This window comes from Mya arenaria, chromosome 17 (assembly GCF_026914265.1).
Source record: "Mya arenaria isolate MELC-2E11 chromosome 17, ASM2691426v1".
NCBI classification, from domain to species: domain Eukaryota; kingdom Metazoa; phylum Mollusca; class Bivalvia; order Myida; family Myidae; genus Mya; species Mya arenaria.
In genome coordinates, this window is record NC_069138.1 from 29869627 (window position 1) to 30013805 (window position 144179).

At 35.7% G+C, this 144179-nt stretch overlaps 2 protein-coding genes across 4 annotated transcripts in view; both read right to left on the reverse strand.

The window, feature by feature from the left end:
* The window catches only part of LOC128223360 (uncharacterized), a 60559-nt gene extending 41297 nt beyond the window's left edge, over window positions 1–19262 (reverse strand). The window contains exons 1-2 of the mRNA XM_052932639.1: window positions 19205–19262; window positions 18700–18846 (exon numbers count right to left, since the gene is read on the reverse strand). Coding sequence (XP_052788599.1) covers window positions 18700–18846; window positions 19205–19262 — 205 coding nt within the window. The remainder of the gene's footprint in view (window positions 1–18699; window positions 18847–19204) is intronic.
* A 5817-nt stretch (window positions 19263–25079) lies between these two features.
* LOC128224096 (discoidin domain-containing receptor 2-like) lies at window positions 25080–109063 on the reverse strand. 3 transcript variants are annotated; one of them, XM_052933757.1, is made up of 14 exons: window positions 108189–109063; window positions 66576–66681; window positions 52247–52388; window positions 44914–45003; window positions 41299–41446; window positions 38431–38574; window positions 37049–37438; window positions 36240–36377; window positions 35210–35539; window positions 33591–33901; window positions 31903–32039; window positions 31351–31545; window positions 30763–30997; window positions 25080–29571 (listed from the first exon to the last, which is right to left on the reverse strand). In XM_052933757.1, the coding sequence occupies exons 1-14, from the start codon at window positions 108277–108279 to the stop codon at window positions 29251–29253; spliced, it is 2778 nt and encodes a 925-aa protein (XP_052789717.1). In that variant the 5' UTR covers window positions 108280–109063; the 3' UTR covers window positions 25080–29250. The 3 variants fall into 3 exon arrangements, with proteins under 3 accessions (XP_052789717.1, XP_052789716.1, XP_052789715.1); XM_052933756.1 differs by having other exon boundaries at window positions 31912–32039; window positions 33591–33964; XM_052933755.1 differs by having other exon boundaries at window positions 33591–33964.
* Window positions 109064–144179: the final 35116 nt, after the last annotated feature.

Sequence of the window (144179 nt, forward strand, 5' to 3'; positions counted from 1 at the left end):
TTACTTTAAAAGATACTTAATAATTTTAAGGTTTTTATAGTGTTTAATTAACAAAGTAACATGATAAATAGAATACTAGGTTAGTGCCGTGAAGGAGGAAGTTTTTCTGGCTCGGCTGCGTATTTTATCGGGTGAGCCTTCGGCTCACCCGATAAATTCCTCCGCCTTGCCAGATAAACTTCCTCCATCCACGGCACTAACCTAGTATTCTCTATATCTGCGAATTGCTGTTTGGTGTTTGTTTATTATTCATGATATATAACTCCATTTGAACAAAGTTGTTAAAAGCATGTTGCAAACATAAACAGTATACATATCAGGAGCAGATTATCATGAGAAATTCGAGTGTTTGACTTTATTCCAAAATAGTTACCATGGTGACCTACAAGGGTTTAATAGCTACACAGTACTTGTCAATATTCAGGTTATATTGTAAACCACTTGAGGAAAATGCACGATACCATACAGTCAAGTTCAGAAACAACTAGATGTACTACTTTATTCCAAATTAACGAAACGTTTCTTTTGATATCACCCTCAATCACCATATAAATGGTCTGGAATGTTATTACATTGTATGTTTTTCTGTTTGGGTGGCAACCAATTCTCTTTGTTTTCTAAAGTAATTAACGTTTTCTATTTTTTCTAGTTACGTTCAATCATATATTTAAACGACATTGACGCTATATTGACGCCTGGGAAGAGCTGAATATAATGTTTTAATAACTTGTAGCCCAACCCATTTGTTTTGTTTTTGTTTTATTTGATTGTAAGTGTACGTGTAAATTGTATGCAGAATAATTCTGTTTACAAAAGAGCAATACAATTTGATTAAACTATTCCAAAATATTTACAATGTTGACCTAGAAGGGTCTATTGTTCAGGTTATATTGTTAACCACTTAACCACGAAGACAAAAAAATTAAGTTAAAACTGTTAACAAAGTTAAAATGATGTAAAGGGTTGCTCAGATAACTGCAAGAGTAAACTGAATGAATCCATTGACGGCGTTGAAACAGTGTCTGTTTGAAGACTGTTGAACTCAAGCACAGTCCTTGGATATAAGATGTTGATAGAAACTGTTTTGTGAATTCTGTCCTTGAAACATCTGTGTTTTCCTCAAGTATCTCGTTGAACAAGGTTTAGCTGAATTTTGTAGAGAATGGCAAGTCTACTGCTCTTTCGGCAACCTTTAGTCTGTGTCACAGTCTTAATTTATACAGGTCAAATAGTTGACTTGTACAATACAAGTGAAATCGCTCGATGTACATCTGGAAATTCGCACAACTGTACAGAGTACACTTAACGTACTGCCAGTCAGTTGTTTGCCTGCTCAGTAAACTGTTTGCCTGCTCAGAAAACTGTTTGCCTGCTCAGTAAACTGTTTTCTACACCGTACGTGTATATTGGCCCACAATATAAAAATGCAAACTGAATCTATCGGGCACCATATACTTTTCTTTTGCATCAATTATGATAGTATTCGCCACTTGTTATGGTTTAAAATGCATTTAATGTTAGGTAATGATATGTTTGCTAGCTATTGTACGTTAAGCTAACAGAAGCAAATAGTTGCGATGTATTCCGGTTTTACAGACTTAAATCTTTCCGACGAATTACGTATATCTATGTACAAGGTCATTACAAGATATTCACATTTACTTGTAAAACCATTTGTGTTCCTAAAATAGATTTAGGCCATTACATTCACGGAGCATTCAACTGTATCATTATTACACCCGATAATCAGAATTCTTACTAGTCAATACAATATTATTTATTATTTTAAAAACGTTAGAGTAAAATATTTGTCTAATTTCTTTCGCATTCGCCTCAATTAGACAACATATAATTTGCACTAAACAATTTATGCAGATTAAATCAGATTACGATAACTTATTAATTTATTACAAATCATAGTATAATGTATAGGGATATCCGACTGACTTATATTCCTAGATACTATGTTAGAAATCCCAGTATGATAAAATTCATTACTAATTTCTGATAAAAAAACTATGTTAATAAAATTACCTATTTTCTGTATTAAGGCATTTAAGATAAGAAACATAAATATATGATATTTTATAAGACATTCTCATATTATATTGCTGTTAAATGTGCTAGTTTTGTGTTTACCATATGTATTGTTGGTATAGTTACCAAAATATCCATATGCATTACTTATTTGTTACATGCATTACTTATGTATCACATGCATGCTATTGTTTTCATTTTTTTCATTCTATGTTTATAACGATGAGCTGTATATGCTTAAGTTAAATAAACATTATGTTCTGTTCTGTTCCATAATTTCCATATCCATGTATAATCATTTTCGCTTTCGGCTCAAGTAGGTTTTAAGTATTGACAACAATTATAGTGTTATGAAATAATTATATGCACATAGCTAGCGCAATTATTTTCCTTAAATTGATATAGTACTGTGACGTCATAAGTGCTTGAACATACATGTATGTAAGTACTTATAGATATAATTACTTATAGACATTGAATTTCACTATATAATGTCTTTTCAAGAGCAATTAAGTCATACAACCATGTTCCATGTATGTACATATTCGATCTCGCTTGTAATTATGCTTATGAATATGTATGTAATGCTATGTTCAATCTCTTCTTCAAAGGAGGAAATAAAGAATTATCCATCCATCCATCCATCCATCCATCCATCCATCCATCCATCCATCCATCCATCCATCCATCCATCCATCCATCCATCCATCCATCCATCCATCCATCCATCCATCCATCCATCCATCCATCCATCCATCCATCCATCCATCCATCCATCCATCCATCCATCCATCCATCCATCCATCCATCCATCCATCCATCCATCCATCCATCCATCCATCCATCCATCCATCCATCCATCCATCCATCCATCCATCCATCCATCCATCCATCCATCCATCCATCCATCCATCCATCCATCCATCCATCCATCCATCCATCCATCCATCCATCCATCCATCCATCCATCCATCCATCCATCCATCCATCCATCCATCCATCCATCCATCCATCCATCCATCCATCCATCCATCCATCCATCCATCCATCCATCCATCCATCCATCCATCCATCCATCCATCCATCCATCCATCCATCCATCCATCCATCCATCCATCCATCCATCCATCCATCCATCCATCCATCCATCCATCCATCCATCCATCCATCCATCCATCCATCCATCCATCCATCCATCCATCCATCCATCCATCCATCCATCCATCCATCCATCCATCCATCCATCCATCCATCCATCCATCCATCCATCCATCCATCCATCCATCCATCCATCCATCCATCCATCCATCCATCCATCCATCCATCCATCCATCCATCCATCCATCCATCCATCCATCCATCCATCCATCCATCCATCCATCCATCCATCCATCCATCCATCCATCCATCCATCCATCCATCCATCCATCCATCCATCCATCCATCCATCCATCCATACATACATCCATCCATCCATCCATCCATCCATCCATCCATCCATCCATCCATCCATCCATCCATCCATCCATCCATCCATCCATCCATCCATCCATCCATCCATCCATCCATCCATCCATCCATCCATCCATCCATCCATCCATCCATCCATCCATCCATCCATCCATCCATCCATCCATCCATCCATCCATCCATCCATCCATCCATCCATCCATCCATCCATCCATCCATCCATCCATCCATCCATCCATCCATCCATCCATCCATCCATCCATCCATCCATCCATCCATCCATCCATCCATCCATCCATCCATCCATCCATCCATCCATCCATCCATCCATCCATCCATCCATCCATCCATCCATCCATCCATCCATCCATCCATCCATCCATCCATCCATCCATCCATCCATCCATCCATCCATCCATCCATCCATCCATCCATCCATCCATCCATCCATCCATCCATCCATCCATCCATCCATCCATCCATCCATCCATCCATCCATCCATCCATCCATCCATCCATCCATCCATCCATCCATCCATCCATCCATCCATCCATCCATCCATCCATCCATCCATCCATCCATCCATCCATCCATCCATCCATCCATCCATCCATCCATCCATCCATCCATCCATCCATCCATCCATCCATCCATCCATCCATCCATCCATCCATCCATCCATCCATCCATCCATCCATCCATCCATCCATCCATCCATCCATCCATCCATCCATCCATCCATCCATCCATCCATCCATCCATCCATCCATCCATCCATCCATCCATCCATCCATCCATCCATCCATCCATCCATCCATCCATCCATCCATCCATCCATCCATCCATCCATCCATCCATCCATCCATCCATCCATCCATCCATCCATCCATCCATCCATCCATCCATCCATCCATCCATCCATCCATCCATCCATCCATCCATCCATCCATCCATCCATCCATCCATCCATCCATCCATCCATCCATCCATCCATCCATCCATCCATCCATCCATCCATCCATCCATCCATCCATCCATCCATCCATCCATCCATCCATCCATCCATCCATCCATCCATCCATCCATCCATCCATCCATCCATCCATCCATCCATCCATCCATCCATCCATCCATCCATCCATCCATCCATCCATCCATCCATCCATCCATCCATCCATCCATCCATCCATCCATCCATCCATCCATCCATCCATCCATCCATCCATCCATCCATCCATCCATCCATCCATCCATCCATCCATCCATCCATCCATCCATCCATCCATCCATCCATCCATCCATCCATCCATCCATCCATCCATCCATCCATCCATCCATCCATCCATCCATCCATCCATCCATCCATCCATCCATCCATCCATCCATCCATCCATCCATCCATCCATCCATCCATCCATCCATCCATCCATCCATCCATCCATCCATCCATCCATCCATCCATCCATCCATCCATCCATCCATCCATCCATCCATCCATCCATCCATCCATCCATCCATCCATCCATCCATCCATCCATCCATCCATCCATCCATCCATCCATCCATCCATCCATCCATCCATCCATCCATCCATCCATCCATCCATCCATCCATCCATCCATCCATCCATCCATCCATCCATCCATCCATCCATCCATCCATCCATCCATCCATCCATCCATCCATCCATCCATCCATCCATCCATCCATCCATCCATCCATCCATCCATCCATCCATCCATCCATCCATCCATCCATCCATCCATCCATCCATCCATCCATCCATCCATCCATCCATCCATCCATCCATCCATCCATCCATCCATCCATCCATCCATCCATCCATCCATCCATCCATCCATCCATCCATCCATCCATCCATCCATCCATCCATCCATCCATCCATCCATCCATCCATCCATCCATCCATCCATCCATCCATCCATCCATCCATCCATCCATCCATCCATCCATCCATCCATCCATCCATCCATCCATCCATCCATCCATCCATCCATCCATCCATCCATCCATCCATCCATCCATCCATCCATCCATCCATCCATCCATCCATCCATCCATCCATCCATCCATCCATCCATCCATCCATCCATCCATCCATCCATCCATCCATCCATCCATCCATCCATCCATCCATCCATCCATCCATCCATCCATCCATCCATCCATCCATCCATCCATCCATCCATCCATCCATCCATCCATCCATCCATCCATCCATCCATCCATCCATCCATCCATCCATCCATCCATCCATCCATCCATCCATCCATCCATCCATCCATCCATCCATCCATCCATCCATCCATCCATCCATCCATCCATCCATCCATCCATCCATCCATCCATCCATCCATCCATCCATCCATCCATCCATCCATCCATCCATCCATCCATCCATCCATCCATCCATCCATCCATCCATCCATCCATCCATCCATCCATCCATCCATCCATCCATCCATCCATCCATCCATCCATCCATCCATCCATCCATCCATCCATCCATCCATCCATCCATCCATCCATCCATCCATCCATCCATCCATCCATCCATCCATCCATCCATCCATCCATCCATCCATCCATCCATCCATCCATCCATCCATCCATCCATCCATCCATCCATCCATCCATCCATCCATCCATCCATCCATCCATCCATCCATCCATCCATCCATCCATCCATCCATCCATCCATCCATCCATCCATCCATCCATCCATCCATCCATCCATCCATCCATCCATCCATCCATCCATCCATCCATCCATCCATCCATCCATCCATCCATCCATCCATCCATCCATCCATCCATCCATCCATCCATCCATCCATCCATCCATGGGATGTGTCACAGTCCTAAATCACACAGGTCAGGCAGTTGGCAAATTTAGTTATCCGGAACAGATTGTACAGCTGTACAACTCACTTGCATTCTTAAAGTTTGTTTGGTTATATGGGCCTGTTATCTGAGTTGATAGAGCACGCAACTTGCAAGCAGGGATTTCCCAGTCCCATACCCTTTACTAGCCGCACTCTTTTCAGAATAGAGAGTGAAATTGAAAAATGAAATGTAATTCGGAACAAACCCGTCTCCCAACTAACACCATCAGAGCTTATGTTGATTTTCCAGCTGCTCTGGATATCATAAATCATAGAGCTCACACTAAAAACCCCGGGTCACCCAACTCCGTTCATAATCTTTAAGGTTGATTTAACTTTTTTAAAGCCCATACTTCGAGTGACACGATACTCGTGTAAATAAGATACAAAGGGAGTAATACCTGCTGAATAAATTTGCAATCTGCCTTAGAGAAATAAAAAAAATCCTTGCCAAATGAACTGACAGATCAGGCCCCAATTTCTCGAAAAAAATTAAGCTTGAAAGGTTTACGTAGCTTATTTCAATAAGTAAAAATACATACATACATACAAATTAGATTTTGATAAATTAAAAAAAGGTTAATTGTGATTATCATCAAGATAATTCCTATCTAAAATATAAAAAACATTTAAGGAAGTCAAATTAAGCAAATTATTGAAAAGCAAAAATAGTGAGCTTAGCTTAATCCTGTTATATGGGACTTAAGAAGTTTCGGGAAATTGGGCCAGTATAACAGTCTATTTTAGCTCGTTTGTTTTACAACTTACAAAATGTAAAATGCACATAACCTGAGTGTGATGTTTGGATAGTAGTTCAGCCTCAAATTCCAGTGTTGCTATCACAAATATCTCTTGAAATGCATCAAAATATGTGCATTTTGTTTTTCAAAACATTTGACAGTAGCGGACTCGGTTTAACTGGTACCCGTGTTCTCCTTTTTTTCAAAAAGAGACCGGTTTTAGCTAAACCAGGTGCCCGTCGTGCATTCGAAATGTATTGAGAATACGGGAATCAAATCAAAATGGCGGTGTTTTTACTTAGTAAACAATCAGGAAAGATGATTTAAAAACACGTTATTGTTATCCTGTGTATATAATGTATTTATGTATTTATTTCATTTCCGACGAGATTGCATTAACGATATTTTATTTCTTTATTTACCGAAAACATAAACATAGTTGAATAATTACTTCAAAAGTCGATACCTGTCTTTTTGGGGATAAAATTTGCATGCTTCCTTGACACATTTTTCGATAAAATGTTTTATTTTAACTATACATTACATGGCACACAGCATTTTTAAATTCCATAGACGTTTTCATTATTATATCTGAGTATCCTCGGCTTTTTTGTTATTTTAAAAATATGTGCCCTCACTTTTTTCGAATTGTTTGTGGTTTCAAAAATATGTTAATTGCATATGTGCAAATTGTTTTGGATACTGTTTTGATGTTTTTCATATTTTCATGGATTTTTAAATGTTATTCGTAGTGATTGTTATCTTAAATGTAAACTAACAACCATATGCCATGTACAAAACATGTGAAAACGTGTGATAATGGTGATAACATTGTTTTTTTAATCTAAGACCTATTTTGTTTGAAAAAAGTAAATATTATCAGTGTGGACTGTGCTCATTTTTACAAGTGATAAGCAGCATCTTGGTAATCGCAAATCCACCCACTTTATTCACCAACATTAATAAATAAATAAAGATTACCCTTGCATTCAGTATTGGTATTGTCATGTAAAAACCATGAATTTTGCTCTTTTTTATCAATAAGCGGATATTTTGTGGAATGAACCATATTCTGATTGATGGGTTTTGTTTATATATTCATGGTTGTGGATTAAGTCCTGTGGTGCTAATTTCTGAACATAATATATATAAATAATATATAGGTTTTTAGGTTATTTAGTATTTGTGATAACTGTATGATTGTTTATAAATTCCAGTTATTGTATTTTCATGGACTTGCTTTGTACACCTTATAATTTGGTGGGTGTCCTTGTATCAGTATTGATCTATAGTTATTAATATTACATATTGTTTATACATGTCAGATCCCCATTGGAAATAAGCCTTAGCTTTTATGGGCAGTCATAGGGCAAATACAAATTTCAATATTGTTTGAATGTTCCTATATATATTTCTGGCCATGCTTTTTCATTATTGATACCCCCACCTCATTTTTATGGACGATTATATAATATATAAATAATGTAGATTCTGTTGTAGTTTTATAAGGTTTTGCAATAACTATTAATTTTGTCCTTTTGTACTCATAATGTGATAGCAGTTGCATTTTTATAGCTGTTATTGTGTATTTTACCTGAATAAACATAAATCAACCAGTCAATCACTTAATCAGTCAATAAATTTCCGCGTCGTCGTTTACAATGGCACATTTCCATTTTTTTAACTCCAGCATTTCTTATCTAATCCTTGCCACACTTATTAACTACTAGCTTAGTTTTAGTTTTGCACCATTGTGCTCAATCGTTACATTCAATACAGTAAACGGTAAATTTTTGATAACTACTGTTATGCCTTCATATCATATGGAACGTGCATCCCAAATTACAGCGTTATCTATATAACTGTACAGACAAATACCTCAAATATACAAACAAACAAACAAACATCACAACACAACATCAATTCATTCCACAGCAGACTTCCGATCAAGAGCAATCGGAAATGGTAGAGAACACGTTTGAAGTCGATACGAATCATTTTAGATGACAGTCCTTAACCATAACAACACAACAGGTGCATATTGTCCCTGCTAGCAGATAAACTTAGCTTAATGTGAACATCTTCATACTTTACTATGTGGCCATGGTTAAACCTTTTGTACGAACGCTTTTAGAATCTCAAGCGGCATAACCGGATAATAGTATTCATTTTTAATCACACTATAGTTATGGGTATTGCTTCACATTAACGAGTATTCATTGTCGAATGGGTCCTAGCCTTTTGACTCTAAAAGGGTTTGTATCTGAATTTGTGACTTCTTGACTTGTCTATGTAGTTTTCATTGTAATATGAAATGAGTAAAACGTGTAACAAAAGATACATATATATTAAATATTTCAAGGATTGAAGGTGACACACGAAATATTACGGACAAACGAAAGGAGTCCACGCAAGGGGTTCCAGTATTTCTCCTAGGTGGTAAATATTTGGTTGAAAAGGTTTCAGATACATGTATTTATGTCTCTACAAAGCTTAAATATGTGATTTAAAATAACAGTAATATAACGGACACTGTACACTAATGTAACCTTATTTTCTTCAATGTTTATTCACGTTACCTACATCAAGTATGCAAACATTGCTTTGTATTCTAGCACCAGTCGTAGAGCTATTCTACACATCCTCTTGAGGATCAATTTGGGTTAAAATGAACAGAATGGACAGTACCGCTCCATTGGTAATGGCAGCGATAGCAAAAGATTCCTTTCAGGTATTGTTTTTCATGTGTTTTACCCTGCTTTTGCATTGTCTGTTTCTGCTGCATAGATTGCTGATTTGGAGCATATGTGTTGCGAACATTCTGTGGACCAAAGCGGTGGTTGTACACTGTGCTTCGTCTTCTTGGTTTCAGCTTCTATAAGTGGGGTGTAAACCTTGCCTCTCAGTGACGTGACGTGGTAAAATCCATAGGCTAGCATCTGAGGAGGATTATGACTAAGTAAACATGTTTTAAGGAAACATGTGAACTTGTGGGGTATTCAAAATGAGATAAATGTCGGTAAAGTTTTATTTCCCCACCGTGGATCAAAATGTTCATGGATTATCATCTCAATTAGGTAAGTCCTATATTCATCCATGTAAAACACGTGTACGTTAAAAAATTAAACTTTATAACAAATAATAATAACAGTGCAATAAAGGGCTCATCAACATCAAGGGTCTGGGCCTTGCGATAACGGGGAAGAAGTTTTTTCTATATAAGTATCTCAGAAACTTGTGATTCCCGGGACGGCGCCAGTTTGACCCCATGGGCACGTTTCGAACAAACTTGATAGAAAGGTTCGAAATGCTGCTACATTACAAAATATCAAAGGTCGGTGCCTAGCGGTTTCATACACGAACATTTTCAAAGATTTCCCTATATATGTCTACAGTAAACTTGTGAAACCCAGGGCGTGGTAATTTCTGCCCCTAATGGTATAATTTGAAAAATTTGGGCATAATTTGACCAAATTTATTGGAAGACCACTGTATGATGCTACATAAAATATATCAAGAGTCTTGGTCAAGCAGTTTCAGACAAGCAAATTTTCAAAGATTTTCCTATATGAATGTGTCAGAAACTTGTGATCGCGGGACAGGGCCAGTTTTGACCCCAATGGCATTTGAACAAACTTAGTCGAGAACCACTAGACAATGTAACACACCAAAAAGCTAAGAATTATGCCTCATGGTTTTTGTCAAGAATAGTTTTAAAGTGTTTCCTTTCGGTTGCATCGCAACCAGTGTTTTGCATGGAATTCATTTCCTTGAACATTTCTTTGAAAGGGCACCATCCAAGGAACATCGCAGTGATGTAAACAAAAGAAAGACGATATTAAAATCCATCATTGCATTAATATAATATATAAATAACACAATACTCAAAAGAACTTAGGGTTGTCCTACACACACCATAGTTTGTGGGTATTGTACAAGGTGCCTGAAATATGATAGCAATAGACCAAATGAAACCATGATAATGAAGGTGTCCTTCCCGAAAGGGTAAACTATTTGTGTGGCCCTTGAGCAATCCACTCTGACAGTTTGAGTTTCAAACGGGTAAAACTGAATGTGTCTGAAACGGGGGTATATTCAGAAGTTGAACTCGTATGACTGGTTGGCGCAGTGGGGAAAATCAGACGAATAGGTTTCAAAGACGAGGTTGTTGAAACAACACATACTTGCCTTTGAGGAGGTCGATATTTCTAGTAACCAATTCAAGAAAAACACTGCTGTAATGTTTTTTCTTAAACAAAAATCTGGGTTTAGAGATTCTAAGAAAAGATCCATTTAATTAGCAATGGCAATAGACTGTCTGATGAGTGTTGTAAATTAAAATACGGGTGACCCCGTTGTTGTTTGCATTGAACATAACGTCATTTTAATCATAGCAGTAAAAGTGTTTTGCATGTGTAAACATCTTTTACATTTTTTACACCTTCAGGTTCCTACACATGTGTTAGAAGTTGGTTCATGAAGCTAACAGATAAGCTGCTAGAAATTCCTAACCCCAGGAGCGATTTGATAACCGTTTTTAAATATTCTCGAATTCTGTCCAGACACTGGCTCATTCGGTACAAAGCCAAGGCGAATGTAAGTGTTAAAACAACGGACGTGCAATTATTACCTAACGAAAAGCCATAAGTGCAAATCAACGCACTGTTGGGTTCCAGGCAGTGGTTGACCACTTGAGTAAATAGTACTGGTCGAATTCAAGACACTATAAAGTCAAGTGACGTCGTATTTCAGGAGTATCTATAACGTATTGTTGACAAATTAATTGCCCATGGCAAATGTTTACGAAGGAAGAAAAATAATTCCAAGACATCCTGCTTGTCCTAGATCTTGGCCACTTCGAATCAATATGATGAAGGGCCTATTCAAGTATAATTCCAAGACATCCTGCTTGTCCTAGATCTTGGCCACTTCGAATCAATATGATGAAGGGCCTATTCAAGTATAATTCCAAGACATCCTGCTTGTCCTAGATCTTGGCCACTTCGAATCAATATGATGAAGGGCCTATTCAAGTATAATTCCAAGACATCCTGCTTGTCCTAGATCTTGGCCACTTCGAATCAATATGATGAAGGGCCTATTCAAGTTTCTTATGGCTTGTGTAACCTTTTCAGAAAATTCCAAAGCGACCTACAACAACTTTGTTTAACATACTGTGACCATATTTAATACGACACTTTACACAATAAAACGAGAAAACAATTGGAAGCCATAGTTCAAACAAATTTACTTCATTCGAAAATCAGGCTTTGACGCTGTGGCAGACGGCTTAGATATAAAAACAAAGTACTGAAAGTACTGCGTAAATGTGCGTTGTTTCATTAATATTACTTTTTTACTTTCATTTTTTGCCAGTATCTTATTCATACCATGGGGTCATTCTTATGTTGTTTTGCATGTTTATTAATGCTTCCTAAAAGTATATACAATATTTGTAAATAAATAATTTATTTCATATATATTCTATAGATTGTTTTGTTCTTAAATCACATATGATGCTTATTAATGATATTTATTTTTGTCTAGACTTTCCCTATCCTTCATAACGTATGTGCAATTTGTATTATATTTGCTTGAATATTGTATTGTATCGTTCCATAACGAATTGTGCTCTTCATGAATGGAGAAATGAAAGGTGATATATTTCTAGTATAGTAACTTATATTATCGAATAACAACGGAGTGAACCGAGCGGCTGTACACTATCTTATTAAACTAACGATTCTAACTAATGATTGCAAACACGTGGTTTTATTTGGCTTTTAGATCAAATAATCAAATGAATTGATAAGTGGAATTTGAATAGATTATTCTAACTCAATTGATCTTTAAATAGTTAAACGATTGTAAGTTGCAACCTACTACGCCACACAAAATGGCTGAGCTTTCAAGCAAGAGCGATGAAGTTAAGACTTAAATAGATCCTTAGATCTGAACTAACTTTCGTATCTCTCAACGACAACCCGATCCACTCGTAACCTATTAACTCAATAATATGTCAAAGCTCCGCTGAACAATAAGCATTAAGACAGATTAGATTTTAACTACAAAGTTCAAGTCGATTGATACCAAGTCTTTCTTGATGTTTACTGGTCGGTAGGTAACTGCATCAAGATTGACGATATCGGTTGGTGGGGGCGGGGGGGGGGGGTAAGTTTATTTACCCTCGCAATCGGGCAATACCCATCCGGTGGGCACGCCACGGTTTACAATAACTAATTCTTCAATTTTTTAAAATAAAAAACAACAACAAATAGTTTGCTTCGTTGAACATAGCGTTGGTGCTTAGGACTATAAAATATGTCAAAATCTACAAAATAATAAACAATCTTAAGTTAAACGTTCAATTCAAATGATCGCTTAAGATTATATCACGTCATTATAAAGTGGACCAACTTCGATCCATAAATACAATTTCATCTCAATGGTATAAAACTCAATGAGTGTAAATATATTTAACATTATAGGCTAAACCTATATCTATTTAAATAACAGGTTCAATAGTTAAATGATCTTTGAGTATAACAAATCTATTTTTTAGGCTCAGCCTAAATATATATTTAGATATAACATTTCCTTGGCATTATATTAACTAGCTAGTTTGTTTTGTTTTTGAAAAGGATTTCTTACTAGCTAGTTTTCTCAACCTCCCCTATCAATGACAGTGGCGGTATTAGGACTATTTTTCCCTTCTATTTTTTTAAAGGACTTTGTAACCTGGGGCTACCAATGGGGTTGGCACACGGGAGGCTTATGGTTTTTATATAAGTATAAAGGGCCGATAAGTGGCACATTGAAGTCAAGTCAATACATTTATTCTCTCAAATCCATGTACAACAGGAAAACATTGAGGTGCATATTAATGACACTGATATATGAAGGCTCAAATCAGTTATAACTTATAACATAAATAGATATTGGTGATAACGTTTTACCTTCATAATCTTTATTAAATATATATAAATATTTTGAGTTGATACTTAAGCAGTTAAACAGCATATTGTAATGTATTATAATTGTCATAATATTTTTTGAAACAAAAGGAGAGTCACTTATTCAGTAAGGAACAAAAAAACAAAAAGAAAAATACAAATTTGTAGTAAATGTGTTGGAGAAAATAATGAACAATGAATAAATTTACAGATATATGAATACTAGATATAACTAGAAATGTTAACATCAATGATAACATATATATCAACATACCGCGCTTACCTATTTTGTCTGAGAATAACATTTGCCATTTTGCAGAGACTGAAGAAATATTTTTTATTAGCATTATTAAACGATTGTTCAAGTTTTTAAATGTTTGAATTTCTGTAAAAATATGATCTTATAAACAGTTTTCTTTCATTATCAAATTTAATGCATTCGTCGAATAAGAAATGAAATTCATCACCTAGCTTGTTCAGTGTGTGTATACAACGTGATTAATTACGCCATATATGCTACGTCAGAAGGCAACATTTTGCTTAAAAGAAAAACTTTAAACAAAAAAAACTTTTCCTTTACAACACCATTTTAAATGAAACAAACGGCAGTCTATGCCGCTTAAGGAGCCCCGCCTTCGTTGTATTACCGGAGTTTGATAAGGTGATTAGTTTTTATCATATTCTTCATATTTATCATCTGATCATAGTCTTCTTAAAACAGTTCTGAAGTTCCAGTAATTGACTTCAATTACCAGAAAAGGTGTCTGTTTAACTAAAATAGAAGGCAGGTAGATTTTAAAACTTCCCATGGATCCAGTACCTTTTCACGCTAGCCAAATCACTTATTTTAGATAACGAAAATATTTATATGCTGGACAGTGGACAGTTCCGGTAACGAGCGAAAAGATGCTATTGTAATACTAGATGAATTAAAAATTCATTTATCTCATATACGAGATGTAAATGGGAGAAATAAATATGAAATTCATAAATGTAAATGTTTTACTTCCGTTATAAAACAAAATAATAGTATCGAATGTGGACTGTATGTTATTGCCTTTATGACACATTATTGTGTTCGTATTGTGTTATGTTTCCAATGATGTAATATTCGATTCCAACAATTCGCCTTGTTAAAATATTAACAGAACTGAGTCAAATATGGTATGATTAAATATGAACATAACTCATTATTTCTGATATTTCTATAATTATTTCCACGAAACATATAACCCACGAGTGATTTGTTCATCCCAAATTATTTCGGAATTACGCCATGTGCGCCACGCCTTTTATCTACTTATTAATAAGATTACATTTGTATGTATCATTTTTTTTCAATATATATTTGATTTATAATCAGGTTTATAGATATAATGTCAATCATTTCATTTATGATTTTTACTTCAATTTGTAGCATGGCCCTTACATATTTGCGATTTTTGTAAATAATTCAATTACCTTTTTGACATATTTTGACACCAGGCATTTCAACCATTGTATACAATATACCTGTTCTAAAATTCATGTTACTAAAATTGTTGTTTTATAATAAACAACCCGAGTCTTGAAAGTAAGTAAGTAAGTGAGTAAGTGAGAAAGTGAGTAAGTGGGTAAGTGAGTAATACAGTAAGTGAGTAAGTGAGTAAGTGAGTAAGTAAGTGAGTAAGTGAGAAAGTGAGTAAGAGAGTAAGTGAGTAAGTAAATAAGTAAGTAAGTGAGAATGTAAGTAAGTGAGTAAGTAAGAAAGTGAGTAAGAGAGTAAGTGATAAAATGAGTAAGTGAGAAAGTAAGTAAGTGAGAAAATGAGTAAGTGAAAAAGTGAGTAAGAGAGTAAGTGAGTAAGTAAGTAAGTGCGAATGTAAGTAGGTAGGTGAGTAAGTAAGAAAGCGAGTAAGTGAGTAAGAGAGTAAGTGAGAAAGTGAGTAAGTGAGAAAGTAAGTAAGTGAGAAAATGAGAAAGTGAGTAAGTGAGAAAGTAAGTCAGTGAGTAAGAGAGTAAGTGAGTAAGAGAGTAAGTGAGTATATAAGAGAGTAAGTGAGTGAGTAAGTAAGTGAGTAAGTGAGAAAGTGAGTAAGTGAGTAAGAGAGTAAGTGAGTAAGAGAGTAAGTCAATAAGTGAGTAAGTAAGTGAGTAAGAGAGTAAGTGAGTAAGTGAGAAAGTGTGTAAGTGAGTAAAAGAGTAAGTAAGTAAGTAAGTGAGTTAGTGAGTAAGTAAGTGAGTTAGTAAGTAAGTAAGTAAGTAAGTAAGTAAGTAAGTAAGTAAGTAAATAAGTAAGTAAGTAAGTAAGAGTAGTAGTAACATATATACAGACATTTGCACCCGACCCGTTGGATCTATAGGTCACCATATCTAAAATGTTATGTAAATAACATAAGGTATATAACATAAATTGACTAGTATCATAACAAAGTTGGTATAACAGATACATGTGAGTATATGTATATAGTGGCTGCAATCCTGTCAACATCATAAATTATTAAAACTTGTGTTCTGAGGGAAGGTCGAATGTCAAAAAGTTGTGCCTCAAAGTTTCGCCCCCTCTAACGTCAATTCCTGGATCCGTCCCTACACCTTACTAGTAGTCAAGGTCGTCACGGAAAGCTGCATTCCCTATCACACTCTTGAGCAGCATGTCTGTGAGATGTTTGTAGATCTTGAAGCCTAGCTTATCGAACAGTTTCTTTATGATTGTTTTATAATATATTATGAAAAAAATCGCAAGAAACCCCTGTGCATCGAACAGGTCCTTGAAGGTTGCAATGGCAAAATCGAACCGGTCATTGAAGCTGGCAATGGCAAGATCGAACCGGTCATTAAAGTTGGCAAGATCAAAGAACAGGGGTTTCTCTCGGTTTTATAATATATATAATGCAAAAAAATCGCAAGCAACCCATGTACATCGAACAGGTCCTTGGAGGTGCACATGGAAAGATCGAACAGTCTTTGAATGTCAATATTTTGTTTAGTAACTAGAACAGACCAAGGAATAGTAAAACCAAAGATTAGTAAAATATTTGTTTCGGAAAAGGCCAATGATATTATCACAAAAACAAGCTCACTTTTGTTGGGATCCACCTCTCAATTCTCAACTGCATGTATATTGCCCCTAAACCCAGGTCCGTTATTTATCACGGCGTCGGGCTGTACTTCGAATGGTATCTGTTGGGGTACTACTCGGTCGCCCTAGCAAAGCACGGGTCTTACATAACAAAATGTGTCAGGGGTTTCTTCCACCAATTGTTCGAAATTATTTGCTTTCCAGAAAAAACATTTTTTATACAGTGTAATACAACGAATATATACATTATTTTAAACATAACTATCATACACATGGAAGTAAAACTCTGTTCTCCATCTAAAAAGACATATTTATTTCACAGATAACATATCCATCTTTCTTGCATACAAAATTTAGACAACTACCAGAAAGTACCTCCCAAACGTAAACATGTAGAACGTCATTCGACGTTGATTCCCTGACATATTTAACTTTCATCATCTGAACTCGGAAGTGCGCAACAGATGTGTTATATATCGTCAGCACACCCTTCGAAGCACCGTCACTTGCTGCGTCGGAACAAAACCGTAAATAAGTAGCATGATTTGTATGGCCGTTTTCATCTGTATCGCTGTGAGCAACTCTCACAGAATAGCAATGGTAGTTAGAATCTGGTACGGCCAAGGTTGCTATTTCCCACTTTTCTGGCCGCTGTAAAGGGGGTAGCCCATGGTCTTCAGCTCTTTGCATGAAACTATCAGACAAAGGTATTGACTTTCTGGATATCGTATTGACGTAAACTAGGACGGACGTAATTCTGACAAGAGGTTTACACTGTCTGTTGTCAAACCAGTCGAATTTGAGAGTTATTGCACTTTTCCCGACACCGACGACATATAAGATGAATCGCATTGGAGTTGCCTTACAGGAGATGTGTTGTGAAGTGTTCAGATATGCATGAAATCTTCGTTTTACTGAAATATTTTGTTGCAGTAAAAATACATTATTCGGCGTATTTTTGCAAATGTCTTGATAATCAAGAAAATTATGTTCCAGTGCAATTTTCCCACCAAACTCGTAAACGTCCGCTATATTCCAAAGGTGCATTCTCCCTGTAAAGACAAAGGTGAAAGTGGCACTATATACGCTTAAATTTGAAGTACAAGTAGGACTATTTTTTGTGTATGACAATAATTAGTTTGTGAGTTATTATGTACATTTGGTAAACACAATATTATTATAAGTCTGTATTAAGAAATTTTAACACATATTTAATCATATACAGTCGAACCCCGTTGGCTCGAACACGCTTGGCTCGAATTGTCGTTAGCTCGAACTATAAATAAACCGACTTATTTATAGTGAAGGTAAAGAATCCTGCTTGGCTCAAATATTTCGAGGCTCCAGGAATTTCGCTGGTCCCTGGTAGCTCGAGCCAGCGGGATTCGACTGTGTATATTTTGCTAAGGACCACTCTCCCATGGCCCCTCAAAATGGACACAATTATTGGTTTTTACCTAGGAAACGATCTCGAAGTTTGATTACTACCAGTTTATACATAAATCGCTCTTAACAAATGTATAATACATACTTTGTGCCTTTCCCGCAATATCGAAGCACAGTAAATCTGGTATATGAACCTCGGCTTTGAGGCAGTCTTCGCTGACTCGGCACTGCAGGATTCGGTCTGTCAGAACGGCTTTGATTTCCGATCGATCCTTAAACTTTGAGTTCCGATCTGTGAAAAAGACAGGTTGGAATCAAACAGATTTCGCTGAATTGGCACTACATCACTCGGTCAGTCTGGATGGCTTCACTAATCGCCTTTTCCACGACCTTTTAGTGTTCTATGGAGAAATTAGTCGTTAAATGTTCAAAAAGAAGCCGATACATATCTTACTGACTATCAGATAAACTACCGTGTGGTTTCACTTATAGTATGTGTTCGGTATTCTACACATATAAAACGTGTGATCAGAAAAAAGCAGCTTGACAAACAGCTAAAATTGTCTCAGATAATGTTAATAGACGAAGCTTACATGTAGGTATTTTCAGACGCTACAATTGTATCTATAGCAATTGTGTTCTCTACTTACAATTCACTTTCTGCATTATCACTGCTTGTCTACCTAGTCGACTTATGCTTCGTAACATCTCTGACTCTCACTCCTGATTCAGCTCGTCTTCACTGTGGGACTCGCTCATTTATTTGGACCAGAAATTAATGTTCTCAGAGATGCATCGGAAAACACTTATTTATTTTTTATACAATTTAAGTATTAAAAATATTTGGTTGTAATTGGAAGCGAACCAACACCTCCGGTACAGTCAAGAAATAAAAGAAAAATAATACCATATTCACTCGCCCACAAGGACGCAAACATAAGCTGACTGACATTTTAACCTTTATTGAATACATTGTAAGCATCACGTGGTAGAGTAGCTTCAGCCGTCACTTACTCAGTTTTAACACTCCTAATATTTTGCCACTCTTCGTTTCTTAATAAAAAAAAAATCCGTAAAAATATATTTGACAGACCATGAAATAGTCGCTTTAAGGAAATTTATTAAAAAGTCATTTTGACTGAATCATAAACTGCAGTTGATTTATTCATGTTTTGCAATGCGCTGATAAATTAGGTAATTGCTCACCATGTAATATTTTGCCTGTGCTTTATGTAATAGATACAGTACGAGTTTTCCTTCAAAAGTGTCCTCTTAGATTTATAAATAGTACCAAAGTTTTATTCCAATTGCTTAAAAACATTTTCCCTACTGAAATGAGTTTTTATGGCAAACCTATACTTGCATTTGTTCGTCCCAAACTTGTTTAAATAATAGACGATTATGAATTTCAAAACATTATTTAAAATTTACGCACATACACCAAACCACCATTATGGTGACTATGTCGAGTTTAAAGCATGCGGGCACGATAAGAAATACTTTCAACACAAGCTCATGGAGTAACATATGCGCTAATATACAAGAAAAGATTGGTTTATCCAGATACTCCGGCTTTGTCGTCCGTAACACACATAACATTTCTGACAAATGCACAAACAAAAACCAAATATTTGTCAAAATTCAAAATTTTGGCGATCGACAGAAAATAAGCGGGCGTACTTCATTTGCAATAGGCCCATACAAAAACGCAAACGGCAAATAAGAAATACATGTACTCAAATTATGACGATCAAAAAGAGCGGGCAACCAAGTACGGCCGCTCTTTATTCTTCTGTAGATCGCCAAATTTGAACCCTAAAATATACTGAATTAACGTAAGAACGTAAACGCTATAAATATGTTTTTTTAAAAAGTAAGTTTTTCTAATGTACGTGAAGTTAGCGGCCTAGCGGCCTAGCGGCGTGAAGTTAGCGGCCTAGCGGCCTAGCGGCGTGAAGTTAGCGGCCTGGCGGCCTAGCGGCCTAGCGTTGTGAAGTTGGCGGCCTAGCGGCTTAGCGGCCTAATTATTTTTTCTATTTCCAAGCAATTGTTAATGCGTTTTTTTTAAACCCTGATAAATCAAAGTTTTTTATTCATATAGTTACATAGCGGTCTTGAATTGTTATCTATTCAGAATATTTTTCTTTACCTTTTATTCTAAAACAATTTTAAATTAACTTTTTTATGCACAAATTATCACTCTGAAGCGTTTTCTTTAAAAAAAAATTCAAAAAAGTCGATCGAGCACTTCAGCGACCTAGCGGCCTGAAATTAGCGGCCTGGCGGCCTAGCGGCCTAAATTGGATCCTATTTCAACGCATGTATACATGCATTTTCTTCTAAAACAATTATATATTTACTGTTTTTTATGCACAAATTATCACTCTGAACCGTTTTTCAACTTTTTTTTCAAAAGTCGATCAAGCACTTCAGCGGCCTATATTTTTTTCGCCAAGGCACACTATTAACCGGCATTAAACGTAAGCTTGGCTTAGTTTTAGTGGAAACTATTGTATATTCTTACAAAATTTCAATGGATCCTGGACCAAGAAGCTTTACTTGTCAGCGCTCTTATTAACTGGATACTTTGACACAGACGTAACACAGAATAAGTGAAACACTTATTAAAATTCCCAAACCTGAAGATGCAGATATTGTCAAACTTTATCATTGTGTTATTAATTAACACAACAACAGTATGCTTTATTATTTCGATAAAATATAAAATAAACACCTTGGGCAATGCCCGTTTTTATCAATAGAAATGAATGAATAAACATATATTTAACTGAAAACAAAAGGTTCTGGTGGGTTTATACCTTTAAGGCATAGGTTAAGGAATGTTTGGCATGATAATCCCCTGCTGTGCATCTCCTGCTAATTGCTATGGTGTCACAGTAGGTGCCACTTTCCTGTGTATTAGTTTATTGGCTCTGGGCAATTTAGGGTCCATTTTTATAGTAAAACCTCCCAAACTACAAAGCAGGATACTCAGATCGGAGATGTGGGATCAAGGCAAGTAAATTAAGATCAATACACACAGGTTGTGTACTGTACACATATTATTTTGTGTGTGTTTGTTTGTTTTTTGTGTGTTTTGGGGGTGGGGGTGGGGGCACTTTTAGAAGGCTTAAACTTGGCCTTTAATCCACCAAACATTGTTTTTGCTTCGAATCTGACTTTCTGAATTGGAATATATCGAGGAGATATACAAGTAACATGTCGACATCACTGATCAATTTCGACACCACTGATGAATGCCGACTCGAAACCACTGATGAATGTCGACACCACCGATGAATGTCGACATAACTGTTGAATGTCGACATCACTGATTAATGTCGACACCACTGATCAATGTCGACACCACTGATCAATGTCGACACAACTGATGAATGTCGCCATCACTGATGAATGTCGAACACCACTGATCAATGTCGACATCACTGATCAATGTCGACACCACTGATCAATGTCGACACAACTGATGAATGTCGCCATCACTGATGAATGTCGAAACCACTGATCAATGTCGACATCACTGAAGAATGTCGACACCCCTGATGAATGTCGACACCACTGATTAATGTCGACTCGACACTACTGATGAATGTCGACTCCACTGATGAATGTTGACTCCTCTGATGAATGTCGACACCACTGATGAATGTCAACACAACTGACCAATGTCGACCCGACACCACTGATGAATGTGGACACCACTGATGAATGTCGACACAACTGATCAATGTCGACACCACTGATTAATGTCGACTCGACACTACTGATCAATGTCGACTCCACTGATGAATGTCAACACAACTGATCAATTTCGACCCGACACCACTGATGAATGTCGACAACACTGATCAATGTCGACAAAACTGATCAATGTCACCATCACTTATGAATGTCAACACCACTGATGAATGTCGACACAACTGATGAATGTCGTCATCACTGATGAATGTCGACACCACTGATGAATGTCGACAACACTGATCAATGTCGACAAAACTGATCAATGTCACCATCACTTATGAATGTCAACACCACTGATGAATGTCGACACAACTGATGAATCTCGACACCACTGATGAATGTCGACACCACTGATGAATGTCGACATCACTGTTCAATGTCAACATCACTGATGAATGTCGACACCACTGATTAATGTCGACTCGACACAACTGGTGAATGTCGACTCCACTGATGAATTTTGACTCATCTGATGACTGTCGACACCACTGATGAATGTCAACACAACTGACCAATGTCGACCCGACACCTTTGATGAATGTGGACACCACTGATGAATGTCGACTCCACTGATGAATGTCGACTCCACTGATGGATGTCGACACCACTAATGAATGTCGACACCACTAATGAATATCGATTCCACCGATCGATGTCAACTCGACACCACTGATGAATGTCGACACCACTGATCGATGTCAAATCGACACCCCTGATCAATGTCGACACCACTGATCAATGTCGACACCACTGATCAATGTCGACACCACTTATCAATGTCAACTCGACACCACTGATGAATGTCGACTCCACTGATCAATGTCGACACCACTGATCAATGTCGACACCACTTATCAATGTCAACTCGACACCACTGATGAATGTCGACTCCACTGATGAATGTCGACTTCACTGATGGATGTCGACACCACTAATGAATGTCGACACCACCGATCGATGTCAACTCGACACCACTGATGAATGTCGACTCCACTGATGGATGTCGACACCACTAATGAATGTCGACAACACCGATCGATGTCAACTCGACACCACTGATGAATGTCGACACCACTGATCGATGTCAACTCGACATCACCGATGAATGTTGACACCACTGATGCATGTCGACACCACATATCAATGTCAACTCGACACCACTGATGAATTTCGACACCACTGATGAATGTCGACTCGACATCACTGATGAATGTCGACTCGACACCACTGATGAAAGTCGACTCGACACCACTTATGAATGTCGACACCACTGAAGAATGTCGACACCACTGATGAATCTCGACACCACTGATGAATGTCGACACCACTGATGAATGTCGACATCACTGATGAATGTCGACTCCACTGATGAATGTCGACATCACTGATGAATGTCGACACCACTGGTGAATGTCGACATCACTGATTAATGTCGACTCCACTGATGAATGTCGACATCGCTGATGAATGTCGACACCACTGGTGAATGTCGACATCACTGATCAATGTCGACATTACTGATGAATGTCGACATCACTGATGAATGTCAACTCCACTGATGAATGTCGATATCACTAATCAATGTCGACACCACTGGTGAATGTCGACATCACTGATTAATGTCGACATCACTGATTAATGTCGACCTGACACCACTGATCAATGTCGACACCGCTGATGAATGTCGACACAACTAATGAATTTCGACACCACTGATGAATGTCGACACAATGGATCAATGTCGACCCGATACCACTGATGAATGTCGACAACACTGATGAATGTCGACTCCACTGATAAATGTCGACACCGCTGATCAATGTCAACTCGATACGACTGATGAATGTCGACTCCACTGATGAATGTCGAAACAACTGATCAATGTCGACCCGACACCACTGATGAATGTCGACACCACTAATCAATGTCGACCCGACACCACTGATGAATGTCGACACCACTGATGACGACACCACTGATAAAAGTCGACACCACTGATCAATGTCGACACCACCGATCGATGTTGAATCCAATGTTTTATCGCTGCGTCAACTTTTGCGAAACCATATGCAGCAATATGTGCCATTGTTACCAGAAGACAGTGATAAACTAACTATACAAATATACGATAAGCGTCTGTTACTATCAAAATGTAAGCTTCAATGTTTTGATTCTGTATATATGCTTTTTATCGTACATAATGTTCGTTTTAATATACTTTGTATTGTACATACATGTATTTGTAAATATGTTTTTCTTTTCATCTACGGAGGAAAAAAAGAATAGACTAACTTAAGTAAATCAGTGAAAATCACATTCGCCGTGGCCGGGAATCGAATCCTAGACGCCTTCCGGTTAAGGCTACACTCCTAAAGATTGTCAGTTTCGACACTTGTTCGAAAAATTGTCTCGGAATCGGCTTCAATTTAGTCATATTAGATAAATCACGATATAAATTATTTCAATTGTATGGTAAACTACCGAACATTTTCTTTTTCTGAAAGTGTAAGTAACGCTTTTAGCCATAAAACATCAATTTTCGAACGTAAATATGATAAACTGCGACCTGATCTTTTGTCTACAGTCTTATATCACTGGTTTCCAGACATGTTCGCAAAGGTCGACTCATTCAAAGACAAAAAAAATAAAAAAATAAAGTTGTCAAAATGATCAATTTGTCAGAATGCAGCTTTTATGTGAGTGCGCTAACCACTGCGCTAACAATAGTGCTTACCGTGTTGATTAAAAACAATGAAATTCGGCTGTATTTTCAACATTTTATTTAGAAAATATTCGCCAGTTGAACACTGACACACATACTAACACGGACTTGCACTATCCGGTAATGAGAAATCACATATATACTATCATACAGTGTCAAGAATAAACTCTAACTGAGTAACAACTTGCTAACAACCGTCAATAGTGTGACACGGGACACATTAAACACCGTCTGATATACGTACGGCCTTCATATTACATTATATTTCATAGTTTTAATAAGATATATGAAATGACCTTAATAAACTCACATTACTAATAAAGTCCATCAAAGCGGCTGTAACTTAATTTGCAGTTTTCCCATAGCCTAATACTTCAAATTTTAAACTTTATGGTGCATTTTTAATATTACAAAATAAAAAGTTCACCAACTGGAACTGAATTAAACGGAAATACGATTGATCATAAATGATTCAAAAATTCAAAATCTATGCACGGTATCAGTTTGGCAGCATATTAATATCTTATTAAGGTCTATTTTTATATAAGACAGTTCCTTGTAGCCAGCAAGTATACGTACGCTCAGAGAATGAGTAATATGTCTACATTGTCACACAGCTTGACAAAACGACGATGTTTTACACCAGTCCTGTACAAGAATGTGTTTACAATAAAACAGCGAGTCTAGCACATTCACATTAACAGTCCTAACATTTTCCTATTGACTCACATAATGGTCCGATGGTTCAGAACGTCGCTAAAGTGAACAACGTAGTTTACATCATGGTTGTTACCTGTAAGAGTTGAAATATTCTATGGTGTGCTTATATATTTGCACTTAATATGAACAATTAACATTGGCGGATCTAGGATTTGACGTTAGAGTGGGTGTAACTTAGGGGCGTAACCTTTTGACTTTTGCAACCCCCTCACAACCAAAATAGGTTTGGTTTAGAATGGTGGGAGTCCGAAATGGTGCATTTTAAGCGTGTTTTATTATATGTTTTCAGATATTAACATAAAAGGTAAACTTTTGCGATTTAAGGGGGAAAGGCGCGCGCTGGGTACGCCCCACCCCCCTGGAGCCGCTTGTGACTTAAACAGTTTGCTCATCTTGTGAGAAATAACTGCAGATCAGAAGTGTTTTCGAGTAAACAACAATGACGTTAACAGCGAGGTTAACTTTAAAGATGCACTCTCACAGATTGAACGTTTTGACAACTTTTTTTATTTTTTGGAACGAGCCAATTTTGGCGGAAACGCATGGAAACCAGTTATATAAGACTGCTGACAAAAATTTAGATCGCAGATCTTTATAATTAAGTTCAAAAAAGTAAGTTTTATGATTTCTTTCCTAAAACGTTAGTAACGGTTTAAGCCATTAAACATTAATTTTTCGAACGGAAATGTGAACATCTGCGATCTGATCTTTTGTCAGCAATCTTTTATCATTGGTTTGCACATATTTACGCAAATATTTGCTCTTTCCAAGACAAAAAATAAAAAAAGTTGTAAAAACGGTATAGCTGGGAGAAGTGCAGCTTTAACAATGTTATGAAAAATCGACCAAGTATGTTTTAAAAAAGAAAAGTGAATGTAAATGAAATAATCGACGGTGTGTTAAACCTTAAATACAACTTATGTAACAGAAATTCTAGCTGAAAATGAGCGCATAACAAATTTTAAGTACTGAAATTGGTAAATTGTTTAAAAATAAACAAGCGATATAATAGACAATTCAACATAGCGATATAGCGTCCGTGACAATTATAAAAAATAACATTAAGTAAACAAAATAAATATTTTAACATGGTGCGTAAGTGCGAAAACAATGGTTAAGTTACTGATCATTTAACATAAATGATTTTTAGCTTACCAAATTACAAAAAAAATAACCACCGACAAACACACAATTTATTCTTAAGTCCGAATAAATAAATAAGCAATCGAACTGTTGGACGAATTCAAGTAATCAGTAGTTATCCTCAAAATGTTCATCCATCCATATTTAATGTAATCTTGGATTAAAAAAAAATAGTCCATCCTAAGCACAATGTATGTGTGAATGAAACAAGACCGACGCTGCAAAATTCCCGACTCATTTTTATCCACAAGATGAGGCAACAAATTGCAGTGGTTTGGATTTGGTTTGATGATAAATCACTCAGTCATAAAAAATAACTTCTGACCTACTGACCTATTTAAAAAATATTGTCGATCGGGTTCATCAAACTTTTAAACATGTTTTGAGAATGACCTTAAAATGAAATAAATTTCCCCATCCATTCAACACAAACATGCTTCGTTTACTTGGAAAGGGGTCACAACCTGTTTAGTATTTAGGTACAAGGACTAAATGACAACATTAAACACCTAGAACTATCACTGTGTGACATCTACAGTTCACATACACATACGAAATATGTACGGATAAAATATATTCGGATTGACAGACTGTTATTTGTTATTACACAGCAAAAATTACTTTCGATATTTTTTAATCTCAAGTGAATGTGTTATAAAATAAACAATTTATCTTAAGATTGACGAATGATTCAACCTTCAACAGAGCTGTAATATTCCACTTTCAAATAAAGATATTTTTTCTATTTTTAATCAGTAAACAGACTTAACTGATTAGACACGACAATATATACAAATAGTTTTTTTTTGTTTTCAACAAAACATATATCACATTTATATAATTCAATATCCGAAAAAACCTGTTCTTGAGCTTTTGGCAAAATCATGAAGATCAGAGTTTGGCACATTTTAAAATGTACCGTATCTTACAGGTCAAAGTAACGTAGCTTACATAACAAAGTAACGTATTTTTCGAGTATTTGTCATTGACATATTTTATTGAGTTTAAACAGAGAATGTTATGTTTCTAACAGGAAAAAAACCCACTAACATGTCGTACAAGTCGTTTAGTTAAATCATCATTTTATTCGCCATGTTAATTTTAAATACTTATATTATTTAATCCATCACGTATTTTACAGTACAGCTGAAAAAGCTAAACAATATTTCATAAATAACATATTTACAATTATTTTACAAAACATTTACATCAATGAAAGGGTCTTCCTTTACAGAAAATAACACCTTTATCTAACAACCACTGGCGAAATTCCAGCACTTTCAAAAGAAAATAATTCATATGTTTAGATGCGTCAACTAAGTAGTAGAAGTTCAAGTCAGGGCCCAGTGCCGGTAATAATAAAACAATTTACGCCATTTCTTGACTTAAGTGAATTTCCTAAGATTTACATTGTCAAATTAAAAGAGGAAAATAAGTGTTGTTCTTAACATTAGATTATATATCTTCAATCAAATCAATGGAAATAAGGATTTCAATTATTATGAAGCGATTAAATCATATAAAAAGTGAGATACTTTACTTCAGAAAATGTCTTTAGTTAAATGTCTTCAGAAGTATTAAGTTTTATGAATATTGCCTCTGTTCTTTTTTTAACAATACACAATGGATATATGTTTCTGGTGCCGTATTCAATAAGCATCTTAGTGAATATTTTCAACTTAGAGATAATTTCGTATTTTTTAACAATATTAATTTTCAATACCTGCTACTTTTCTTCCGATTTATTTATATGGATATATTATTAAGACCACTTTCTTGCTTATTTATATATTTTTGGTGTACGTACATTGTTTTCTTAAAATTCAAAAAAGAAAATGGTTATTTTTCACTAAGGTAAAAATTGTTACTAAGATGCTTAATGATGCTTCACATACATTTCCACAGAACATTAAGTGTACATATAACATCAAGATTTGCGTAGGTCATCAATGCTGATACCATACACACTATTTATCTTATCTTATCTTATCAGTATTTTTGTCACTTTTGTGTTAATCTACATAATTGCAAAAGTACCAGTGATATAAAATGATATCGCGTATTTGAAAGCTATGTTAAATGCATCTGAAAGGTTTGCTAAGAACAATGTCTTCATTGATGAGTCAATAACTGATGGGCATTGAGCCAGAAAACTCAGTTATAGTCATATTTATACAAATGAATATTGCTAGTTCGTGCAGTACACATTTCCAACTACAGCTACAACCATATAGATAAAACACAGAAAAGCACCCTCTTACATTCTAATAGTGATACTTAACATGGTCTTATTGTAAGCGGGTCAAATCCAATATATTGATAAACATAGAATATTCTACGGCTGATTCCTTAACTAACATGGTCTAAATTGTCATGACGCGGGTCGAAGCCCATATTTTTTCTACACAGGAACATGTTTATTTCTCTGAACGACGGCCTCTCGCTTTCTTGTCTATTCCAACATTCACACATCAAATCGTATATCTCCTTGGGACAGTTTGGAGGATGGGAGAGCACGACATGTTCATTGTCATTTCTGTAATAATGTCCGGCATTTGAAATCACTTCCTCGTCCGTCAGTCCCTCGAACGGCTGCTCTCTAGCAAAGGTAAGAATTTCCCACAAAGTCACCGCGAACGACCAAACATCACTTTTAGTTGTAAACTTGCCCTGGAAAATTATTAACACACACGTTAAAGTCTATTAGAACATTGTTTTATAGTAAGCCACCATTTAGACATGTGTTTGTTTGCAGAAGTCCGGGCGACTCAACCAAAACAGCTCCGAACCATAATATACCCTGGAGCATGCATCGTGTTTGCTGTAGAATTCTTTTGCATTGGGCCTGAACAAAAACTTCTGGTTCGGGTTCCTGACCCTACCCACAAAATATGCGCCGATCCTACCGTTTTTACAGTCAATTGGTATTTTTTTTAAACTATAAATAAAATTGTGTGTACGTTTTAATATGTAGTTTAAAAAGCTTTATGCTTATAATGTCTGAGCTAAAATACTGATATACAGTCGAACCCCGTTGGCTCGAGCTCCCAGGGACGAAAATACCTCGAGCTTCGGAAAATTCGACCCAAACGGGAATGCTTACCTTCAATATACATTAATCGGTCCTGTACATCCAGATCGAGCCAACGAGGAATTCGAAGCAAGCAAGTTCGATTAAACGGGGTTCGACAGTACTAATGACTTTAACACCATTATCCTATTATGGCGGTAACGTTCTTTCATATAGCTTAATATTTTTTTATAAAAAGTTACCTAACCTAGCGGTTTTTAGTCAAGATGTTATTTTAACCAAACTATTTTTGTTGGCTTCACTGATCTAAAAAGACGTGGATCAGGCATTAAAAACCTCTCGGCCTACCTAACCATTGCCAATCATCTGGTTCGGGCCACAGCAAACAAACATTGTGTATGGATGGTCCTATTTAATTTGGTAAAGCCTTAAGTACAACATAGTTATGAGCATGAGTGACATGAGGTAATGATGGTAAGAAAAGAATGATAACATACACATATACATGTAGATTGCCAATTCTAAAGCAACATCTTCATTCAAAATCAAAGTTATCCATGCAAAGGGCGAAAAAATGTTATTTCATATGTTGTTTCGGAAGAAAACATTCCAAACAAGAATATAAAAACTTGCTTAAACATGCATCAGAGCTAATGAATACAAAAAGTTAATAACACTATATCAGTATACAATAATTCCCAGCTATATATCATATAGTATAAATGGAGATATGAAAGCGAGAAAGTTATAACTGACAGTTTTATAGACAAGCAGATCGAACCTTTTCGCTTTTATCCCTCGCCTTTATTTCAATCCCTTTAAAACCTTACCAATAGGATTGACTCCCATCCCATCCAACGAATGGGCAAAACAGCCCGACCCTCGATCCTGTAGTAATCTGCGCTGTATAGGCTTCTACTCATCCCAAAGTCAGAGATCTTGATTGTACAGTAGGAGCCAACCAGGCAGTTTCGAGTGGCAAGGTCACGGTGCACCATGTTTAAGGATTCTAGATACTTCATACCCGATGCAATCTGCGATGCCATGTAGACCAGGCATCCGTAGCTGCAATCAGAAACATGCTATGATTAAGAGAAGTAATAAAATAATAGAGCGACAATCATAACTTACATATACAAACACTATGTAAATAGCAAAATCTGGGGATCGAGAAAGAACGATATTATAGAAAGCATACATGTCGACTTTAACCTAAATAACATATTTTGGTCCATATTTCATAATGTACGGTGTTCATATAAATCATTTTTGAAACTTTTAACATACCTGTATTTTTGCTTATATATTGCGATGGTAGAAAGTTTATTTACATAATTATGTAACATATGATTAAACAATAACTGTATTAAACCCCCGCATTTATTATGGTTCATAACTTGACTCAAACAAGCACCAACCTTAGTACTTTGGCATTAGGGGTCGGTATTTGGGTTTCGGGGACGTGTTCAAGTAGGAATTGGTTGAGGTCCCCATATTTCATGTATTCTACGATCATACACAAGGGCTCCTCGGTTGTACATACACCCAGCACGCGGACAATGTTAGGGTCCTTCAGCATAGACATGACCTTCATCTCACGGTGGAAATCAGACCTATCGAAAGATAAATGTGTTTTATTAGGTGATTGGTTCGTTATTTGTATATGTACATGTTTTTCTCATCAAAACCTTTATATAATTGTACAGATTTAAAAGTCGAAGAGACTAGTGTTCAATATTTTGGTCTCGACTATTTCGTTAAGTTCTTGAAACTTCAAGAAAATTGGCAACAATCTCCATGGCTAATACGATTACATTCTATGAAAGACTTAAATGCAATTTAAAGATATATGATTCGAGATGAACCAACATTTTCGCCAGCTATAAGCATCCCTTAAACATAGTTGTATAAAGCACATGCATGTTTAAACACCACAACATAAAGAAAACGTCTATGTATCAAGTCAGTACTTTGCGGACCTGGCCCTGTCCTCTGCATTCTTCCTCAGGATCTTGACGGACACGAGGACGGGTCCCGACTTCCGGCGCGCCATCATATACTCTCCGCCCACCGGATCCTGGAGACCGAACGCCTCGCATAGGTGAACCTGCATGGGGGTATTTGTGATTCTTGTTATTATACATTCCAGAAAACCTTTTTCGTATAGAATTAAAACTTAAAGGACTTTAAATGAATTGATCAGAATTACATTTGTGGCAGAATTGAATGAAACTGATTTATTTTGTTCAATAATGTATCGGTGAGTATCCTTTTTCCTATTAAACACTTATAACGGTTTCGTGTTAAGATATAGAATCAATTCATAAAGCTTTCATTATTTATCAGCGATCTATTTATGTTTTTTTAAAAGCATCTCTCTTAACAATAATTTTAACAACCATGCTCAACTATCATTTTGAATAATTTTTACAACCTTTAAATGAAGGTTATTTATCAACATAATGTTTATCCAATGAGAAGGCAGTATTTAACAAGTTTACCAATACATTTATTTGCGTAAATCAGCAATCAGCTGTTATTGATTTTAATCAGGTGAAGCGGTATATATAAACAGTGACTGGCCCAGTTCATTGGTAGTTTACATAATATATATAAGACCACTAAATACTTAAAGAATGTAAGTACGATCTTACACAATATAAATGGTATTGCTACTACGTAGCATCAAACCATTTATTTTTGCAAGAACCTACTTACAATCTCTAACTATTACATAGTATCATTAATTTTAACTCCTTAGACAAATGTTAAATTCCCCAAACATTCTATGGCAACATTGAAACGTCTGGCTATGTATAAGGCAATACAATTTTGCATAAAGATTTTAACTATAATCCCTCGTATGGGAAAAATAGTTTTCTTGAAATTAATTCAAGCTACTTAGATTTCCCTTTTCTATTTATCTTGTGTAAGATTTTCTTAAATGATAGGTTTTAAATATTTCTTCGTCTCAACGCTTAAAAAAGTTTCAACTAGGTTATAAAATCTGTCACCTTGGCTGTAATTCTATAATAGAATGGCCGCATGTATCCTGTTTTGTACATTAATTATTATATTATGTTTTAAAGCTGCACTCTCAAGGATTGAACGTTTTGACAACTTTTTATTTTTTGTCTTGGAACGAGCAAATTTTGCGAAAATTCATGGAAACCAGTTATATAAGACTGCTGACAAAAGATATATCGCAGAGATTTAAATTTAAATTCAAAAATTGGTGTTTTATGCATTTATCTTAAACCCTTATTGACGGTTTAAGCCATAAAACATTAGTTTTCGAACGGAAATATGAAAATCTACGATCTGACTTTTTGTCAGCAATCTTATATCATTGGTTTGCAGATATCTACGCAAAAATGTGCCCTTTCCAAGGCAAAAAATAAAAAAAATTGTCAAAACGTTCAATCTGTGAGAGTGCAGCTTTTACTGAATTGAATATATGTGGATGGGACTTTAATAAATAAATAAATATACTGTGTAACCATGAACGTTTAAAGGGCATTTACCCATAATTATTTTAGCCTCCAAAAAATAAAGGCATCAAATGGCTATAACAGAGACTTGGTAGCCACGACTATATAAACATATATATATATATATATCAAGTAATGAAATCGAGAATTTTATCGACTGGTCATACCTCACCAAACTCTCCCTCACCCAGGACCTCAACAAATCTGAGATTCCGGCGGGGAAACTCCACGAGGGCGCAGTCCACGCTGCTGACTAGAATGTCGGAATTTGGCACAGCGTAAACGTTGTTTCCGCTGACGCCCTGTAGGCTAGGAATGTTGGGTACACATGAACTGATGACGTCACACGCAGCGTATAGCGCGTCATAGTTCGGAGGTTTATCCAGAGCGTTCAAGCTGTTGTTCTGCTGTTTGGATTTGATTGAGGAATGTTGTGACGTAGTTATGGGCGTCAGTGGTGACGTCACAGGCGGAAGAGCTACAATTAAAGGTGGTTTGAAGTCGTCAAGTTCCTCGTAGAAGTAAGAATTGACACCGACGGCTGTGCGGAAACAAAATAGAAAGCATAAGCAAAATAAACGAACAGGTAGGTGAAAACAAGCGTCCAGTGACAGCCAGAACAAACATTTTAAGATTCTCATCCCAACTTTCCGCGCATGTTCGACCCCACCCCTGCCATTTATTTTTGAAAAATGACGTTGAAATATAGAGAAAAGCGCAAAACCACTTAAAAAAATTATACGTATTTTATCCTTTTTCATCCCTGCCCCCCAGATCTACACAACTTTACCATTTTTTACCCTACCCCCAACAGAAAAACAGCCACCCTCCCGAATTTCATTCAAATACGGAGGATAAGAATCTAAAAATAATTTGTTTCAGATCCAGGCTTAGTTTGCAATGTTTATAGATCTATGGAAACGATGCAAAAAGCAGTTAAATTGTTGCAGAAGAACCAAAGAAACGTGCTCATAAGAAGCTATTCAGAATATCAGCCAAGCAAGTAGGTGAGGAATACAAATATATTGCCACTGCTCTATACATGAATACGATATTAAACAAATTGTGATGCACAACATAGGGAGACAAGGTTTAATAGCTCTCTAGATATAAAGAATTAATGTACTACTAACAAAGCAGCGATTACAATGTTTAGAAATGACGATGTTTGTGTGATTTCAATGGTGATGAAATAGATACATATACATTTACCACAATGATTAGGGCGTAGCTAGGGTCTTCGCGTAGAATACGATTATACTAGTATGGTAAGAGTTACAAAATTCATCGAATTTGGCTAAATTGTTCAGCAGACTCTTTTGTTTGTGGCCAAGTTTTGTGACTACGTTAAGGCTGTGTTATGTTATCACAAGTTACGCCCTAACTTTCTAAATAACCATTACAATATTTAATGCGTGTTCAAAGATATGTAATTCCATTTTTTTAATTACATATAGGGACATGTGTGGCTTCATTATCCAGATTCGTACCATAATGTGTACAATTTTTTTTCATTTCGTAACTTAACTTATAATAGTCCGTTAATCTTAAACTAAAACATAATAGTCTAAATTGGATGGAGTAATCCTATCAGAAAGGTATATGAGTGGTTGTCAATATCCAATTAGTCAATCTTATGGTCATACATCATTGACTCCATTCACTGTATAGTTCCGTTATTTATTTGGAGCAATCCGATTAGCTACATCGTTTCTATATCTCCTTAAGACCAGTATTGAATACTACTCATGGAAATAACAACGAATAAAAAGAGGATCTTTCTCACCTTTCCCATTAACGTCTTTCACCCGTTCTTCGTCCTCAGTGGCTACGCCATTGTACACGTTTCCATTGGAGACCTTCCCGTTGTTCATGTTATTTTGAAAGTTATTCAGATTTATGTTCAACACAGTGTCTGACACGGGTTTTAAACTCTGTCTGTTCAAGTTTCGGCGTCTTTTGTATCGCACGATAATAAATATTACGACAATTGTCAGTATCACTATAAGCGCTGCAAGCGCCCCGATGATTATGCTGATGTAGTCCTCGTTGGCAGACGCTTTCTCGCCAGGCGTCTTTGAGATGGTGTCGGTTTCCCCGGAATCTTGGTAAAGACCTGATAACATAGACATTATTTGTATTATCAGTTAAAATTAATTCATTAACACTTTTAATAATCACGCTTATCTGTGATTATGAACGATCTGAATTACTGTAAAATGTTGTTTTCTGCGAAAATACAGTCGAAACTCGCTATATCAAAATATGTTATTTCGATGTTCTGGTTATGTCGAAATTCTTCAAATGTGTTTGGTTTAGTCTTTTTTTTACACTTTTTATATTTCTGTTACATCGAATGTTCGTTGTCTCGAAGTATTTTCCGAGGTTTCAACGTCTTCGAAATAGCGAGTTTCAACTGTAGTTTATTTAATGCAAGCCTCAAGCCAACACGCTTAACGGTTATTTAAATATTACAAAGGTCATCTTTTCATGTTGTTTTAAGCAAGTAATGTACTGACTACGGATCCATTGCCAGCATCTATCCGCTTAACTTGAACATTGCAAATTCGAAATGGAAGTTAACTATCCAAGTCAAACGTAACATCAGATGATATATACAGTCAAGCTCACTATGTCGAAGTCGTTGGGACATCGGGAATTACTTCGAGATAACGAACATTCGATATAACCGAAATATAGAAAAAACGTATAACTTGACCGTAAACATCGAATAAAGTTCGACTTATCCATGACATCTCGATAACAGAGTTCGACATAGCAAATTTCGAACACAGTAGTATAAGAGAGGTCATTACCTGGGTCGGCGGACTGTACATCCACATTAGGTATACTCTGATCGTCGTTCATCGTGTGTTTGATGCCCTCTGTCGGCTCGGGGCTCGGCAAAGCCGTTGGGGAAGAAAGTTCGACCGAGAAATTACCTTCAGCTGGTACTGTAATAAGAGTAAGAATCTCTACTAAATATTTATAAAGAAAACTTATCCGACTGTATTCATTTTCAGTTTCATGAATATCCGAAGCCGGCACACAGCAAAATATGATAGTAAAGTTCTTTATTTCACAACGATTATGATTTAGGTTATAACATTATTTTAATCATTCTCGTTTGCATTATTTTACGCAAGAGTGTAGTCTTGTGTTGTTGAAGAAACTGGAGTACCAAGAGGAAACCCTCTGGTCCGGCTTGGTGACCACAAACCAAGCTCACATGCGCTCAGACTGGGAATCGAACCCTTAGTGAGAAGCGAGTGCGCTTACCGGACATCCGTAAGTCAATGGTCCAGTATGTATTACATTGGTAATTATTTTTTATTGTGTCTCGCTTAAAATAAAACAACATATCAGACATTAAGGCGTGTGTCTCCAGTTTCCCAACCGGCCATTACTATTCCCACCCGGCCTGTTGCTTTGCCACCTGATAAATTAGCCTCGTTGTATATTATATATATAATTAAGTTATTCTTTTTATCATGTCATGAGGAATATTTGTGATCAAATTACTAAATAATTGTATTGAATCATGAATCCTAAAAAATCAGATTCCGGTAGTGACCTGTTTTTTTTCTGTGAAATCGTAACCAAACAATTGAATTATTGTCCTTACCTGAACCAAACTCTACCTCACTAATCATAATCCATTTCACGTCATAATAGAGCATGATCTTCACAAATTTGCCCACATTGTATTGTAAGTCAATCTCCACATCTCTACTCGTCTCGAACGCCGTATCCCGAATATAGTCATAAACAACAGGGGTATTCGGATAGAATTTCCCGCCAATACTGAAATATATCTTCGCCTGGTTGAAGACGCGAATGTTCTTGGAGAAATAGTTGTTGCTATTTATAGTAACAGAAGAAAAGTTCCGAGGGGTCTCGAACATGAAGATGAGTTCGACTGGTGCAGCTCCCGCCGTTGAGTCGTTCCTCCACCCCACCCACTCGTAGCCCTTGATATTTGTGTCCTCGGAAGCCAACCGGAAGTTGGCGTCTCCTGTAAAATAAACATGTGCGTTATAACTAAATGTATGTCCTAAAATATTGGCGGAAATTTGCACCACAACATATTATATTTTATCAATGCCAGAGGAAGAGTCAAAGTATTTTATTTGTTGGTTGTTTATTTGAGTTTATCAAGGTCTGCTCCCGCCTATTGGCTGCATTATGGCTTGACCCCGCTGTGGCGCGGACGTGCTCGGTGTGACGCGTTGATACACGGGATACATCTTTTCTGGGTTTAACCAGTACTTAATCTTCCAAACGCCGACCTTCAGCACCCGAAGTAACCGCTCTACCACTAAGCTCTAGGGACGGTCCAAATGACAAGTCAAAGGGCAAGAAATCTTAAACATCAGTAGCTCACGAATAAAACATCAAACACTGTGTTTGATCGAGTAGTTCAGTATCAAATTTTGAAATAAATGCTGTTCAGTTAAAGACGCATTTTCAAAGTATCAAAATAAACAATCATAGCGCTTGTTGAATAACTTAACATACGACTGTCAATCAGTTGAATCGATTTGTGACAACGCCGTCATATAATGAATCGAAAATGGGAGCTTATTTTCTAACGCGGCTGACAAGTCAAATTAATTGTCTGTACATAAAAAAAACACTTTCGGCTTAGTCTTCATGATCCAAGCGGATATGTACGCCATGTTAATATGCTGTGTTTCTTGTTGTATACATTTTGCCACTTCTAAAATATAAACAACTCTCCCATTGCTATAAGAAGTGTTTTGTTTCGCGTTTAATACGAGTTGCTTCCCTTACATAACATAATACAACTCTCTAGTGACATTGGCAACAATTTAAACAACCGTCGACTAACTTTTACCATAGTTTTTTTTTGTCGTCGGAAAGTTGTCCACGCTTTAGGAATATTTTAAGGGTGTCGTTGTTAGTTAAATGTAAACAGTCCTATAAAAACGTAGGCTATAGTTACTAAATAGAGGTAACAAATAACGCCGCCGACGACAACTTTACCTTTCTCGCCGTCGGTAAGCTGCCCAAGCCCACGGGACAGGAATGTGTCGTCGGGATCCCGTGTCCCGTCGTAGGTGAAGTCAAAAAAGTTGTTCTCCGACCCCCTGGTGTCGCCCTGTCGCATTGCGTACGACACAATGCCATCTGAGGAAAAGAATTATAATATATGTACGTTCGTAGTTTTTTTTTTCTCTTAAGACCAGTATAATTAATAAATTTGTACAGCAGATGTCTCCCTGCCGATTTGATTGCGACATGAAACCGCCAGTGGAGGGAGAGGTTAGGAGTGGTGCTATATGGATATATTATTACATTTTGACATTAACCGCAAACTGAAAAAAAACAAAGTTCATAAAAAAAGATTGATAACATCATGTTATTTTCTTTTAGAACTAGTATAATAGTAGAAAGGAGTATTAAGTACTGGAATTAAAATGTGAATTTAGACATAAAAAGTTGAATTTGAAAAAAAAAGGATTGTTCTCGTAAACTCTCATGTTATACCATTAAATTGCTACAAATAATATAAACTCTATTTTTATTTAAATAGGTCTATAGCTTTCTCAGAAGTATTGACTACCCTCGCAAGTCAAGCTTAATATTACATATTTTTTATGATAATTTCCAGGAAAGTAATACGTATAAATAAAATACGTATACTAATATGTGCAAAAAAATCAATGCATTTTAGACCTTAAGCTGCCAATTGATTCTGCTCCCCCCAGTGGGAATTTTGAAGGTTATGATTTTTTATGCTTAGCTGTTACTAATTTTGAGACCGGTATGTCTTGATTAACAAATAACAAGTATATGGTTTATATCTATAAGACTCTGGTAAAAGTTTGCAGTACGAGGTACAATATAGCACAAAGTGTAAAGAACTTACGTCCATTTAGGCTGTTGGTTATGAAAGTTACGTCATATAAGGCTGTTGGTTATGAAAGTTACGTCCATTAGGCTGTTGGTTATAAAAGTTACGTCCATTAGGCTGTTGGTTATAAAAGTTACGTCCATTAGGCTGTTGGTTATAAAAGTTATGTCCATTAGGCTGTTGGTTATAAAAGTTACGTCCATTAGGCTGTTGGTTATAAAAAATACGTCCATTAGGCTGTTGGTTATAAAAGTTACATTCATTAGGCTGTTGGTTATAAAAGTTACATCCATTAGGCTGTTGGTTATGAAAGTTATGTCCATTAGGCTGTTGGTTATAAAAGTTATGTCCATTAGGCTGTTGGTTATAAAAGTTACGTCCATTAGGCTGTTGGTTATAAAAATTACGTCCATTAGGCTGTTGGTTATAAAAGTTACATTCATTAGGCTGTTGGTTATAAAAGTTACATCCATTAGGCTGTTGGTTATGAAAGTTGTGTCACATTAGGCTGTTGGTTATGAAAGTTACGTCCATTAGGCTGTTGGTAATGAAAGTTGTGTCACATTAGGCTGTTGGTTATGAAAGTTACGTCATTTAGGCTGTTGGTTATGAAAGTTGTGTCACATAAGGCTGTTGGTTATGAAAATTACGTCATTTAGGCTGTTGGTTATGAAAGTTGTGTCACATAAGGCTGTTGGTTATGAAAATTACGTCCATTAGGCTGTTGGTTATAAAAGTTACATTCATTAGGCTGTTGGTTATAAAAGTTACATCCATTAGACTGTTGGTTATGAAAGTTGTGTCACATTAGGCTGTTGGTTATGAAAATTACGTCATTTAGGCTGTTGGTTATGAAAGTTGTGTCACATAAGGCTGTTGGTTATGAAAGTTACGTCATTTAGGCTGTTGGTTATGAAAGTTGTGTCATATAAGTCTGTTAATTATGAAAGTTACGTCATTTAGGCTGTTGGTTATGAAAGTTACGTCATATAAGGCTGTTGGTTATGAAAGTTACGTCCATTAGGCTGTTGGTTATGAAAGTTACGTCCATTAGGCTGGTGTTTATGAAAGTTACGTCATATAAGGCTGTTGGAAATGAAAATTATGCTAGGAACAACTACACATCAAGTTGAAAATGTCTACAAGGTATCAGAGTGAGAGAGAAGTTCGCCCCAAAAAGTTCAATTTAGCCAAAAATGTAAAAATCACATTCAAAGGCACGTTTCTCTACGACGAGCAAGCCGTTGGTCACGAAACGTATACAAGGCACTAAAAACCATCAATATGATAATGTATACCTAGTATCAGGGTGGATATGCGATATACAACTGAAGTTAGTCTTATGGTCATACATGATTGACTTCTTTCACACTATTGGTCAGTTATAAATGTCAAGTAATCCGATTAGCTACATCGTTCTTAGATCCAATTAAGACCAATAACAAGTCCAGAGTGTTATCTTTTAACTGTGAGAGAAGTTCGCACTACAAAGTTCAATATTGAATATTGAGTACAAGGCACGTATCTATATGATGAGTAGACCGTGAGTCACGAAAATTATGCAATAAACTGCAACAAAATCATCATAAAGGTGGTATTGTGTAGCAAACAGCAGGGTTAAATCTATAAAATTGTGAGACAAGATCGCCCAACAAAGTCCAATAAGTAAGGTTTATGAAGAGAAAGGTAATTTCAAATTCAATTTCAAGTGCACATGACCCGGTTATTTCCCATAAACATGATAGGCATGATCATATGTGCTATGTTTGAGGACAATAGGTCAAGAATTGTTTTAGAAATTTACTTTGCATCTGCTTTGTCGAACGGGCTCGCCACCCCGACCTACCAACCAACCGACCGACCAATCAATTAACCGTATAGTGACTTCAATATACTTTCCCCCATTTTAACCTTTGTTTGCATGCGTATAAATATTATATAATTTCGAACTTGCAAAGAGACATCGTTTTAGCTACAAACTAAAATGATTCCCTTACCTGTCCACGGACACCCGTACATTTCGACCCGCATACAGACACTTCGCTGTCGCTGTGAAAATGGGATGAACCGGATGCGACGCCCGATGATTGGGGGCGAAACCTCCCGAATTACCTCCAGGTACGGGTTCTCGTTTCCCTCAAATTTCTGAAATGTGCAGGGAAGGTTTAGAAGCACGTGAGGGAGAAAAATTTCGTGAATATAGCAGTAGGTGGTCCGTGTTACTCTGATATATTCTAGGGTTGTAAATATACCGTTTTATTCAGTCAAACCAAGGAATGGCTTTAAATGTAATTTCAAATTTAAAATGAGTAGTACTAATGCACCAGTCAATTGTAACAACGCCTCCGACCTCCCCCCCCCCAAAAAAAAAAAATATATATATATATATACCGGGGAATGGGCCTAACCTAATTTGCCCCTGGGGTGCTGGGGCATTTGACAGAGATTTTACCAGCAGTTGGTTCCCGCATTGGCTGGACCGAATGTCAAAGTCCTCGCTATTCCACGGACCTGGGGTGGCTGAGGTTACAATTGACTGGTGCATAACACAGTAAAGTACTGTATGAACTCCATTGACTAGTGAAGACGTTTTGTTGTTTATTCATACTTTTTTTTCAAATCTGCAGACGGTAATTTCAATTGGCTAGCCTATTATTTCCTCCAATACTGGCTGTATCCGGCTTTTATATAGCCGCTGTTATGTAATAAAATTTGTTCTCCTAGGAGTCGAATAAAACTGAAATGTTTGTCTTCGTCCACATAAAGAATTGTCATTTTATGGTTTTACTTAGAACATATTTAACTGAAAATCCCCTCGAGGAACATATCAGGAAAAAACAACAGATTTTATGTATCTCCCGAAAATTGGTGCTGTCAAGAGAAAATGAAACTCAATATCTTCCCTGAGACGTATCGTTTAACTCCGAAGGAAATGATGCCTATAAATTTCTGAGAATTATTATGACAATATCGACATATAGCAGACATAAATCACGTCCTCTTACGAGAATTTCATAGCGTGATGAACGTTGAGTTCGCAAGACGTCAAAATTATCGTCAATATCGACATATCTCGGCCATATTTCATCCGTTCCGATGGCCGATTGTTTGCGGAATCATTTAGAGCAGGGCGCCTAATCACCGCACCTTCACACTTTGATTGACAGGCCAAGATAGGCGCTTGGACGAAGCTTATTTGATGTAGAGAGATATACTGAGATACTGCAACTTCTCAACTATTTCAAGTCTTGGACATAAGACTGGCGTCAAGACGTATACTAAATATAGCTTGACCTTTATTTGTTTTTTGATAAATGGCGGACAGTGAAGGGCTTAGATTGACGGATTGTTGTATTATTGTGTTGACATAATTCTCTCGCTAAAATATCACTGCTCCTTACGGAGTCACCCGAAATAGATAGATACATATGAAGGGGAGATGCTGGCTTCTAAATAAGTTAAGAGCCCAGTTATTTTCAAACATAAAAAATTACTTGCAATTAGACATAACAAAATGTATGTTGTAAACAACAAGTCATGGCCATTTTCGACCTTTAGTTTTGAATTTGCATGTAAATAATATGTATATGTTATTTTACTTTACTTTCCTTCCTATTGTCTTTTCTCTATTTCGTTTATTCATGTGTGTTCTTATAAGAGCTTGGAAAAAAATATATTGAATTGAATTAAATTGGGCCTACTTCTGTATTTGAAGGGTTCCATTATTACAAACTCTACAACCTCATTTACCAAGCTATTACATCTAGATATCAGTTTCTATGATTTTGAATTTTAATTTCCCAGAAAATGCTAAATGGCTTTTTGACAGATGTAACACAAGCCTTTAAGTACACAGTGACGAATAACAAACCCAGGAACACCCATTAATACACTTCCCCTACCCCCATCTTTGTCAAGGCGTATAAATCCTTTAATTCCGGATTACAGGCTATAAATGACTATTACATCCGTTTTGAGCCTTCTTTCATTCGTAGATATGTCTTTAAAACGTTCCGTATCTTCTTCATCTCGGGGCTGCGCCGGTTTTGACGGACATGTTCTGATTTCGTCTGACAGGGCTTGATATACACGGCGATAATTCATCTTTTATTTGTTTGAATGTGAAGTATATAAACGTATCATATGTCGTTTAAAACGTCTGCACCCTAGTTAAGCATCTATCAAAGCAGATTTGTAACTGTTTAGCACTTTATGTATTTCCGTTCACATTCTCTGGAAACCAGGTGTAACTTTTGCAAGACCGATTTCTAGATGCAAACTTTAGTAGACTGACGTTGATCAGACATTATATATCACTTATCAATCTATTGACATAATCACTGATATTTGATAGTAAACCTTTGTACTCGTATATATAAAAAAAGTTCTTTGGGTCCAAACTCAGACTTAGGTCGTTAGTGGATACGGGTCAAGAGTCAATACGGACATGACGTGGTGAAAATAATGTGTATACTTTTAAAGATGCACTCTTACTCCCAAATAAAATTTATCACTCAAAATTGATGTTTGTTATATATGTGTGAATGTACTGATTTTGAATAAGAGTGTCACTTTAAGCATGCAGTCGTACCCCGTTGGCTCGAAGTCCTAGGGACTGGTAAAATAACCTCGAGCCTCGGAAATTTCGAGCCAAGAGGGAATGTTTACATTCATATAGAAATCGGTCCTTTACAACCAGGTCGAGCCAACGAGGAATTCGAGCCAAGCGAGTTCGAGCCAACGGGGTTCGACTGTATGCTTATACATGAGCATACATTAGAACGTTTAAACTTATCAGGTTTTATAGCAACAGTAAAAGTAGGTATTACGTCTCCATGAAAACGAAATGATGGATACTCCTAGCATCGTATTTTAAACAAGGCCAGGTGCACACAGAATACATATGGAATAAACGATTCTTGACAATTACTTCAGTGACTTTCTTTCAAAACTATCCCATTAAAACTACAGACCTGCCAATGCACATGTGTACTAGACGGAAAAATAATCCACCGTGCATTTGGTAAACCAACTGTTTGTTTGTTTAAGCGCAAGATGGTGTTTTCTTCATTCACCGTTAGGGATTTCATAAAAGTTTATCTTTCCTAGAAATGTCTAGTGTGATTGATATTGTGAAGCGCAGCTGTATTCAAACACCTTGGGAAGTTAAGAGTACATCCTTTTAATATAGAATGTGGTCTGCACTTGTATTTAATGTCATATTAGTCTGAATGCATACTCGAAGAATTTAATTCCAGTAAATTTAAATCATACAAAGTAACCCAAAACAACCTTTCTGCTATTTTGACTGCTAAATTAAAAAAAAAAAGTTATTATAGCTGCGTAATATCCGATAACTTAACCTAACTTTGATATTAAATGATTACAATGAAGGTGTAATGCAAGTATTACTAAAGAAACGATCCAGCTGCTTGCCATACGATAAATCATTCAACATTTAAGTAACTACTTTAATTATTTCAAAGCAAGGGTAACGCGAGAATTCAGTTCACCTCGCATTGTTTATTACGCTGCGGAATCATTAACAGATTGTATTTTTCAAGGGCTTAACGCAAATCCATTGCAACAATCTAAACTCATTAAAGCCTCACCTCCTCGCCCTGTTTGTTCCGGAACCGGATCCACTCGCCGCCATCTTGCCGCTGATACTCGAGTAGAAACTCCTCAGTAAACTCAAGACCCTGAAATAGAGATAGCGTAAATTATATGACGTAACAAAGGTAATTTCAATAAGATGACGCAATAAAAATGACCAAACAGTTTTGAATTTGATAATTGAGAACCGGTATGGCTTGGTTATGTTCATGGTGTTTCTTCCCACAGTCATTTGAAGGGAATGAACTTCTGCTTTAGTGTAATATGACCTGTAAAAAGTGCCTTTAACCTGCAAATATTTATAAAAAGGGTCAATTATACCAACAATGTAGCATCAAATAGCTATGCATTACTGGCGTTAAATATTTTTTTTGATAGGTGATATGCCACCAAAACATGTTCATTCCCTTTAAATGTTGGTCTTTCTCCATCTTTATATTGATGTGGGTATCATTCTCGGCCGATTAGGACGAATACTATAAGTAAGTAAGATAAACATTTATTGAGTTATTTCCCTTCATCAAATATAGCTTGCTCTTCCTCCAACATAGTCCATTTTTAAATGAAATGCATGCTTCACTCGTACGCACAGGGTACAGAAGGTAGAAAATTCAGCCCTCTATAAGCTAATCAAATAGTGCTCACCATGAGCCAATTTCTGACCACTGTGCGCAAGAGTGGCTTGGCTTTCCATAATCAGAACGAGGCTCAGATGGGTCAGATATAAACAAAGATTCCATACATATCAAATTATTTCTTTTGTTTGCCTTTTTGTAACCCTAATGGAAGAGGTGACTTGATGTGAACTTTCATAAAATGCCAATAATTGACAGTGCGTGTATACCACGTGATAATTTACGTCATAAATGCTACGTCGGAAGGCAATAATTATCTTCGAATGAAGACTTTAAACAAAGATAACTTTTATTTTTCTTCAACACTGCTGTAACGAATACATTCGTCGCTTCGGAATGCAGTGCACAATTGCACAAGTGGGAGCGACAAGAATATTGTTCGCAAGGATGTGCGCCTCATAACATAATGATGTTCTACTCGAAACACTTCTAGCACAACAAGGGTAATTAACCTAAACTATTTCTTAAGTGAAAACTGATAGACAAAATCGAAAAACTACTTAAAACAGTTATGATAGCAATGTCTGTCGAAAGAAGATTCAATTAAAATCTAGTTAGTGCCAGGGACAGTATCTTACACAGCTTGCTAGTGAATGATAAGCGATTTCCAATCAATGCTGTTTCTAAAAATATGTGAATTTTGAGATTATGAAGATGAAAGATAAGCGTTTTCCAATCAATGTTGTTTCTTAAAATATGTGATTTTTGTGATTATGTTGAAGATGAAAATCACTTTCGTAAGAATACCCTCGTCAGGAAATGTGGTATAGCGATTGTTATTTATGATAAGCTGAGTATTATGACGTGGAAAATATCTCGAGATTGTATCTTTTTTATATAAACGATGACTTAAACATCGAAAACTCATTAGTGATTGAGTACAACTTTCAGTTCGATAATGACGTTACTAAGCTTTCGTCTAATGTAACATACTAAGACAAATACAGTCGAACCACGTTCGCTCGAACTCGCTTTGCTCGATTTCCTCGTTGGCTCGAATTAGATGTAAAGGACCGATTGTTTTTCAACTTAATGTAAGCATTCCCACTTGGTTCGATTTTCACGAGGCTCGAGGTGATTTCACCGTAGTCTGTGAGTTCGAACCAACGGGGTTCGAATGTATACCTGTTTGCTCAGCGAAACACTTTATTACAATCATACTGCAACAAAATACAGCTGATACATGATGAAAATCAATGGAAGAGTAAAGAGTATGTTGCTTTGGGGCTATTATCTCTTCTTAGTGGTCAACGTTATATTTTGTTCAATGAGAAGGCATTTTTTTCAAGTGTTCTAATACATTTATGTCAGTTATTCAGCAGTCAGCTGCCATAGAATTTATCAGGTGAAGCGGTATATATAGACAGTGGCTGGTCCAGTTAATGGGTATTTTACACAATAAAGTAGACCACTACAAAAATCAGGTTGCGTCATTACAAACTAATTCGTTTTGTAAGTACACACTAACAATCTCGAACAATTACTTAAACGAAAATACGATTAGATATACACCCATCTGCAGAAATGCACATACGATCGTAAATATCAACTGACAATTTCTCCAATTCCGTAAAAATCATCAAACGACAAGTCATAATTTTTGGACCATCTGCGAATCAATGTCTTACTTTTATTGCATGTTAAGTATGTGGTCTGTATAAACTCGGTGTGACAAGGGTCTTTAAGAAGACTGGTTACTTTTAATCTCAGCCATTTAGTGTCAAAGATAGTTATAAAATGTTGACGAAATCGCAGTTCGCTTTGAAACTGGATACGCCTTCTATATGAGTGGGCATATCTTTTCTAAAATGTGCATCAATAATGGTCGAAATAAATGCCACCCCGACGCCGTCATTGTTGGATTAGTTTACTGCTGATATGGCTTTTTATTCGGAATTTTGCGAATTTGACGTAAATGAAGATTTTATGGTGACACTCGAAACAATAGTAATCATTAGTAATTCAGGCATTTGAATAATTAAACTGGGGGTTGAAATGGATATTATATCAAAAGAACAAAGAGCGATTGGCCAAGGCCTTAAATACGCTAATAACGTGTTTCAACACGCAATTTGATGTATTTTTATTTCAACGTTTATGTCCCGAAACCGCTCAATGAATTCGAGTATAAGGACAGAGGCCGTGGTTCCAACACGAGTTAATGGGTAATTAAACTGGTCCAGGATTTATTCAGAAACATTAAAAAACATGAGGGCAAAGATGATGGAATAACACAATAATTCGTTTTGCTACAAAGCAGACCAGCCAATACGACAGAAGTATCGAGCTAAAATTGTGACTTACCGTCACTTTTACACGTGCATGTGAGACCATAATCGTGCACTATATAAATTGAGGACAAAATCAATTGTGTTTTTAACAATTAACCTGAACGATGTGTGAGTGATAATTGTAAGATGAAATTGTCGTGTGTTTTTTTTGTCTCCTGTTTTAATAAAAGCATGTTGCAAAGAGCAATACCTTAATTTAACACACCAGAACGTTTTTTTGCAATTGAGGACAAAGTCAATTGTGTATGGGTTTTTACCAATTAACCTGAACAATGAGTATGTGATATCCGTTAGTTGATCTTGTCGTTTTTTGTCTCATGTTTCGGTAAGAGCTTGTTACAGGGCAACATCATAATTTAACACACAACGATTTTTTTGCAAAATTTATCAAATATTGCTTTATATTCATTTTATTAATCGACACTCAGCCCTTATGGGACTCTATTCCATATATGTTACCCGTGTTGCGGCATGGCTTGGCGCCATTGGCTTGCTAAAGGCCCTACATTTCCTGCGAAATATGTAAAATTAACCACCTAACAACATTCAGCTGCTCATTTTCAGCCAGGCAATATATTGCAATAATTTGATTAGGTTGATGTACATTGCATTATTTTTCCTGGAAACAGAAATCTTAATTCTCTTGAGAGTTTGGTTGTATGGAGCAGCAACAATGACAGCAGTAGGAGTTTTTGTCTCAAACAGTTCAAGCAGACACTGTTATACTACCAGTTTAGTTCTTGTTTGAATTCAGTAACTACGTTGGTTTATACTAAACACTTAAAAGAAACGTGTATTCAATCACAATTAAGTGATTTATTTACGATATTCTATATTATCGTTTTGAAAACAAAACTGAATAAAAAAGTTACATTTTTTTATAAAAGTTGATTAAATCACAGTAACCATAATTCCGATCTCCTGGCGTAGTTCAGCTCTAGAGCTATGGAAGGTTTAAAATAATGTAGTGCCTATTTCTTAATTATCCATTACGACATTCACGTTTGGGATATTGAATGTCGTGCAAGCATGACATTCATTCTTTGAATGGTGAATGTCGTCTGTCATGCCAGCATGACATTTATTATTTAAATGTTGAACGCCGTTTGTCGTGCTGCAAGCATGACATTCATTCTTTGAATGGTGAATGCCGTTTGTCGTGCCAGCATGGCATTCATTCTTTGAACAGTGAATGTCGTGTGTCGTGCCAGCTCAACATTCAAAGTCGAATGTCGAATATTGTTTGTTGAACTAAATTCACACAACCTTATCATTTGAGCTCTGAATGTTTGAAGAAAAGCCGTAAATCTGATAAAAATGAAGCTTCGAAAAATGAAATGTCTTTATCAGTTTATGGAAATCTTGATCTTAAGCTAAGAACACCCTTCAAAATCGTCATTACCACGAAAAAGCCCATTTACAAGGCAAAGTACAAAGTAAAATGGAGAGTCAAGAGCCAGAAAATCTACCGTAATTTTCAATTAGGATTCGCCCGCTAGCAGCAGCCATATAAGGTCATTTATTTCTAATATCTGGCGGGAAGGCCAACATTGAAGTATTGGCACGAAGATGGCTTCGTAATTATTGTCAATTTTCCTACTCCGCGTTACAATGTGACAAAAAGAAAGAAAAGATTTCCTTAGGAAAAATCAATGTCCTTAGCTACTGGAAGATGTCATTTCTTCGCCACGAAAGCCTTATTAGTTTTCTGGAAGTTCTTTTTACATTTCCCCCTCCGATCCTAGGGGCAAATCGTCTCGGATGAGATTGTTATGCTTTTTGTTCCAGAATTAATATGTTTGTACGTGTGCCTTTCGGGGCTTTACTTTTAATTTCAATTTTTAAGAGGAATACACGCGATACATGTATATATGCTTTTAATAGGGATTAAAACTTGCCACATGCATTCTTGCTAATTCAATGTCTTATTTCCTTTTATAATGTAAAATATCATCTTACTGATATCATGATTTTTATTTGAAAACTGTATGTAGCGTTCTTATATTATTATGTCACAAGTAAATGCCGTTAACAATTGTGTAATTAAGCAACTGAATAGGAAAAAGCTGTGTGTAATAAAGCAACTGAATAGGAAAAAGCTTTGTGAAATAAAGCAACTGAATAGGAAAATGTAGTGTGAAATAAAGCAACTGAATGGGAAAAAGCTTGTTCGGAATTCTCTAAGTCTCGAGTCTAAGTTCCAAACTCTGGCTCAGACGACTGATATCTTATGTGTTTCAATATATCTTAATATAACTTATTTTGACGAACTGTGTGTGTCTGATATTAGAACAGATCATTTGTAACTGATAAAGTATATTTTACCAAACTTGCTTATGTTTTAGTATTTTAAAACCAAATTAAATCTTTGCTTTTCTGAGTCTGAGTCTTAAACTCAGACTTAAAACGTTAACTCAGACTCAAAACGTTAACTCAGACCCAAAACGTTAGTTAATAAGGGCCCTTAATAGGAAAAATAATTGTTTGAGGAGCAGTGTGTTTGTTTCTTGTACTGTTTTCCTAATTCTCCATTCTTTCTCATGCTGATAACAATGCTAATGTTACATTCCCAGAACTTTCTCTTAATTGCACTACTTCTTTATCAATTATCCTCACTGAGGTAAAACCTGTATATCTTAGCAGTGCAGTCGCCGTTGTTCATTTCAAGGCCAAGCGCACACAAGAAATGTTTGTTTACAGAAATCTGAATCAACTGAAAGTTTTGGAACAGACCTAAAAGCAAAAACGTAAACCAACTTCAAGGCAGACTCAGTCTGCACAAACTTAAACAGAATAAACATTGAAACACGTAGTGTTGTTTTTTAGAATATTTTTCTCAATTTATGACATTCAGTCATGTTTTCTTTTACAGGGCTTCAAAAACATATTTTTAAACTATGAAAGTTTTACCATCATCTTTTAAAGCTGCACTCTCACGGATTGGCGGTTTGTTTGTTTTAGAATCAGCTGAATTAGACATCAATGCAGTCGATTCAGTCATTTAAGAAACCTCACAATGACACAGATCTCAACTGTTCAAAAATTATTTTTCTTAAAGTGTTAGTAATGATTTAAGCCATAAATCATCAATTTTTGAACGTAAATATTAAAACTGAGATATGATCTTTTGTCAGCTGTCTTATAGCAACGTTTTTCAGACAATTACCAAAAATTGGTTCATTCCAAGACAAAATAAAATTGTCTAAACGGTCAATCTGTGAGAGTGCAGCTTTAAGCGATTGTGTACTTAACATTTACATCTATTTCATCTCTGGCAGTGTATGCAAACCCAATACACCTTCTTAAAGTGACTCGCTCATGGTTTGTGAAATGCACTTGTTTAATTACGAAATAAAATGTGGCAAAACATTAGTATTGTTAAAACAAAAACCACCTCTTTCCTAAACTCCCGATGGCCTTGTGGACTAGCCGGCTGTTTTCCACCTTTTCCTGACTTTACCAGCGTGGGTTCGAACCCCACTACAACCAAAATACTTTTTTTTGCTATAACTGTTTGTTTTTTCTACAATTTCGATATCATAGAATAAATTAAAAATCAAATAAGTGTTTTCAGATGCATTACCGGAAAAACTAATATTTGGTTCAAAAACATGAGCGAGTCACTTTAACTGGTAAATTGTTTTTAAAACGTCTTTGAAACGCGACTTTCCTCATCAAAACATCTGACAATCTACGTGTTCGGTAGTCTGGCTTGGAATTGAATTTCACGCTAAAGGCAAAAACATGTCGGCAAAATAATTTCAAACATTTCCCACTCCGCCTTGTCATCAAAACGGACGAATATTTAATACACAATTAGAAATAGAAGCCATTTACAAGAGTTTTAATTAAATGAAGTTTAATGTAAATGTTGTTGATTTAATTCGCGCCAAATGAGCAGCGACGGAAAAAGCTGACATCGAAAATGATATGACTGAAAACTAAGTGCCCAGGGGCATAAATAATTAATATTTTGTTGTCGGAGCCCCGCCGGAAATCGATGTAATGATATGTTTCTACGCAGACAGGGTGCTAAGAAAGAGATATCTGCGTAATTTCTTTGTTAACCCTTATGTAATGAATCATTTGTCTTAAAAGGCTGAGAAGCTGTGTCTGAAATATTGCGTTCGGCCAGACAATATCACCATAATCTGTGTGGAAGAACCAATTAACATCTGCAAGATAAATACATCTAGTTTCTCGAGCAATGCAATTCTTTCTCTTAACTTTTACCAGAAGCGCATTCGGAACACCTCGGCTATTTTCCATCGAAAACAACCTCGGATGTATTCCGGTATATCAGTAAATAAAAGTAGTAATAGGTGTACCAGTATGGAACCCACATGTACACTAACCCTTCTCAAAGCATTTCTTTATTATCTAAATCATTCACATAGTGTTACCTGTCCGTTCCCAAATCGTCCCTGCACTTCTACGCTGGTGATGACCATCAGCTGACGGAGGTCAATCTGCAGGTACTCATAGCTGTCCTTGTCCACATAGTTTTTAGGACACCACGCACCGCCGAGCTCGTCCTGTCGGATCCTGGAAAAAAAGAGCGAACAAAACCTTAGTTTACAATATCTTAATTGATTGTGGGGACAGCTGAAAGTGGAAACCGATCACGCTTCAAGGCCTCTGGCGAATATTGATTGAATTCGACCACTCTCCAGCGAAACCTTGAGAGGCCATGGTACTGTAACCCTAGTACGGCTTAAACCAACAATGATTGTCAGCGCCAAACATCCGCGATTTACCACTAACCATTCGTACCCAAGACCTCTAAATTAGAGGGGGTCACTGATACCTCTCCGGCGTATTGTTAAAGGCCAAGAGATTTTAGTCCTAGAAGGGCTAAAACCAACAATGTTTGTGAGAGCTTAACACCTTTAACAATAAACCCATATTCACCACTGTGACTGGGAATACAGGATCAAAAATTAATAATCCTGTTTCGGTTTTTTAAAGAACGTTTTGAGAAACACAATTTCCCAACAAATATCGACAAAAACATTTTCACAATTGCTTAAGCCGATTGCAATAATCCTTGTAACATTTTGTAACATTTAACATTTCGTCATCAATAAAAACCAGCACCGTAATCTGATTTGGATCTTTTATTTGTGAAATCCTTTTCTTTCTTTTTTCTTAGATAAATACGTTTGTATCTGTCATTTTCGAATAATCACTGCCTTTTCGCGTAATTGGTTGCAAACGTAACTTTAAAGAGAATCAAAAAACATGGTCATGAGATTATTATGGAAACGCTTCCCTAAAATATATAATTATTGTTATTTTCACGGAATATAAATGTGGTCATTAGGTAACTTCAAACCGAAATGATTAATTGTTAACACACAGGCCATATAATAAATCAGAAATTGAAAGAGAAAAAAAGTAATTACACATTTTGTCTCAGCTCTCAGAAATATTTGATGACTTCATTTCGGACTAAAACGTTCTGAGACCGTTTCATTATTTTCAAAGCCGTATTTATTACGCGCGCTAAAGACATTCATAAATATTTTCACAGAAAATCACGGGCAATATCTCTTTCTAAGAAATGCATTTTTATTGGCCCTAAAACGCTTTGTTGTTATAACATTTACCGTAAAACAAACGAAGCAAATGATATACATATATTTCTGCCAAAAGTGTCAGAAATACATAAAATGTGAAGAATCTTTCACATTCAATTTAACACGAGGGCAAGTGGTGATGATGTTTATATCAAAACCACCAGCAACGCTTTTAAATACAATGCGTGTTTTATGTCCAGAATTTATACATTTGCAGCGAAAACAGAACCAGAATAGTTTAAACAGACGGTAGTTTAACTGTTAACGTGTTGAAGTATCTGAATCAGCAATTTCAAATTGAACGCGCAATGTTTTCAAGAATTTCGTTTCATTTCACACGCAGCTCTAATCCTTTGAAGCTTATGGTTTACACGTTTTGACAACAAGGCCTATCAAAGCTATCCTTTGAAGCTTATGGTTTACACGTTTTGACAACAAGGTCTATCAAAGCTATCCTTTGAAGCTTATGGTTTACACGTTTTGACAACAAGGCCTATAAAAGCTATCCCTTGAAGCTTATGGTTTACACGTTTTGACAACAATGCATATCAAAGCTATCCGTTGAAGCTTATGGTTTACACGTTTTGACAACAAGGCATATCAAAGCTATCCCTTGAAGCTTATGGTTTACACGTTTTGACAACAAGGCCTATCAAAGCTGTCCGTTGAAGCTTATGGTTTACACGTTTTGACAACAAGGCCTACCAAAACCATCCCTTGAAGCTTATGGTTTACACGTTTTGACAACAAGGCCTATCAAAGCTATCCGTTGAAGCTTATGGTTTACACGTTTTGACAACAAGGTCTATCAAAGCTATCCCTTGAAGCTTATGGTTTACACGTTTTGATAACAAGGCCTATCAACGCCATCCCTTGAAGCTTATGATTTACACCTTATGGTTTACATGTTTTGACAACAAGGCCTATCAAAGCTATCCCTTGAAGCTTATGGTTTACATGTTTTGACAACAAGGCCTATCAAACCTATCCCTTGAAGCTTATGGTTTACATGTTTTGACAACAAGGCCTATCAACGCTATCCCTTGAAACTTATGGTTTACACGTTTTGACAACAAGGCCGATCAAAGCTTTCCCTTGAAGCTTATGGTTTACACGTTTTGACAAGGCCGATCAAAGCCATCCCTTAAAGCTTATGGTTTACACGTTTTGACAAGGCCTATCAAAGCTATCCCTTGAAGCTTATGGTTCACACGTTTTGACAACAAGGCCTATCAAAGCTTTCCCTTGAAGTTTATGGTTTATACGTTTTCACAAGGCCTACCAAAGCTAACCCTTGAAACTTATGGTTTACACGTTTTGACAACAAGACCTACCAAAGCCATCCCTTGAAGCTTATGGTTTACACGTTTTGACAACAAGACCTACCAAAGCCGTCTTTTGAAGCTTATGGTTTACACGTTTTGACAAGGCCTATCAAAGAGATGGTCTCAAATGTGGAAATGTACGAATATGTGGCGATTGATGCATTGGAACTCAGAAAAAAATATTCAGCAATATCTACACTTTGATATTGACACCGTTCAGAGATTAAAGCTGCATCGTCAAAGATTTACCGTTTTGACAACTTTTTTATCATGTAATGTGCCAAGTTTTGCGTAGATGTCTGGACACGAATAGTATAACAATGCTTACAAAAGATCAGATCGCAGTTTTCCATATTTACGTTCGAAAATTGATGAATTATGGCTAAAAGAAATTGAGATCTTCGGCCTTTCTAAACAATTGAGATCTGTTCTATAGTGAGTTTTCTGAATGACTCAATTGCAGGCATTGATACTAATGTCAGCTTATTCTGAAACAAAAAACTGCCAATTTATGAGAGTGCAGCTTCAACAGGTCATCTGCAAATGTGGAACTTTGCTGAGTGTAAGTACAGATATATGTCAATACATTCATTTTGTTCTGTTTTGACAGAATGCCATGCTTGTGTATTGACAACTTTCTGAGAATTATCCCTTTATATCTATACAAAGAAGCATCTTTTCCCCATGATTCTAACATTGTCAACCTTTATCTACAGCATATGAATAACTCCTTAATTCCCTGGCATATTCTAGCTGTCAAGCGCATCAATGATTCTCTCATATTTGATAGATGTTCATTCCATTGCCTTCCAAAACCCTGTTTCTCTCCCAATCAAATATATCTCTGACTGATTGACGGGTTTTCAATCCAAATACAATGGTTCTGGTCCTGACAGAAGCTTAATCAGAGATTCGAGAGTGTTTTCCTCAAGTCTCCAGCTAGAAAGACGGAAATTGGCAGTCTGTTTCTAACGAGATTTGCCTCGAACGATAGATAAAACTAATGTAGAAAAGACCATTTTTGGGATTTTCGCTAAAATTGCTTCGTTTGCATTTTTTTAAAGTTTGAACATAGCCAAACGTCTCATTAAGGTCTTCGGCATCTTATAATAACACACCCTTTCCATCTTGTAGGTAATTTGCCCTGGCATATGAGAGTAGAAGGTTACTTGTTTGACAGTGTTGAATTTCTTCTAAATTGGCATTATTGCACTCGTTGGTTTGGTTAGGTGCATACTCCAACAGCTTTGAAGTGCGAAAACACCTTCCCCACATGCTCCCCCAACTAATCAAGTCTTCGTTAAAGAAATGGACAAGTCAACAATGTACAATAAGAGCAGTGTGTGTTCATCACGTGGTAAATTGCGCCATAATGCTTCGTCGGAAGGCCATATTTTGCATCGTATGAAGACTTTAAAAACGACAAATTAACTGTTTCTTCACCATCTTAAATATAGCATAGAACAATCTAGGCCGCTTACAGAGCCCCGTCGGTCTTTCACCAGAATTTGATTGAGGGTGTAGTTTCCTAAAACACGTCGGCAAACCTTTTTACAAAACCCCCGCCTGATGGAGCACTGTTAAAAAACTTAAAACATTATTTAGGAAAAAGGTTTGTCGAAGTGTTGAAGAAACTAATCGCCTTATCAAAGTCCGGTAATAAAATGGCGGTGTTCTTTAAGTGGCATATACTGCCCTTTGTTTAATTTAAAATGGTGTAGAAAAAAATATCTTATAAATCTTTATATGAAGCAATATATTGCCTTCCGATGTAGCATTTATGACGTAAATTATCACGTGGTATACACACACTGAATAGTTCTTTAAGAACTCCTGAGGATCAAATAACAGAAACATAAACACATTTCAGCAATGACAACAAATATAATCCCGCTTATGCTATCTACAGTTCATGGAAATGGAACCTTCATCAAAACCAATGGACATCAGACCAGCTTCTGTCTTCGGGTAATTGCAATTCATTATCGCGACAAAAACCTTTCAACGTATATAAATGTCCTTCTGGTGATTCTGCCTAAATTAATTATTGAAGCAGAACGATATCTGAAAGAACCATGTCAGGTTTTATTCCAGCGTTACGAAAATTGCCTATCGATTTTGGGAATAAAAGTGGCTTCCAGCGTAATTAACAGTCAGGCGAACATTTTTAAAATGCTGAGCTGACGGTTTAATATGTGTTTTAGACAAAGTCTGTTCAAAACAAGCTGATGACAGTTCAACAATTAAAAGGTCCATTAGGATTAACATTCGGATCGGAAACAGACACCGCTTGTTAAACTAACCATTAAACCAGATCTGAACTTGAAAAACACACAAACAATACAGATGAATTTCCGTTGCACAAACTATTTTATTGTAATCTACACAAGCGGAAATAGAATGGCTTCCGGCTAACTTTTCAAAATTGTTTTACTTTGTTCTTGTTAGCTTCATGCTGACCAAAGTCTTCCAGACACAACGTAACAAGACAGCCGGCATGTTATAGGTAAGTATAGAACTGGATTTTCCTTCTTAAAGCTATACTCTTACTCCAAAATAAGATTTACTACAATTAAATCAAGTGTTTTGATGTACCAAAATGGATAAATAGATATCAAAAACAATGGTTGTTATGAAGTATAACGAGTTTAATTTGAAAGAAAGGTGTTGAAAACACGGTATTTCTACCTTATGAGACGATGGTGGATCACAGTAAAGCTTAAAGCACTCACCAATCATTTAATATGTTTGCTTATTCAGCTATCAAATACACGGTTACAATCAGTAATCAATATTTTTTTTTATAAATGCGATATTTAATAAGTATTAGGTTTATCACTCAAAATTTATGTTAATTATACATGTGTATGTATTGATTTTGAATAAGAGTGTTACTTAAATACCGCCTGTTAAGCAAGATAACCAGTACCCTTGTTCCCAGGATCCTTGGAACATGCTTTGTAAGCGCCATAGTACAGACTACACGCTATCTAGCAATGTTATAATTAAATGTACAGTGTTATCTCCCCTTATTCGTGTGACATTTGGAATCACAAAAAATACATTCTCGTTCCCCTGATTACAAATAATCTGGGTGGGTTTTATTTGTGGGCGATTTTTGTTTCTGCTAGAAGGAACGTTTCCTGATGATAACATAACATGCAAGGACAAGAGCAAATGTGTTTTTATCATGTGGGTTGGTCTTAAATGTCGCAGATTTAACACAAGTCTAACACACAGTGAAGCTTACGATTGTCTGCATTTTTTTCAGTCAATAATGGTCATGGCTCAGCACATAATAAAGTACGAGTAACGGGCCTTGCTGGATATGTGCGTCTGGCATTTGGCAACAGCTCGTTCCATGTGAAATGTTTTGGGCCTCAACGTTTTTCTCCGATGAACCGACTATTTAAAAAGGACTGTACACAGTCATTAGTACTCATTCAAAAATGTTTTGTAACTTTTTTAACTGAACCTCAGTCTGTTAATCTTACGGTATTCAGCCTATGTTTATGATCTATCTTCTTTTGGAGTTTGAGGATGCAGTCTAACATCGAAAAGATGCGACCAATCAAACGACCGTATTATTTCCTTCTCATTAAAAAAAATTCATCGATTCCAAGGATGTCTGAAACGTACACACAAAGCTAAAATAAGGTTAATATTAGTTTTTTTAAAGCTCCCCTGACACATCTTATGTCACGAAGAGCGACAATCCTGATATATAAGCCGATTACTTTGACTTAGGTTTTGATTAAAGTAATATCTCCGGCGACGCCACCAAGCAGGCATTAATGTCAACGATCCAAAAATGTAATGCTGTAATATTTAACCTTTAACTTAAGGGTATAAAACTGAGAAATGTAGTTTTAATATAGACTTACACAGTTTTTAACTCAATCTTGGTTAATATCATATTGCTTTTAGACTTACGAAGCACTGATTTAAAGAATGCAATCTTCTCTTGTGAGTTGTCTACTTTTATACAGACGCCAGACAAAGCGCTAGAATTTAGAGGGAACGTAGAACAAATGTACTGTGTGACGTTAATTGATGTTCTAAATTTTTACTGCCTTTGTAATTATTTATTGTTATCAAATAATGAGGTATTACCGTATGAGCAAACAGCAATTAATGATACAACAATGTTGACAGTGCTCCAGCTGGGCCTAAACAGCATGGTGGCGCACCTCGTTGCCTTTTTACTACATCCCGTTGAGCCCTTTTGTTTTAAAGAGGAAGTATAACAATGAATATATATATATATATTCTTACCCTAAAGTAAAGATATCATCTAAGTATTAGTATTAAAAGTAATAACAACGCATAGGCAATGAGAATTGAACATTGACCCTTGCGTGTGTCCCATTAGGGCTCATTAAATGAGCATCAAAAGTGCCCTAGCATCCTGCCCTTTTCAAATTCTGGCTGGAGCACTGATAGATAATATTGATAATAATGTCTCTCATAATATCCTAGAGGACAGCAGAACTCACAACACTGCGAATGTCGTGTTTTGTGACACCAGTGCTATATTAACGTTGTCGTACACCAGCTGTTATTTCTCTATGCTTTTACAAAATGTCCTAATGAAATATTTTATGGAGACAGTAACAGTTATATAATAAGAATGATCACTATCGCATGTGAGTTACGAGTTCAATTAATTCCAATATAAATCAATATCTCCTGAAAACAACGTCGTCATAGATCATTTTATATGGATTCTCTCGCAATCTGTAAAAATAAAGTCAATCTACATTGATAGCATGTTCTATTTCTCCGAGAAAGACACTTGCCCAGATCTACAGAATGATTTTGATGAAATTCAGAATTCTTACAATTAAATTTAGAGGAGATATCCATGTATGTCGTTCTGTTGTCAATGAAGCCATTCTTAGGTGAAATTGTTCACTTTAATTAGTACCCTAATCTAGGAGGTATCCAGTCTTTCCTCAGCAAAATGGTTGATAAGTCAAAACATTTTGATCCATGCCACTTCAAGATCTGTATCTCTCGATGGCAGAATGCAGAATGGTCGTAAAAAGGCTTTGAAGTCACTCCAAATAGTTCAGTGGATTTGAGTCAAACAATATCCGTTGTGGCGATATTAAAGGTTTTTAACAAAATTTGGACAAAGCCCGGACAAAATTTATAAACTTTTATAAAATAGTAAGGGGGAACAACCCCTTAACAGTATTCAGGGCAGTATGGTTGTTTTGGGCCATCACTAAGTTGGTAATTCCTTTTTTTCCCTTTTTTTTACTTAAGTACTTGTATCATACCAACCAATTAGTGGTGATCGTTGTTTATTAAAGCTACATTTTACAGCCTAAACCAAACCGTATACCCAGAAACACAACGAGTGTAAAACATAATAAAAACGTATAACATCGTAACTACCGTACTTAATTAATATGCAACCGTCTGTTCGGGTAAAAAACGTCAAATTGACATTTCGCTTAATATGAAGACTGTCATTCCTTTACACTCGTTATTTTTTCTGATCGTTCTTACATTTTCCCCCGTAATAGAAATCGTTATTCAATTTCGTGCTACCATGCTCTTGATTTGTTTTGGTCTACGCCAATCCATCACGCGCGTTGCTTTCCTAGATTACCCCGACAGAAAATGCTTACTGCTATGGAAGGGTCTCAATATATTGTTTTGTTTATTTGAAAATAGTTTTAATGAAGTATGGAAAACAATATATGAAAATTGAATTTGTGGAAGAAATCTGACCTATCATATAAAGTAGGGTTTTAGCTTGAAGTGTTTTGAGGGTGACGCACCCTGTCCTTTTTTGGAAGCACCCTTCTGCCCTCATGGAGACCAGAGTGTGCACTATCCTGCCCTTTAAGAATTAAATGCTTATGATGATCAAATATTTGCTTGAATTATGATTACGAATTCAAACGAACGTTTTTGTTTTTTTTGGTCGAAACCTTACATTACTCAAAGTAAGCACACTTTTAACATTTTCTATGTTTTGCATGATGCTTTAATTATTTCCTGCCCGATACAACGTGCCCTTTTGTCTCTCAGCACCTTGTCTACTTTAAAACCTGACTCAAACTCTATAAAGATATCGTTATTATTACATATAGTAGCTAATTTCATAGTTACGACTTTAGTCGATACGCGCAAATTATAAATAATGTACAAATAACTTAATTTAAAAGCAATAGTATTTGTGTTTATTTAATACGAATCAAATAAACGTTTGGGCAGAGGAAAATATAATATACCCCGGTCAGGCATAAATCTTATGAAACATTATTTCATTACTCCTATCTGATGGACACGAATCCAACTGTTCACAGAATTTGTCGCAGGCCTTGCATTTGTCGATGTTATAGGAAAACCGTTTTTATTCATCCAGGACGCATTGATCAGTTTTTCCCCGTGTCACTCTCTTGACGGTAATCTTCAATCATCTATTCAATTTTATGGGGCCGATGACATTTTACAGAGGCTTGATTGAAAATCTGATAAATTCCTCAACAGCAACATGGAGCATATGCTTCCAAGAAAAAATGTAATGCGTTCCAAGAATGATAACTTTGACTTCTGTTGAATTTATTTGAAAGAGATAATACAGCGGTCGTGTGGATAGGCAAAACTGCCAGTTTTAAACGTAAAAAGGTCAGATTAACTTTCGCTTATTCCTTTGTACAGGTAAAACTAGACGTTCATATTGTAAAACACTACAGGACATATGACGTCAATGTTTATTGTAATATTGCATTCCGATTGGATAAACGCGACGTCATTTAACCAATGACATACGGCGTGACAAATATAGGCTATTCTTATATCCGTTTCAGATTCCCCTGGCGTTTCAATCGTTTTACTACACACATCATCAACGTCAATTGCTGAATAATTCAAACAAATTTATCTACCCATAATGCTGCTCCTTCTTTTGCAATTGATTTTTTACCCAAATTTCATTTAGCAATCATCCTCAACGCGAGATGTCAAAAATGTGCATTAAAGGCGTTATCATGTAATATTAACCCGACAGTACGTTTGATGTTATACATAATTAATTATTATTTTATTCAGTGCAAATGTATAGATTCACTCAATGCACATTGATTTCTCGAAGTATTACGTGAGAAGTTTCAATTTTGTGACAGTGGCTTCTTTCATGTCCGTTAAATTAATTCTAGAATTGGCGTTATTTGAACGCAGCATGCATGTCGCTATGCATTGCAATTCCGTAAGGCAATTGCTGGGCTAATTAAGCTGGTTATAAACAGGTATATTGCAAGAGAAATTGAATTAGAATAAACTATTGTATACACACATTTTGTACAGATTCTATTCTTCGAATGGGTCGCAATGCACCAATGATTATTATTATAGATTAAAAGTTTAGTACAGATGGCAAGGTACCAGGGACAGCTTGTCTTAAACTTCTCGCAATGTGCAAGTAATGTGTCTTAATTTGAAATACGAACAAATTAAGTAGCGCACATCGGATATTCAAGCATAGTGTTAACAATTAAACGCACATAAATGTCACTCAAAATGGTTAGTTTACAGGGGCGGCCCAGGAATTGACGTAAGAGAGAGGGGGGGGGGGCAAGTTAGGGACGCAACATTTTGACCTACGCTCCTCACTCATGACCGATTCTGTATTGTTGAAAATGTTGGCTGGGAGTTGTCCCATATTTTACAATTCCATTCAGAAATGGTGCATTCAAACGAATTGTATTACATTTTACTCCGATATCGACAAAAAAGCAAACGTAGCAGATTTAAGGCGGGAGCGGGTGGGGGCACGCCGGGTGGGCATCGTCTAAATCCGCTAGTGGTTTATCATGTGTTTGTTCATTATTCTTTCATGGCGAGTCTATATAAAAATAGTATGCTATGTAGTTTATGTAGTTTATGGAATAATTTATACACTCCTCGATAAACACATATTTTTTCAATTACATTCATACACCAATAACGAACTAATTGTCTTCGAAATACTAAATCTGACGTCGAGAAAGAAATGACGTTATTGACGTTGCCGCTGTTCAAAAGGCCGAATTTATACAACTTTCAATTGTCTTCGATAAGTTATTTATCATTTTTGTACTTGATGATCCTCACTATATAAATATTTGCAAATAATGAGTGTTAATATAAACAGTAAATGATTTTAAATTGTGGTTCATCGGTGTATGAAAACATATATGGTCAAAAATGTTCATACATGATGAACCGTACTACCAAAACAATCAATCCTAAAACGACGGAGTTTTTCTTTGGCGAAGAGCGGCGTCGGTGATGTGACGGAATCTGAATCGGAAACGAGGCTGAAAACGCATTGTCGCAATTGTCTCGTATTGATTTGCTTCTTGCTCATGGAAATCTGCGTGAGGAAAGACATTAGTCTTTTACACAGGTATTTTGTCATTGTAAAGCTCTGTTGCCATGGCAACTAATTAAGATTACTGATAATGCCATTGAAATTTACTTCAAATGGTATCGTGTACAAGGAGCACCACTTAAAAGGATGGACAGACTATCCAATTAAGTAGATATTGCTGAGAGATTTCTTTAATGGTTGTTTTACTGGAGAGTGTTCGTTTTATTCTATTGTTTCCTAATTTGAAGTGGGTTTCTACTTCCGGAATTTACCTTTCCTAGCACCGGAGGAATGTACTCTCATTAAAGGCAATAATTGTAACACATAATAAAGGGAACAAGGGGTCTTTAATTGATTGCCTGGAGAAAATAAACTGATGAACAGCTTTTTTTCTCGCTAAGGATACCATACATGTGGCCACAAAATCACAAATATAATTCAGTTCTTGTGCACTCTTTTAAGGAATAATTGAGAGGCAGGATATGTATATAATGTGGATATATATGTATGTACAGCAAAACTATTAAATGCCAGCCTAATATATCAGACCTGTATTCAATGGTATATACATATATGTACAGCAAAGTACTTTATGCCAGTCAAATATATTAGGCCTGCATCATATAGTATATACATGTAAATATATCAAAGGTCTTAAATACCAGCTTTGTACATCAGACCTGCATCATATAGTATACACATGTATGGATAGCAAATGTCTTAAATACCAGCTTTGTACATCAGACCTGCATCATATAGTATACACATGTATGGATAGCAAATGTCTTAAATACCAGCTTTATACATCAGACCTGCATCATATAGTATACACATGTATGGATAGCAAATGTCTTAAATACCAGCTTTTTACATCAGACCTGCATCATATAGTATGTGTTCTATAATGTCAGTTTCTTTCAGACCTGCATCCTATATCTTTAAGGCAGCAAACGGAAGATCCTTACACTGTTTCGCCCTCTCGTCCAGGATAATAAAATACAATTCAACTCAATGTCACAAGTAATGTATTCAACCTTCTCGAAAAGAGAACGAAATGTTCGAGGGTATTACGTAGGTTTAATGGTAGATTTCAGGATGTTGCCCAGGAAATGCATAAATGGAGATTGAAGGCATCATGGAAGTTGTACATTTATTAATGTCCGTAACGCGTATTTATATGGGGGCCGTTGGTGCCAACAAACGCTAATGCTACTGACAAAACCTTTCGTCCGCCTTACCAGTTCCCCATTCGCATCTTCGCACCATTTTATCGAATAAGTTTAAAAACTTAAATAATCTGTCTTGTTGCATATATTAATCATTGCTTTATTTGTGTGAAACATGGCGGATATGACGCGGTGAATAAATAGCTGCTTTCTCATTGGTCAATAATGATTGGATTGATTGAAAGGTCGGATCTGTGTCTGCTTCCAGGAGATTATCACTTTATCTTGGTTTATATTCACACATGTATCATTCCTATCCTTCTAGAATGCTAAATCAAATATTCAAAATCTAGACTGACATGGCATTGTCACTTATTATATAAGCAATAAGATTCAAACACATGTAAGCAATCATATCATCAGTAAAACGTCACCAACATCCATAACTGTCCAACTGCATATTATTATAAATTATGATTACATAATTAAGTCCGACGTTTTATATTCCAAAGAAAAAAACAGACAATAGTTTTATATGACGTTAACTATGCCGACAGAATTCTTGATACATAATGGAAACGTTTTTAGGCCTAAGCAATTTGGTATACAAAATTGAACCTGACATGTTCTATGCCGACGAAAAGTATTAAACAATAGGGCTGATAGAACTGCGTTTTGATTCCTTGGGGGGGGGGGGTGTAGTGGGTGTTTTTGCATATTCGAATTACATGAAGCACTACCCGAGTAAAATCAAAATCTGCTAAAATCAAAGAAAGTCTATTGCGATATACTTGATCAAAACGCAGTACTTATAACCATTCTACTATAAACATAACAAATAGAGTCACTTAAAAAGGTTAATATACACATATTTTTATAACAAAAAAATGTCAATTTAATGACGCACTATTTTTTACGTCAATTTAACAGCGCGCAATGATACGTTAATGATGTGACGTCAGCAGAGTGGACTACGGCCATATTGTACTGGAGTGGCCAACCATATTTTGCAATTGTATTGTTGTGGTTTATGAACGGTATATAATCAATAACCTGATACTTTCCCTGTCGACGTAATTTCAAACACGCAAAGTTACATTATTTCTTCTATGCCGACGAAATTTTGTATTGCAATGTTTTGAATTAAAGTTATCCCGGAACAACGGGTTTTCGACCGCCTAAGGATTATTTACATTTGTATCATAAATAAGTGATAATAAAAAAAATAAATGTTTGTGTGTACCATTTAAAGCAATCATTCATCTTTCAAAAAACAAAAAAATAAAATCTGTTTCAATCGTCTGTTGTTTACATTTTGAATCCAAAATGGCGGCTGTCACATGTTGTATTTGACCTAGATACAACATGCTTTCGACCATGACCTTTAACTATACTTTGCAACAAAAGTTTGTGCACAATATTTTTTTATTTTAATTTGTATAACTTGTTTAAACTGTTTAATGTATTTAATTTTTAAAAAAAGTTCTTAGATATTTACATATTTGCCATACAGTCACTTTTTAGTGACTTATCACCACAAGAGTGGCAAAGGAATGCATCATCCTTTCTAATGGCTTTCACATGGGAACAAAATTATAAATTCACCCATCATGAACCCTGTTATCACTGGTCCAACTCTGAATGAGCCTCATATGACCTGCCTAGGCTGCAATATGTTTAATTTTATGGTAACTGAGCTCCCAAATGCAATTCAATATAGTTACATGTAGATGAATTTCATTAATTTTAGAATAAGCAACATACCATATTTTGATGCGCTTTTAATGTTGTGCACTATACTAAGAAAACAATAGGGCATAGGTTTTAGGCTTTGGTAGATATGTAAGATCTGGCAAACAAAAACAACACGATTTTAAAGAAGTATTTTACATGTGAAATCATTTTAAACAAGGGTCAAATTTGGCATTAATTAAAAATGACAAATTGGTGTTGTTTCAAGTATAACTTAAGTTTTTTTAACACCACCATTCCCATTCTTTTTCAAATGAAGATTTCTGACAGTTATACTGGTATGGTTAACAATTGGAGCTTATTTTTACCGGAAGTGACGCAAAATAGAAGTGATTTACCCATTTTCAGGAGGCGGTCGAAAATAGGTTGTGGTCGAAAATAGGTTGTACAAAGTTTTCAAACGTCATTACTAAGGATGGAAATTGTTTTCGGCGTTCTTCTTTTGTTCAACAGAAAAGGCAATAATTAAAAATCTATTTTAAATTGGCTATATAGAGTCACGTGTTTTGTAGATCAGTGTATTTTTCAGTATATAACGTTACCTTGCATGTTGTGGGCCGACGAATTTGTGGTTATGAGTTGAGCTGGCAGTGATGGCGTCGTCGGGAATGGTGTTGGCTTCCATACCCAGCTGCTGCTTGCATTTTTCTGTAAACAGATCAAAGGGATGCTCTGTATAAGCCACCGGTATATAAAATAAACGGTACCAACATTTGAGAATTATTAAATGAAAAATAATATTGATTTGTGTGAATTGCGAGTCTTTTTTTCACTTTCGTGCGAGTTATTTTTCGTATTGTGATATTTTGTACTTCGGGCATTATTGACTGTTTTATACATGGAATTTCAGTTTATCATACAGTTAACATAATTATTGTTTCTCGAAACTCAGTTTATACGACTAATTTAAAAATATTCTTTTTAACACAACCACCAATCGTGAAAGAGAGTTTATGGAGAAACTTAAATTCATGTATAATTATATGAAATATCATTAAACGTATGGTGCACATAAATTATCTTCGTTTGCCTTATCGTTTGGTCATCTTCATTATGAAAAGCGCAACATTGCATTAGAAGTGTTGAACAAAAATATAAAGGGTTGATTATTTTACAATGCGTTCGAACAATATTTATGATTAATATCTCAGACAAATGGAATAAAAACATTTCAAGCTCTCTAGCAACAGTGCACATTAAATCAACCAAGCAGCAGGGTCATCATTCATTACTTTCAAGTTCTAAGAAAGGAATCCAAGTAAAAAATACAATCCTTTATATCTTGAAAGAAACGATATTTGTCCTAAACTTACAGGCGAAGCACTCAACAGTTTCGAACGATGATATGTTAGTTTCATGAACCATTAGTTGTCCAATGAACCAACGTGTAGAGGCAATTATGATACATTTCAACACCAGTCAATTGCTTTAGTCGTCTTTGAATATACACAGAACTTCATCTGTATAGGCAAAAACCCATAGTATTTGCTTAACATGAAAGACATACACAGTAAGTTATTGACATGCTAGGCATACCGATGCTGTAATAATGCTATGGAATGTACAGAAACAAAATACTGAGTGCATTCATCTTTTTTTAAACTTATTTCGAGAAAGCATTGCAAAAATATTTGTGTTTGTAAAAACCGCAAATAGATTGAAGAAAGATTGCCTATTTGAAGATTGGAAATGCATTGAACTGTCAAGACCGGCATCACATGGCACTAGAGTCATTTTCTTTAATAGAACTGCCCTGTCGACCTTCAGTGTAAACAAACACTATAAGATTATATCTACTCTCTCTTCATAATTATTGTCCAGAAAAAGAAAAAGGAAAAACAGCGTTTTCTTTCCTATTCATCATTTTAAGGGGGCATATCATACTGATTTGAGTGATTTCCAGTAGACCGTTAAATGATAGCCTTTCCCCATGTGTTGAAAAGTGCCGATGCTTGTATTCATTAAATGTACGGAATTGTGCGCCTTCTGCACAACATTTCAGATAGCTGTTCTTGAAATGTTGAAAGAAGCCTCGAGATTAAATCAAACAATGCATTGCAAACATATTCTTGACATCTCACAATGCGAAAACAGATGTACAGTTCTAATTTTCTACTTCTTGGTTCTGTATATTTTATCTCGGGGTATGATTTGAAGGCAATTGGGCTTTTTTTCGAAACACAGTTAACACGAGCTATTTTAGAGAGGATTTTCCCTTGCAATACCACTATTCGTGTTTATAGAATGTTTATGCATTCGTTTATTAAACATCGGTTTCTTCTTTATTTCCCATAGAAATATCGTTGGAATAGTGGCAAACAAAACTACTAGAGAGGGCAAGCACTCAGTTAGTCGAATCCTCCGTTATTTTATTTTCCATAAAGGGTTACAAAATCCCCATTAGTTTGCTGCCAAAATTTGGGCATATAATGTCCATTATTGAGATAAACCATATTTGTCTGAGGGGCAGTTTCAAATTAGGGAACCGCCATCTTGTCACTCTCATCCGGGTCATTAGCGGCGCTTGTCAATCAACTTTCAAGCGTCCGAGGAATCTTGATGAACGGCATTTCTTTGGGAATTACTTTTGCAGATGGAGACCCGTCCAGTTAGTTTTGATCAGTATGTTTAAGAAATTGCTCAAATGCGCATCTCGCCCGACTAAATTAACTTAAACTTAAATTTCTTAACTTAAGTTATTTTCTAAGTTAAGTACCTCAATTATCATATGACATAATCGCTTTATGATATGAGTAGAATATAATTATACTATTCTTTTCTTCAACTGTGACTTCAAAAATTGAAAAAAAAGACTTGACCTTAGTTAAGAAATTACTTAAACTGTTCACAAATACCCCACCTGTGCGTTGGTTAAAACGTATAATATGAAAAAGGACAGGGAACCGTTCACAAACACAAACCTTGCACATAGAGAAAGAAACAAATAGTACAAACGTGAAAAGCAAGTGAACAGAACATGTGCTAAAACAATAGAAAAGGGGAGAATGAAACATGACAGACAAGAAAATTGAGTTCCATTATTCTTAAATCCCCAAAGGACACTGCAACGTCTGTTTATTGTCTGTTATTTTAATCACTGGACCCGATGTGTCTCAGACGGCGACGTCTTTGTTGTGACAATTTTAAACATGACGTTAGTTTGACATCAAATTCACGTCTATGTTAACACTCTTTAACCGGATAGCAAAATAAAATATTGACATTCTAAGTGATTAAAAACTAACTGTTAAGTTATTGACAAATGTGTAAGGTCTTCCACTAGTGACGTCATTATAATGTATCTTTAAACGTATATTCCAAATTTAAAACGTGTGTTATGACGCTGATATAAATTCACAATCAAAATTATTTTATTCACAACAAAATTTGCGGAGCGAACACCAATGCTAGCCCGTTTTTTTTTTTCCAGTAGAAATATGGGCATACCTTTTGCGCATAACAATTATTAAGTCAAGAATTATGTGCCTTGCCATACGTGTGCGTATTGACGCTGGCAACATCAGTACCAAGTTTCATTTGAATATCTTGAAAGCTCTTTGAATTATGATTATGGTTAATGTTTTTGTTTGCCGAAGACTACAACACCACGACAACGACGTTTGAAAAACAGTCGAGATAAAAAAACAAACTGCATGAATCTTAGCTTTTGAAAGATAAATGAGATACTTTTTGTTTTAGATTTTTCTCACTGAAATTGAAATTGAGGCAAATGATTTTCCTGGACACGATTCATGCGTTTTCTTTCATCTGGCCATCCGTCTTAAATTCCATGAAAATCCATTAAAACCGAAGAAAGATGAGTATCCTTGGACATTAGTCATAATAAATGAAATCATGTTTTCAAATAAGATCAAATCAACACACGACAGGGAAGTATATGGCAGAAACGCACGAGATGTCTGTAAGACTACACCGTACTGTTAGAAGTTCATAATAACTGGGCGCATATGGTTGGGTGTAGGATTTTATTCCTGTCAACGCCCGCGTCGATTTATCTTCGGAAAAGTTTCTCATTTAGTTTGGTTCCTAGACTTAAAATATATTCATTTGTTTTATATTTATTTATGATGAAATAGTTTCTGGAATAGATTGAAAACTAAAACCGGAAATTTTCATCGCATATATAACTAGATGTCACTTTATATTTCTGCCTACTTCTGGTTATTCATTTTTTATTGGACTTATAAAACAACACCAGACTTAAAAGATTGACTTTATAAAGGTTATGGAGCCAATAGACATCATATTTTATGGGAAAAAATGAATATCGGATGAGTTATTTAAAAATACAACTGAAAATAACGTTTTCTTTCGCTAAATAAATGTAAATCATACATATATTTTTTATATTTCTATAAATATTTTGAATATATAGTTATGCCAGATGTAATTAGTTATACGGGCTATCAATACCCTTAAAGAATGTCCATGTCAATGTCAAATGTATTCTTTTGAAGTACCGTTGAGTCATACGTTTAAATACAGTCGAACCCCGTTGGCTCGAACTTCCAGGGACCGGCGAAAATACCTCGAGCCTCGGAAAATTCGAGCCAAGCGGAAATGTTAATCTTCAGTAAATAGAAATCGGTCCTTTAGATCCAGTTCGAGCCAACGAGGAATTCGAGTCATGCGAGTTCGAGCTAACGGGGTTCGACTGTATTGAGGTGCTCTTCTAAATTAGGTAGAGGTGCACCTCTATAATAAATTTGGTACATTACAACATTAGATCCAAATAGTACGTCATATATGATTGGCATTCGATTGACGTACATGCGGTGTCTGTCGCCTAAAGTACTGTCGGAATGGCTATGTTCCGCAAGGGAGAATGCTAATTCAAAACAATTACTTCTTTCATCAGGTTAGAAAAGCAATCGATCGTAGGGACAATTTCCATGTGTCAACGAATGAAATACAAGGTGTCAGCACTAAAGTCCATGTTTCTGCAATGGTTTGAAAACTTCAACCGGAAAATGTTACCAATTATTCTATCGAATACCTTTTGAAGATCTAAATAGATAGCTGCGTTAAACATCTAGGTTATGTTACACCAATTAGATTTGCGGTTAAATGTTCGCATAATGTTTTAGAAAATCCAATGGTACAACAGCTTTGGCTTTTCCGATAATAAAAACAATGCCATAGTGCTTTATAAAAATAAGCAACAAAATTTAAAAGCAATTGAAATCAATAAGCAATAAATTGAAATTCGTTTCAGTGGTATAGCTTTAGCTAATCGTTTGCACATCTGTCGTGTTTCATTGCCCGTACCTATGTATTAACATATATATAAAACAATTTATGCAGTATTTCATCGCAATTGAAATACAACCGCAATATGTAAGTGATATTAATCCTTTACTCTTGAATCATAAACTTCAAAGGGTTGATTCATTAAACATCCTTTGAACTTTAAAATGATAGTCTTATCGTCATAAATTAAAATCAAATTTACGTAAAGCTCATTAACAACTTTCACATGCAAATTCATTTGAATATTTGCATAAGCAAATAAGACTGAACTTCTACTTCATTACAGCAGATTCTCGTAAAATGCGAACCGAATAGATTCAGGATTTCAATAAAAGCTGTTTCGCTTTCTGTAATTTAGCGATGCGGAAGATCAAAATTGCCCATGAATTCTGAAAATGAGGATAAATTGTATAAATTATATACGTTATTTACGATCCACAAAATGCCACACGGTGACCTTTGAAAACAAACTAAAGTCTCCCTCCCATGCCCGTCTGAAACTAATGGTTTTAGTTTCCACCGCGTTTAACAAGAATAAGCTAGAATATTGATTTGTCAGATTTATCAATATTGCTTTATGACATCGTAATGTCTTCTCGAACAAGTCTCCAGTAAATTATGATATATTGCCCGACCCTTGGATCCGTGTGAAACATACAGGAGACGTGTTATGAATGACTCTTGGTCTCCAGCTTATAAAACAGCCTTAATGGCAACGGGTTAATGTTGCAGAGCTAAGCAAAAATCCCTGTAACGAATATAAACAAGAAATTCACATTTAGACAGACATCTAGCAAAGAATGTGGGGCATCCGGCTCACGCCCGATCCCCCTAAAAGTGTCCAAGTGAACATTTCATGTCAATATGTTTTACTTGACTTGGTATATAAGCTATGTATAAATTACACCACACATAAAATAATAATTTAAGCCTCAAATAAGCCAAACTCAATTTTCCGTTCGACATGTTTACAGCCCATGTTATGGGTTCCTGTGGAAGATGCATATGAGTTGCCCCTTAAATGCGCTCCCTCTTACGTCAATTCCTGGCTCCGCCCCTGCGGACGAATTTGATCTTGAATTTAATACAGTAGTTTTCATTACTCGCTTGCAAAATTACAATATTAAAACAATTCAAATTTGGGTTTGAAGTAATTCGGCTAGCATGTTAATTCGTCACTACGGATAAAAATGCTATCAAAATGGACAATATCTCCAGAAAAAGTAAAATCACTTTGGATATGTTCGTTTTTTTTTTTTTTATTTTGTCACCTTTTCAACGTCACGGAAATATCATTTATATATTCATAGTCTATCCAAATGTGATTTATACAAGAATCAGTAGGATTTTGAATTGTTTACACCAATCATATCCGATGCTAAGACATATTGACAGCGGTTTTGTCTCATTATCCCTTCCGTGATATCAGTAGATACCTTCATACATGGATCAAAGCAATGCTTTTGATCGAGTGTGCCATAAATAATCCCGTCTTTGCCTCAAAAATACCAATATTCATTCACAACTTGTGAGAACAGCTGTGTTTCATAAAGTACTTGATTTATAATTATTTTATTCTTCATCATTATTAATATTATTTGAGTCAAATATGCAAAGAGTATGGCAAGGTGAATACTTCATGTCAACACTATAGCAAATGAGGCGTGAACCTTTTCATGCTTTTTCCAAACATGGCTTATCCCTTTGATGGGTTGAATATGAATTGGTTTTAAATCTTTTTAATATGAAAGTATTTCAAAACCAGAAGTCTTGCGGTTAATTTTTTCTCAGCGGTTTGTCCATCGATTTCTTAAAAGTAAAAGCTACTACTGGTGCGGATAGAGTTTGACGGTCTAACTTCATCGCTAATGTGGAAAGGAGGCAACATACATATACTCGCTTCTTATATAGCGAAATAGCTGTGATGTACTGGTAAATTGCTAATATCATTACTTCTATCGTTAACTGAACTACATGGTAGTTTGTTTTTACAGTAGTATAACATAAGCTACCGACTTCAATTTGCCTCTTTACTCTGCTTGAATAATAAGTTTGCATTAATTTGCATGTGGATATCGAATGATTAGTTGAAATTGTTTAATTCGTTGACAATAGTGTGTGTGTGTTTTCACAAAGAAACATGAGCAACTGATGAAAAATTGCTAAGATAATAAAACTAAACGGATCATAAAGTTGATACAATGCAAACTGCAAGGGCGTCAACAATATACTGTTAACGTGAAATATGTGTGTATATGTAGTTATGGCGTAGGTTTGCATTTCAGCACAACCAAGCTTTATTTAAGGGTATTTTGATGGTAAGTAGAAAAAAATCAATCAATCAATCAATCATCTAGGCAGCCAACCAAGTAGTTGTATAACAGAATGTCAAAGTAGTATGCGTTAACCCACTGAAAGTTTAATGAAAACACGGGCACAATTCATTCCTCGCAATATAATGATTTATCCACACATTGAAATGCGGGTTATGAAAATCTTCATCTCAGATAATGACAAATAAATGACCGAGTGCTTCAGATATTTTTTTGTTAATTTCCTGCCAAACAGCAGAGGGTTGTGAAGGAATGGATTCTGCATGGTTGTGATAAGATTCCTGTACTCATTACAACTGGTGGAGCATAGTCACAATCTGCGTGAGGTGTTCTGTTTCAAACACACGAAATTCTTCTCAAAGTCTCATTTATGAGTTATTAATGGCCTTCTCTTTTGACAATGTCTGTCATCAAACGTACAGTTGCAGAGAGAGGCCGTAAACTTCTGAATTTCAAACCAGATATGATTTATGCACATTTTATGGCCTCGATGGGGGATTTTGCCGAGTTGAACCGTTTTTATTACCGCTCAAATCAGATAGTTAGATGCGGATAGTGCACGATTGTGTGTTAAGTTAACTCATCACGAAACAAGAGCTGATAAAGCCCTCGTTGCTCTTCAAATCATATTTATTTTTCCCATAGGAACGAATAATTCCCATTTATAACGAGGTTTAGTCGGAGTGTGTAACTCGTACACACAGTTAAACTTCATAAAAAATATATTGTTCTCGAAGCAATGTTTCACTAAAATTCCGTTATACAAAAATAGGCAGACTCCAGATCCGTGAGTCATCCTCGGAATTCATTCATTTATTGTGAAGGATAATTAAAACACAATTGATAAAATGATTTATTAATGCGCTATGATTCACCAATGATGTCTGTTTTCATTTTTCACTTGACACACTTCTGGGCTGTGTTTCCAGGGTATGGCAATTTGTGTCATTTCAGCTGCAGTAATATGATACATCAGCGCTCTTATTAAAATTACGACAACAATAACATATTCCATTACCTGATCTATTTCAAAGCGAGCTTTGAATGCTTCGAATGATTGTGTTGGAGTGTTGATTGTAGCCCTGCAATGTTTGAACTAGCGTAAATCGTTCTTTCTTCAGTGTGCAGTTATGATCATGGCAATTTTCTGTTTCATATTTCATCATAGGTTTTGAATGTCAGAAATGTTAGTTATGTTATTCTGGTATGAATTCGTGTTTACTGTTTTCAAGTTGAATTGTTTGTCTGCGGAATTCGCGGTAAGTTTGAACTGAAATGTGCACGTTAATCCCTGCCTTGTTGCTGTGTTAAAAAATTGTATTAAGAATTAGCATCAAAAGCTTAAGGCATGAAAATTATGTCAAAATGTTTCAATGTCTGATTAATGAAAGCAGTCTATGTATGCAACAATGAGTCGATTGTTCAGAAATTGGTTAAAGTTAACAACGTTGTTAACGTCATCGTTGTTAACTTTCAAACTGTGAACAATCGGTCCATTATAACATAGATTTTCTTCCAATAGTCATTGACCCAACGGGTGTTGAACGATTTAAGACGAACCAAATTAACAAATACATGTATAACCCATTACAACGTGATCCTGTACACAATTCCAAACAGTACACAAGAGCATGTACTACGCCTACTGGTGCGGAGTCATATTTCACGTGCGCGCTAATGAAGATTGGCAGCGATGATCAGTAATGCTCTCGTGCCGTCTCGCGCTAACGTGTACCTGTCAGGAACGGAATGTCGAGGAAGCGGGCACGGGGCGCGCCGTGCACTAAGCGGGCTGTCCATGGGGATTCATAACCTTAGTTGGGTTTTGATTTGTGGGTTTTATTTTAGAGTTATCGATGTGGTTAACGTTGTTGTTGTTGTTGCCTTATATTATTCTGTTTGTAAGAATAATGACAACTCAGTGACCGAAAGGACATAGTCATGGATGTCACTATACAGCAATCGATCAATATGTGAAAATATCGTCAATTTCAGTTTGAATAATGTATGATAAGCCCAGCCTTTCCCAAAACGTGCTATGGTCTTGTTACACAAAACAATTTCTTTGCATTTCACGACCCGATCATGCAAGGATATAAAACTTGAAGACGAGTTACATTGTGTGATGGTGGTTGTTACTTTTGAAGACCATACTACATAAAAAAAGTACAAAATTTGATCTACATCTGCATTCAGACATCTGAATGGGAAAAGGTAAACAAAATGCATAGCATCAAGCCGGCGCGATGAAAATAAAAGACAAAACCTGTATGTAGATCACCAAAAAAAATGTTATCTATCTTCAATGATAACATGCTTAGTATACATATATTCGAAAGACATTATTGTTAATAATATTGTAACAATTGCATTAGTTGTTGTGAACACACTTTACTATTATGAGTTAATTGGGGGGAAATGAAAGTAAATGTCATTTTGTCCATCTTGTATGAGAAAGGGGCATTTCATCGACTTAGGAGATTACATATACGATATTTCCCCACCATGTGTTTTTAGGAGAAATTCTTGTACCCTTGTCATTTACCGGCGAAAAAACAGTAGCCTGCCAGGATTCATTTTATCTACAATGAGCTCTTCAAGACACCGAACATGAAATCCCGCGCCTATCTGGCTAGTTTGTGCGTTCCTCTCTCGTCTCATTTTCAAAACCCTGGCCTTCTTATGTTTGCTTTTTCGGTCGTACGTGCGGCCGCATTTTATCTCGAATTTTTATCAAGATTGTAGAATGTTTATTAATCGTGTCGGAGAATACATTTATTTTCCTCCGTTTAATTGAGCTTTGCTAAGGGTCAGAATTAATTGTGTTTAAAATTGTGATAAATGGTAACGTTTAGTGACATTTGTCCCCAAGAGGTAGCGAACGTGTTATTGACAGTTCTAAAGCGAGGCTGCTTATTAGGCCATTGAAAAAAATTCTTTGGTAACTGCTCGTTAGTATTCTGTTTCACTTTCATGTTGAATTGTTTTTCAATTAATCGATTAAGATTCTTTGTAAGTGTGGACATGTTGACTGCCACCTGTGGACAAATGTCATCACATTGGAAGCAAGAATCAAGCAGGCCCTGTTATTTCGGATACCCTCGGTTACCACAAATCAAGCACACCCAGGGAGAAATTTGTCACTATTGACTACATGAAAGCTTTTGACATTCTCAGTCTCTTTGGCAATCAGTGACCGCAAAAGTTCCCATTCAATGCCAATTTAAATTAAATTTTAGTAGTGAAAATTAATCCCTTAGGGTGTGGGCCTTCGCCATTACCGTAAGCGTATGGGTACTTCCGCAAAATCACAACGTTATAATTATCGCACCTTGAATGAATTGAATACCTTCGGAATGCATCTGTCATGGATGAAATATCACTTATTCAAATAACTCAATGCTTTTATGTCAAATTTGCTAAAGAAAACAGCCTGTTGACATCGTAATGAGACGTTTTGGTACAAAAGGAGAGAATTAACCACCTTTATCAGTAATTTTCTTGTCCACGTGAACAACCATTTCATATATTTGATCTTGGGATCACATTTTCTCGCCTGGGTAAAGGTACTTTAGACCATGTTTTGAAGTAAAGAAAGTCACCATAATGGCTATGCTTAGCAGTAGTTCAAGTCAGTTAAAACAAACAATGTCAGGATCACCTAGTATTAGAAGCATCTTATTTCCGCAACTTAGTTGTAATCTAATACGGAAATTTCATTCGAACAAACAGACATTCGATTTGCAAATTTGCATTTCGTATTAAATTTTACACGGATATCTCACTTTCCAGATATATTTATGCTAATCTCAAACACTTTCCGTTTGAAGTAGGACTTATTAAGGTGTCTGCGCCATGTTTGCCAATCGGCATTGTTTTGATAAGCAAACAAGTTGAAAATAATACCTGGCCTGTCCTCGTAAAAGATAAAGCACGTTGTCAAAATAAATACCAATTGTGATATTATGTAACTGTTTCAGCCTCGATGAACTCTTGGGTATTATTAATTAATCTAGTCCAAAGTTGCTTAGAGGCACACGAATGCTTCGTGTTTTCTGCTAGGATGGTCCTTCGGCTTATTGCAATTTGAGGGGTATAAATTATACTGTCTGGACGACAGTGCACACGGATCTATCCTAAGTTGTAGAAGATTAATTATATGTCAATAAACCCATGTGACACAGTCGGCAAATATGGTGAAAAATAGTGTTTAAATGGCTTTGAACCAAACAAACTTACTAAAATTAGTTAAATTTACATTTTTTTCTTAAGTAAAGCATGTCAGGTTTTTGAGATTAAGGTCCGTAATTAGTATGTAAAAGGTTTAGCTTTAAATCATTTTTAGCCTTCTATTAGCCAACATATTCCCAATTGAAGGCAATTGTCCGGTTTGATAAGAATGACATGTTTTAAAATGGTTCATATATAAGAATGATAAAAAACTTTGCGAATATTTAATAATTTGCTTATTTCGGACTCAAGACGTAAAAGTTAATTTAGACACGAAGTTAGGTTACGTAATCTAGTATTAACCAATGGCAGCACTGATAAACCTTTAAAATCATTTTAAAACACGTATATTTAATTTACAACCACAATCAGAGTTTAAAGACTGACGCCCAGGGTTTAAACCAAGACCACAGTGGACTCGATATCCGGTTATGTAATCAAGTATTGTCCAATGGCAGCACTGACAATCATATGAAATCATTTTAAAACCCATACAGTCGAATCCCGTTGGCTCGAACTTTGTTGACTCGATATCCTCTGGCTCGAACGGGATGTTAAGGGCCATTTTTCTAATGAATGTAAAAAATTACCGCTTGGCTCGAATTTACCGAGGCTCGATGTATTTTTGCCGGTCCCGGGAGTTCGAGCCAACGGGGTTCGACTGTATATTTTATTTACAACCACAATGTAGGTTCATTGACTGACGTCCAGGGTTTCCAACCAAGACCATGATGTCTATTAGCCAGTTCTTATCTCGATAATTGGCCTCAGTTAGTGCCAGTTACCAGACCTTTCTCTTGTAATGCCTCAGAAACAATAACAACTTCCCCTAGAGAGAATAAAATTGTAATAAACTTGTTAATATTTTGACAAGATAAGGAATAGTTATGTTTCCGATATACAATTATCAAGAAATTTGCAGCACCAGAAATTTATGGAAACTGTTACGTGAGAGAATGTTCATTCTTGGGTAAGGCGGATTCATAAAACAAAACTAGCCTAAATATTAATCATAAATCAGGATTGTTCCTGTGATGTGTCTTGATAATAGTCAAACATAGAAACAACAGAAAACAGAGTTAACGCAAAGAAGAATGCCAAGATGTTGTTATATCTCTAATGTTCCATACCTTAAAGATGTTTGGGTAATATATTCAGTACTTTTGGACATAGTTCATGGCTTGTACAGATGTTTCTGCTAATCATACAAGTAAATTCACGGGTCTTTTACAAAGGACGGTTGGTGTAACTTTCGAAAATGCACCTGGAAGGATGAGGTTGTGTAGATGTCGTGGGTTCGAGCCAAAGCAGGCACAAAATCCCCTACCCTCAAGGGACACCACGGAGGAAAATGACATGACCTTGGTCCTTGAATCAATCAGAGTTGATCAAACCCGATCGATGAGTTATCGAGAACCAATACTCATTATATCCATGATGTTGCATATCTATATAAACTCATTCTCCTTTATCCGAGGTTTGATAATGATAAAACTAACGTGTACGCATAGCACCATCGCTTTGGTGAAGGAGAATGTTTAAACTGTATTGGTAATAAAACGGCTTAAAGTTGAGTGGAGTTGAGTTGAGTTGAGTAAAAACTACAATGCACCTGCACAGCTATTACCAAATCGTACTTGGATCAAATACCACCCAAGTTTAATACAAGTGCACAATTCCTATTAATGAAAATTAACCAAACGGCCAGATACAAGGTCCATTTATCTTGTCATTAAGTCAGAGACTCGTCTTCACCTGTGTAAATACTTGCAGGAATGTCTTACACATTAAAATGAATGCCACAAATAATAAATTACCCTAGTGGTTTTGAAATTGTTTTCAAGTGATTATAAAAAACATTAACAGTTATGTTTCAGAAATTTTGAACGTTTCCTTCGAAGTTGTCAACAACATTTCTGCGTATACGGGTACTTAGAAGTTAGCTTCATGCACCAAGTAATTATGATTTAAAGTTCACCTTATAAAACTATGCAACTGTACTTTTAACAACGTCTCTAATGTCAAGGTCAGCTGGTTTGAAAAGTTAATGTTCAACCAAAGCATTAATGCAACCACTTAAATTCTCTCAAAATGATAAAGAATATAATTCAATTCAAACTCGCATGTTAAACATCGTCGCCAACCTCAGTAATTTATTCTGTTACACTTCATAAATACCGTGGGACAACTGGATGCCAAAATCTCTTTTTAATCAACACGTATCAGGCAGGGGTGACAACTCTTCTTCCAATGAATTCGCATGTAACAATTAAATACTCGTCAATTACCCTGTATTGTCAGTAGCCTCCATAGGCGAGTGGTCTACACTGTTGTCAAAAATGTTATAGTGAAAATGCGGACCGGGTTCAAAGCATATTTCCGCATTTGGTACCTTGCGGAACCAATGAAAATGCCTCATTAATTATGCATGATTTCGAGATTTTCCTTGCCAAATCATCCACTGTACAAAACTAAACACAGCGTAGTAGTAGTGTATCGGGCGTATCCGACGATGATCCTATGCAGACAACACTAAAATATTCGTGAAGAGACCAACAGGTCGGAAATATTTACGTAAGAAAACTGGAGGATTCAGACGTCTGACTGACAATTTCCTAATTACAAGAAAACACCTCGGAGTGCCTAAGAGAGTGGGTATCAACCGACTGCAAGGTTTTTGTTAAATTGGAAACCTAAGGCATCACCTGTCAAGTTATCACCCCGGCATTAGCACCGCAACTGCACAGTTTCCATCTCGTTTCGATGATAAAAGTTCCTGGCAAGTGAATAATGAGTTACAGATTTTCAGACTCTGGATTATGTAAGATTTTCTTATGACATGATGAGGGTCTTCATTATGTTTTAATGAATCTGACCCACAAAAATATGTTCTCTTTCTGATAGCACCATTAACGTTAATGCTTGGTGACTCCATATACTTTTTTATCGATTAAAAGGTAATTGGTTGTTGATTACCAATATGTAGAATACATGGCAAAAATAACGTATTGCAGTTTGTATATTTGCTCTTTATTTCAAATGATATCTCATTAAAGCCGCACTCTCACAGATTGAACGTTTTGACTGTTTTATTTTTTTGTCTTGGAACGAGCATTTTTTGCGAAAATCCATGGAAACCAGTTTGAGTTATATAAGACTGCTGACAATAAATTAGATCGCAGTTTTTTTTATATTTAAGTTCAAAAATTGATGTTTTATGCATTTTTCTTAAACTGTTAGTGACGTTTTAAGCCATTAAACATTAATTTTCGAACGGAAATATGCAAATCTGCGATCTGAACTTTTGTCAGCAATCTTTTATCATTAGTTTGCAGATCTTTACGCAAAAATTTACTCTTTCCAATACAAAAAAAATAAAAAAAGTTGTAAAAATGGTATATGTGTGAGACTGCAGCTTTAATATATAAAGCCATACTAGTCACCCCGCAACGCACTATAATATGTAGTTACTACACAAACTATAACGCCTGAATCAGATAACATGTTGGTGTTGACCTTTAAATTAGGAACAAGCAGGCTGTACTAGACAGACATTCAGAGTTTCGGTTACACCCTAGACCACAGGATCCAAACAGATGAAACTAGACATTTTTACTGAGATTGACACTGATTAGGCTGAGGCAAGACTTCTTTGCTTACTAAAATGTAAATTAAAACAACACCCCACGGACGCATGTCAAACCCTCAAATCTTGACAAGCAAATCAACAATGACAGTGTGTGGTCAAAGCGGTCACTGGACAAAATGGAACCACACAAGATGTATATAAGAGAACCTAATCTGACCAGGCATTTTAATCCACTTTTTCACAGTGGTTGGTGCAATTACTACACCCCAAAATTCAACTGATTATTCCTTTTAAACTCATTAAGAGCCCTAGACTTTTCATCCTCAAAGTTAAAGGCTTCTTAAATTCTCACAAGTTTGCCTCTTCATGTTCGCAAAGTGAAGAAAAAACTCACCATAAACTTGACGTTAACAAAGATTACATTATGTAGTTTCAAGTGACACTTAATGTCACCCTTTCCAAAAAAATGATGTCCTTTATTTAATCGACGGAGCAACCCAGCGTGTTTGTTGAAGGTCGCTTTAAGTGACACTGCATAGGGTTATAAGGTTTTCTTATTTACTGAACAAATATCAAAAGCGATTGATAATTCATTAAACGATGGGATTTATTTCATTTGGGATTATTTTTTTCAGGAGGAATTCTCCACACAGCGCCTTTATTTCAACATTCTTGATGTTAACCATACACTGAAGGAATCTTTTTAAAATATTTCGGCGAGGTCATTAACTTCTTTCCCTATATTTCATACCTCTATCATCAACCATAGTTTATACTTCAAACGAATAATGTTGGTTTTTTTTGGTATCATCAAAACCATGCTTTCGGTAAAATACTTGGATGTTGTCCATTGATAATACAGAAGAAATAAAAAAGTATCTATATATCTATGTTCTTTTGATAGTTAATTTTGCATACTTGACTATGGTTGATCATCACTGTAAATAACAAAAAACATTTGTTCAATTTATCATTCTGAATAAAACAAATCTGCATCTTTTCCATCAAATAAGATCAAGCAATTTGTAAAAGTAATATACACCATTGTATTTGCATATTTGTATTTAGTATGCAGCTGTTAATTTGAATAATATGAATAATATAAACGTTATACATAAAACAAAACGCGAAGGAGTTACTAGGGACCAATTCAAATGTTATGAATTAGGAAACAAAGCAATTATGTTTGACTGAAACGTTTTTGTAATAATACTGAGTTTTTAATTTTCAGACAAAAATAATTTTATTGGAACGCTAATATCAATAATCATAACATTTTATAGCCGAATAATTCAATATTGTTATTGAACCGTATAAATGACAACTGAACTCCAAAGATGCATTTATTACCGTAAAGCAGATAATGATTACGACATATTGACATTTGTAATCATGATAAAACGCTCGATCACACCTGTTTAGGCCAAGTAACAATTTGCAATTGACAAGTGCGCATAAATCTTAATTCATTTTACACAATTTTGATAGATGTCGCACTTAATAATACACGACATATTTGACAGCGTTTCGATAGCTATACAAATATTCTTCTATTTTTTCATATCTTCACCTAGACAGGTCATGTATCAGCCCAACAGCTACCCTGGGAAATAAGAAGAAAGTTTCATTTGTTATATTATTCAGGCAGTCTGGCCCAGAAGAAATTAATTTCCTCTCCAAAAGTCGTTTAACTCCCGCGCAATCATTTGAGAATCAAATTGACTTAAAATCGAATTTGTTTACTAAACAGTATCAAGTGGTCAGAGTTTAATTTGTTAAATTATTGTTCAATTACTGTATGTCCGGTCAGTCGCCAAATAGTGCAATTAATGACCACAGAAAGGCAGATATTGTCCACTTTTAATTTCATCCAATCAGAAGGCGTAAATAAAACATCTGCCGTTGACCGGATCCGATTACGCCATAAAAAGAAGTTCCAATAATTGTATTATTCCACGCGGAAAAAGGTCGTACCGAACCACTCGCGTGCATCCTAATGACGGTCAGGACAATATTTACATTACAAATTTGTTTCAAGTGATATCCCTTTTCGCAGACACTAATGAATTAATTTGTGATTCAGAGAACAAGTGGACTGAACCTGATCTTAAATCGTCTGCGACAGACCAAACAATGCCTTTGTCCCGAGGACGAGCCTCTCTAGACACATAAAACAATAGATATACATGAAGGCCAAATTGTTCTGGGAAGTTCCAATTCAATTATTTCAAGTGATTAACAGACACTTAAGGGCATTCAACTCTTAATAGGAATTAACGTAAGCGCCGGCAACGTGACCGTACTGGCTCTTTGTTTGTTATTCCCCTCATAGGAGCCGGTTGACAAGACTGGTGAATAACTCTCCATTGAGGTAAATCCACTGGGGAGCTGAAATCATTGCTAGTATCAATTGCCAGTTATAAAACATCGTATTCACGGTGTTATTTCGGTGCTTTTCCAGAAATATCTGAATTCATATCAGGATTGTTAATAGCCCGAGGATATTGTTACTATATAATCTAACATTTCTAAACTCTCCGATCATGAAATAAGTCTGGATGTATGTAATAACCCCTAGGTTTATTGCCCTGGTATTTTATTCAGTGCGATGAGATTAACCCTCCCTGCATAATGTATGATTCCTGCAGTGAGAATGAAACCGAAATCAGAATAGTTCTCTATCAATGTGACGAGTGAGTATACCTCCAGCCTCGAAAAATTCGAGCCAATTCGAAATGCTTACATACATTATAAAGAAATCGGTCCTTTACATCAAGTTCGAGCCAACGATGAATTCGAGCCAAGTGAATTCGAGCCAACGGGGTTCGACAGTAGTTTAAATGCATCAAACCTCACAAATTACTACCATGTTTAGGTCAAATTTGGTAAAAGGTTGCATTTTATGGCATGACTGAAACGAAAGCCGCATGAGTCTTAAAATTACTGGTAACATACTCAGAGGTCTGGGTAATTAAGTGTAGATCACTTTCACATATTAATTTCTGTTTATTTTCCACCATTCAATTACTTCTGGTATCCAACTTTTTAACATTTGCCTTCAGCTGCGAGGAGGATAGATTTTATAACTTTCTGCGAAATGTAGCTAGCAATTTGATCTATTAAATTGACGAGGGTACCTTAATAAACCATGGAAATTAAAAAGCCACACAGGTAGAAAACGAACCCGGCGGCCATTTTAGGTACTAAACCACTTGATTATTTATACATAAAAATTCTCATTACATTATTATGTAATTTTTCAAACACAAGTAATTATATGAAAGCATTTCTCTGTCACAGACAGTTGCGCGTTCCTTTCTACTAAACAACATGTACACTGGAATTCGACGGGAAATTAATGCATTTAGTTAAACACTTCAAAGAATATCACTATGATGAGGTACCTTTCTGATTTACGCAATTTTATTTATTAGCTGTTGAAGTCACATGACACTTAAGTCACAAACTTCAACTTCTTTCGGGTTCCTCCTGGTAAAAAGTCATAACTCAAGCAATTTTCCTGCGCCTGGGTGTTAATGGTGTATTAATTGGATACAATTATGAGACGTTTCTATCATGTCAAGTATTCGATTACATATGCAATTCCAACTAGCGGCGAAAACCTTTCTTTACATATAAGTGTAAAGGCTCATGCCTCCGCCAATAGGATCGCGTGATCGTATAGAGGCATTTCGCGTTAAACATTAAGAAAGTTAACATTTATTTAAAAACATTACATAGTAGCGAAGGATAACCGACGACAATACATTACTTAATTTATCTCCGAAATACATAAGAACAAAGGAAAAAGAGCAGCGAATAACACTTAAGGATAAAGATTTATAAGTAATTGAAGTTTTGCCTTTAGACATTAGAATAGTACAATTAATCTAAACAGAATATCAGCAGCCCTAACCTCATTTCGCAAAAATGAAACCATGCCCCATTTAGCGTAATCATGCATGGAAACATAAAATGGCACGTAAATGCGCCAGATTCAATTCTAACTGTGTGGTGCAAATTTAATTAATTTACATCTGCAGAAGTTTATATCCCTTCAGCAAGTTTTCTGCGTACCCCACAGGGTCCGTTGAGTGATGTTCGTAGTTTTTTGAAGAACATTTCATTATCTTAAATTCTAAACATTTTGCAATATGGAAAATCGGTGACGATGAAAACAATTCAATATCATTTCACTTTGGGGGGCCTTAACGCGAACAATTAATCTGACGCTATTTCAATCGTTAACGTAGCCTCTACGAAAATGGAATTGTAAACAGGATACATGTATTCATTCGTAACCAGTCGTTTAACTACGTCAATCTTCGTAATATTAACTAGGAGAGGGACAAGGAGTTCCACAAGCCAGGTGGGCAGCTTTGTTTACCAAACGGCCTCAATAGCCTTATACTCCACATGGAACAGATGCAACGTTAACTAGAACATGTGAACATGATACATGTACAGTCAAACCCCGATGGCTCGAGCTCACAGGGACCGGCGAAAATACCTCGAGCCTCGGGGAATTCGAGACAAGCGGGAATGCTTACATTCAGTTATAAGAAATAGGTCCATACCATTTAGTTCGAGCCAACGAGGAAATCGAGCCAAACGAGTTCGAGCCAAAGGTGTTTGACTGTATACAGATATCATCGGGCAACCCGAAGACTCATACATCACTCATCCGCCTCTCCCAAAGGGTATTCTTATTTGCATGTACCCCACACACCACAACCACATAAGCTTCTTCAACTGATATAATAGCCGCAATGCAGCAGTTCAGGAATGTAATCGAAATAGCTGCAGACAAACCCATGACCATAGCCACTTCCCCACCCACTTCTGGCCCATTCTCAAAGTAGTAACAGCCATGCCTCTGTGGAACCGTTTTTCTCCCTCAATACATAGCGACCCACGCTGGGCTGGTCCCCGGTAAAAACATCGGACCGCAGGGTGGCGCTGCATGTAGCCTCATACATCAAACGACAGAATTCCCTTTCTGAGGGAAGCAACGTTCCAAATCTGATTAGCTTCTTTGCTGATTAAAAGCTTTCTTCTTTCACAAGTTTCTTGGAGAATATGGACGAATGGTAAATGCGGCGTGTTCAAATTTAATTATCAATTAACTTATAGGAAAAACATACAATTCTTGCAGTATTTCTGCAGATCCAGGTTTATCATATTTGATCACATGACTCAAAGTCTGTTTAATTGATGAAAAATATTTTGACTGTGCGATATTTATGATGTAAATTATTTTACAGCGCATAATGCATGATGAAAATCTTTTTGAAAGCGTGATTCTGTGATGTGAATATTGCTAATGATGTAATTAGCCTTTGACTCAAAAAGAATCAAACTCTGACCAAAGGGTGTCGGAAATTGGAATGGATTTTTCAGACGTTCTCTTATTCAAAAGTCTGGTTCAATGGTTTGAGAATTTGGAATGGATTTTTCAGACCTTCTGTTATAAAGATGTCAAGGTTCCGTAAGGAGTAGCCAGGTCAAGCCCTGTCAACACATGTCAAACAAATTCCAGAAGTTTTCTTTTTTTACTTTTCTTTATCCTTCTAGTCATTATTTCAACAGACTCGATCGCCATTTCAGTTGTGTCACAAATACTTGGAGTGCATTTTGTTCCTTACAGAATGTAAAGTATAAATCACTTAAATATTTCGCTTTTAGAACTATCAATTATTGCTCATGTTTTTCGCAAATGTCTGGGAAAAACTTTAAGTGTGCTAAACTGCGAAATGGGTCTGAACTGCTGCATATTTAAATGTCAAATAAGACAAAAATGCATTTCATAAAATCTCCCTGTTTCTGAAGATAATGCATCTAATTGCGTCTAAATTCCTGGGATATTACTCAGATTTTAGTTAAGACAGAATAACTGCAAACCGGAGCCGAACAGCGTTTATTGTTTAAAAGTAATTAGAAGTTGAAAAAGTAAGAATAAACACGCCATACATAGCTCTTATCGTTCGATTTTAGAGTGTTGTGTATCGTAAAGTTCGTAAGAAAGTACTGTTTATAATTTAAATTTTAAAGTGCGCCCTTCAGAAAAGATATTTAAAGAAATGATACTTGTCTAGACTATAATAAAAATATAAATTACTATTACAATGCAAAAACAAGGTGCAGTGCATCTACGTTAACTTCAAACTTTGAGAATTAGTCTGTGGAAAAGCGGTGCAGTACAAGATTCCCTAAAGATAGGCACTGTCATTTTTCATCTTTATAATATACTTCTGGGACACAAAACACTTCACATTCAGATAAATCCTCAAATAACAGTTTAAACACGCAAATCAATATATTTTAATTTAAGAAAGCAAAATATAGCCCATTCGCGATATTACACAACGTCACAAAACGAGTCGATCTCACGCAAAAGAAACATTAGTTTCCGGCGGAAATGGTCCACTCCCAATTTGCGGCTGCAGAAGGCCGTTAAATTTGTCACGTGATTTATATCTAAGATGTTTTCCGGTGCCGCTTACACGACTGTCAAGGAATTTATGTTCTTTATTATCTCTAATGACATAACGGAAGAAATCACGAATCATGACCAGGCATTGCAGACGATATATGTGACCAGGCATTGCAGACGATATATGTGACCAGGCATTGCAGACGATATATGTGACCAGGCATTGCAGACGATATATCTCTAATGACATAATGGAAGAAATCACGAATCATGACCAGGCATTGCAGACGATATATGTGTACATCTCTACCGATCCGTCATTTACTTCTTCATTTGTAACTATTTTAAATGCAAATATCAACCTCTTTCACTTGTACAAGTAAATCATGTTTAATGTCTGCAAGATATCGATCAAGAAATCGGTCAATTATCTTTATGACGTCATCAACACTTAAAGCTTAATGGTGACGTCAACAATACATATGGAAGCATTTTTACATTGTGGTGACGTAGTTCTTTGTCTGAATGACAGTCAATTAGGATTTTGTAGACAGTTCCTCAAAGTTATATCTGTACGTATTATTTTATTCCCCTGGCCAAAAATAGCATATGCACTTCCAACGACAGACAGTGCCTTGGGAAAATCATGATCATGACAAGACAGCGACTTCTTGTATGTCGTTTCATAGCAACGTATGCATATGACGCATACAAGTCTTTGTGCTTAAATGGTTCTTTGGGGAAGGTGTTCTTAAAAGCAATTGTCTGCTTTACTAGACTTTGTCATTTAGAATAAAACAGTTCGTGACTGTAACTTTAAGTTTCACTAATTAAATAGCGATTGATGAAGCACCTTTATCTAACACGTAATCAAAAACCATCATGCAACGTCGCCATATTGATTCGAATAAATTTCTTGTTTTATTTGTATTTTATGACGAATTTGACCGGCAAAATTGGGGGCTGAACAAGGCAAAACCATGCGGATGTTAACCCATGTACTAGTATAATAAATAGCGATTTTTTTAAAATCAACTATTTCCTGGTCTGTCAATGAGAGTGAGTGAAAATGGTCTAAGTGCCATTGACTAAAGAAAAAGATAGAACATATTCGCTTTCAACCACCATAATGATAGCAAAAGTAAGGTTTCCTGGTACCAAGCATTAATTATTAATATTTGTCTATGCCAAAGCAACAACATTCAAGCACAGCATGCGAGCTATGTCTCTTATGCATGGTGTTTTTTCTGCATGGAAACCCATCATTTATCACTTGGGTACAGTGTTGTGACTCGAAGCAAGCTTTTCATAACAATGATCAATCACAATAGGGCGTGAGATAATGCAGAAGAATTCCTGGAAGTGTCTCAAGATTTATAAGTTCCGGGTGAATCGACCAGCATCGTTTAATACATTTTGTTCATTATGAAGTGCAGGTTGGAGCATATAACTTGCACTTAATCTGAGTTATTGGCCAATAAAGCGACGCAACAAGTGAAACTGGTGTCTCCAAATATCGATGGTTCGGTTTATCGATGGTTCGAAGTATTGATTGTTCAATTAAGTTATTGTTGATATTCCTAATATTGGACCTTACAAAAACTCCCGAGAACGCAGTTAGCCGAAAACCGTGTGATTATGCAGTGTGTACTGTCGGTTAAGTTTGTTTAATACCCAGCGAATGCATAAAAAATAAGACCGTTTTAGGTTGCTGTCACATTCATTTCGTAAAAAATACAAATGTGAGAGAAGCATGCACTGTGCAATAACATCGGCCTGTCAGATAACATACGAAAAGTGTTTGTAAAATGACATGGTTAACTTTCAACATCGTCTTTTAATGCATTAACTAAACCCTGGATAAAGTTGTCATAAAGTGACATGTTTGGTAAGATGTGACATAATTATCTGCACAAATGCATCTGTTTAGGAAAACATGTCATAAAGACCGAAGAATCTGGCTCTAAATGCAATTAATATCTCTCGAATATTAACCAGTTTTTCTTTTGACAACTACCTATTCTTAGCAGGCTCTTGAGAGGTAATGCATTTTGAAGTATTTCTGATTAACAGCCCTCTTTGTCGGCGAGAAGTTTCTTAACTCAGCAAGATAAGAGCGCGCGTATTAATACATTTATCTTCTGGAATAATGTAGTTCCGATAGTAAATAGTCCGGGGAACATGGTTTTGAGGACATTTTGTATTAGTTTTATCAGTTTGCGAGCTATAGAGGGGATTAAAGGGATGATACGTTAATCGAAGGGTAAACATACCTGACAATCCGCTGGTAATCGTATTTAAGGGAAGCTTTATGCCAGTAAAATTTCTGCTGATCAATAAGTACAGGTTACAAGTCGTAGGAACATCTTGATTCACCGCAAGGAATGGAATAAGAGGTGAATGTTACTTAACACTTTGGTTTCAAATCTTTCACATCGGCCTGGGCGCATGTGAGTTTGGTTTGTGGTCACCAAGCCAGATATGTGGGTTTTCACCGTGTACTCCGGTTTCCCCCACAACACAAGACCACAACCGGATGCAACATCGTGCCAACGAGAGTGATAAATATAAGTTGAAATAACTTGTTGCACAATAGTTGTAAAAATTAAATAAGTTGAAACTTAAAACAAAGTCTTCCATATTTTGTATTTGACTGGCCGAAAAAAAATCGTCACATCTTTAAGTAAAGCAACAACCAGACAACATTATTTTTGCAAATGATAAAAAGGAAATGATCCAAACATAATTTCTGGCACCGGTTCATGATACAAATAATCATAGACACGTATGGTAATTTCAACAGTACAAATTGTAGACTACAATGTATGCGCTATACTGTCTATACATCAAGGTTGCAAGCTAAATCAAGTCTTGCGTGCACGATGTTATTGAAAGGCGAGTCCACACAATCTAATTCTCATCACGTTTGCGGGTCTAGCCAGACAATTATCTGAAATAATCCCGGGGCTTGGCTGAAAGAAGGTGTCGGGGATCGATTCCCAGGAAATGTCTCTGAGTTCGGGGAAGTGTTTGGCTTGAGATTAACCGGGAACACTTCTCAAGTCAGTGAAGATATATTGTGCATGTGTGTGCAGTTGTCCGTTTACAGTGAATATCAATTGCAAGTTTTGAGAAACTGTTTGTCTTATTGTCTTACGTTCGAGCATCCATTAAACCTGTGGGTGAAAATAATTGTAAGATACAATTTGTAAAATTGGATAAATGATTAAAAACTGATTTTAAAAAAAGTGGTAAAAATCAAAAGAGTACCAAACGATGAACAAACAACAATCCCCCGAATATGTAAATACGAATATTCTTGCGGCCGTGTCGTTTGGTTCAAATGTATTAGTTCAAATACGTTATAATGCCAAGCTAATATATGTATATAATACCACATCAAAACATAACAACCTGATCATTACGTTGCAACAATTTTCATATAATGAGCCTCATTACCGCTTAGTGCCAATACGTCGCAATTCTGAAGCACAAAGTAGTGCCTATATACTTGTATGAAAATAATCCAGTTATACAGCACCAGTTGCACGGAATGTAATATGGGAAAATTTAAATAATACTCTTCTTTATAATACAATTATCATTATTCTGAAAGAGAGAAAACGTCAAAATTCGATTTCAAGTGCACAGACAAGTTTTGATGTTCCCCCTTCCTCTATTCGATTGTTATTGCTTGTTTTTTCTCAAGCATACTTTATTCATTCTGCGAATCTTACATCATTTTCCCATGGCTTCTCCATATTTCCTTCTTTCAATTAGAATAGATTGCATTCGAAATAGAGGGATTTCGTAAAAGACCGAATTACTTTTCCAACAGATTTAATCCTATTAGTAGGTTGGGGCATTCCTTTAAATCAATTTCTTAGAATGTTTTTTTTCCCGAAATTTCATGATATTTATGCGAGCTGTCTCTAAAGTGTCGAACCTTTCCAATTAATAACGAGGGTTTAATTTGATTTGCCAAGATAATCTTGGAAACGCAAAGCTTAAATAAGTTTTCAACTGGATTTAAGGCGGCGAAAATACGCCTTTTAAATGACAAATTTGGGGAAATCTGACAGACGGATTGATTGAAAACGCTTAATATATTTTCTCTAGACGTATCATTCTGCGTTATTTAATAAGAGGAATATACTTCATGGAAATAGATATTTCAGTGGGAGAAAAAGAAAGAAAATGTCAGAAAACAGACACAGATATTGGTATTTTTGCAATTTAAAGAAAATTCTTAAATGAAGATTGATGAAAAGGAATTCTGTGTGATTTCTATAATCGTGGCGTCGTGATTTTTAAGGAGGAATTGAAAACCCCACAAATGTCTAGTTATAATGTCAATTAAAACGTAAAGATGATGATAAGATGATAAAATTATCATAACAACAAGAGTAACTGATGTCGTAAAACTTAGACAATACATTTTTACGACACCAAAGGTGTTACCGTCAAGTGTTCCCATCATCTGTATCATTTAGACGCTTCTTTTAAGTTTGTCAACAAGGGGTGAAGTAAAATATCTAAACAGGTAAAGTCGTAAAAATACAATTAATAATCTTGTTGGACTAATTTATCGTCTGCCCGAGGGTTCAGAACCACTTTTCGCGTTTTCTCGCTGTTTCGCGCCATTGATTAAGTTGTCGTCTGGTGATGAGTTTGGGTCGGACGACAAAACGAAATAGACCCCACACATTAACCGGTGTCAGGCAAAATTTTGCATGTTCATGAGAATGGCAATGAAAATGTACGCTCTTATTCCTTGCATCGTTGTTATACTGACGATCGACTAATAAATCATTGAGTTCATGGCGAACTTGTAAATTGCAGGCCAGGAGGCAAACGTTCAAGTGTTCGGAAAATGACAGGTCGAATTGGAGTTTGACATAGATTTAGTAGTTTACACTTGAAGGTTTTAAGATGCAACACCCCTGGTGTCAAATACGGTGCCCTGTATACTGACGATCAATTCGAATTTCTGTTTGTTCTATCTATAGGCAATCCTACGTGTTCAAAGAGTTTGAACATTTGTGTGTGGTTGATAAAATTCAACAGGAAAATTCCATCAGTTGAACTGAACTTTCGGGTGTCGTTTATGACTTTACTTGAAAATGGATAAACCCTTGCGGAAATAAACATTAAACACCTAAATCATCATGTTGCAGTCCAGTTGTTTGTTGGTAAATCATCTTTGCGTTACCATGATACAGTAGTCAATCGAAACTGCCCTTCAGCACACTGCGTTTTATTTCTAAATTGATTTCTCTTTGAAAAACACTAAAAGAAATCAAGATAAAGGTCTTTGAGAACATTAAAAAGTTCCATGAAACGGTACGTATTTCTATTAAGTATAAATAATTAAATCCCACAGCGCATATGGCTTGCCTTATAGAACTATAGCAAGCTGATGAAGAAACTAAATGCGTCTAGAGTGATTTTCAAGGAACATTTGGATGAATATTTTAGCATGTTGATTCTATAAATCCCTCCATGTATCATTAATGTATCTGCTAATGGCTTCATTCTCGTCTGACCAGCCGTTGCTGCTATGTGTGACCTTGACATTGACTGAATCATGTTTGAATTCATTTTGTTCGACCTCAGTATGCGTACTGTGAAATCAGTGTGAAGTAAAGAATACGTATGTACGTATATTATGTTATATCTACAAATTGTTAGTACATTGTATGTACTTACAAAAAAATGAAGTTTTTAGTGGTCTTCATTATAGTGTGTAAACTACCCTTAACAGTGCCAGCCACTATTTAAGTCTACTACTTCACCTGATTAAAATCAATAATGGCCGATCGCTGATTTACTGAACTATTAGAATATGTATTGGGAAACTCTCAATTACTGCCTTCCCATTGGACAAAATAAAATGTTGACCACTAGAAACCATATAGGCACAAATTCTATCTCACTCTCTACGTGATGGCTCAATTCAATTTTATAAAAGCGATGAAATTACTTCAAAACTAAAATTTGTAACCGCTTTGAGCAATGACATGAATGACATTGTAAATCTTATCTTCAGAAAAATATACCACGCGTCTTCAAACTTTTATCTCAACATCCTTTCAAACGCCATCAGTCAAAGTTTCAAGAGCAATTTGAAACCAATTAAAGCAGTCACTAGCTCATAATTGCAAAACATTTCTCTAAATTTACCCATTAATACTTGTCAAATTAGCAATTTAAAAGTTACCCTATTCAATTACAAGACCACAAGAGGTGGTTCATATCTTGTATATCTGATACCGGTGGCAAGTTAACCTTTAAACAGCCTTCTGTTCATACCCCGTAGTGTGCCCACAGCAAATAATAGTCAAATTCATATTCAATAAAAGCAAAAATGTCTGAGATATTATCTGCCACAAAAAGGCCTAAAATCGCACGTTGTCGTGCCTTGATTGACAGCCACTCTGTTTTTCAGTCTATGGCAGATTTGAATCTGGCTGTGCAAAAGTGAAGTGACTTGAAGTTTTTTGGATTTGGACTTAAGGCATTTGTGCATTAATGCCATGTAAAAATTACCCGTCAGGCGGTAGATCAAGGGTATGATACTTAGGTCTAGACCTCAGATCACAGAAAATCTGCATTGATCTCAATTAAATATCAAAATTTAAAAAAAAGAAATTTGTAAAAAGGAATTGATCGTTTAAGGTTTATATGGCTTAAGGTCACGTCCGTTAAAGCTTGGTATCAAATACATTTGATTTCAGTTAATGCACAAGGCAAATTGACGCATGCGCAAAAGTACATTCCGATCGGCACTTATCGATTTGACACAGTGCCCCTAAAGCCCGTTCAGCGGCGATGTCGCAAAATGCGACAGCAGGGATCCGCTACCCAACCCCATGAGTTTTTATTATTATATTTAAACAGTCGATTGGTCAGACTGTTTCAAGTTTATTCTTCGAGTATGTTCAAGCAGTTTCGAAATCACAAACCGTATTATGAGAATTGATTTTTTTGTTTAATATTTTACGGAAATCATGTTTTAAGCATCCATAAATGTTCCCACTGAGAGTACTTTCACCGCAAACAAAACCCACTATACTGTTTCACGGTCTTTGCTCACAGCGATTAGACTAATGGGGATGTAAGAAGTCATTGTCGAATGAAGTTAAACGGATCATATTTATTGCCCAAGGACGTGTTAATGCGTGCATTAATTGCAACTCAATGTTTAAATGCAATTGAGCTTACAAGCTTAATCATTTCATGCGACAATAAACATTGCATACACGTATGACGTAATAGTTAAAGATGCACTCTTACTCCAATATAAGATTTACCACATTTAATACAAATGTTTTAATATACCAAAAAGGATGAATAAATGTCGAAAACAATGGTTCGCATTTAGGATACCGAGTTTAATTTGAAATCACGGTGGAGAAAATCGGTAAATCTATCTTATGAGACGATAGTAGATCACAGTTAAGCTTTTAGTACTCACCAATCATTTTGTATTTGTGCGTGTTCTTTTTTACAAAAATGAATGGTTTAATTTAACTCTTAGTAAATGTACATACTAATTACCTTTAACTGTTTTAGTGTTTGACATTATGTTGTGCCTACTGTTTCAGCCCCGACTGATTTAATTATAATCAATAATGGCTGAATGCTGATTTACCAAAATGAATGAACAGCATATTTGAAAAATACTACCATCCCGTTGGACAAAATATAATTAAAAACACTAAAACACTAAACACTTAAGTATTGGTGTTAAAAAGATAAATATTTTACGCCATTCGAAGTAAATTCTGCAGTATGATTATGTCTTAAGAATGTCAAGGACGCAATTTCACATCAAAGCAATGTATGGGCACGACTCGCGGAAATACATCAATGTAAATCAAGTTTTATGCAATAAATTATATCATAAAGAATACCAAAACAGTCACAAACTTCATTCACCATGATAAGGTGAGACTCGACAGGTGAAAAGGGTGTCACTTAAGGTAACACCCTCGTAAATCAATAACAAATGGTTGGTGCCTGGTTGTGGTTTAAATTACAACAGTTCCATGAATATAATTAACGTATGTATTAGCAGGAGGTACCTTGTATGAGCTTTGATCGAGGTTGGTTAACGTCATAGCATTTTAAGGATCTATTAAGTAATGGAGAGATGACATGAAGTAAAATCTTAATGATTAAGAAGTCATCTGGCTAACTTAAAATACAAACAACCGCATTTGGCTGACACATCGTCAACACCAAATCTGACCCTGGGAGTGTGTATAGGTTGCATATCCATAGGTGGACTTTGAAACACGCAAAAGTTAAGATCTTAATAAATAAGCCTAGTAAATACTTAATGATTGCCTATCTGCAATTTCATTTGCTGAAAATGTCAGTAGGTTGAAATCTAACACTAGATTGTTGGATGTTGCTTTTGTAACTATGCTTCATAGATATGACTAAAAACTGTATTTTAATTAAATTATTTGTCTAACGTGATCTGTATCAGCTAAAATTGATTTCAAACGATATTGAATTCATTTAACATATGTTCGCCATTTAACGGTATGATTAATGAGCTAAAAACAACACGCTTATTTTATGGATGCAATGCTTTATATTAGCAATTATAAGACCTAAAATGTTATGAGAATGAGCTGTTGTAGTTGCATTTAATAGTTGCTTCGATTTGAATTTCAGTTTAATAAAAGATAAGTATCAAATAAAAGATCGTAGATGAGAAATACTCTCTAAATGTTAAACAAGTCTGCAAGAACCTTCAATTAAGTGGTCGACCTCTGACAACTGATTCAAAGATTTATAAGAAAAGATGGGCTTAAGATTTAATGAATGGTTTTCTTGTGTGGAAAATATAAATATGAACTTCTCTCAAATAACATATTTTCATAAAAATCTTAACAGCCTTTGAACATGAGCGAAAACTCATATTTTCATAATATATGAGCATATCGTATTATCAGATGTCGTAAAAATTTACGATAAGCGAAGTCGTAAAATGTTAACTTCTATATCTTTCAGAATATCGCTAGATATCACAATATCTCCATAACATCTTAAGCGAGTCAGTCCGACTATCATTTGGGAAAAAACTCACAAACTTTGCCCAATGGCGAATTAATAGAAATCAGCGACAAATAACCAAAACCTGTCAGCAAAGATTTCTGATAGTAGAGCACAGTTTTTAAGTGTTCAAGCGTTATAATAATCATGACATAACAAAACAGTGTGTAAATTAGAATAACGAAACGATAGAAATCTTTACACCATCATTAAACGAGTTTAAACTTGACAAAAGGAACAATCGATAGAAATCGCAGAAATTGGAGACACAAGAGTCATCGTAATTTGCATTGTTGGAACATTGTTATTTGTATTGCATGAAATCTGGCGATCTTTTTGACATTGCCATATGCCCTAATCTGGTGCCACGTTCCGTACAACTTGCATGAATACAATCAAGAATACGTCTACTGAATACTTAAAGATACACTCTTACCCACAAATAAGATTTACCACAATTAAGACAAATGTTTTGGTATACCTAAAAGGATGAATAAATGTCGATTTTGTTCATATGGAGGATACCGAGTTTAATTTGAAAGAAAAGTGCAGAAAAACATGGTATATCAATTAATGAGGCTATAGTAGATCACAGTAAAGCTTTTAGCACTCACCAATCATTCAATAGTTTTGCGTTCTCAGTTATAAAATACACGTTTACAATATTGTTATCAGTTATTAATGTTTCCCACAAATGCATTATTTAGTATGTAGTTAAAGGTTTATCACTCAAAATTGATTAGGCTGGTTGTCCAGAACTTTATTAAAGTTAATAACGTTGTTAACGTAATCGTTGTTAACTTTCAGATCTTTACTGTTCTGAATTTTTAAGGGATTCACTAAGTGATGTGCAGTATTTATATCAAGATTTGAGACAACTGTTTCAGCTGTACTTATTTCGTTTAAATATATGAGCACATCATGAAGAAGTTCACGTTTAAAAGTTAACAATGATTTAAGTTAACAATGATTTAAGTTAACACTTATTTAAGTTAACAATGATTTCTTAAATCATGTTGTTAGCTTTAACAAAGTTCTCAACAATCGGCCCATGGTATGTATAATGCTTACATCAATGTTTCGAGCAAATTCTTTCTCGAACCCCAGAGTGAAAATGTTATGTGTGCGAGATTTATCATTATTAAACCTCTGATGAATGAGAATGAGTGAAACATGTTTATGAAAATAATTCATGCGTAAAAATGAGCATTTTATCATTCATAATAACATTGCACCCATTAAATATCAGCGTAATAAACATAAAAAACATTGTGTTTAAAAGTGCATGAATCATATATATATACATGTATATACATCATTGGTTCAATGATTCATTTTCAAATCTGCTTAAGTGCACATCCCCTTGTACTCGCATATTTCACAGCAAAGATCTGATAGTCTAAATCATTACTCTGTGCACATAAAATACTTAAAACAGTGTACCACCAGTCTGCACATATTTAGGAATAAAGGGACCTCGGTCGGAAAATAATGGGTATAGGATGCGGGATGCGCGGTGAAAATGAATCACTGTAAAATTATTTGTGCAAACCATAGGTGATAGTATCATTCAGAAATGGAGAAATACATTCTTTTGGATGTAAAACTATTTTTACTGTCATTTATTTTGTAACTGCGTGGTACTAAAAACGATGGAATGTTATTATGAAAAGTCAAGAATTTACGACGATAATTCATGCCTACATATTCGGCTAGGTAGTTAGTTCAAAGGAAACATGAAATAACCCCCCCCCCCCCCCATAAATACTCGGACATCTTATATAGAACATACGGCGTCTCGGCGTGGTTCTTAATATTTGTATATTTTCTCTTATACATGTATAAACTTACGCATTACGGACGATGGCTAGAAAAACAAATACACTGAAAATTCCATTTCGCAAAAGAGGAAAAAGGGTTTAACATAACATCTAATAAACAAACACTCATTAATGCTATGATTCAACCAAGATAGAAATCCAATGTTTAAAGCGGCACTCCCACAGATTGAACGCTTTGACAACTTTTTTATTGTCCGTCTTGGAACGAGCCAATTTATGCGAAAATGCATGGAGACCAGTGATATACGACAAAATATTAGATCGCAGAATTTTCTATTTAAGTTCAAAAATTGATGTTTTGTGCATTTGTATTAAACCGTTAGTAACGCTTTTAGATATCACTAGTTTTCAGATATGTACGCAAAAATTGTCTCATTCCAAGACAAAAAAGTCAAAACGTTAAATCTGTGAGAGTGCAGCTTTAAGTGTTTGCTACGGTCGACTTCTAAGATAATTGAGACTCGATTTGTGCTGCAATGGCTGCGCATCTCTGACTCCTCAGAAAATTAAAAGTCATTCATGTATACATAAATGATTGATATTTGATAGGAGCAGCACAATCGATGAACAATGATTTCAATGATCAGCAAAATAAAATGGCTTCGTATAAGAGATATATTGGAATTTCCTGAGTAAAGTCAGAGATGCTGGACAGTGCTTCTATCGATAGCATTAAGGTTGCGCTGTATACCAATTAAGATACCCGATCAATCAATATTTGAACTTACATGTAAAAAGCCGAGTGATGGATGGAATATTATCCATCCTCATTAAGAAATCTATAACACGAGTTTCTCATGTTTGATACATGGTTATACAGCCGTAGAATCACAGAAAACTATGAAATTACACCCCAGGTTAATACGTTTGAATTCCTAATCATAACCACAAAATATTATTAATTTTCAATTCAGTTTTCGCTCTACCTGTATTCTACATTTCTATCAAACCATTTTAATAATTCAGTTGTTACAAAACACAAAGTCAGAAATACGAAACATGTTAAAGACAGCGACAATTTGAAGTCAATAATTATTAATGTCAGACTCGATTTTATAATGAACAGAAGGTCGCGAATGAAGTTGTTGATTCATATTCTTGATATAAAATGTTCGGTTCGATTCCCAGCCTGTGCGTATCTAAGTTTGATTGATGGTCACCAAGCTGTACAAGTGGGTTTTTTACCAGCCGGAGAATGCGGTTTCCCTCTCAACGGAAGATCACGCTCTCGCGCAAAATCGTGCCAACGAGAGTGACTTAGCACAAGTAATTACATCTTCCTTCACAACCGTTGTAAAATAAATGACGTTTAAACTAGACTTAACTCAAAGAAGGCTGTTGTTTATCAATTTTAGTGCGATGCAGTCCGCCGTGGAATGATATATTAGTACTTTAATACACAAGCCATGTATAAATGATCTTTCACTAACGCTAAAGAACATAAAACAGTTGCCATGGCAACAGTAGTAATCATTGCTGTATTGGGAAATTAGTTTGTCTTAGCTAGTACGTGAAGGATCTCTTTAATAGACTCAGAGAGTGTATATATAAAAATACTCCAGCCAAAGATCAAACACTGAAGGCGCCTGGTGATTGATTTTTTAATATGTTGATTGGATTATGTTGTTTCAGCCTCATATTTGAGTCCATAAAAACGACGGCTAATGGCCATTCCCTTTGAACTTAGGGCTCTGTCGCCAGTAAATGAATGAACCCACTGCAAACTATAGAAGCGGATGGTCATAGAGGAGATGATGCCAAGATCCACACTTTTCTTTTTCTATTTTCATTAAGTACACTAAGCATGTATAGGTTTGTCTTCTTTATAATTTGTCAAAGTTATATCGATTTGTCCACTTAATAATGACGATCATTTTCTATCGACATAATAACGGCCACTTTATTATTAACGTGTTTGTCGACAAAATCTATGTTAACATATCCAGTAAACATTATTTTGACAACATGCGGTTTGTAACTTTTCAAATTGAAATTGAAATAAATAAAGTCGGACAGTCTACATGGGATGTCCGATAAACACTTCCATAGTATGGCTATAGGACATCTAAGTAAGACTCATTCATAAGGTCAATTGAAATTCCAAAGGTTCATTTATCTCAAACGGTGGCTTCAGTGGCCTGCTTTAAGTGCCAATATAACGGACTTCTTACATAAGAAAAGGATTTCAATATTTGTCCTCAGATATGACAAGTGCGGGCAATATCAGTATATTATCATTTTCAGAAGTGGGTTAAAGGTCCCATCTATTCTTCATATGGATTTCAGTAAAGGCCTGCGCTCTCGGACATATCAAATTAAACTTTATGAGCTCCATATCAAAGTGTCAAACTCGACAAATTGAAGATAAGACATGCTTGTTCAATAATAAAACGCTGATAGCATAAATCACTTCTCCTGTTCATATAGAAAGCGCCGTGTAAGGTAATAAGATTATCCCGTCTTTCATACACGCCGTATAGGCGAAAGTTTTGTTTTGACATACTCGGAGAATATTAAAATGGATGAGAAATTTCATTTGGTTTTATTGCTCAACCTAACCTCATTTATGCCAATTACATTGAAATAAATCTTGATAAGGGTGAACTAAGGAAGAATAATTAAGTCAAGTAAGAAAGTTTTAAAAACCCAGGGGGTTGTTCAGCTTTAATTTGTTTAAACACCTCTAGCATTGAAGTTAAAATGACGCAAACGAGTGTGCATATACCTCATACGTAGCACAATAGAATACATGTTCATTATTAGTATCAAATAAAAGCATTGTGTAACATGCTGGAACCTTTAGCTTGGTTTAAGTTGATGAGTTCTGGGGTGGTATTCAATATGAAACTAAAGTTAACCTTAGGGTCATACATATTTGATTTCATGCACTCTATTGGTCGGTTTAAAATGATTAGTAATCCGATTAGCTACATCGATCTTAGGTCCAATTTAAACCAATATTGAACACCAGGCCAGGGAGTGTGCTGTACCTGTTATTTTACGGTAGCAACTGCCCTCATGGAGACCTTCTGCCTTCATATGATTAAATGCATAAGACTGACAAATGAGTTTTAATTCTTGATGAAAATTATGCTATTATTATAAATACATACCAACTTGACATTTGTGGGACTTGAAACCTAACAGTACTTGACTTAATCACAATCCCTTCCATTCTTCACAGCCCGATACAATGAGCCCTTTTTACCCTTAGCCTCATGCCCTTCTTAAAATTTGGCTAGAACTCTACCGCTTAAATATCGACATGTTACATCAACACTTTTATTTTACTAAGTATGTTGTTCTTTTTCTAGAAATTGACATGACAGCTTCAATAGGCCTATCAGAATTTAGTATATCCATATTGATCTTTAAAGTGCCTTATGACATGGTACTTATTATACTTACAGAAGTATTTACGAGGGGGGAGGGGAGAAGAGTTTTGAAATGTAGTGAATTTACGACAGGAAATGCTTAAAATGCCTTTCTGAACATCTACCGCTCCCCTCACATGGGTCAATTTTTCACCACAGGGGTTAGATTTTATCCTCTTGAGCCCAATTTCCAGTTATTTTCATGGGCTCTCAAGTAGAGCAATCAGGAACCCGTGTGGGCTTAAAAACTTGGGCTTACGACGATTAGAAATGTGACAAATTTCACTCGGTAGGTAATAAACGTCGCACCCCGGCCACTTCAAAACAGGAGCATGTTTACTTCTTGTTGTCACACGGGCATAACATTGCGATAAAACACTTTAATGAAGAGCGAATAAATGACTAAGTATTTTATGACTGGTTATGACACAACGTCGTTGAGATGGCATACCGTCAATAATATTCCTGTATTTGATTTTCATAAATCTAAAAATGTTTATATGAATGGCATTCTGACATTAATTGAAAAAGACATATTTATTTAGCGCATATTGAGACCAATGTTATCATTCCTTTTAACATTGATTTTACAAAAACATTTTTCTTTTCTGATTATATCAGGAAACATCTATATAGGCGCCTTCTACATTGACATATTCTTTAAAAAATCTGGCAGGGTCCCCCGAATATAGAAGCTGAAGTTTCATTTGAGATCGTATTAAGTTATGGCTACTTCTGTTAGCAGAAAAAAACCCGGCCAGGCCCGGGTGCCTGTTTAATTGTAAAGTACCGCAAAAATACAATATAGTCCTCAGTGTTGGAACCAATGTCTCCATACTAGCCAGCGCGCATGCGCGAACCGCTGAATAACCTACTTCATAATTCCAATGACTCTTTATACGTGGAACTATGGCGGTCGTTTTCGTCAGAAGCTTTTTTAAATAATTAAATCAGAATTCATCCAGCGATCCCATTGACATATTAAACTCTTGACCTATTATCTCTAAGGAACCTTAAGGGCTCAATATTTGATACATCGATCCGAAATTCATTCAACTTTAAGAGTATTTTGCCGCTCAAAGTTTCTCTGTTTCATTGTGTGAAAGTGTCAGAAGCTTTTTAAAGCAATAATAGGATTACGATAAGAGAGTCGGTCATAAGTCCACTGTATATTTGTCTATCCTTTGTTAAAGGTGATCCAGGCTTATGTGAACACTTTGAGAAAGTGTCCATCAGTCATTGTATTAAACTGGCTTAAGATACTGGTGGACCATGGTCGTAATGTCGACTTTAGTTCCCTATGCGTGGCGATCTTTCAAGTCTGTTTATTTATTCCTATGATCCGATAACCCCCATTATACGCGATAACATCTATTTGTAGGCTGGCAGAAAATTATGATAACAATAATTAATTCGATCTGTACAGCCCAAATGTATTACATCATTAATAACAACAAGAATGTCAAGTCTAATCAGCAATCACGATAACATGTAACACAAGAAATTTGTCGTGTATTTGCAAATTTCAGAATTATCTGTTTTTAATACCTGGCCAATTATTTATCCCTTTTTGCCTGAAGTGTGGCCATTCTGACATTTTATACAATACTAGACTAAATAAAACAACACAATTTCTCCTTCTTCTGTGTGACTGTTAATTTGAGAAATCAAAATACTGTTGAAATAGTCAGAATTATCACCAATCTAATAAAAACAAGTCTAGTTTACAAAGATATCATCTATCTAAGAAAACAAACGTCTATGGAATTTTGTTGTGTTGTTATCAAGTCATTTTCTTTTACTTCGTGTATATCTCTGATTTGTTGAAATATCATTAAAAAAAATTAACGCTGCCAAGTTTTCGCGGAAGTTATTTGAGTTCAGGAGTGTCTGAAATTTGTGTTACTTTTAGAATTTATAGCAGGGATTGAACATAATAAACAGATGGCTTTCATACAGAGACTTTAACTTGTTATTCCAGTAAATAATGGTAAAATGTTGCCTCAGAAAAGTCGGATTTCAATGAAATTAAAGAATGAAATATAATAGAATTATATTCTTCATGAAATTAAAAGTTATGTAGTTGAATATATCATTATTATGGTGCTTTATTTGATTAAATTCAAGTCTACTTAATAATACAAATAAAATTAAAGTTAATGGAATTCTAATCTTCATGAAATTAAAGTTTTGTAGTTGGATATATTTTTATTATGGTTCTTTATTTGATTATAAAGTGCATATGTCATTATACAGTTTTGGGATCATTTGAATGTTAAATTAAAAAACTAAGGGATTTATAGCGTTGGAGTAGCATTATAAATATCATGATTACAAACAGTTTTTTTTTTGTTTCTAAAGACTTTAGTATCATATTTCTATTTCTAAGCCTCATAAATGTCTTTTTGAAAACTAAGCATATTTTGAGACGATATATTCGTTAAAACTTAAACCCGAATGGATTACATAAACAGTGAAACTCCATTTAAAGAGTTTGGAGAGGTACTCGAGTTTGATTAATTTAATTCCTAAGACATTTCGCTGAACGACAAAAAATCATTTCAAGGGCTTGGAAACTCCCGTAATCTCTGTGACAATACCAATTAAATTTAGAATTCGATGACAAATATTCAAGAAAATCTAAAATTTCAGCTTTATTCGTATCGATTTCTTCCTACGTTTCCAATTTTACCAAATTTCTGGCAAAACTGGGTTCTCCTTCGGAAAGCCACTACGTGTTTTTTCTCCACCCTGACAGTAATAAGAAAATACTGCAACACTGCACGTCTTTGTGTCGTATTTTCTACGGAAAGCAATGGGCGTGGAAGACACAAAAGACGTCTGCGAGGTCGAAATCAGCACAATCAGCGTATTTAGGAGATATTTGGAAGCTTTGTCTCCCAGGAAGATGACTGTAAACCTGTCACAAAGCTCGATTAGAATTCAGCGCAAACTCCCCGTTCCTTGTACGCTATTGATTCCGCACGAAGTGCTCATTATTTTAGCTGAGAAAACAAGAATTCAACCACGAAAATAAATTGCAGCCGACAATAAACACGATTTGGGATTAAACCATTTTTGTCATAATTGTATAATAATTCAGATATATTTACTTTAGCCTCCTGCAATATATCATTGTCCAGAGAACATGCTAGTATTATATTTTTCCATTAGCCAATTGGAGTACTAAAATAACTGAATCAACTAAATACTTCATACATAATTAAAACGCCTGAATAAAATAAAATTACCATTTATAGTAACAATATATATATAGCATATGTATAATGCACATTTTACAAATTCCAGAGACCACAAAACCGACCTTGCCATAATAGTTCGTTGTTTGATAATAATTACTCCGTTATTTGACAATTATTACTCATCCAAGTATTTCAATGTTATCAATTGGGAAAAGGTACCGCAGATCCTTGAAAAAACCTTGAAAATAATAATTTGGAACTATTGGGCATTTCCCCTATAAGTGCAGAACTTTAGGCCGTGCTATGACCAAATACATAATTCACACATTTCTCACATCATGACAATTTATTTGGGAAGAGATTTGTTCCGAGATTTGTTCTCATAGATGGGGCGAAATATCGGGTTCTGTATAAACCACGGAACACGAAACGTCCAGAGGGAAAACCCGGTATTTCGTAGTGTTGATAAATTTGAAGTATATGTGTCTCTCTTGGGTGGATATGATTATCTATAGGCGATGGCTATAATGTGTTTAGACATGACAGTATTATGTTCCATTTGGAGATCTTGAATAACTGTCTGATTCGGCAATAAAGAACAATTTCAGGAACGCAGTCATGTATCTTGATTTTGGTCATAATATACAACGCATAGTGCCAAAAGTGCGCACCTATATCACGTGACTAGGAGCATTGTGGGTATTTATTGCAAACACTCAAAAATATTCCTTTCTTAAATTCCGAAACTCAAGAATTATATAATATAAATATATCTAAACTATATTTTTGTAGAGCTGGCCCCAATTTCTCGAAAATTTTTAAGCTTAACAGGCTTAAGTAGCTTATTTCGATTAGCCGAAATACAAACTGCAATCGAATTTGGATAAATGAAAAATGGTTTATTGTAATTATCATCAACATTATTTCTATCAAAAGTATAAGAACTCTGACTTCAATAAGTTAATGTTATGCAAATTATTGAAAAACAAAAATAGTGAGCTTAGCTTAATCCTGTTATAAGGGACTTAAGAAGTTACGGGAAATTGGGCCCAGGCATAATGTATGGAATAAATATTGACTCCAATGTCTGAGGGCATAAACTATTTTCCACATAATATTTTATGATCCGTGATAATATCGTATCATAAAAGGAGGAAAATATTGTAATAGATTCCGAGAGGCTTCTAGAACTGTAAGACAATACGCCAGACAATAGACATTCGAGGGGTGGGAGCGTTAATGTTCTAAGTGGAATTAAAGAAAGAGGCACATAGAAGCGTTTTGCTTTCATCCTTCTATTTTCACATTAACGTGCGTAGTATGAATTAATGAAAATTTACATGTGCAGTTTCTTTAGAGAATTTAATGTTCTTATATACACTGACTCTTATGAACTTATTTTAAACTTAACTTGTCTCCAAGAACTGTTTTGAACCTTTGTCAAAATAAAACGAAATATATATACAGTTATGTACACATTATATACATGTTGAAAATAGTTAATTTTGTTTCAATCTGTTTGCATTTCGCAAAATCTTTGGATGGATGTTTCCTACATATCAACACCGTTGTGTATCAAATCAATGAGGCTGTGAACAATTCCTAGCAATTATTCAGCTGTTTCCAAACATGATGACAAAATGAATTAAATTTGAAATAAATGTTGTCTCTCAACTTTTTCCCGAAGGATTTAACCATGAATTTGTCTTAAATTTTGAAATACATTGGCAATTTGTTACAAAGCTTGTAAAATACTGAAAACTGCTGATGCAGTATTTTTAAATGTTTTAGAATCAAAGAAATCAATTATTAAAATAATGCTGATTCTATGTTTTTCAATAAGATTTTTTTAAACTGTCAAAATATGACATATTGAAAAATGCTTAAGGAGTGTTTGATTTTTTTTAAAACTTATCAAATTTAATAAAACATATGTTTGTTTAATCCGTTAAACCATTAAGAATAAATAATTTGAAAACTGCCAATGTCATATTGTTTTTAGGAATATAACGTTTTAATTTACAAAATAAATTATGTTTACGCAAATGTTACATAATTTATTCTAATGCATGTGTAAATATACAAAACGCAAAATCCCGTATACGACATGCACAGTGCTTGAAATATAATTTATTGGAGGGTCGGTAATTCGAAAAACGTCGAAACAATATTTTATTGGAGGCCATTTGTCAAACGGGGTGTCGGGTATTTTGTTTGAAACTAGCGCTGATTTACAACATATCTTGTCAATGTGACATAAACGGAATCTTTGAACTCTGATGTTCCCATGATTACAACGCGATTATATACAACTAGATTTATTACAATTTTCATCTTTTTTTGTTTATTTCAATATTTATGATATTACCGAATTTGATTACTAAGTACCCATCTCTCGTCCTCAAGTAATAAAGTTATTAGAGCATAATTATTATACTAAGCTGTCAATTTTTGTGAGAATTCAGGACACCATACCTACGATTTTAGTAATAAAGTGCATATGCAAATGATGTTTTAAGTATTAATTAGCAGTGATTGATTATGTTGTGCGATATGTAATTGTATCTGTAATTCAAACATGTTTCTGTATTGTCCATACAAGTTAATTGTGGAACGTACATATTTAAAACAAACATAACTATAATAACAAACTATAATAACAAACTATATTGATGATGATGATGATGATGATGATGATGATGATGATGATGATGATGATGATGATGGTGGTGGTGGTGGTGGTGGTGGTGATGATGATGATGTTGTCGACGACGACGATGATGATTTAATAATGCATATTATCATAACTCACCCAAATCCAAGGCTGCTGTTGTTGCAGGTAAATCCACAATAATCAGCACCACCAAAACCAGCACAACCTTCCACGTTGTCATTTTGTCCATGTTTATTGTTATCACAGTCGCTTGTAGATCAAAATAAATATCAAAGATCGCTTAATGGTAAAATGACGTTTAGATTCGCTTTGTACTTAAATTTACCCATATTTTACTCCAATCATCTCAAAATTAAACATTACATCTAAAAGTACGGCTTCTAATATCTGAGTCGAAATTGGGATCTAATTCACTTTAACGTTTTAACACACAACGCACTAAGTCATGAAGATGTTATCATTTTAATTATCCGTCCACAATATTTTCCTTTTATTACAGAAAACTTCTAGTCTCAATAATCAAGAGTGTAGTTTATAAAAATCCAAACAACAATAGATACTCATGCACTCGCCATTTCGTGTCCCCAAGGTAACGCTTTTTCATGTATTTGTTCAGAAACCTCATTTATTATTAATTGCAAGTACTCCTGTGTTGCTATATAAATCACAAAACACAAATATAGATTTAAACTTAGACACATTCAACCACATTCACTTAAAAGTTCCATTCACTTAATGTTTGTGGTATTCCGCCTGGTTCAAACATAAAGATAAATAATTAAAGTCACTACAAAAGTTGTTATTTTTAAACTCCCTCTTATTACAGCACACAAAAAAATCCAAAATCAGTTCACGGTGTTCGCCTATAGCATATAACTGTATTTGTATACTTAATCCAATTTCATAACAAATAATTTTTACTTTTACATTTTTTTTTTCAAAAAAATAATCGAATATACCCGGTTTATCAATGTTTATAAATCGAGCGCATCCTTCCTCTTTCAACGGCGAGTATCGAGTGGTTGTTTCCTACACTAGCTGTCATTATGGCTTGATGGGCGAGTACATTTTATCTAAAGGGGAGGAGCGTCTGCTGTATCGGATTTTTAACCAAGTTCACTGCCTTCCTCTGTACTAGCCGCCCCTTGATTAAATTGGTATCGACCAAAAGTCTCCGAGAAGCGCTATTGTGAGAATTTTTCTTGGCTTTATATTTTATCGAAGAGACTCGGTAAATTTATTATTTCCCCAATACAAAAGATTTTGTTTATAATTTATGCCAATGTTTTGTAATAATGTCGCCTTTAAAATGAGATTTTTGAAGCATTAACAAAATGCAAATTATACACTAAACTAATGATGCACATCAAAGGAAATAATGATATGTAATATATTCTTATGTAATTAAAATTGAATAAAGTTTCTAAGCTAGAGTCATTAAGACGTATTGCAAAGTATCGTATTTGCATAACGATATCTGATAATGTTAAATGCATATATATACGCTATTAAATTATCCTCAAATAGTAATATTCTTTTCCTCCGATATCTGACAAATATAATCTAGATATTTTGTAACATTTCGTCAAAACATGACAAAATAAGAAAACAATCACAGCTGACCTGTGACACGTCATGACCTCATTTGCATATCGGAATAATTATCGATAAGATTTTAATGATTTGCATCTCATTTGCATATAATTAACAGTGAGGTGCTAGCCAGTGGAATTCATTAGTCCCATGATGTGCGTTAAGTTGCAATTTTGAGATATTGCATCACAATGAAATTGACTGCCTTTGTTAAATAAGTTGATTTCTTTGTCTGATAAGCGTTCTTAAGTTATGAACTTAGAAGAATTATACATCTACATGTACGTTTCTTATTGTGGGTGGAAAAAGGAGACAGGAAAAATATCTCCAGACAGCATATCCCCCCCCCCCCGCGACACACCGAGATTTGGACAAAAATCCCCTATGTGATACTTAACTTGTATTGCCATTTCCGAAGTTTGTATAAAGTCTACAAAATGGAAAATTTAACAACTTTAAATAAATCAAGCTTATTAAAAGGGGAAAATCGTCTGCCTTTGCCATAATATGGGGGTGGGGGTGTTATTGTCCGAGGGGGTTGATCTCGACCTACACTAGGAGATTTAAAACATTTTCAGGATGTGATTACCCAGCAGTTTTCAGCAATATTCACTGGAATCCATGTATAGTGTATATTGCAATCATACTACCCACAATTATCTTTAATTGTATTAACACACAGTGTTTCAATTAAAACAAAATCTGTTTTAAGACGTATCATGGTATTATAGACGCAAGTTCACATCAACTATTTTGTAAACCGCAAACGAAAGCTTTGTTATCAGTATAAATTTTATCTGCCATTTTTTGTTCTGAAACGCATTTAAGAGAGAAACATAGAAAAACAATACGTGATTCTAATTCGAGCCAACGGGGTTCGACTGTAGCTGACCACAGAAACAAATTAAGTGCATGTCAAGTAAAGCAGGGACAGAAACATTCAAGACACCATATGTTACCAAGGTTGGGCTGACAATTTTAGCCACTGACAGGTCAAACAAACGTACATTTCTACTACATGTATATTGTACCATGTACAAACAGCTGGCGTTTTAAACACACAGTCAAAACCCACTATGTCGAAGTCGTTAGGACCAAGGGAAATACTTCGAAATAACGATCATTCGATATAACCGAAATACAAAACGTGAAGAACTTAAACGGAAAAAATTGAAAATATAAATCAACGTAAAAGAACATCGAGTTAAGAAAGTTCGACATATCCTGTTTCCAGTCCAGGACATGAATATTGAATCATATACAAACAGCTGTCGTTTTATGCGCCGCGGATTTTGTCAGACTTTGTCATCTATTACCTATAGGTTCATCAATTTCCTAAACTAAATATATTAACTTTAGTACATATTCGCCGTTTCGGCTAATTCATGTACTAGTTTTCCACGATACTAATGAACGAAAAAATTCGAAAACAAAAAATCGACATAACAAGAACATCGAGATAAGAGAGTTCGAAATATCGAATTTCCAGTCCAGTACATGAATCGTGAATCATATACAAACAACTGTCGTATTATGTACGGCGGATTTTGTCAGACTTTGTCATCTAATACCTATTATATTATCTAGGTTCATCAAATTCCAAAACCAAGTCTACCCTTTTTAACTTTGGTACATATTCGCCGTTTCGGCTAATTCATGTAATAGTTTTCCACGATACTAATCAACCATTTAACAAAATCATAGAACTAAAGTACCGACGACGACAGGTACTTAATTACACAGGCAGATCTGGGGTAATGATATCCGAGTTTTGCATATTAACTAAGGAGATCTGATGATATCTAGGTCGGGTTCGGGGTGGTTTTAATAATAGCCAACAAGTGGATATTAATTGGATGGTCAGAAAATGCAAAGATGTAGGTATGTGACACAGGCTTGAGATATTTAGCATTGGATGTCAGCAGTCTTGAAGTTTGGGGATGATACTGACACTGCAGATTAACTTCAATTATGGCGCCGACGCGTGATGTTATAGTACAGGGGTCCTGAAGAATTAGCAGATGTATGAGGAATTCAGGCCAAAACAGCAGGATTAAAGCTGCACTCTCACAGATTGACATATTTGACTCTTTTTTTTAGTTTTTGTCTGGGATTCAGCTGATTTTGGTATTTATAATATCAATGTAATCGTATAAGAATATTCACAATAGATCAGGTCTCAATTGATTGGAAGACTGCCGAAAAAAGTTTATTTTCTTAAAGCGTTAGTTTTAGTTTAGCCATAAACATCAATTTTCGTCGAATGTAAAGATGAACAACTGCGATCTGATCTTCTGTCATCAGTCTTGTATCACAAGTAGTAGTTTTAGACATTTACGCAAAACAAGACAAAAAAAGTTGTAAAAACGGTCAATCTCTGAGAGAGCAGCTGTAAGAGACTTGTTTTTCAGTCATTTATCCTTTTTCCTAGAAATAAAACATTATAGATTTTTTTTTATCTTATATGGGATTTATGCCAGAATATGCTAAGCGACATTAAGTTGGAAGGTTTTGGTACGTTATGGTATTAGCCCCACTATGATTAGTCTGCAATTGAAATATCTCAATTGTGATTTCAGGATTCATACTAAAATTCTTTACTCTTACCGGAAGAAAACATCATTGACGCAATATGACTGGATACAATGTCTGTTCTGTCCTCAGGGTGTTATTGTCAATCTGAAATATCTGTTCTAATTGACATTAAAGGTTCTTTTTGTTTGGCTGATTGTAACACCGCAAATAAAATGCGTTGGAGGTCATAATATTCATAAAACAAATATTACAAAAAATGAAACCGAAGACATTCCTACCAAAGACGCCATCTTTTCTAACAATTACACATCTGTAACGCCAAACTGTAATTGCATGTCAACGTGGTTTTGTTAAATTAGTTAGATTTAATCATTTAATCTACCAGTCAGCTTTTCAATCCAAGTATCCAATTAAGAATGCCAGAAAAATTTGGAATGTCATTTCCAAACAATCGGAATGTCATTTCCATACAGGGTTTCATAAAATGCTAAATTTCTCACATAAATCTGTTGAAAACATGATTAATTAGTGTTCAAATAATGCCATCGGTTTGAAAAATTAACAAGAGAATTTGCTCACGAGGCAATATTTCTCGAAATCAATCTTCTACAATTGTCGTCTGCATTCCCATACATTGGATGCGCACGCGCATAAATCACGTGCCAATTATGCAAATTAGATTCTCTGGAATTATGCGATATCATTCCCCATTTCTCCTTTAAATGAGCAACGTCTATCCATTTCCATTTTATTTGCTGTCCTTTAATAAGATTAGTTTAATATCGAGACGATTATTATTGCAATTACTTATAACATATTCATTTCCTTGAATTAAAGAATCCAATTTATATTCATTCATTAAATCACAGTTATTCCACGGTAATTCGAAATAATAACATAAATAACAGAATTTCCATTTCAATGAATAACTATTTACTGGATTGTTAATTACAACTTAATAAAGCCATATAAATGGAACAAGTACAAGTGCGGTAAATTCTCAATTATATGGCCGATTGGCAAACGTAGCCCTCCCACGACAGACCCAGTCAATTTTGCATTCAGAGGTAATTTGCAAAATTCAATCTAATCATCGTGTAAACGGAGTTTCCCAAGATGAACCCGTGTCTATGTATATATCAGCGATCTTTGCGACCGATCCGCCAGTCCTGTTAGCAATGTCGTTATTAGACGGGCCAGATTCTTCGTCCTGATATCGCTGTTCGATAATTGTATAGAAAGACGAGGGGAGATAACATCGCTCCTTGGCGGACACCGCAGATGAGAGAAAATACTTACCGTCCAATGTACTTGTTCCTGAATTGCAGTGAAAGATGGACAGGTGGCCCTGAGAGAGCTGGTATTTAGCTAATAGCTGATTTCTTGTAAGATATAGCAACGGACATTCTTTTACAACCAAACTAGCATGTGAGGGCTTGTCAGACTGTGAAAGGTGCATAGATGGAGGTCCATGTGCCCCATATGCAACCAAGGGTCAAAACTATCCATCCGTTTTATAGATATAATAATAAATAATTTAATTATATATTATGCGAGTTCAACCTACTAAATGGCCGCTGTTTAAAAATAATATCTTTGTAAATGTATTTTCATTGTAACCGCCAAGGTTTTCCAAAAGTACATACCATAACTATATTTGATAATTTTGGTTCCCTCAAATGCTTATTTTACTGCCTGAATTGTCATGACATGATGTTGTTATGTATATCGCCAATGCGTTCAAGGATGCCGTTGTTGTTGATGTTGTTGTTGTTGTTGTTGTTGTTGTTGATAATGATGTTGTTGTTGTTGATGATGATTTTGTTGTTGATGATGATTTTGTTGTTGTTGCCAAAGGAAAGTATTCAAGGATGCTGTTGTTGTTGTTGTTGTTGTTGTTGTTGTCGATATTGCCAAAGGAAAAATACACGTTTTACTTAGAAACATTACTGTCCAATGTAAGTACAGTTCTGAATAAAAAGACACGTGAAAAAGAAGTATTGGTCCATGAGATGTCTGATCGCATCTTAGATAAGGGATCTGCCAACTTTCAGTATCATGTTTGTTGATGAAGATAAGATGAAGTGACCACACGAATGGCTGGGAACTCAGGATGATAAGGTCACACAAAGACGATTATTTTAATTTCAACAGTGTTTAAAGCTGCATTCTCACAGATTGAACATTTTGACATTTTTTGTTTGTTTTGGAAAGAGCCAATTTATTCGAAAATGCATGTAAACTATTCATATAATATAGATCGTTCTATTTAAGTTCAATAACTGATGTTTTGTGATTTTTTTAAACCGTATGTAACGCTTTAAGCCATAAAACATTAGTTTTCGAACTGAAATATGTAAATTATGCGGTCTAATATTTTGTCAGCAGTCTTTTATCACTGGTTTGCAGATATTTACGCAAAACTTTGCTCATTCCAAGATAAAAGGTAAAAAATTGTAAAAACGGTAAATCTGTGAGAATGTAGCTTTAACATTTTAAACTGGACATAATATATGCTAAACTATGTTATTTCTGACGTTTGTTCTCATCTCATCACGTTCATTCATGTTGTCAGGTTGAAAAGTTCAGTGAATTATGATACTTTGTTGGCGCTTATGATGTTTTGAATTCCATCCACTGGTTAAATCCAGCACTTTCAAAATAACGTTGCAATTCTCGACCTAAAGGCCATCAACCCTGACTTTCATTGCTTCAAACAAGGATCAACATGGACTGAACGCCTTTCTAACATCAAGATAACCACTTAGGACAGGCGAAACAGGTGTTGAAATACCTATTGGGAAAAAGGATTATATCTAATTCCCAGTGGTCAAGTGAAAGGCTTATATGATAAGCCCTAGGCGGTCAACAGATACTAAACGATCTCACGAGAATCGTTTTGACAACTCCATTTCCTGCTCTTTGTAAATAAACACATCTTGTGCACACAAACAGTGGGTTATTAAGACTAGCCAGGGGTTGGTTTGACTTTTTAACAAATATAAATAATCCCCATAACGTGTTGCGCTGGTTATTTAAATTCAAGCACATAAACACATATACACTGGTGTTTGATCTTTATCTCGGTAGCCTCTGGTGGTTGGTGTAAAGTGTTTATTTAGATGAATCAAGATGGGGTTACATTTGCAAGTCAGCTAATTTGTTTACATGTAAAATAAATGTGTCATCCTTAATATTTGTTTGATAAAAAAGGCATTTCCATTTTGCTTTAACAATAGTTTACTTAAGGAAAATCGGTTGAATAGATGACAAAGCGAAAAGAACAATACTGTTTTAGAAGTTAAACACGTAAAAAAAAACCAAAAATACATATTTGTTTCAGTTGTTGTATCGAAATGTGTTGACAGTGAGGGTAAAAAGGGTTATTACCTCAGTTTGATAAGATATTTACAATCCCGCTTAGAAGATAAGTTATTTTCCAAAACAGTATAACGTGTTTGCAAACATCTAAATGATATTTTTGGACACATAAATTCTACCGTCTTTTTAGTTATGCTAAGAATGAATAGGCAGAGGAAACGGGGCATGAGAGGGATACATTGATAGCAATAACTCTAAAAGAATAAATAAATGTTGGGTACTTACACTCATTATAACAAGCCAAAAATAATCCGAGATTATTTATCAAAACGGAAGACATACAAGATACAATATATAAGATACAAGAATCTTTATGAAAGACGGATGTATGATAACAGAAAACCCCCACTAGCTCAATGAGTTATTTTGCGACATGAATAACAAAACATACATAACATAACACTAAATAACAATGAAAATTGATGACCTAAAAATAAAAACACATAGTTTTTAATAGGTTACAGATGGGGAAAAGTATCTACGAAAACCGTTTACTTTCATGTAGACAATTACAAAAATTAACATGGATTAGAGCATTACATACAGCGATTACATCAGCTAGTTTTCCCGACTGTACGGCCAATGGTTTCGCTAGTTGACATACCTCTGAAGATATGAAAGAAAACACAAAAGAAAGACATTTCTAGTCATTAACCGCTGTGAGTTGACGTTAAATAACACCTGTGAAGTGAAAATGGTAGAACGAGGCTGATTTACGATATTACTGCGCAATTAGGTGATTAGTATGCTAAATAGATCACCTATCGAGTGTGTTGTTATAGCTGTTGCCCGTATTATCATTCTGTTACCGTAAATCATGCAGGTTGTAGACACATGACGCTCATATTTGTGTGACGTGTGACGAATTTGCGAGCCCTCTGCCACATAAGGTATGTGTCCAAATAGGTTAATGTTCCCTCGCGGGCGAAGGAAGTAGTCCCTTGATAGCGGTTTCAATATGTTGCACTAATATGCATTTGATTCTGCACCGCTAATTATTAAAGCGACCCATAAATCAATGTGTTGATATGTTGATCATCAGCTAATGTTCTCGGTTATATCAGGAGGTGCGAACGATAGGACATCAATTAAAGATGGCGACACTTGATAAGAGATCTTTATGACAAAATTTGATTTCTTACTTTAAAATTTAATGAAAATAAATCATAACGACATTAAATTGTCCGGCTCATATTTTTGTCGGATATGTTATTTTCTGCTTTTCAAGTGTAATGAATTTAAGATCTCAGAAGCTCGCGAATTATAAGCCTTTTTTCGAACTGACATATCAAAAACCTGATGGAAATCAATTAGTTGATTGTCATGTTATATTTGTTCATACAAGATTACATACACTATAGAGGCCGTTTGTTCAGAATATTGTTAAAAGTTACCAACGTTGTTAACTGGATCATTACAATTTTCCACATCTTAAGTTCTCATGGACACATAAATGATCTGCAGACATTGAGACAGCTAATTCAGCTATTCACGTTTTTCTTAAGTTCATCAGCACATATTAAACGATTTCTCATCTCAAAGTCAATAATGATGCCGTTAACAACGTTGTACACGGTATCATTGTTAACTTTCAAATCTGTATTTACCATGGACACACAAGTGATATTCAGTACACATATTAGACTGCTAATTACTTGTTTTACTTAAATTCATCAGCAATTAAACTATTTCACAATTTAAAGTTCACAATGATGCCGTCAACAACGTTATTAACATTAACAATGTTCTGAACAAAAGGCCTTATTTTTGTTGTATTTCCTTACACTATAAAGGCAACGTACTCGTTTTGTCAGAGATCACGTGATGTCATGTAATGGCATGATTACAAACAAGACAAATTGAAGATCTTCAAATATATTTGTTCAATAAAAACTGAATCGCGGCTTCAACGTAACATTTAAATGTTTGAAAAAGTCAAATATCAAACAATACTGTTGCGCCACAGCTGTTAGGTGGTGTCGTCAGTTTGCAGAAAGAATGCGGCTCGAACATTTCAAGTTATTTTATTAGGTGAAATAAAATTACAACTTCTTGAAATATTTTGGTAGCGTGTCTCAAATTAACCAAAGTGTCAGCAATTTCAGAAAGTCTCAAATCATCAAGTTTCTAAATCTAAATAATTGCCAAAATGTTCCAATTTCGTAGAAAATAAAATGACAGCCGCAGAATAAATGTTATTCATATTAAATCTTTGTAAAATTATCAAACATTTTCCCCAAAAATGTATAGGTCACAGACTATTTGATAATTTTCCTATATATTCTACACACAATTGACCATTTGCACGCGAAATAATACTGATTTCTAATGCTTAACAACACCTAACACCATACTGTATATGGAGAGAAACTTCCACGTGTACTTAACATTTAACAAAGTAAGATAAAAGTGACCTTTTATTATTAGAATGATATAATTGGTTGAACGTTACACAACTGCCAATAATAGACATCCAAACAGCACTAGAATCTGTACTTTGGCCATTGTTCGATAACCACTGTATGGCAATGTCATACTAGTATACAATCCAGCCACGGCTGGGTGCAAATTCTGCAAAAATGCTTTAAGTACAATACTGAAACGACACCTAATTTCGGAAAGCATCTGGACAGACGTCATTCACACATAAAATTGGACGTTTAAAGAATTTAAAATATCTAAAAGTAGTTCAAAACATCCATTTTAGAAGAGCCACCAGCGCTTTTGTTAATGAGTTGTTGGAAGTTAAATCTTGTCATGTTTAGCAAATTTTCACCCATGTAGAGATCTGGTAGTGATTTAGTTGTTTGAATGGTTAATGATTATATTTATACGTACTTGCATGAACTTGCTAGAAAATGTTCCGAAAATGTAAAAGAAAAGAACTTAACACATTTGTTGGTGAGTTTATTAAAGGAACAAATATCATGATTGATGATTATCGGGATATGAACGCAGTTGGGCTGGTTGAAGTGTATGGATTCCAAAGGACTCCACGCATACTATAACCAACCCAACAACGTTCATACCTCCGAAAAATACAACAATCATTACTTATATTTACACCAATAGTTCATTATTTCTTTCCAGATTTGTTCATAAAATACTTAATTTCATTAAAGAAAAGCTGACTGTAATTTGTTCTCACCCAAACTGAACGAATCAAACGGATAACTCATTTTACGCTTTATACGGTTAAAATAGTCCCAAAAAAGGTCACATTTAACGTAAAATTAAAACGCTAATGGCAACAATACATTCTAAAAACCATGATTTATTATTTTTTCAACATGTTCAAAAATTCGTAGCCTACTGACTCAATACAAATAAATGTATGCTTTTTATATTAATACCGGTTGATTCGCGATCCGAATATATCCGAAGATGTTGCTTTATCGGAAAATATTCGAAATTGCCGAATGGCTGTTCATTGATGGAATTGACGTTGAGGTGTTAATATGATGCTGTACACACATTTAAACTTGTACAGTATACAATTGCTATAACGTTTTAGAGAAATCTTATGTGTTATCATTAATACCCGACTTGAAATTACGATTCGAGGAAAGCAATGTACCCGACCAGATCTGTTGAAAAATATCGGCCGGATACAGCTGTTCATAATCTTAACACTCTTTGCTTTATCTTCAATTCTAAATTTATTAAATCACTGTATGACATTTCCTTTCAACAAATGTTTTATTAATTTGATTTTTTATAATGTCATATAAATGTCATAACATTACCCCACCTAGATTTTTAATAAAATTTAAGATACTGGAAATTATATACGATACTATCACATGTATTACCTTTTGTGTGCTCTATGCTATTGCGGTTAATATCGCCAATACATTAAACCTGCTGACAAAAAATATCTGATCGCAGATTCTAATATTTAAGTTCAAAAAATGATTTTTATGCACATTAACGCTTTTAGCCATACAACATCAATTTTCGGACGGAAATATGAACATCTGTAATCTGATCTTTTGCTGTCTTATATGAGGTGGTGATAACACTGGTGTCCAGATATTTACGCAAAAATTGGCTCATTCCAAGACAAAAAAGTTGTCAAAACGTTAAATCTGTGAGAATGCGGATTTAAGAATTGTTGTTGTTGTTGTTATTGTTGTTGTTTTTGTTGCTTAGTACTTACAAGTTATGCATTACAATGTGTTATGATGCTGGGCAAAAATAGACAAAACCCTAAGCTGTTGAAAGGGTTTTTGGTATGTATTCACTGAATAAATGGGCCGAACATCTGCGAAGCTCAAGACCTATTTATGTTGTTAAATGCATACTAATAACCTTAAACTATTGCATACAATTCAAGGAAACACAGAGGTTGAACATTAAGGAGTTTTTAGTTTATTGACACATGTGTTACATAATCTTGTTACGACTGAACACAAGTCTTTGTTTTAGAAACAACATACACAAAATATTAAAATCGTATAAAAAAGGCATTTTTATGTTTTTGTTAATGCTCATTACGAATATATGCGGGAACAACATTGGCAGATTACCAATCTGGAATTAAATAAGTTTTTTTTATTACTCTTTGAACTATCTTGTGAATCTAAAACGTGATTAAGTATATTATTTTTCTTTCATACCTTGTTTACCGGTCTTTTTCTTACGATGTACCTGAATGATACTAAGTTTACGACTGCGTCTGAAATAAAATATCGCAATAAAACACGAAGTTATGATATATACCTGTTTTATTGAACAATATCAGAAGTTTTTTAATGTTGCTGAGGTAAGTATATATTTGAAATACGCTTGTAGGTATTCACCCTCGTAATCTTATTGTCTGAGTTTTATATATTATTGCTTCATTAAACACTAAACAGCTTTTCGTTTGTTGTATAATGCTGTAGAAGCACAACCTACAAAGGTAGGGATGTTTTTTTACAGATCTTGAGCGTTAAGAGCCCGACAACTTTTCACAAGATTCTGAGAGAATTTTAGGGAGATCGTGCCGCCTTAAATGCATAACATACATACAACTATAGTTTTTGCTAACTTAAAAAACAACCTTGTTTGTAGCAGGGGCGCGTGACCTGCATTACTGACATTGACCTAGCCGCTCTTTGAATCATGAGACACTGCCGAATATTCTTAATATAGAAGAAAAAATACGATGGTTGCTTTTGTTGTTGAACCAATGGGAGGGCAGTATTTTTCAAAACATTGGACGTTCATTTTCATACTGATCGCCGTTTTATTTGGCGTACTATATAATATAGACTATAGTTGGTTGAATCCTCAACGTGATTGTACTGTATACAAAATAATGCGCCTTGTTGATTGTAAAAGTGGGGCCACGTGCGTCAAAAGACAATACAATATATAGATCAAATAAACTTTGCAGTGGGAACATCAGTGTAATATCTGTGTTACTGATTGGATACGTGCTCATGATAGTTTCATACTGTTCATTGCTCATTCGGAACTCCTCGGCCATTTTCAATCGAAAACAACCTCGGATGTATGCCGGTACATCAGTAGAAGTAGTTCGCAAAATTTAAATCACAGTATTAATCAAGCGTAGTGATTTAACTTTTATTGTGTATTACTAAGTCTAAATTGATTGCCATTGAAGTGTAGTGTATTGCATGAATAATTATGATTCCAAAGAGTAAAACCATTAAGTTTAACTGCCCAAATGAAATTAAAACGCGATCTACTTGCAGCATAGTTAAATTTTAGGATTTCTGACACTGTCAACCGTCCATAAACATCTGAGATTGTTTCCGATGGAAATAAACTAGGATTTCCGAATGTTCATTGCTATTATCACCGCCGTAATTAAACCACATAGATAAACAATTAAAAATAGAGATGTAACAAGCAATACTCAAATAGTGAAGAAAACTTGAGCGCATTTCACGCATGCAAGCTGCATTACAAATAAACATATGAAAACAAATACTATTACCACACGTTACTCATTAATTAAGTACAAATACAATAAATCTGATAATAAAGGGATGCATAGAAGAGATTTTATACAAGGACATAAAACACACACACTATATATTTGAAATTGGCCAACTTGACCCGTGATCAAATATATAGAACAACGTGGCATACGTATACAAATATAAAACTAGACACATCACTTCAATATCAATTTAGAAACAAGCAGTCACAAATACATGAATGCATAATTCAGTACCTATGAATATAACTATAATTAAAGCAAACATACATAATATAAAATGTTAGACAGATAAGGCACACAGACACACTATCAGGCAATCAAACAGTAAAAGATGAAAGCTTGCGAAAACATCAGCCACATGCACATCCGTCAAAGGCCTGCAGCATACTTTTAAAATGATTAAAACTGCTCTATTCTCATAGATTGTGCATTGAAATGGAGATTTTATGCCATGTCTCGTGGTCTCCCCTCGTGTACCCAAACCAATAAGTTGAAACACCACAGCTTTATTAAAAATGCTTAAAGTCTCCAGAGCGTTAGTTGTCTTTGCAAATTAAGACAGGAAATTGTAATCATAAACAAAACCATTAACACAAAACGCAAAAATGTTTCTGATAATAGTATTTCTGTTATTATTTTAGTCTGTTGTTTTCCACAGAAATGCCAAGCATGATAATAGCTTAACTTAAAAATATTTTGTTCTTTAGTTTGTCATTCGCAATACTTATAAGTTGGATGCATGTGACCCGTATATCACGATAATGCCTAAGTAATTTCTCAATCTCAAAATCAATTTATTTTCAAACAACAGCATAGAATTGTTCTTAATTAATTAATTAAATAATTATTAATAAGTTTTTTTTGTACTTGTTACAAGTGCGTCCACCTTTGTATTTTACTGAAAAAATAACATCCTTTATTGTTTTAAAGAGAATGCAAAAAAGTACCCGAGAGCTAAATAGAAAACAAATAAAAATACATTCAGTTTCTTTCATGCATAATCAATGTCCTTTCTTACAAATCATACAATGACTTTCGTTTAGAATAATGCGTAATACATGTACAATTGTTAAAAGCAATCAAAATATATCTCCTTTCCGGTAACATAACACACAATATTTAAATATTGATTTCAGTTCAGACAAGACAAGAGGTTGTTCATGATATATAGGCCTTATATACCTCCCTCATTTCGCTAACACAACCTCCAATTTTGACACATTTTTTCCTACGGGGAAAGCATATTTTGAGTAGGTCTATGACTGAATCTGAGACATCATAATATCTCACATTTGATGTTAACAGATTATGAGGTAAACATTCAAATACCTTCCAACGATCCCCCAGAATGGCTGCGTATGGACAAATTACAACATTAAGCAATGTGCTTTGACATCCATAGTCTGTCTAAAAAGCATGTAATTCATGTAAAAAGATTTTCAAAAAGATAGTTGTATATTGATTGACTTCGAAGAAATCGTTGAATGCAATCTGACCGATATTCTTTTATACGTTTCTAAAGAGTGTTTAAGATGCCTTCCGCCTTATTACATGACTGTACTCACAAAACGTAACAGATCGAAAGCCTTTCAATGTTTTAAGCGCTTTGATTCTTGTGTAACGGTACTGATGAGAATCACAGGTTGATGTCGTAAGGGAAGTAATTAATAAAGTCAATAGTTGGTTTAACGATAGATGGTTTTACTATTTCATATGCAATCGAGCCCAGTAGCCTTTATCTAAGTCCCTTTCTCCATTAAAAGCTTTATGAACACTTATAAAGAATATGTAGATTAATTTCAATGAAAATGGCAAGAGATACAATACACAACCACCGCTATAATTGCAAAACATCCTGGAAATACCTGACTAATGGACCTTTTTGTTTTTGTACATTAATATTTCAAAAGGCAATGAATAGAAGGTTACAAACATAGAGGGCGGAAGACGAATCACTCGCAGGCGACAGTACTATAGCAAAACCGCGGGATTTTAACAGCGGCTCGTACGAGTATATTTCTTCCTGGTAGTGACGTGGCAATATAGGTAAAAGAACATGCTGCCAATTCGAAACACTATTTAACGATCTCATGACCTCATTCTGAACTTCTCGGCCATTTTCCTTCGAAAATAACCTCGGATGTAAGCCGGTACAACAGTAGAGGCAGTTCGTAAAATTTTAAATACTAGAATTAATTAATTTTAGTGTTAAACACGTTTTTCGTATATTTAAGTTTAAATTGGTTGTCAGTGAAACGTATAATTGCATTAATAGTTAAGTTTCAAAAGAGTAAAGTCATTAAGTGTAACTTCTAAATTACTACGCGGACTACTTGCAGCGTAGTTACATATAAAGATTTATGACATTGTACACCGTCCATATTCATACGAGGTTGTTTTCGATGGAAAAAGGCCGAGTAGTTCAAGTTGCTCTTGACCTCTCCAAAATGCCTACTCGTATTGGCTTGTAGTTGTCTACTTAATCGAGTGGACAAGAAATAGGTGGTGGTGTGTAAGCTCATTTATACTCGCACTCGGGTCTTGTCCATTCGGCGAGTGCTCCGATAAGAGTGTTAGTCATTTTATGTTTTTGTTTTGGAGCATAGTGTACAGATGGAATTGTAACCCTGGTTAGAGCTACCCTGATTCTTTAGCGTGCACCAGTTTATAGACCCCCATTTAACGTCCCTCCCGGAAGACGGTTAATATTGGTTTAGTGGTGCGTCGGGGAATCGAACCTGCGACCACTGTCAAGTATGTTACCACTAGACCACGGATCCGGAATAATATGCCTCAAGTCAATATAAATAAAATCATACATTGAGTGATAAAAGTCAGATGCATTGCAATTATATATACACATTTCGTTACGATTCGTTAAGTTTAAGCATCTGTGACTTTAGATAAATAATGCCCCATTTTACGACTCTAAACGGCGCTTATTACGTACGAATGAGAAAAACTATAAAACTGTTTGAACCTACATGCCAGATGTATCAAGTTACGTTTTATTGACAGTTTGCAGAATTTATTGTTCCGTATGAAACTTAGAACCTACCCCGGTATGCGTTATAGCCCGTGAGAAGGCAGAGTTTGAGTTATAAAAGCTAAAAAGTTCTATTTCATTCAACAAATAATGCAACTTAAAACGTTTTCGCTTTTGCCCCCCGATATAAAGCCTTTAAGGTGATCCAACTGCTCAGAACTTTTATATAAAGCATGTTGGCTAGAATTTTTATTTTCATTCATTTCACCTGGCCGTCTGAGAAACTGAGAATCATTACTGAAGCATTAATTGCTGTACTTTCATACATTCGACGACGTAAAAAGAAGGTATAACTAGATCATGCAGCGATTCAGAAATTTTATACTCGTTTGTATTGCCGCTTATTTCGTTTATTGCAAATTTCTTCAAAGCTAGTGTATGATTTATGACGGTGGTTAGGTAATGTTACATATTTTGAACTAAGGACTTCCTCTGCAATTGTAAACATAATTTTGATAGCTTAAATTCATTTTAAATATGCAGAATGGTTGGATGTGAGTAAGCAAATTATAACATCGCTACGGGCTAGAGACCACTAATTCACGTTTCCATAGCCCCCGATACTTAAAATAGAATTTAGGTAGGCTAGGTTCATGCCGACAGGGTGATGAATGACCATTAAAACCATACATAGCCTTTCAATTTAGCTGTTTACACTTAAAAAAATGCTATATAGAAAAACTCCATCTGAAGAAAAAAAAAGTTTTTGTAGCCATGCGCATGGGAACCGACCGCTGGTGTAACTGAGGTAAAAAATGTATGATATGTTAAACAGTCCAAAGCATTTTCCACAGTATCCTCAATGTTTTAGCAATTTATAAACCACATGAAATTGGTATGATATCTTTCTTAATCATTTTTATCTATTTAGCAGCAACACACAGTCTTTTGTACCAGGAAAACAGCATTTGACCAATAACATTCAATTTTGGACTACTTTGCCCTCAAACATTGTGGACAATCCAAATCAGTTATGCCAGGTCGAAGTGAAGTCCCCAGTTGCAGATACTGTTAGAATCCGTGCAGATCTCCTTGTCTTTTTTAACTCCAAAAACTCACCTGGAACTGAAATCGGTAATATAAATATATAATTTATTTACATGTCTCCACACGCTCATCGTTCTTTGGTATCCATACTTATTATGCATGTACTTGTGCTTGCGTATAGCATTGTCCATCATAACTTTATAATTATTGTTACTCTAATTATACTGTATGTTTTAACATACATATTCATAATGCATGGATATAGGTTATTGTAACTTACAGCTTTAATTCATTCGAAAAGTCATGATGAGCTTTACTAAATATTGTATATGCCTACGGTGGAAAAGGCCTTTTATAAATTGTTTATCTTCCTCCTACCAAATCTTACAAATACATATTTTGATATTTTGCATGTCACTTGCAAACTTCGTATGTTCATTCCGAAATAAAATACGTCCAAAACATGTGATAACATATTCGTTGCAATATGACTTTTAAAATGTACAGGCAGGCAGGAAAATAGTTCGAACAAAGACATTGATCTAAGTGTTAAGACGAGGCAAGGCAATGACAAACAATCAGTCTACGGTCAAACGATATAGTTCATACAACATTTTAGTAGTAATCAGCGGATTCATATACTGGTATAATTCAGCGGGAGTAAAAGAAAAACAACAACAGCAACAACTTTTCACGCAGCTTTACAAAAGAACAAAATGAAGATATTAAGAAAATTAATCATTTCGTTAGCTTCTATTTGCGCGGAACAATAATTGTTTACCAACATTTACACATTCAAACAGAATTTTGTCAGACACCAAACAAGCACTATTGATAGCAATCGGCTATGTACACATTTCCCCCTAAAATTCGTTAATCTAATCAACGAACTAACATCTGGCGTTGGAAGACATGTATAAAATTAAAATTTAACAACATTTTAGTGCATTTCGGTTTTCGTGAAACCGTTACTATGGAGACGGGACAGCGATTGGGCGCGTTGAATGCTTTGATGAACGGGTTTAAAAAAAAATTCTCGCCTTTACACGACGCCTTTGTGACAGACATTTTGGAGTGCTATAATTACAGCCAGTGTTTAATGCATTGTGCAAGTCAGTGCTTTGTCACATTGTGTCTGCAAGTTTGGCCGTTTTTCGTCTGGAACATGGGTTAAATTTAAATTATTGATGAATCATACATTTGATTGCATATTTAGTTCAAAAACGCTGTGTTCATGTTATCGCCCTGTCAACTGCATATTTGTCCATTATATCATCCATAGTTATAAGGTGTGTAAAGTTGGCGTGTGGGTCGAATGTCTGAGATCGACCATTTCAAATGCAGTAAAGAATTGGTTGACGATATCTTAATTTTGTAATTATTAATAAATGTTTAGATAAGTGCGAGGTTTTGCCTAAGCTCCCAGTAGACTCGTATAACTGACCGTTCCTAGGGCGTAATCCGTTCATTTATCAGTTTAGTTATTTTGATGTGTGTGTGTGGTTTGTTTGTGGTGTTTTTTTTTTGTGAATGTGATATTCATACGTTTGCGTCTCTAGTTCAATGCCCGTTTGGCCCTTGCTTTGTGTATAAAAACAGGGTATATTTTTGAATTTCGACTACTGGGCTTTTTATTGCATTATTGGGTCATAGATTGTAGCTGGACCATCTCAGTCTACAACCCAGGTCAACCCATTGTTACTATATTTTCTCGATGTTGGAGCTACGATATACGACCCAGGTCAACCAATTCTTAATGCAGTTTTAAGATGGTAGAGAGCTACGATCTACGATTCCAGTTATCATTTTTTAATGAATGTTTGAGATAATCGAGCTTGGATCTACGGCACAGGTCAACCAATTCTTAGTGTTTGTTGTAGGAGGTCAAGCTACGATCTATGAAACAGTTCAACCAATTCTTAGTGCTTGTTGTAGGAGGTTAAGTTACGATCTATGATACAGGTCAACCAATTTTTAGTGCTTTTTATAGGAGGTTAAGCTACGATCTATGATACAGGTCAACCAATTCTTAGTGCGTGTTGTAGGAGGTCAAGCTACGATCTACGTCAAACATTTATTATTGTATTGTTTAGATGGTACCGCTACAGTCTTCGACCGAGATCAATCAGTTCTAAATACTTTTTGGATTGTCGATGATCTACGACAGGAGATACCAATTCTACACACCCAATGTAAGGTAGATGAGAGAGGTTGAATACGGGCATACGTATGTACGTAACATGCTGGTTTACGGTGAAATGTGGTTAAATTTGGCTTTAAAATATTTAAATACATTCAGAATGCATGGTTCTTTATGTTTTTACTAAATCAGACTGTAAAACCATATTGCACTCTAAGATATAAACCAGTTATATATGTTTATAAGACTGCAATATCCTGTTTGTCAAGGCTTCATGATCATGATTTGGTTAATGGTATCAATATTTACTTAATATGTACAGCTCCTGCCAGAACTGTTTCAAACCCATGACCTACCTAAGCATACCAGAATGCAACTTATGCCACATGTCCTAGTCCTCTGAATGTTGGCGTTGTTTTCATTGTTTTCAAAATGTATTTATTTAAATTCATTTGCGTATAAAAAGTATTTTTCTGTGTTGGGTTCGGCTGCAATGTTCAATAATGCCAAAATTAACATGAGTTTCAATTACAATTCATTCTCCCCAGAATAATCGAGTTAAATTTTAATTAGTTTCTTTCTATTAAGATGTATGCCTCATATATTGTAGTTCGCTTCTGAAGAGAGCTTTAGAGTTTAAGCGACCAGAAACGAAATACTAGTAACAACTATATTACCAGTAGTCCATAATTTTATAGTATTCATAGTCCGTTTTATTTCATTACTATGATTACCACGTGTAACTGTTCCTGTTGAGGTCGTGTCTGGGGCCTCGTAATGAACACCACTATCAAAATACAGTCAATAACTTCCATCAGATTAAGATTGGGAACTAAGGAACAATGTATATTCATGCTACTTTTAAGTCAAACTATTACTATAGGTCTGCAAGGCCAGTATTCAAATATACCTCAGTCATTCTATTCAACCTATTGGTCAGCTAAATATACATGCCAATCAAAACACACTTAGTTTCTGATCTTTAATTTAAGTTCAATCTAAGTTTCGTATTGAATCACATCCCAGGCTGAACTCTGTTTTGCAAGAGAAATACAACTGGGATCATGTTTTGAAAGAGCAACACGCAGACATGATAATAATAACATGCTCACAGGGGTAAGTATCATTAAGTCGATCTAGCGTGATTTCAGACGAGAACAAGACTGTTGATGGCAGGGAACTATCAAAGGGCAACAACTCAGTCAAGCAATACACTGAAACGTTAATTTCTGCATTATGAAGGCTGACAGACAGATACTATTGTGTACATAACAGCGAAACGTTTCCTTCTGCATTATGAGGCCGGCAGACGGATACCATGATGAACGTTACATTGAAACTTTTATATCTGCATTATGAGGCTGGCGGACGGATACTATGAAGAACGTTACAGTGAAACGTTTACATCTGCATTATGAGACCGGCAGACGGATACTATGATGAACGTTACATTGAAACTTTTATATCTGCATTATGAGACCGGCAGACGGATACCATGATGAACGTTACATTGAAACGTTTACATCTGCATTATGAGGCCGACAGACGGATACCATGATGAACGTTACATTGAAACTTTTATATCTGCATTATGAGACCGGCAGACGGATACTATGATGAACGTTACAGTGAAACTTTTACATCTGCATTATGAGACCGGCAGACGGATACTATGATGAACGTTACATTGAAACTTTTACATCTGCATTAAGAGGCCGGCAGACGGATACTATGATGAACGTTACAGTGAAACGTATAAATCTGCATTATGAAGACTGACAGACGGATACTATGATGTACATAACAGTGAAACGTTTCCTTCTGCATTATGAGGCCGGCAGACGGGTACCATGATGTACAATACGGTGAAACGTTTCCTTCTGTATTATGAGGCCGGAAGACGGATACCATGATGTACAATACGGTGCAATGTTTCTTTTGTGTATTATGAGGCCGGCAAACGGATACCATGATGTACAATACGGTGCAATGTTTCTTTTGTGTATTATGAGGCCGGCAGACGGATACCATGATGTACAATACGGTGCAATGTTTCTTTTGTGTATTATGAGGCCGGAAGACGGATACCATGATGTACAATACGGTGCAATGTTTCTTTTGTGTATTATGAGGCCGGCAGACGGATACCATGATGTACAATACGGTGCAATGTTTCTTTTGTGTATTATGAGGCCGGCTGACGGATACCATGATGTACATAACAGTGAAATTTTTCCTTCTGCATTATGAGGCTGGCAGACGGATACCATGATGTATATAACAGTGAAATTTTTCCTTCTGCATTATGAGGCTGGCAGACGGATACCATGATGTACACAACAGTGATTTTTTTCCTTCTGCATTATGAGGCTGGCAGACGGATACCATGATGTACAGAACAGTGAAATTTTTCCTTCTGCATTATGAGGCCGGCAGACGGATACCATGATGTACATAACAGTGAAATTATTCCTTCTGCATTATGAGGGTGGCAGACGGATACTATGATGTACATTACAGTGAAACGTTTACTTCTGCATTATGAGGCCGGCAGACGGATACCATGATGTACATTACAGTGAAACGTTTACTTCTGTATTATGAGGCCGGCAGACGGATACCATGATGTACATTACAGTGAAACGTTTACTTCTGCATTATGAGACCGGCAGACGGATACCATGATGTACATTACAGTGAAACGTTTACATCTGCATTATGAGACCGGCAGACGGATACCATGATGTACATTACAGTGAAACGTTTACTTCTGCATTATGAGACCGGCAGACGGATACCATGATGTACATTACAGTGAAACGTTTACTTCTGCATTATGAGACCGGCAGACGGATACCATGATGTACATTACAGTGAAACGTTTACTTCTGCATTATGAAGACTGACATACGGATACTATGAAGGATATCACAGTGAAACTTTTACATCTGCATTATGAAGACTGACATACGGATACTATACTGTTCTTGATATCAAAGGGTAGATACTTCTAGAAGTTCAAACAAAGACTCACGTGCATGGGAATCTTAGTAGTAAACGCTAAGTAGTGAGCAAGTCCCTCCATTACTGACTCTTGAAAAGCAGTAAAATAACCCTTTAGTTAAGGAGTTGCAGACAAGTGGTGTAACCGAGAGCCCTGTTACATGCATCTGTCGTATAATATATGTGAGATTTATGGGGTCCCGGTGAAAGTTGATATGATTTGATATGCGTTTTAGTTCCTCAAGATCATTATCATGAGTGGCAATGCCGAATGACGTTGAGCGTTATTTTGTTTTGCATTATTTTGGTAGGAATACTAAGTACAAATGGCGCATAACGAATTTTGATGAATATGTCGGAACTTAAACACATGTATTTTAATAGCTATATAACACTGCAATAAAAACTGCAAGTATTCATGTGTTTTGTTATAACCGGAAGCTCAACACATTTTTTTATGTGATTTGTTTGTACGCGTACGTATGATATATATCTATTGATGTTTAGAAAACCCTCAAGACTGTATTAAACGAAAACAACAACTTCAGAGGCAAAATACAAATGATACATGTATACAAACAAAAACAACGAATCCAATACAATCAACATAAGGGTCGCACAGTTGTTTTGTTTGCTAGTACAACCAATGCCCTGATAACGCGATGGGATACTACCGGGGCCGGCGGACCAAACCATTGCAATAAGGCACAATGATGACAATAAATGAACTCAATACAGATGAAGAACAATATAGACACAAGACAGCAATATGATGTTAAATCTGTCGAGCAGACGTACGAAGATACACACACAACACAGCAATATAATGTTAAATGTGTCGAGCAGACGAACAATGCTAAATACAAACGACAGCAATATGATGTTAACCGTGTCAAACAGACGACAAATTCTACACCCAAACGTCAGCAAAATTATGTTAAATGTGTCAAGCAGACGAACAATGCTACACACTAACGACAACATTAAGATGTTAACTGTGTCATGCAGACGAGAAATGCTACACACGGCAGCAATATGATGTTAAATGTGTCATGCAGACGAACAATCCTACACACAAACGACAACGAAATGATGTTAAATGTGTCAAGCAGACGAACAATCCTACACACAAACTACAACGAAATGATGTTAAATGTGTCATGCATACGAACATTGCTCAGACACGACAGCAATATGGTATTAAATATGTCATGCAGACGAACAATGCTGCACACAAGACACCAAAATGGTGTTAAATGTGTCAAGCAAACGGACAATGACACACACACGACAGCAATATCATGTTGAATGTGTCATTCAGATGGACAATATTACACTTACGACAGCAAAATGATGTGAAATGTCAAGCAGGCGAACAATGCTACACACGACAGCACCAGGATGTTAAATGTATCAAGCAGACGGACAATGCTACACCAACGACAGCAATATGATGTTAAATGTGTCAAGTAGACGAACAATGCTACACCAACGGCATCAATATGATGTTAAATGTGTGGAGCAGACGAACAATTCTACACACAAAAGACAGCAATAAAATGTTAAATGTGTCGAGCAGACGAACAATGATACACACGAACGACAGCAATATGATGTTAAATGTGTGGAGCAGACGAACAATTCTACACACAAAAGACAGCAATAAAATGTTAAATGTGTCGAGCAGACGAACAATGATACACACCAACGGCACCAATATGATGTTAAATGTGTGGAGCAGACGAACAATTCTACACACAAAAGACAGCAATAAAATGTTGAATGTGTCGAGCAGACGAACAATGATACACACGAACGACAGCAATATGATGTTAAATGTGTGGAGCAGACGAACAATTCTACACACAAAAGACAGCAATAAAATGTTGAATGTGTCGTGCAGACGAACAATGATACACACGAACGACAACAATATGATGTTTAATGTGTCAAGCAGAAGAACAATGCTACACACACGACAGCAATATGATGTTAAATGTGGAGCAGACGAACAATGCTACACACGACAGCAACAGGATGTTAAATGTAAAATAATTTGTTATGAATATTTTAGCTGTTATTTTTACCCTCGTGTCAAAATTATGTATACTTATTATTTATATACTTATTTCTGATTATTGTCTGTCAATCTAAAGGGCAAAGCAGGGTGTAGTAAAAAGGCAGGAGGGGACCGAAAAGGTGCAGCGGGGTGTCACACGCTCCTTTTTAGGGTTAGCTGGAGCACTGTACTGTTAAATCCATTGCTTATCATTCTGAGATATAAAGATATAGTGTCAAGGTGGTAGGACATAAAATAAGCGTCATCTAGACGAATGATGTCTAGAAAGTACACACCAGCAATAATACATCAGGGTCCACGCTGTTAATGTCACGTAAATCTAGGAACGTCCTCGGAAAAAAAGTCCAACATCAGGCAGAATAATTCTATTTCAGACTTGTGGTAGGCTGTTTTGCACACTAAAGCAAAATCCTGATGGAATAATAGCCCGGTATTTCGGATAATAAGCGACATTGAAGGACAGGTTGACAGACAATTTGGCCTCCGAACGCGAATTTAATGTTTATTGTCCAAGCTGGAATCTTCGATCGTAGCAGGCAGCCAAATAGATGATGTCGTTTTTTGTTAGCGCAGCATTTAAGTATATATTTCGGGAAAAGTAAGTAGGTGGTTTTGTGTTAAACGTAAACAATCTGCCAATTTCGATATTGCGGTAAACAACACTTCATAGGAAGGAAGAAATGATATTAAAAGTAAGTCCTACTCAAATGTTGTTTTCGCCCTGCTTGGGTATGTTGTTACATGTGTATATGTACATTGCAAAAGAAGAAGAGGGGGGTCACTGCGTTGGAGTTAAGCTTGTTTTTTTTCCTCCAGTCACTGACGTACCCGATACCTGTTTAACAGAGATAAACAAAATACTTCACCCAATCGGAGCTCCTCGGTCGTTTTCCTTAGAAACGACATTGGAAGTATATGGACGGTTTACAATGTCAGAATTCTTAACATTTAACTACGCTGCATGTAGATCGCGTAGTAATACACTTAAAGAATATACATGACTCTGAGCTGCATTGTGCAAATGAAGTTGCCTGTCACCCACAGGAAGACACCATCTTCATAGGCGTCGCCGCCATTTTAATATTACGAACTACTTTTACTAAAGCACGAACATACATCCGAGGCTAGTTGTTTGGCGGAGATGGCCGAGATGTTCCGATCGGGACCCAATCGCGATTCTCATTTTAACCATTCTTTCCTCTATAGGGACCTTGATTGATGACACCACGAACACCTGCTACTGTTTAACCATCCTACTGATTGGCAAAACAGTAAGCATCTTCAGTAAACATTTATAGCCGCAGAATATTTCCGATGGTTTAAAGTTGTTTTTTTTTTTAGACCGATCCTTAAGAAATTTATGTCTCTAAAAAGCTCATAAAATTCTAATTTTGAAATTTAGAGCAGAATTGCAATCTTTTAACAAAAACAAAAAATGCACCAGTGATTCGTGCCAATATAGTTGCATTGCCATGATTTAACTTCTTAAAATCAGGGTGTTTTTTTAAATCATATGCCAAATATGAATTTAAGGACATTCTAAGATTTACCACAATTAATACAAATGTTTTAAATACCAAAACAGATGAATGAATGTCGAAAACAATGGTTCTTATATAATGAAGAAAACCGTGTTTAATTTGAAATAATGGTGAAGAAAACACGGTATTTCTGAGACAGTAGAACACAGTAAATATTTTAGCACCACCAATCATTTAATAGTTTGCGTGTTCAGCTATTTAATACACGGTTACACTCGTATTTTCATTCATTAATATTTTCTGAAATGCATTATTGAGTAAACAGTTAAAGGTTTATCACTCAAAACCTATGTTTGTTATACATGTATTGTTTTTGAAAAAGAGTGTAACTTTGTGATATAAGGTATTTACTTATCAAAAGAAAAAAATGACTTCATAATTACTTGAAAAATGCTTATTGACATGTATATAACAAACACCATGATTCTTACATTTAGACATGATCAGAAAAAGCATACAAGAAGCGATCATCATTTCTTCCACCTCAGATAAGTAGATCCAATAATTTAACCATGCTAGATATTCTTATCTTGCCTACGGGCGAAGATAAAATGCCCGTATGGAACTCCTTTTTAATGGTCACCACATTATAATTACCTCCCTTGTCGAAGACTGTCGTCTGTAGCATCATGGAAACCTTATCTTGTGGCATTATTTAGAACGCTAATTAATTATTTCTCGCTTCAAATGTCACCATTAAACAGTTTCCACGCACCGTTCAAGAAATAATGTTTCTCTCTCCTAGAACTATTTAAAGACTGATTTGATTATTAACATAATCTGAATCAGTGTGCGCATATCCATGACAACCACGAATTATCGCATATCCACACGCAATCATAACTGTAAGATTATAAGTATATTCCGTTCGTTGTTGTCATGGATATGCGCGCATTGATTCAGATTATGTTAATAGCAAAATCGGTCTTTTTAAATAGTTCTAAGGAGAATGAAGCATTATTTCTTGAATGGTGCGTGAAAAATGTTTTATGGTGACATTTGAAGCGAAAAATAATTAATTGGCGTTCTAAATATTACCACAAGACAAGATTTCCTTGATGCTACTGACGACAGTCTTCGACAAGGGAGGTAACTACAATGTGGTGACCATTAAAAAGAAGTTCCATACGGGCATTTTATCTTCGCCCGTGGGCATGATAAGAATATCTAGCATGGTTAAATTATTGGATCTACTTATCTGAGGTGGGAGAAAGGTTTATCACGACCCGAGCGTAGGGTGTTTTGCGGAAACTCTGTAAACTTCGTTTCCAAAAAAACACCCTACGCTTGGGTCGGGATGAACCTATCTTACAGTCTCGGCCATGGAAGATACTTATAATCTATAAAACGGTACATTTGGGGATGTCGCATTGAAAACAAACCTATATAAATATATTCCCCTTCGAAAACAATCTCGGATATATATGGACGGTTAACAGTTTAAGAAATCTTTATATTTAACTACGCTACAAGTAGATCGCGTTGTAATTTGAATTTACAAGTTAAGCTTCTTCATGACGTTTCTCTTGGGAATCTTAATTATTTATGCAGTATTAACTTCAATTGCAATCAATTTAAACTTACTTATACATATTATACGTAAAAAACACTACAGAACATTATAACTAGTATTTAAAACTTTACGAACTACTTTTACTGATATACCAGCATACATCCGAGGAGTTCCGAACGCTATCACTTATAAATAAACAATTTACAATTCGCCAATGCTGCACAAAGACCTGCAAGTCGAATTATAAATCTACAGTATTTGATTTAAATAATCTGTTAGTAGTTTCATTTATCCATAAAATGTTAATACGTTCTCATTAATTACAATGCCGTGTGGTCGGGGTGTCGGTCATATTTTTTATCAAGATTTTGTGACAGCTTTGCATCAATAACACGTGATTGCTAAAATTGAGGATTTGTACAGCCACATTAAATTAACATTTATTTCTGTTTGTTTCGCTATGATCTGACTATGTCCGATGGATATCTGCACTATTTGCCGGTTTAAATTAACGTTCATCATTTCTGGTTGACACAAGACTCTCAGATTTTGGGGCCTGTCATGAGAGGGATAAGATTTATAATCAGTTGATGGAATGTGACACAGTGTGGCCCAGCATGTTTTATGGCAAAAAAGGAATAAAAAATTGGAGTCTCCCACGAACTCTCCTTTACTGATAACGCATATTCTGATTGCCGGTCTAGAACTACTTTACGATAAGAAAACTAATAAGTTATTGTCAATTCTGTTAAGTCTATGTCTAACAAATTATAAAATCTATTGAACTATTTTATGAAACCTCCAAGGTTGTTGATGAATAGAAATCTGTTTGAGGTGTGTACGTGGTTTTGTGGCCTATAAGATCTTTTTCAGCCTTGAGCGTTTGTAAGGTGCCTGTAGGGCATGCACACATACGTGTTTGTAAGGCCAGTACGTGTTTGAGTGTCCTATATGTTTGTTTGAGAAGTCTGCGAGGCATATACGTGTTTGTAAGGCCAGTATGTGATTGAGTGTCCTATATGTTTTTTGAGAAGTCTGCGAGGCATATACGTGTTTGTAAGGCCAGTACGTGTTTGAGTGTCCTATATGTTTTTTTGAGAAGTCTGCGAGGCATATACGTGTTTGTAAGGCCAGTATGTGATTGAGTGTCCTATATGTGTTTTTGAGAAGTCTGCGAGGCATATACGTGTTTGTAAGGCCAGTATGTGATTGAGTGTCCTATATGTGTTTTTGAGAAGTCTGCGAGGCATATACGTGTTTGTAAGGCCAGTACGTGTTTGAGTGTCCTATATGTTTTTTTGAGAAGTCTGCGAGGCATATACGTGTTTGTAAGGCCAGTATGTGATTGAGTGTCCTATATGTGTTTTTGAGAAGTCTGCGAGGCAAATATGTGTTTTAGTGCCGTACTTGTGTTTGTGTTGTGTATATGTGTTTGTGTGGCATACATGTGTTTGTGTGGCGTTTATGTGTGTGTGTGTGTGTGTGTGTGTGTGTGTCATATATATGTTTATGTTGCATATATGTGGCGTTTATGTGTTTGTGTGGCGTGTGTGTGTTTGTGTGGCGTATATGTGTTTTGTGGCGTATATGTGTTTTTGTGGCGTATATGTGTTTGTATGGCGTATACGTGTTTGTGTTGCGTATATGTGTTTGTGTGGCGTATATGTGTTTTTGTGGCGTATATGTGTTTGTATGGCGTATACGTGTTTGTGTGGCGTATATGTGTTTGTGTGGCGTACATGTGTTTGTGTGGCCCTATGTTTTTGGACCTGTTGGATAATATTTTTTCATTTAATACAATTATTTATTATCTGTTCCTGCGTCGATTTTGTTGAGAAATATGTCAAAACATTTTTATTGCGATTGAAACACTAGTGATAATTCAAACTTTTGCTCCACGTCAAAGATACAAGCAACGTTTAAACATGGTAGTACAGTATCACAATGCTTGTCAAAATAGTTCTGTATTGTACTGACTTTGTCGACATGCTATTTACTGCTTTCAATGGGACCGCCCTTGCGTATCAGGACATTCAGAAAGGTCATGATAAGCCGTGCAATTTAGTATGCAGCAGCAAATTGTATGAAATTGGTTAAGTATTTGGTTTGGCCATTCGGAACTCCTCGGCCATATTTTATCGAAAACAACCGCGGATGTATGCCGGTACATCTGTTAAAGTAGTTCGTAAAGTTTTAATAGTATAAATTAATAGTAGTGTTTAAACGTGTAATTTGTATTACTTAGTCTTAATTGATTGCCAGTGAAGCGAATAATTGCATAAATATTTCCGAATCCCCAGAGTAAACCATAATATTTATGTGCTTCTAGATGGATTCGAACATCTACCTTGAAACCCTCAAAAGTTGTTTAGTCTTGTGCGTAACAACATAGGCTAAATTATTAAAATTGAAGATTTTAAATTGGAGGTTTTTATTAAGGGTGTGCTACCTTAAAGTTAAGTTTTATACAAGTGGCTGCTGGCTACTTAAAAATGAAGCAGCTTTACGTAACCAAGGTCGTTAGGCCGATGATACATGGACTCAAAACGATTTATGTAAATGGAACTTTAATGTAACACTATCGAAGAGCTGTGTAAAGATAGCTCCACACACAACATTCAACCTTCGACATAGAACATTGTGCTGGCATGACATAAGACATTCGACAGCTTGATTGTCAAATGTCCAACGACATTCATTTTTTTCTCATTTTTTTACATGACCTTATCAAAGACGGTTTTCGGACGATACCCACATGTCTCATTTACTTCTGCTAAATTAAAGACAGATTAATTAACGGCATGGCAGTTAATTTATTAGAAGAGCGTTCATTTATTGATCAGGCTTATGTTTTATACTCCAAACATCGTGATTGAATGAGAGCTATTTCAAAATTTATAGCATTAAGCTTTCTGCGGAATTATTCCAGTCTATCGTTTTTTATGGCATAGCGGAAGAGATAGTCTCAGAGGTTTACATAAAGTGCATATATTTAAATGTATCATGTTCGGAAATGCATATTTCTTGATCAAATTATGTATAATGATACCGCATGAAAGCTTAAAGTGTTGCAAATTAAAGAACACATGTTACCTCTCTCGTTGTATAGTTTTTTACGGGACTTCTACGAGGTTTCTACAAGCTGATATACTCGAGTTTATGGAGAGTTTACGACGTCTCAACTTTGCCAGGCAATTTGCATGTTGAGGCGTCTCAGAATACGCGTAACACCCCGGGGGTTGGCAGTCATTAAAACGGAGTGTGAGCCCAAAGTGTGTGGCTATGGACGGTAAAATAGCATGAAGACACTTACACCTCCACAATGTAATTTTCAATTATGTTACTTAAAAATCTATTTTGCTCTTGCAAAAACCAATCTTAACTAACTTGGCTATGCCTCTAAGCATTGTTGTAAAAGAGACCGATGGCTCCCAATGTGATAACCTTTATAAATACGATACTTATGTCAATGTTCAATATAATCTGTGCTGATTCTCATATCTTGTGACGTCGCCTGGGCCTTTTGTGAGTGAGAATGGTCTAGTGGAGTAGGTTTCCGCCTCTTGACCAAGAGGCTGTTGGTTCGTTCCTCACCAGAGTGATGATGGTCTATATAGGTGTAGATATCCACACTAACGATGTTGTTGGTTAGATCCCCAGAGTGAGGGTGGTCTTGTGGAAAAGGTGTCCGCCATTAATCCAAGATGTTGGTCCCCATCAGAGGTACCCTCTCATGGCCCTTCAAAACCAGTACTGGTATCAACCCAGGAAACGGCTCGAGTGTGATTCTATAAACCGTTAGCTTTCGTTACAATGGAGTATAAACTAACATTTTGTCTCATAAAAAGGTCATAGTTGATTGTTTTACTTATGAGCTTATCATTGTATTGTAAGGACGTACAAGATTATTGCACTGGAATACTAATTTAGGACAAACCCTCTCCTTCCAGTCAAACTTTTCTTGAAGGATGAACCCCCCTACTAATGTTCAAAACATTTATATTTCGGTTTTTAAGGAGGGGGCGCAATTTCAGAGGTTCAACTACCCAAAATAATGAGGATGATATCCGTGATCATATTTATGTTCAGCATATAGAGCAGCAGAAATGAGAACCTTGAAACGGTAAAAACTGAAACTGAACTGTTTTAGGTGAACACTGTTTAAAACTAAGGAAACAACTCCAGCTGGGCCTAAATAGCACTTTCTTTTTACTTTTTATTATGCCCTGTATGAAAATTGCTACAACCTGATTTCTCTAACAGTTTTTAACTTTATTTGATATTTGTTGGACATTATTGTGGTCAAGTATTTTTTTTTAGTTTTTAGAATAGTAAATACACATGATTGCATAGTTTTGACACAAAAGTAAAGATGACAGGTAAGGTATTCATAGCAAACATTTAGTTTTGAAAGTAGTTACAACACACAATAAAAAATTGGACATTGACCCCTGCCTCATAGGCATATGTCTATGGCCCATTCAATGCGCGTCAAAAGTGCCCTTTCTTACCTAGCTCTCTGCCATTTTCAAAATCCTGGCTTAAGCACTGCAATTGTATGTACATTCAGAGTTGGGAAATAAATTCCAAAGACCCTCAAGGGTATTTCTGTTAGAGGGAAAGATCACATCTTATCTTTGTCCCCGTCGTATTTGTAATTTCTTCCGTCTGAGGTCGTTCTGTGAAGTATCTACATCTTGGCCCATGGGTCCTGTGGAGTTTTTATTATTTTGTACAATACATAAAACCATTAAACATTGCTGTTATGTAATGAAAACCACCGCTCCCATTTCTATATGCTACTGTTAGATCCGAAATCTCAGACTTTCAACTAATCTTTTTAGGCAAACTGCTAATAAACGTACTCCCAGAGGGATTTTGAGATGTCGTAAACTATATGTAGAATGTCGTAAAAAAATACGTAAACCAATCGCGAAATCTTGCTTGCTGTGCTGAATAGCTTTATGTCTGAGTTCAAATACCAAAACATACAGTTAGATAACGTTTAAAGTAAAACAATTCCTGGCGAACATGTTAAAGCTGCACTCACACAGATTGAACGTTTTGACAAGTGTTTTAGTTTTTTTGTCTTGGAACGAGCCAATTATGCGCAAAAGCATGGAAATCAGTTATATAAGACTGCTGACTAAACATTAGATGGCAGATTTTCATATTTAATTCCAAAAAAGGATGATTTATTCATTTTTTTTTTAAACCGTTAGTAGCGCTTTTAGCCATAAAACATTAATTTTCGAACGGAAATATGAACTCTACGATCTGATCTTTTGTCAGCAGTCTTATATCAGTAGTTTGCTGATATTTACGCAACAGTTTGCTCATTCCAAGACATTAAATAAAAAAAAGTTGTCGAAGCGGTAAATCTATGAGAGTGCAGCTTTAAATGATAAAAAAATCCGGGCGAACATGTTACAGTAAGCATATAAACCATTTTAAAACGGCAAAGTTGTTTATCCATCAGCTGTTTTGTTAATTTTGGAACACTAACGACATATCGTGTGCATCATTGCGTCATATGGTGGGCTCTAAAACCACAATATCCGTCGATGTTTTAAGGAGCGTATCCTTATCTCTTGATTTATGTGTTGTAATTGCACTCAGCTACCTAACAATGTAAGAACACATGGGGAGTTATTTGTATTTATTTTAGTTGCATTGCAGAATTTGTATCAATGTGATTTAGCGGTAGGGAATCGTTGATTGCGTATTTGCATAAACTATTTTGGGCGAGATATTTAGATAGTTGTATGAAAATGAAGATATTTAAATAACAATTTGTTTTCTAATGTTTTGTTCCATACGGTTTTCACAGGTCTTCGAGATATATATTTTATCTTGAGGTATTACAGTATTAATGGTATCAAATTTATGTTGTATTTGTGAAAGATAACTACATAACGAGGCTACCAATCTAAGTTTTGGTGAAGTCGTGGGTAATATATAACATCATACATATTCATTGGATTTTTTTATAGTTACCCCGTATCAGAGCCGCCACTTCAGGGTTTATGCAATATCTTTTTAAATAGCATGGTCCTGTATGTTGTTTTGGTGAGAGTTTATAATGGTCTACTCGCGCCCTATAATGGCTGCATTATGGCTTGACTTCGTCATATCCCCAAATGGTCTTGTATGAGAATGGGTCTTATTGTATGCACATATTAGGGCTGATGGCATAACGAGCTAAATGCGTATTTGTTTTGGATCGCGTTTTCTTAATAATGTTGTAGCTTATAATGTTGTAGCTTATAATGTTGTAGCTTATAATGTTGTAGCTTATAATGTTGTAGCTGATACTCCATTTTGGGTTGACAAAATGACGTGTTAAATGATATAATTAACTACTATATTATATTATGCATTTTTTTCATTTACCTACAATGGAGATGCCGATATAGTGATGATGAAACAACGAGGTAAATAACATACTCTCTATTTGTTTGGGACGGCCTCAGACTCTCAGATATAGATACTTAGAATGTTCCAGATTATGGGTTATGAAGTTAACATGGTATCTGTTCGTTTAATGTCTGTCAGTGCAAGGTTTATATAGGTACAGCCCTGCCATATATGAAATCGTCCGCTTAGAGCGCAGCGGGTAGTGCACTCGCTTCTTACAAAGGCGACCCGGGTGCGAATCCCTTCCTTGGTGCATTTGAGTTGGGTTAGTGGTCACCATGCCGGACAAGAGTGTTTTCTCCGGGTATTCCTTTTCACCCTGCAACAAATGACCACACTCTCGCGCAACAACGTGCCAACGAGAGTGACTTAGTATAAAATATATAAACTTTTTAAATCGTTATAAATATAGAAGGTTTAAACTAAAGATGAACTACGAAATAATTGTTATAAAGGGGACGTCTTACAATAGCTGGTTCCGTACTTAGTTTCTACGGGGTTTTCTTCATTTATATATATGACTAAATGGACAGTTTAACCATCCTACTGATTGGCAAAAAGTAACCATCTTCAGTAAACAATCATAGCTCAGAATATTACCGATGTTTTAAGGTTGTTGTTTTTTTTAGACCGATCCTTAAGAAATTTATGTCTCTAGAAAGCTCATGAAATTCTAATTTTAAAATTTACAGCAGAATTGCAAACTTTTAACAAAAAATGCTCTAGTGAAACGTGCACATATAGATGCAATGCCCTGATTTTAACTTCTTAAAAATCAGGGTTTTTTAAAAAATTATATCAAAATATGAATTTAAGGATCTTTTTAAAGGTGCACTCTTACATCCAAATAAGATTTACCACAATTAATACAAATGTTTCAATAGACGTCTTGCACTAGCTGGTTTCTTACTTAGTTTCTACGGTTTTTTCTTCATTTATATATATGACTAATTCGGCGTTGGTCTAATGCGATTCTAATTACCATGTCCCCGTCAACAATTCCCAGTCTAAGCTCAAAAATATATCATTCAAACAAGATGTCAACGCCTTTGTCAAAACCTTATTATGATCCTTGTCTACTTTGCTTAACATCTTGGACCTAAAATGCAAATGTCCAGGACCAATTTCGTGCCGACCAACGTTATGAAATCCCTGGGGGACGCGTGGCTTTCTTTGATTGACGCTGACCAACACCAAGATTAATTTCTTTTATTCCCGCTTTGTCATTGTGACTTAAGATTAAAGCGGTTTAACCACCAGGAACTTTGCACGTCCTCACGCAGGGCAAGGCATGCGCGCTCGTGCACTGCAGAATTTCTCCATCCTCATATCTCGATGAACAATGTTGATGAATTTTGGAGTAATGAATTCTGGGAAAGGGGAAAATAATAATACATTGTCGTCCTCCTTAGGGATTGTTTGATTAATAGAGGCGACGGCGAGTTTTTCTCAGCTTGGCTATACATCAAACAAGACCATTGACTGCAGCATACCAGTATAGGATTTGATAAAGGGACTGAAAGTACGTTGAATAACTTATTAAGAAAAAAAAAACTAGTTCTACGTTTTGGGAACGTATAAATCAACAAGATTAAAAATGTAATTGCAATAGATTTCGTTCTGCGCTCAGGAAAGTGTATAAAGATTCCTAATACACGACTGTTAAATTTTCAGGCAAATCTTAAAGCTGCACTCTCACAGATTAACCGTTTAAACATAACTTTTTTTGTCTTGGTATTAGCCAATTCTTGCCTTGATATCTAAAAACCAGTGATGTAAGACTACTGACAAAAGATCAGATCGCAGTTTCCATATTTCCGTTCGAAAATTTATGCTTTTTGGCTAAAAGCGTTTCTAAGCGGTCTTATATCAGCAGTGTTCATGCATTTTCGCAAAATCTGGCTCGTTCCAAGACAAAAAATTACAAAAAAGATGTCGAA

Excerpts from the sequence above, each read along its gene's own strand:
- LOC128224096 (XM_052933755.1), bottom strand. The coding sequence starts at position 108,279 with ATGGACAAAATGACAACGTGGAAGGTTGTGCTGGTTTTGGTGGTGCTG. Across the intron at positions 38,575-41,298 it reads GTACGGGTGTCCGTGGACAG|ATGGCATTGTGTCGTACGCA; the intron begins GTAAGGGAATCA and ends TCTTTTCCTCAG. Across the intron at positions 32,040-33,590 it reads GTGAGGGAGAGTTTGGTGAG|GTTCACCTATGCGAGGCGTT; the intron begins GTATGACCAGTC and ends ACCCCCATGCAG.